Here is a 144,179-nt window from a genome sequence, read left to right on the forward strand (position 1 = left end):
GATCACTCCTGGAAGGCATCACCCTCCCTGTGGAGTGGGGGTGGGTGGGGTAGGAGGGGGGTTCAGGGGCATGGGAGGGAGGGAGGGAGAGAGGGAAATAGGATGAATATGTAAAATAAGAAAGCTAAATAAATTTTTAAAAAGAAAAAAGAAAAGCCATGACCCTCTGAAACAGATCCCTCACTATCCAGTTTTTCAGGGGTTCACTGTTACATACACAGTGCTGAGCATGTTACCTGCCCAGAGTTGGCACTGAATAAGTAAAGGAGAATAAATTGATTTCTGAATGGTTTCCTTGGACTCCTGCTTAATGTAGCTATGGTGTGACCAGTCAAAACCCTAAATAGTGGCATAATCAATTACCTGAAAATGCAGAGTCACTGGTAGATTTATCCTGCTGTTCAAATTGGTGAAGCAGCAAGCTGTTCTTTGGAAAATACTTCATTCAGTCTTGGTCTTCCTAAGCCTTCTTTCCACACTGCTAACTAGGCTATTAGAGAACAAAGGCAAAGAGATTGTTTAAGACAAAAATGATCTAATTTCTGTGGACAAGCCAGAGACATTTAGTAATGGAGATAAGAAAGGTGTGCTGGCCATTTTCGTTTCAACTTGACATAAGCTAGAGTTATCTGGAAAGAGAGAACCTCAATAGGGAAAATGTTTCCATAAGGTCCATCTGTGCAGCATTTTCTTAATTAGTGATTATGGGGATGGCACAACCAATGGTGGATGGTGCCATCCCTGGGTTATATAAGAAAACAGGCTGAGCAAGCCAGTAAGCAGCACCCCTCCATGGCCTCTACATCTGTTCCTGCCTCCAGGTTCCTGCCCAGTTCCTGTCCTGACTTCCTTAAATGATGAACAGTGATGTAGAAGTGTAAGCCAAATAAACCATTTCCTTACCACATTGCTTTGGTCATGGTATTTCATCACATCAATAGTAACCCAGACTAAGACAAAAGGGGAAGAGTCCCCTTGCTGTTCTTGTGGAGTTAGCCATCGGTGAACTGTATACTCCATCACCTTCACCATCTGAGTCACTCGGGAATCTTGAATAAGCAGACTGTTCTTAGTTCAGAGCAACTTTCCAACAAGCATCTCTTGAGCTACATAAACCACATGTGGTTTAGAGTGGTACCATGCCTTCATTCTGAAACAGCTCCTTGTAGTTTCTGATGGAGAAAGTAACAGTTGTTTTGGTTCGATAACATGTATGCTTCTGGGTGGAAGATATGCTTTAAGCTGTAAAGCAAGTCTTTGTGTAGAGACTACCATTAAACAGGAAAGGGAATCTAGAACATTCAGAGTGTACTTACACTTCTTAGATCTTAGACAGAGGAGAGCTTCACCGTCCACATAAATCCACACAGAACCCCCTTCCTCCTTTAAAAACTTTATTTTATTAAGGGAAGCAAGGCTTGAAAGTTTTAGCACCCCCTTAGAGACTGTTTGGCCACTACATAGCCCATAAAAAGCAATATTTGGATGATTTAAGGGGAAATGAATCAGAACTGCAAAGGTTCCTTGTATAACACAAACCCCATGCTTCCCAAGAAAAGAGAAATGGTCTGTTGAGTAAAACACATCTTCCATTAAACACACACACACACACACACACACAAATATTAGCTGTGCACATGGAGCTAGTGATACCTATTTGGGAATATTTTTACTTAAAACACTTAGTCACCCAACCTTGTATTTTTCTATGGATTAACAGGAGTTTAACAGTTTTCCTAATTCCTGCAGAAGGAATCATTTCCTTGAAGCAAACTTTGTTGATTAAATTTTGAATTTCAGAGCAGGGTAGAAATGTAATCCCTATACCCTGGGGAATGTTTTCATGAGTTTTCTCTCAAAAGCTATTTTAGACTTCCTAGTTACCCTTCCCAAGAGTTGGTAATGGTGTAATTTAGAGTGTTCTTAAAACTGGTTGGCAATATTTTAAGTGTTCTTCCATATATTTAACATTTATTTGTTAGTATATTTAAACAAGGTTTTCACTTAAACACTGGACTTGCCTGGTGTGTGCATTTCTAAGTAGGCCAATACAAGGCTTCAACTTCCACTGGTTGAAGGAAATGGAAGTCAACAAGCCTGGCTTCTTTCCTAGCTCTGTGATTATCTCCCTTACCAGCACACTTAAAATCCATCAGTCTCCAGGTCCTAGTACAGTCAAATGCTGTGAATGATCCTATGACTGGTGGTGAACAGCATAGTTATACTTATTTTTAAAATAACAATCTATTTTTAATGGTAAAGCTTGCTTTATGATAAATATTAGAATATCTTATATTTAAATTCCTCTGAAAATTACATTCTTTAGATTTTTAAAAGCTAATTGCTAATACTTTTATAAAAACATGTGTAATCATGACATTGCAGAAGAGTCCAGACTTCAGGCCAAAGCCATAGGCTTATGTCTTATCTACCATCCACTTATTAGCTGCATAATCATGAATTTTTTCTCCATTTCTTGAAGTTTCTATTATTTTTTCTGAAAAATGAAGATGGAGGTAATGCTATCACCCATAGTTCTTGATTGCAAACAGTAGAATACTTAATGGCAGAATATGTTACAAATATCAAGCAAGTCACAGAACTCCCTGGGGAACAGATTTAGAAACAAAAAAGCCAGCAATAACATTAAGCTGCACCATAGTCTGCTCCAGTGAAAACACCATTGCTGCCAAAGTGCAGTAACATCACTGTTTCTGGTAGACACTGTGGCTCTAAATGATGATACTTGCCATACATGCCAGAAGCTCAGCCAGGGAGCCCTCCTGCCCATGGTCAGCTGTGGGTGAGTGCACTGCACAGGGACCCCCTGGGAAGAATCACCTTCAAAGCTGAGGATTCCCATAAATCCACCTGGTTAGCATAACCTGCTTTGCTGATATAACTAAGAGCAAAGGAGCCTGACACAGTAAGCTTGGCAGTTACAATGTGGGAAATGTTCTAAGCTCAGAAGAGATTTCCAGAAGCTATTATCCTTAAAATCACAATTCTCATGCAAATGAGAATTAGCCAATACTTAGGCAAGAAACCCTTATTTTAACTTCTCTAAGAAAAACAGGATAGATGAGGCTTATAAACGAAAACTTCTAGGGAAATCTAGGCAAACATGATTTAGATTTTCACTATATTTTACATACATATGATTGTAAAAATTGTGTATCGTAAAAATTATAATGAACAGAAGGGTAAAATTAGGTATTACTAAAAACTCTCCTGGTTGACATTTTAGCTCATTGACTGGGTTGGGGGACATGGAGAGTGCTGAAGGGGACTGTTTGGGGGGTGTTCAAGGTAAGGAGAAGCACACATAGAGTCTAAAGGGAGGACCCAAGCTTAGACTCAGCAGTAGCAAATAAGCAGCCTAAACTGGCTACCTCCTGTGAACAGCCTGGCACCTGGCCCAATTGTTATTAGAGAGACACTGTCCAGCAACTGATGGAGACAGATGCAGAGACTCTCAGCCAAACATCAGGCAGAGGTCAGGCATCCTGAAGAAGAGGAGGAGGGGGACCAGGAAGACAATGAGGAGGAAAAAGGAGTGTAGGAGCCAGATGGGTCAAGGACACCATGGGAAGGCTCACAAAATCATCTAACCTGGGTTCAAAGGGCCTTGCAGAGACTGAGCAGACAACCAGGGAGTCAGCATAAGACTGACTTAAGCACTCTGCATCTGTAACTGTTGTATAGCTTGGTCCTCTTGTAAACTCCTAACAGTGGGATAATGCAACATGGGGCCACACTCCAGGCCCGTGTTTGACCTACTTTTTCCTGTGCTCTGATTGGGATATTGTCTTACAACTAATCATTCTCTTTAACTGCTTCCTAAAGTGTATTTCCACACTCCTGGTCTACTGGAACTTGAACACCCAGAACGTGGCCCTCCTTGGGAGGTCTCTTCAGCCTGGCTCACAGAAACTCCTGAGATGTCATTCTTCGAGGTCCAGTAGTCAATGATGGATAAGCATTCTATAAATATGTTTCTCTTATTGGTTAATGAATAAAGTACTGTTGGCCAATAGGAAAGCAAGGTAGGTCGAACTAGAAGAGATGGGAGATTCTGGGAAACATAGGACAGAGTCTAGATGTGATCTTGGAAAGAAAGTATGCCTGAGTCTGGCATTCTAGGTAAGATAAGACCATGTAGAAATACATATGTTAGTAATTATGGGTTAATAATTTAGACAGAGCTAGCTAATAATAAACACTAATAACCAACCAGTAGTTTCATAGTTAATACAGTGTCTCTGTGTGTTATTTCAGGCTGACACAGCTGTGGGACCAGGCTGGTGGGAAAGTGCTTGTAACATAATGGCACCTGCAATGTATTAAGAACTTCCACTTAAAACTTGACAAAAGCTTAAAAAGGGATTTTAGAGACAAAGAACAGAGACAAGCAAGGCTTCTTGATAGCAGCATTTGTCTCCGGTGGGCTTGCATAGCTTCTTTAAGGGAATCTTCCTGACTCAGCATAAGCAAAAAACTGCAAGGTTCTTTTAAGAGGCCCTGCTAACAACTGAATGGTGTATACAAGCATCCAGCAATGGCAGTGACCAACTCTCCAAACAGACAGCATTCTGCTTGTTGATGGCATACACCAAGGTGGTGAGCATAATCCCAACACTCAGGAGGCAGAGGCAAGCAGATCTCTTGGCTTTCAAGGCCAGCCTCATGTACAGAATGAGTTCAAGGGCAGCCAAAGTTTCACAGAGAAACCCTGGCTCAAAAAAGAAAAGAAAAGAAAAAAACAGTAATAAACAAGTACCAGAAGATGGAAAGTACACAGATTCTTGATACTGTATGCTATTATGTTATCTTTGAATTGCTCAATAGCCAAGGAAGGAATAACAATGGCTAAAATACACTCAATAATCAATACTGCTAAATTAATCCAATTAGTGTATTTTAAAAATGCTTTGACTTGAAAATATAAGTATGTTACTCTGGAAAAGAGATTTTATTTGTGTTTCCAAAGAAAGTGAAAAGCTGTGGATTCCTTCCAGACTAACATGGTGTGATGAAGCAAGACTCCCTGAAGCAGTGTCCCAGGTGATCCAACATTGAAAATAGCTGGGACAAAGCAGTCTTGCAGACCACTACAGCCAGGATTTTGGCTTAGGATCCCCATGGTATTACAGTGTCCCCAACAAGCAGGAAGCAGTTTGGAGAAAACAATGTCCATATTCCCAAATATTGTTTTAAAATGTTTGTTTATAAATGTTTATAAATGGTTAATAATCACAACCAATCTATTTTTAGAGGTAAAAGGATATTATGGTATAGAAATGAATACTTTGTTTGGAATGGATTTTCATTTATTGATACAAATTTAAGGTCTATTTTGTGATGTGTATATTTCTCCTCTTCTTTAGGTATTGTGTTTGTATAGCACATTAAAAAATGTAACGTATAGTAAACTAATTCCCATTTTCCTGAAGACACGCCATACTGATCTCCAAAATGGCTGTACGAGTTTGCACAGCCACAAGCAGTGGAGGAGTGTTCCCCTTTCTCCACATCCTTTCCAGCATAAGTTGTCATTGGAGTTTCTAATTTTATCCATTCTGACAGGAGTAAGATGGTATCTCAAAGTTGCTTTGATTTGCATTTCCCTGATAGCTAAGGATGTGGAGCACTTTCTTAAGTGTCTTTCAGCCTTTTTGATTTCCTCTATTGAGAATTCTTTCTTCAGTTCTATACCCCATTTTTTAATATTGTTATTTGGTGTTTTGTTAACTAATTTCTTGAGCTCTTTGTTTATTTCAGAGATCAGCCCTCTGTCAGATGTAGGATTGATGAAAATATTTTCCCATTCTGTGGGCTGCCATTTAGTCTTGTCCACTGTGTCCTTTGTCTTACAGAAGCTTCTAAGTCTGAGGAGGTCCCATTTATTAATTGTTGATCTCAGTGTCTGTGCTCCTGGAGTTATGTTCAGGAAGCAGTCTACTGTACCAATTTGTTCAAGGGTACCTCCTACTTTCTCTTCTAAGAGGTTCAATGTGGCTGTATTGATGTTGAGGTCTTTGATCCATTTGGACTTGAGTTTTGTGCATGGCGACAGACATGGGTCTATCTGCAGTCTTCTACACACACTCATCCAATTGTGCCAGCACAATTTGTTGAATATGCTTTCCTTCCCCCCACCATTGTATTCTTTTAGCTGTTTTGTCGAAAATCGGGTGTTCATAGGTGTGTGGGTTAATATCAGGATTTTCAATTCGATTCCATTGGTCTACCTGTCTATTTTTGTGCCAATACCAGGCTGTTTTCAGAACTGTAGCTCTGTATAGAGCTGAAAGTCAGGAATGGTGATGCCTCCTGAAGTTCTTTTATTGTACAGGGTTGTTTTGGCTATCCTGGGTCTTCTGTTTTTCCACATAAAGTTGATTATTATCCTTTCAAGGTCAGTGAAAAATTGTGGTGGTATTTTAATGGGGATTGCATTGAATCTGTAGATTGCTTTTGGCAAGATTGCCTTTTTTACTATATTTATCCTACCTATCCAAGAACATGGGAGATCTTTCCATTTTCTAGTATCTTCTTTAATTTCTTTCTTTAGAGCCACAAAGTTCTTATTATATAGGTCTTTCACTTGTTTGGTAAGTGTTACTCCAAGATACTTCATGTTGTTTGTGGCTATTGTAAAGGGTGATATTTCTCTGATTTCTTTCTCAGCCTCTTTGTCATCTGAATAAAGTAGGGCTACTGATTTTTTTGAGTTTATCTTGTATCCTTCTAGTTTGCTGAAGGTGTTTACCAGCTGTAGGAGTTCCCTGGTAGAGTTTATTGGGTCGCTTATGTAAACTATCAGATCATCTGCAAATAGAGACAGTGTGACTTCTTCCTTTCCAATTTGGATCCCCTTGATCTCCTTTTATTGTCTTATAGCATTAGCTATAACTTCCAGTACAATATTGAAGAGATATGGAGAGAGAGGGCAGCCTTGTCTTGTTCCTGATTTTAGAGGAATCTCCTTAAGCTGTTGGTTTGCTGTATATTGTTCTTATTATGTTTAGGTATGTTCCTGATATCCCTGATCTCTCCAAGACCTTTATCATGAAAGGGTGTTGAATTTTGTCAAAGGCTTTTTCAGCATCTAGGGAGATGATCATATGTTTTTTCTTTTTCAGTTTGTTTATATGGTGGATCATGTTGATAGATGTTAAACCATCCCTGCAATCCAGGGATGAAGCCTACTTGGTCATGGTGGATGATTTCTCTGATTTATTCTTGGATTTTGTTTGCTAGTATTTTATTCAGTATTTTTGCATCAATTTTCATCAGGGTATTGGCTTGTAGTTTTCTTTCTTAGTTGTGTCTTTGTGAGGCTTGGGTACCAAGGTGATTGTGGCCTCGTAGAAAGAGTTCGCAAGGAACCTTCTGTTTCTATTTTGTGGAACAGTTTGAGGAGTATTGGTATTAGTTCTTCCTTGAGTTTCTCGTAGAATTCTGCACTGAAGCCATCTGACCCTGGGCTTTTTTGGTTGGAAGGCTTTCAATGCCTGTTTCTATTTCATTGCGGGTTATAGGTCTATTTAAGTTGTTTGTCTGTTCTTGATTAACAAAGACATGTGCTCAACTATGTTCATCGCAGCATTATTAGTAATAGCAAGAACCTGGAAGCAACTTAGATGCCCCTCAACTGAAAAATGAATAAAGAAGATGTGACACATCTACACAATGGAATACTACTCTGCAGAAAAAAAAATGGAATCTTGAAATTCACAGGCAAATGGATGGCACTTGAAGAAACCATCCTGAATGAGGTAACCCAGTCACAAAAAGAGGAACATGGTATGTACTCACTCATATATGGATTTTAGACCTAGAGCAAAGGAACATCTGCCTATAATTCACACCACCAGAGGAACTAGGATACAAGGTGTATTCTAAGAGATTCATATAAAGTCCCTCAAAGAAGGGGGAAGGGACAAGTCCCCCAGAGCACAGGGGAAGTGGGGGGGCAGTGAATGGAGAGAGAAGTAGGAGAAAGAGAGGGGGAGGAGAGGAAAGCACGTGTGACTAGGAAAATTGAGTCAGGGTACGAATAGAAGATGAGAGAGAGAGAGAGAGAGAGAGAGAGAGAGAGAGAGAGAGAGAGAGAGAGAGAGAACATAAAAGAGGAAGCCATTATTTGTTTGAAGAAAAAACTGAACCTAAAGAAAGGTCTAGAGACCTACAAGACTGCTGCCAACTAACAATTTGTGCAACCATGGAATGTATACCATAAATGCCCTTCTGGATAGTGAGATCAACAACTAACTTATCCACCATCATGGAACCCTCATCTAGTACCTGTTGGAAATAGAAGCAAACACCCATACCTAAACACTGAATCGAACTAGAATCCAGATGCAGAGGGAGAGGACAAGACCAGATTGCAGAAACACATGGAGACAGCTGACCTGAACAAGGAGGAGCTAATGGGCCCCCAGACTAATAGCATGGGACTGACTCAGGCCCCCCTGAATATGGGTCTCGGCTAGAAGGACTGAGCAGTCTAAGAGACCTCAGACAGTAGAACCAGGATGTATTCCTGATGCACAAAAGGACCTTGTGGCCACATCCCCCGTGGAGGGATACTGCCTTAACCTTGAGACAGGAGAGAAGTCCTAGTCCCTATTTCAAATGACTTGACAGATTTACTTGACCCTAACTGGATGGCATTGCACTACATGTGGAATTGGGGTAGGGGATGGGAGGGGAGGGTGATCAGGGTGCATGTGAGAGGGCATAGAAGATGAGAGGGAGGGAGGGAGGAAAGGAGGGAGGAAGCGCGGGGGGAGGAAGGGAGGGAGATAGAACTAGGATTGACATGTAAACTAAAAAATAAATTTAAAAAAGTAACATATAATTAAATACAAATTATAGATAGTTACCTATAATAGTCAAAACTTATAGTTAGGTTTTCTAGATATATAAGGATATATTTCAAATGGATAGGCATTCTTAAAACCTTTCAAACACCTACATAATATGGCATTTAAAATGGTTTGGGGTTTTTCTTGACAGTGAGATATAATTGCTCCTGGCATCACCACACGTGTCACAAAGAATGATGGACATTGAAGAAATTTGTTATGGAGTTTACTCCCAATATGTCTCATTTGTGCAAAAAAAAAATTCTCTTGTCTGGACTATTTGACTTTATGCTATATAAAATGGACATGCAGAACCCACAGAAAAGTGACTACTGAAAAAAAGATGGACAATGCTATAGGGTTCTTGCTTCATGGAAGAGTCTGGCATGCTCAGTAAGATAAGACCATGTAGAAATACATATGTTAGTAATTGTGGGTTAATAGTTTAGACAGAGCTAGCCAATAAGAAATGCTACTAACCAGCTAATAATTTCATAATTAATACAGTGTCTCTGTGTGTTATTTGGGGCTGATGCAGCTGTGAAACCAGGCTGGTGGGAAAGTGCTCAGAACAGGTAAGGACCTGTTATGCAGGCCATCCTAAGACAGGCAGAGACAATAAGGTCAAATCTAGAACTTCAACTCTCACTAAGCCACATAGGAAAAACAAAACCAAAAAAAAAAAAACCAAACAAACAAAATGGGGAAGATATGTAGGAGAAACTGTGGCCAGCCTATACAAGGAGCAGTTGTCCTGTCCCCAATGCCCAGGCCAGCCCACATGTGCTTGCTCAGCAGGCACTTCCTCCCTGAGCCAAGCTGCCAAGCCTTCCTCAATGCCCAGAGATGTTGCTGGAAAGACACCTGATTGGAGACACCAATGGGAAAAGGACATACAGCAGAGTCAGTGCCTTAGCCGGTGGAACCATGGGAGGCGGTATAAAGGCAGGCCTAACTTCCTTAATAAATGAGTCTGCAACATGCTCTGCTACTCACTGACTCCCAGTGCCTGAGTCATTGGTGCTGCATCTTCTCACCTCCTCCCTCAAGGAGTGTCCCAGTAGTGTAACCCGCAACATATATGTGAATACAAATTTAAGGTTATTTTTACTATACTGTATTATACATCTCTATTTCTTATTTAAGATGTTGTACTTATGCAGCTCATTTAAAAAAATGTAATGTAAACCTTTAGTCCTTGAAAGCTATTTAGGATAATAAAGAAAGGCAGGTTAGTAGTTAGTCATTTATAGCAATCAAACTTATAGTCATATTAGGTATGTTTTCAAGGTCAAACAGGCATATATTTTAAATAGAGAGATGGCCTTCAAACACTTCAGAGACCTAAAGAATATGGCATTTAAAATGTTTTAATAACGTAAGGCTTTTCATGACAGTGAGACCTGTCTGCTCTTGGCAGCACCAATTTAGTAAAAACAAAAAAAAAAAAAAAACAAAAAACAAAAACAAAATGGTAGGCATTGAAGAACCTCCACAGAGAGTTTATTTTCTATGTGGCAAGGTAGTCATTTGGACAAGAACCTGCCCTTGACTCAAATGCTGGCAGTATGCTGCCCAAATTGGACCAGCAGGACATAAAAGAAAGCCACTGCTGAACTTTGCCAAGACAAGGTAGGAGAGCCTTCAAAATCACTGTTTCACAAAAAGTCTGTCAGATATTTTAGTAGGCCAAAGATGGGTGCCCCAACATTGCAGAGGAACCTTGGATGACTGTCTAGGCAACCAAATGTCGTTGTCATTCCAACAGTTTTGGAAGTTGCTATCCTTCTTGGGTCTTTGATAAGGTTAAAGACTAGATAGTTGTAGTTACAATTTTCCTTGTGATCAAATTTAGAAAACAAAAACAAAAAAAACTCACAAAAGAGGTATAAAGTATATAAGGTTGAGAGACATAAAAGCTTAAGTTGTTTATCTAAGAAAAGGTTTTGAGATCCAGAAAGATAGTTTGGGATAGACAGGTGCGCCCCTTAAGTCCCAGCACTCAGGAGGCAGAGGCAGGAGGATCTCTGTGAGATCAGTCTGGTCTACAGACCTAGTTCCAGGACAGCCTCCAAAGCCACAGAGAGACCCTGTCTCAAAAAAAAAAAAAAAAAAAAACACACACACACACACATACACACATACATGAAGATAGTTTGGGATAGATAATATAAGTTAGGATAGATACAAAGTAAATTAGGTACAAAGCTTTTGACTCACCAAGGTAGGATAGATAATGGAATATTTTCTCTAAATTTGCCAAATACAGGAGAAAGAGGTGGGACTTCTGGGTAGAGAGAGAGGAAGCTGGGAAGAAGAAAGGTGGGGTTGCCAGCAGGACAAAGAGGAAGAAGGATGGACAGTGTGGAGTAAAGTTAACCCAGCCATGTAAAAGAATGCAGATTAAAAGATATGGGTTGTTTTAAGTTTCAAGCCTAAGCTAAAGGTACAAGCCTAAGCTAAAGCTGAGCTTCCATAACAAGCCTCTCTGTGGTCATTACTTGGGCCTGGCAATAGAGAAGAATGTCTGTCTACAGACAGGGGAGCAAGAGCATCTCAGAAATGCCACCCAGGCCCTTGTCTCCCACAGATCAGGGCTGGTCTTTCACAGTGAATAAGAGGGCATACGGTTCTGCAAAGCAGACAAGAAAGTTTACAACACCTGTTATTTCAGGCTTAAAATACAAATTGTGTACAGAAACAGCTTAGGCTAATTTTTGTGGACTTGTTCAGGTCACCACTTCAATGGATGACACTTGAAAGTCTGAAATGGTAAACCATGGAAAGACAGAAAATGTCTCAGGGTCTATTCTCAACCTTTTAAGGCAAGTGGTTTTGGGTAATATTCTTTCCATACACCATGCCATAATTACATTCTATACTTGGATGGTGGTCTGGGTAGGACATAGGCTAGCACACACTCATTATATGTGAATATAATGGCAATAACTTACCTTTCCTCTAAGGCAAAGTGTTCCCAAAGCTACAGGGAATAGCACCAACTTGAAACATTTCCCTGTGGAGAAAAAGCGATGCAGTACCACTTGGTGAGAATGTAATCTTCACCACCATCATGGAAGGGAGTATAGAAGTTTGTGTGCTCTATTTTTTCTACTTGTAGATACTTGTCCAAAGGAAATGAAAATAATTTATTAAAGTGATACCTTGTTTACTATGGCACCATGCCTATAATGGGCACATAGAATTTACAGAATATATATATTTATATATATGTGTGTGTGTGTGTGTGTGTGTGTGTGTGTGTGTGTGCGTGCGTGCGTGTGCACGCGCGCGCGCATAAACACATATGTATGTGGTATATATTGAATATTTATTCCGTCCTACACTGAGTGGAATCATGTCATTTGTGGTATCAGGTAGAACTGGACGACATTAAGTGAAATAAGGCAAACAGAATGGGAGATTTTATGTGTTCTCTCACATATGAAAGCTAAAAAGTGAATCAGAAGACAGAGTGGTGATTACTATAAAGTAGGAAGGAGGGAAGGCAAGAATGTTGGCAGGGGCGGAGCACTCAGGTACAGAGGCAGACTATTGGTCTTTATTTGATAAAGAACTAGAAATGAGGAATTTGAATGCTCCCAACAAAATCACAAACGTTTAAGGAAACGAAAGTGTTATTTGACTTGACTTGATCATTACACATGTATATGCATTGAATTACCACGCAGTAATTACATGAATAAAGCATGCAAATACGTACAGTTGTTAACATGTGCTAGTTAAAGGATACAATTGATGAAGTACATAGTGCTGTGACTGGCAATGCCAGAACATAAGCTTGTTTCAGGATGGCTCCAGGCTTTGTTTGTCATTGTGCGGGTGACACTGTGACAAACAATATTTTTGTTACATTATGCCTAGGCAAGAGAATTCTGCCTTTATACCATGCATTTCTTTCATTAGGTTTTATAGTTATAAACTTACAACTTGATAACTAAGCTACTCTATTTCTGAAATTTTGGAACTAAAACTCCTAGAACGTTATTCTCTTGTGGAAAAATGAGATTTGGGAGTTAGAACACATGCCCTTAAGAAGATAATTATGGCATGGCACCAGCTCTGTTGACAGCATTGGCTTTGATTACCAGTCTATGTGACAAGCAGCAGCAGAAGTGATTCTCCACTGGGAAATGGCAGGGTGTGGTTTTATACATGACCCCTTCATGGAAAAGGGAATTTCCCAAAAGAAAAGCTGTGGGTGATCTTCCAATGTCATAGTTCACTATGACCACAAGGGCAGAAGCGCTTAGAGGCCATGAGAATTGTGATAGAAGCTGACTGCTTTAAACACTCTGAGAAAGCATGTACATTCCAAAGCCAACAGCTCAGTCCAGAAAAGAACCTGCCTGCCAAGAGCTTCTTTGTAGGTTGAATATGATCCCTCAAGGTAGAATTCTTTGCTTTTAATTTTTGTTTTCTTCTTCTGAGAGACAAACAAGTTGGTCATGAAGACTAATAAGCCCAAGGAATGAGGCTAGTCCTGAGTTGGTGAATTTTCTAGAAAACTTACCATGATATCCATTCCCCCCCCCTCCAGCTCTGAAGAACAGCAATTATATGCCTTTCCTGGCATGCAGAGGGCACTTGATGGAGGCAGCTGGTTTACCTGAGTGTGAATGACTAAAATTCTTTCAACCTCAAGGTGCAGTTTGTCAGGGAATACTTGTTAGTGCCAATAGCAACAACCCCCCTCCAAAGTAGGCAAATAAAGAGAGGGGAGCAGGAATTTAAGTCTATAAAAATGCCAAGCTGCATGCAACTGAGCTGACCCTTAAGAAGAGCAAGGCGGAGGTCTCTCTCACCCAGGTAATGATTGTATGGGTCCCATAAGGAGATGGTTAAGTCAAACTGAGATGACTGTGCTTAGGAGGGGGAAAATATGTCAATCACACTTTGCCTTTGACACAAGGAAATTCCTTGAAACTGAGAATGGAGAGTGGAAGGGCAGGAGACAGCCTCCTCATGTGGGTGGCCAGGAAACCAGGGGCCAGAAAAGCATGAGAGGAGAGAGGGAGAAAGAGACAGAGAGGTGGGGGAAAAACAGAAGATTGAATTCTAATCAAAATGCTACGAGGCATTCACACCAGGCCTTGAGAGAATATTAACAAGGTTGGGGGGGAGGGACTTTAGCCCCAGGAATTATTAGTGAATATGGAATTATATTTGCACAAACACTACCAGATGCAAGGAGCTAAATGTCCTGCAGATGTGGAAGGGGGCCAGTGTGTGCTCCAAATAGGCAGCAGCTTTATTTGTTTTACCCGTCTTCCAGAGCCGGGGCAGCACGTTTCTGAAGGGTTACATTCCAGAATGACCACCACACCATGAACCCCAGTTTCCCAAAGTCTGTCTTCATCAGCCTCCTTGGTGCCTCAGTCCAGGATCATGTGGAGTAGTAGCCTTGAGGCATGTCTGACTAGCTCACCAACTTATTCTCCTGACTCCTTTGTAGAGGGGGAGGGGAGGAATGGTCTGATGTTCCCAGAGGGGATTTACTGAAAGATGAAAGGGATCAGAGCTTGGTACATCACAAACGATCCAGAGAGGAGCTGGGAATAGAGATAGAGCTCACAGACAAAGGAGGCAAGGTGTTTCCTTTTCCTATGATGCAGACTACCTTCCTGTAACTTTAATTTAGATTTGCTACTGCTGGAAAGGACATACTTCATTTCTAACTTTGGACAAGACACTAGTTTCAGAGAGTGTCTGAACACAAGCCCCCAAGTCCCTCTAGTAGTCACACTGAGCAACAGTTATGAGGATATTGGAAAATCGTGAGTTGAGATGGCTCAGTGGGTAAAAAAGCTTCCCACCAACCCTGAGTTGAGTTCCTGAGACCTACACAATGAAGGAGAGAACTGACTCCTATAAGTTGTCCTCTGACCTCCACATATGTGCCAAGGCATGTGGATGTGTATGTACACAGAGATAAGAGAAATATAATAATAATTTTAAAGATGTGGCTTTATAAGAAAAGTTTCAGAACATTGATATTGTAAGGATGGAAAAATTTAGCCTAATTTTCCCTATACTCTGCCCCCTAGCAGTAAATAGGCAAAAGGTCATTCTTGATTGTTTTATGACAGGGTGGGTTACTGACAGCACCTGTGAATGAATGAGAACAGGAAATGAGCTGTGCCACACTACCCAGGAGCCCTATCAAAAGCAGACTTCCTGGGCTAAGCATGGGCTTGTCACACTACCCAGGAGCCCCAGCGAAAGCAGACTTCCTGGGCAAAGCGCGGGCTTGCATAGTTCAAATTGATTGGTCCACACTGGATGTTATGAGATAATTGGTTTGTGATGCGAGGGCTTTGTTGTAACCCTATAAAAGCTGTCTGAACCCTATACCAGTCCTTTACCCCACGTGGAGTATGGCTGCGGACCCCAGTGCACTGGAATATAAAATGCTTTTACATTAAGACCACTTCTCGTGAGTGATTTGGGGGGGCCACCTTTCCTGAGTCGGGGCGTGAGGGTTCGAGCCCTCCGAGGTCTTACAATATGACTTGTAGAAGCAGGGAATCTTGAAGCCAGCCTCATGAATTCTCACAGGCCCTCTATCAGTGTTGGTTATATCCCTACATGGATATATGTTTTATACCATTTATCAAGTTAAAGTGCTTAATGCCAATTACTTAATATTGCTCTGAATTTCTCTGTCATTTTTTTCTTCCAGATAGGTTGGTATGCACTTGGGTTAAGGACATGTTTAGCTTGAGCAGAGTAGAACACATTATATGGGCCACATAACTGTGTTGTAGAGTTGATTGCTGGCTTATATTTATATGAATGAATCTCAGAAACTCTCTTACTGGCTGCTCACCCAGTGATCTGGGCAACCAAGATATATCATCCTGGAACATGAATGCATCCTATAATGCCCAGCACAGAAATTAGGGTGATGGTAGGGAAGAAACAGGACTTAGAATGCAAAGCCAGAAGCTGGTATGGAAAAGTTATCTAGATCTTGTGACTCGTGGGTGTCTCAAAAGTCTAACAAAAGTATTTCAATCTGATGATAACCATGCATTTGTGTGAGTGGCACAGCAATCGACGGGAGTGTGCCCTGTGGAAAGTTTCCTAAGCTATCAACAATAAAAAGCAAATTTTGATTAACCATACTGAAGAGGAGAGATAAAATGTTCCTGTTCCCCTTGTTCAGTGTGTCACTTAAACAGTTGTCATCTGTCAACTGTCAGACTCTGCAGGGTGGTTGTATCTGTGCATGACAGACAACTACTAAAAGCTTTGTACTGTTTTCATGGACTTGCTAATGTTTGTGCTATTTGTCAACTCCTTTCAAAATAATTTGCTGCAATTCTCTCTTTTTTTAATTTATTTTTTTAAATATATATAAGAAAACTGAATGGTATCTACAGGCACTGTGTTGATCTCGGCTGTCCAAGTCTCTCCAGTTACTCTGGCATGCAGTTGGAGATCCCATAGCCCTTGGAAACATGCTGATGATTTCTCTTTCTAACTAAATATTTACTCGACTCCCCATACTAAAGTCATAATTGTGCATTGTTTATCTAAAGAAGACTTCCAGAGTTGGGTGAGTCTCAGACCCATGTTCTTTGGATTTGCCCTGGTGCCATATGTCCACTTCCCAGACTTTCCTATTTCCATCATCAGTCTGTGAGGCCAGCTCTGTTCATGCCATCTGACCTGAAACTTACAGCCACAAAGTTCTACATGGATTCAAGCCAAGGTCTGCCTTTGGCTGGAGGAAGATGATTATCCTAACCCTCACTCATTCCCTGCCTCACCAGAGGGTATGCTGAACCCTGAGGATCTTTCTGTGCTTCATCTAAGATTAAAATGACTCCATTGACACCATCCCCAATGTACTCCTGTGCCCCTTACCTGCATCACAGTTGATAGATTTGGGGGGGAGGGTGTTTGAGACAGTATTTCTCCGTATAACAGTCCTGGCTGTCCTGGAACTCACTTTGTAGACCAGGCTGGCCTTGAATTCACAGAGATGCTCCCGCCTCTGCCTTTCGAGTGCTGGGATTAAAAACATGTGCCACCATGTCTGGCCATTTGATAGCTCGTAAAGTTCTCACTGTCAGAGTTCTCTTCATTTCCTCAATATATGTTCTTATGGGTTTCTCTGGAAGTTCCCCCATCTTGTAACACTTCCAGGTGTTTACAGCCAATAGACAGAAATAGGAAAGCTACTTCAAAGGGCCTGGGTTGAAGGAGTTGGGGGCTACAGTGATTTAGGCATCTTTTAACTGAACTTCAAAACACAGTTTCTCCAGGAAGCCACTAGATTAATGGTAGGCATGCAACCTCCATGCAATTCTCCAGTAGTCCCTTTTACCGTTGGCTATTCACCCACACACAGAATGTTTGCTCATGTTCTCATTCTTCTGAGAAAACAGGATCAGCAGGCAACGCCTTATAATCTTTGCTACATTTCATTTTCAACACAGTGTGAGGACCCAGCAGAATTTCCAACCAGATAATGTCTGAAATGAGGCAAGGTTTTTGTTTGTTTTTACTTCAGTACAACTCAGTATCTATCATGTTGCCTTAAAAAATGACAAAAAGAAATCAGTTAATTTTGTATCAAAACAACACCTCGCTTCAGCCCTCCACAGACCTCCTGCTCTGTCTCCCCAGATTCTTGTGTGTGGCTTCGCCTCCCTAGGTGGGACCAGCAGTGAGTGGTGCTGCTTCCAAAGTCTGTAGCTGTAAAATTAGATGGTGTTATTTCTTTCCCATTGCAAAAATCCCATGAGCCCGGAGAGTTAAATGATTAATGACTGAAAGCTCCTATACAAACACGAATACTTAATAAAAATAACCCTTCTTGGCCCCAGTGATCGGCACCAATGACCTGATGCTAAGCCTTGATCCAGTCATAAGACAGCTGAGATGAACCCTTCCCCTGCTGCAGATAATCTGGGCTGGTGTTCTTTGACTTCCTCCTCCACCAAGTCCCCTGCTCCTGCTGAGGTTCAGAATTTATCCCCAGAAACATGAAATCAGCTTTCTGTTTATGGGAGTCTCACACAAGGGACATCTCCAGTGTGGGCCATTGTGGTGTCAGTATAACTTTATCATCTCTTTTTCAAGGATCATGTCCTCTTGGCCTATACCACAAAAGTATTAGGAAGGTTGTGTGAGATCAAAACTTTTCATCAAATTTTCATTCAGTCTAGATCTTTCTGAGGAGAAGCCCTGCACATCTGTGGAGAGCCTCCAAGGAGAGCATGTTTCTCTCCCGACTGCTGGGGCTGGGATGTGCTTGAACAGAAACTCATAAGGAAACAGGTTTGGGCAAATTTTGAGTTTACTGTTGTTTACTGACTAAAACCCATTCTTCTCTTCAGGTAGAACACAGCCATATGGAATGTCTGAACTCAGATCTGACCCCTGAGCAAATTTAAAACATCCCGGGTCAGTTATTAACCAAGTCCGACACGCATTCAACAGTCTTGTCCTAAAGGACTTTTCTTTTCTTCTCTTTGAGCAGATGAACAGCTAAGGGAGTCCCTGCAGTAGAAAGGCATCTCAAAGCTTCCTGTGTTCCTTACAGTCCTGTGTGAATAGCTGGCCAGGTTTCACAACCTTAAGCCAAGCAAGATGAGGCTCATGAGACTTCCCTAAGCAGATCTGGATCTGAAATCCCAACAGAACCAGCTTACAGTTCTGGGATCTTAAGCATCTTGTTATGTTTCCCTCCATTTCTTTCCTTACATGCAAAGAGGGACAAAGTCTCACAGAAAGACAGAGTAGAAATACTGTCTTTAGCAGCCACTGCACATTTAGAGGGCTGAATTCAGACCTTCTGATCTTCGGTGGGCAGGACCAGGGGCTTGATGAGTTTTGTTTCATCACAGAAGCAAAAGTGGAACACAGCCTGCCCTCAAAGGGTCCAATATCAGTAAATATCCATCTTTATATATTCTCTGATTTTTTTCAAGTGTATTATCAATCATATGTAGAGACTGCACATGTCCTTACATCTAGGAAAACAACTCAGCAGTATGGCATATACTCGGCGTGAGCGAGGTTCTGGTTTCAAGCTCTCAACCTAAAGCTTAAAATAAAATAAAAATAGTCTGTCAAGTTCTTCAATTACACAAGCCGACTGTATCACAACTATGTACTACTCTGGAACATGTATTATAAAATAACATGTTAAAGCAAGAGGAATGTAAGTCATATTCAATTTTGTAACTACAGCAATGAACATCACCATCAATTATTATCTTGGAGGTAAATTGAACAGTCTAGCAAAGAGCATCTTTTGGGCCTTGTCTTGGACAATGTTTAAAATGCTTAAAAACCATCTCATGAGACTTTTACCCCTTGTGCTGGTGGAATATGGGGACAAGGTTTGCCTTCCTATGTATAACTCTGGATAAATATACACAATACTAGCTTTCTTGACATTGGGAATAATTGGTAGAGGACAAGCTAGGTGATCCCCACAGTTGCCCACCCCCAGCCACACACTGAGGAAGGCAGGGTAGAGTCCCAGTGGCTTTTTCTGGGAGGAGGCACTGGAGTTCAGGGAAGCCAATGTAGCTAACGTTTTCAGCACTGAGAGCCAGAGGAGGAGAGATGTGCAGTGAGAGCTTCTGGAATTTGTAGTCTCCTACAAGTTTTTGGCTAAGAAGGGTGCTAGCACAGACTTAACTACCTTAAAGAGCAATAAACCCTGATTCCTGGGATGCACAGAGGGCCAGGAAGGTGACTCTTATCATCATCCTGAATTGAAAACCTCATAACTCTTGGGGCTGAGACTAGTAATGAGAACATGCTGGGCTCAGATGTGGGGAGAGACTAAAATCTATTGAAATATTGTTTTAATTCTGCTGAGCAAAGACTAAATCAGGATCTCAACATTAATTTGCTTCTTAGTATTTGGTCCTAGTCCAGAACAGGGTCTATCTAGCAACCTTTAATATAAAACAATTTATGTGCATCTAGTGAAAAAAAACAGGAACATGAATAATCAATTTTTTAAAAAAGTAAACAGGGAAATAAATTGCATTTAAAATTACTTAAAATGGTCCAAATTATAACACCAATCAGGTATATTAATAGAATAGGTATGGTAACTGTGTTCCAAGTGTTCGGAATGTAAGGGCTGAGGATACAGCTCAGCAGTAGAGCATCTGCCAGCATGCCACATTCTATACTTGAGAAAGAAGGGTGGAGGACCCACGAGTTTTCTTCCTCTATGATAGCATGTCCATTGTTGTCTTGGAGTTAAGGGATTGATTTTTTTCAGGCATGCTGATGAGACTTCGTGGGTGTAGCTTCTAACATGTCTAAGAGACACAGTCTCACAGCAAACTTTCTGTTCTTCAGGCTCTCTCAATCTTTCACCCCTATTATTAATTCTGTGAAATTAATATTAATACTACAAATAATATTTTACAAAATTAATGATAATTTAGTGTTTAACTTATTATTTAAACAAAGGTATACAAATGCATTTCTAGCTAGGTGCCCACGGACCCACTGTTATTCCAACACTCAGGAATCTGAAAGAAGGATCCTGAGATAAGGCAGCTTGGGCTCCACTGTAAAACCCTGTTTCAAGCCCATACCTGAAATAGCTTCTAAATATGGAATTAAAATCATCAAAAGATATAAAATGCACTGAATGAGATTCATGCTAGCTTACGTATCAAAGTCAAACTGGTATGTGGATTTGAAGACACAAAAATAAAACCATTCTCTATGAAGGACAGAACTCCACAGGATGACCTCAGACAGATTAAAGGAGGTAAGACAAGGCAAGACACAAAATATTGAGGAAATAATAGCTAAAGTTATTTATAAATTTAAGAAATACTCATTATACTTCAACTACAAGAAACATGAGACAATATGAGACCATCAAGACAGGTCATTATCAAATTATATGAACAAGTATATGCATATTCATAAATGCTGTGAGATTTTATGGTAAATATTGCTATTAATATGTTAAAATTTTAAAATTAAATTCAAAGTTGTAACTATAACCTTGGAAGTCAGTTACAGAAAAAAAAGTCTATTGTCTCATATGAACCAAAGGAAATAAAGTAAGCCAAACAAAAAAGTGAATTAATTAAAATAAAAATCTGCCTAAATCTCCCATTAACTATATTTGGACATTGGGAAAATATAATGAGATATGAGCTCTCATCAGTTAAAAGAGTAATAAAAAAAGATGAAAGAAATGTTGGCTACAAAAACATAAATGTAGGGAAGAGAACACTTGTCTACTGTTGGTAGGAAAGTAAGTTAATTCAATTATTATGGAAAACTACAGGTATCCATCAAAAAGAAGGAGGAGGAGAAGAAGATTGCCATATAATCCAGCAATCCCATTTCTTTACATTTACCAGAAAGGGTTGAGACCACACAAGTATACCTGCCAATGAAGGATTGATATTTGTGTACTGCAAACTACAAAATATTAAAGACTTGAATATGGTTCAGGGGTCAAAAGATAAAATAATTAATATGTCAGTCCTTCCAAACTAAACTGTGATTCAACTGCATCTCCAGCAGTTGATGGTTGAGTGGGCTTCTTTGGTGAAATCAATGAACTAGTCATAAAATTTATAGGAAAAGGCATAGGCATTAGGATACTTCATAGTACTTTGGAAAAATAAAACAACAAAACTGAAGCTCTCGCTCTGCTTGACTTCAAGACATAAAAAAGAGGTTGCATGGTACTAGTGTTGGGAAAGACAAGGAGATCCATGGAACAAAAGACAGCCCAGAATAAAACCACACATATGGTGAACTGGTTTGGACAAACAGCCAAAGACAATTAAGCAGAGAAAGAACAGTCTTTCCATCAATGATATGTTAACAATTTACATTCATTTAAAAGGTGTACTTCAACCCACAACCCAGCATGTGATAAAAATTACCTCAAAATGGAGTATACATCTAAATGTAAAACCTAAAATTATAAACCCTGAAGATGTTGTTTGCAGGAACACTTGACCTGAGGTTTAGGCCTCGCGATATTGCAAATCTAAATACTTCTGTAAGTACCTGAAAAATGAAATGCTCACTGTTGTTACTAATCTCACACCAATGTAGTTGAGACCTGATAGGACAACATCTCATAGTACACAACCTAATTTCAAAAATTTTTTAATTGATCTGCTAATATTCTTTTCTTGCTATTTATTTCAATACAGAAACAAGTCTAGGGATGTGCACTGTATTCAGTTTTTGTGTGTTTTTATTTCCTATAATCTAGGACAGACACACCGACCCAAAGTTTTCACTTTGTGACCTTAATATTTTTCAAAAACCCCTGTTAGTAGTATGGAAGGACTCCCAACAATATGAATCTAATTAACTTCTCATCTTCGGAGACAAGTTAAATATTTTGTGTATACTACATAAGGGACAATGTATATCACCCATTGTGTCACAGCAGATATCCCCAGTGTTGGCCCTGCTGGCAATTGCTGCTGAGACACTTTGTGGTGAGGCATCTGCTGTCCTGTTGTGAGGAAGTCTCTTTCCCTCTGGGATAGCCCGTCTCAGTCTGCGAGCTCTGTCATGCCCAGGCAGCCTGCCAGCAATGTACTTTATTTGAATAAGTGATTTCACTGGTATTTAAAAATGCTAAATTTATAATTTTAACATTCACTTTACATATGCAACTGGCATTCTTCTATAAAGGAGAGATTGCTCTCTCTCCTGATTTATTTATGATATCAGTATGAGTGTACAGACCTTACACATAAATGTTTTATCTTAGTCAATGACTACCCGCAGCATAATTATATAATTAGTGGGTTATATATTATTCTTAGGAGTCTTAGCCTATCCCAAATGTGACTCTAGAAGGGCTTAAGTACATAGGAACTCACGGAGCTGTGACAGCACCCACAAGAAAGGCACAAATTCAAGCCAGAAATCCCAGCATAGAGAAGGGGAAGTGGGCACAAAGTCCCACTAGACAAGTACCTGCTAGACAAGGGAAAAATTAAGTTTTCTCCCATGGAGTGACACTGAGTATATTACCACACTCCAGGGCAGGCCTCATGCTCAGGGATAGGAGGTCAACTCCATAGTTTTCATTTTTAATGTGGTTTTTAAATGTTTGTTTGGCTTGGTTTTTTTTTTATTTTGTTTTTTGTCATTTGGGTTTTTTTTTTCCTTTATCATCTTTTCAAGAGGAAGAAGAACATGAGTTCGGGTGACTAGGGAGATGGGAGGAGCTGGGAAAACTTGAGGAATGGGAAAAGAACATGATTAAAATATGTTGTATGAAATTTTACAAAATATTAAAAATAGAACAATATTTTAAAGGTTCCTGCAGGCCTGCATCTACTCACTGCAGACTTTCTTTCCAGGCTGTGAGCACCTGTGTGATGGCTCAATCTGCCTTCTTCCTCTGCTCCTTCAAAGTTACAACTAGCCTTTGCACCCAAAGATTTCTTGTTTGAGTGAGGGACAGCATCAAACCAACGACTGGTCTAGCCTCAAACCTATGCCAAGAAAGTAAACCCTCCCTGACACTGCCTAAAGCACCAGGACTCACAGACTGGATGGTCCAGAGACCTAGGATAGAACCAAACCTGACTGGAGGGGGAAAATGTCAATGCAATGATGCCTAATGATACTCTGCTATACTCATAGCCTAGCCCAACTGTCATCAGAAGATTCATCCAGCAACTGACAGAAGAAGATGCAGACCCACAGACCAACATTAGGCAGTTCAAGGAAACCTGTATACGAGGGGAAGAAAGGATTGTAGGATCCAGAGTAGTTAAGGACACCACAAGAAAACTCACAGCATCAACTAACTTGGGCTTATAGGGACTCACAGAGATTGAACCAATCGGAACATGCATGGGACTGACATAGGCATTCTGCATATATGTTACAGTTGTACAGCTTGGTCCTCTTGTAGAACTCCTAACAGCTGGAACAGAAGCTGTCTATGTCCCTTCTGGTTTTGGGAAGCCTAGTCTTCATACCAAGTCACCTTGCCCAACCTTAATACATGCAGAGGTGCTTAGTCTTACTGCAACTTAAGATATGCCATGTTCTGTTGATACCCATGGAAGACCTGCCCTTCCCTAAACAGAAATGGGATAGGAGTGTATTAGGGAATGAGAATAGTGTGTATGTGTGTGTGTGTGTGTGGGGGGGGTGATGAGAGGGACTAGGAGAAGAGGAGGGATGGGAAAATGTAGCAGAGATGCTAAATAAATGTATAAATGTATTTAAAAAAAGAAATAAAAAGGAAGCCAGTTTCTAGGTGCCCCTAGGGTTCCTGACAGTGTATGCACTCTACTCCTATTTCAGGGTTTTCCTCCATTTCCCACTCCACAGTTTCTCTTTTTAGACATGAGTTTCCAACTGTCAAATTCATTTTATTCTTGAAGACAAAGAGAATTCCAGTACTCCAGTGCCTATTCTAGCAGCTTCCCTATTAAGTTCTAGATTGTATGACAGACCACTTAGTTCTTAGACTCAATGTTACATGGATTGTGCTCAAATTGATCTTACTCTTCTCACCTGCATAGTTATGTTATTTACAAGATGTATGTGAGTTTTTTCATTTCTGGTTATGGTCAATGTTTGTAAGGAGTATGGTTTTTCCCCCACCACCGGTCTGGTCCTGCCGCTGTGCCAGCCCCAATTAACGCACAGAGACTCTGTGTTAGATATAATGCTGTTGGCCAGGTACTAGTTTCTTATAGGCTAGCTCTTTCTTAAGTATTAACCCATTTCTGTTAATCTAAGTTTTTCCACGTGGTCTTATCTTACCACGGAGTGGGGCCGCCGTCTGGTCTCCCCAGTCTCTCCATCTTGACCCCTCCTTACTACTTCCTCTTTCCTCCTTGTCTCCTAGTCCTGCCTATCTTGTTTTCCTATTGGCCAGCAGTGCTTTATTCATTAACCAGTATAAGAAACATATTTACAGAATGACATCTCCCATCAAACGTTTGCTTCTTTTGCCTTTTGAGTTTAATCCATTTTTTTATTTCATTTCATTTATTTATTTAGTCTGCAAGTACCATGGTGCACATATGGGGCAGTCAGAGGACAATTTTCTGGAGCCAGTTCTTTCTTTCTACCATGTGGATGCCAGGGATCAAACTCCGGTTGCCAGATTTGGCAATAAGTGAACTATCTCCCTGGCCCTTTGTCTGGGTTCAAGTCTTAAAGTAATTGTAATTCAAAAGCTCAACCTGTATCAGAAGATTCATGAAGGGACGACACTTCTTTCCCATATCATAGCTATTTGTTACCTTCTCCCATCCTCTCGGGTAAAACATTTCATTTCTGGTTTGAAGGCGGGTGAAAGGAGTCCACAAATGCCTTAATAAAGAATAACAGATATTTGGGGAGCAGCCAGGGTCTTCTGCCCCTGGAGGCACGGAGTCTGTGATGAAGGATGCTCAGACTACAACCCAAGGGAGATTCCTTCCTCCTCCTTATAAGGGGTCACATCCACACACTGAAGCCACATCCTAAGGCCATAACCTCATGTCTATTAGCGGAATAAGATGCCACTATACTGGTTTATCTTTTACTTTTTACAAAAATGAGGAAATGAATGCATGCTCAGGATTTTACACCTCTCTTTCACCACAAAGGAAACATGTTATTTATGTTCTGTGCCATCTTGCTTTTTGTTTTTAATGACAAACATGTTTTGGAATTCACTTTCTAAAAGGTCATGGAGGCTTTATACAATTTTCATGGCTCTATGACACTATGGGGTTAAAGTGATGCACCCTAGTTTTCCAGGCTTTTATGAGAGGCTTCTATGTTTCTGTTTCTTTTCCTTTTTGTAAATTAAGGATTGCATAATGATATTGAATGGTTTTTGGTGTATAGCGTTTCATTTTTGTGGAATTGTGCTTTAGTATTTTGTATCCATGAGTCTATTCATATGCTAGGGCTGCGTAACAAAAAATACCCCAGACTTTCTGGTTTCAGTAACAGAAATACATTTTTTCCAGAGTTTTGGAAAAAAGCCAAGGGCCAAGAGCAAGGTGCCATCAAGGCTGGCCTTACTTCTTGGGCTTGCAGATGTCTATCTCTCCACATGTCTTTGCCTGGCCTTTGTAAAGTATCTGTTTCCTAATCTCCTCTTAAAAGGGGATCAGTCATATTGGATTAGAGTCAATGCAAATGACATTATTTTACCATAAGTAAGTCTCTAAAGGTTCTATGTCCGAACAATTACATTTTGTTTTACTGAGCTCAGGGCTTTGATGTATGAATTTGACAGTTCTGTCCACAACAAAGAATAAGGCTAGGTATTGTCTGATTCTACTTCACTAGGTTTTTATGTGATTTTGCACACACTTATTTTTCATCTTCTTAAACTATAATTCTTTCAGAAGAATTGCTTATCAGCAGCCCCACTGAGCTTTTCCTCCACACTGAAGGGTATGGTTTTATTTTTACTCCAGAACTCCTTAAAGAGAAATTTATACTCCATTTCCACAGACCCCATTTGTGCTGGCATACTCTTCCTTTTTGCCAGCTGCTTATACAAAACCTGATAGGAACAGTTCTGAAGCTCGCTAGAACACACTGCTGAGACTCAAATATTTTCCCTCCATCTAGATGTTGATTTGCAGACCCCTTGCTCTGCACATCTCCTCTGCTAAAGATTTGATTCTGGAGTGTGGTGCCAGTGAGCTTTCTGAACTATGGAAAATGTGCAAACATATACATGGGTCCCCAGGGAGCCAGGTCCCCAAGGTTATAAGATGAGAGAAGGATTGAACACACTTCTTTCTAGAACACGACATGAGAGAGGCACGGGTGTGTTTAGGGCACAGGATTTATGAACTAAGTACAATTCTACCTGATGGATGTCCCTTACAGCATTCTCATTCTAGGGGTTGTGTGACTATCGAGCAGAGATGCCTCCTGGATTTAGATAACGCACAGTATGATCTGTAGTTCTTGTGGGTGAGCAACCTTCCAGCCCTATCAGCTTTGTGCACTGCCCAATGTTAGCTTTAGTGACTCTTTCCTATGGTCTTTTTGTGATCAATGGTCTGATATTATAGGTTTTTATTTTGCAAGTAAATTTTTTTCTATAATCTATTATATATATATATATATGTTCTGAATTTTTTGTTTTTTTAATTAGCAAAACAAAAACTACTTCTTTCTGTATTAAGTTTACATGGCATAACTGTTGATACAGTTTGAATCTTAACTGTTCACCATGGGCTCATGTATTGAGAGCCAGATCCCTGGCATGTGAGCTTACACTATTGACAGCTATGGAACCTTGTTACTAGCAGTTTTTCCACAAGCCTTGTCCCACAGCCACATCAGCCCCAAATAACACACAGAGACATTGTATTAGATATAAAGCTATTGGCCAGTTACTAGCATTTCTTATTGGCTAGCTCTGTCTGAAATATTAACCCATTTCTATTAATCTAAGTGTTTCTACGTGATCTTATCTTACTGGAGAGAGGGTCTGGACTTCTTTCTCTCATGTCCTTAATCTTGACTCTCCTCTACTACATCTGGCAGAATCCTCCTTGTCTCCTAGTCCCTCCTATCTTGCTTTCCTATTGGCCAACAGGACTTTATTCATTTACCAATAACAGAAACATATTTACAGAATGACATCTCCCATCAGAACCTTCAGGAGCTGTTATCTAGCAGAAGGAGGTTATGACATCAGAGGCATGGTCTCCTAAAGAACACTGGGATCCTGGACCCATATCTACTTCTTTCTGCATTCCAGCTGCCAACTTTTCTTCCCTTCCCCATCCTCTCACAATCTTTTTTTTTTTTTATTGTTGTTGTTGTTTTTGTAAAATAGGGTTTTTCTACATAATCCACACGAGATTCAAGATCCTACTGCCTGCTATTTCCCTCCTGAGTGAAGGAGATTTCAGGTGTGTTCTATCATACCCAGACTTTCCCTCTTTTAAATTAATTCTGTCAGATAAATTGTCACCAAAACAGAAAGCTGGCTAACATGAAAGTCTTTGAAAATGAAACATCAAAGGTTCTTCCCTGAATGCAGAGGCATGATGCTGTATACATGTTCTTATAAAAAAAAATCAATGAAACAAATTCTCAGTGATAGGGGAAATTGAAAATATGTCCTCATTCACTATTAACATTTTGGAGATAAATTAAGGTGGGTGTTATTAAGCCGCAAAAACATACAATCCCACAGGCATTTTATAGTTAGAAATTTACTCTGAAATGTCAGACTTATTTTATTGTATTTATAACATTTACAGATATTCGCCCAAATATTGTTTATAAATGTTTGTTTTCATTTAAATGGACTTGGTTATAAATGGGTATTGATCACAACCAATATTCTTTTTAAAGGTAAAAAGGGATTATGTTATAGATATGAATACTTTGTTTTGGAATGGATTTTCATTTATTGATACAATTTAAGGTCAATTTTGTCATATGTATATTTCTCCTCTTGTTTGTATAGCTCATTTAGAAATGTAATGTATAATGTAGTACAGATTATAGATAATTACCTATGATAGTCAAAGCTTAGAGTTTAGTTAGGGTTTTCAAGATACATAGAGATGTATGTAAGATAGATAGGAATTCTTCAAACCTTTCAAAGACCTACAGAATATGGCATTTAAAATGCTTTAGGGTTTTACTTGACAATGAGACATAAATGCTCCTGGCAACACCACCTACGTCAGAAAGGAAGATGGACATTAAAGAAACACGTTATGGAGTTTACTTCCAATATGGCAAGACTAGCCATTTAGACAAGATACTGCTCTTGTCTGGACTGTTTGACTTTATGCTGTATAAACTGGACATGCAGGACCCACAGAAAAGTGACTGCTGATTCAAGATGGACATTGCTACAGAGATCCTGCTTCATGGAAGAGTCTGCGAGACAGTCTGCAGGACACAGAGAAAAGTGACTGATAAACTGCCAATACAAGAAGACAGTTTAAAGTTTCCTGTGTTGCTGAAGAGTCTGCTAGACACACTATGGCCTATGAGCTGAAGATGGAAGATTACAGAAGAACTTCGGGTGACCAGGCAATGAGTTGTCTCTGTCATTTCTAGAGCTTATATATTATCCTTCTGTGGTCTTTGAAGGAGTTGAAGACAGATAGTTATGGTTATAGTTTTCATTAGTTAGGATTAAAGATAAGTTACTTAGACTTTAGACACACAAAGATAGAATAGATGATAAAATATTTTCTTCAAATCTTGCTAAAGTTAATGGACTAAATATTGTTAACTGTGATTCTTACTTGATAACTGTTGTATAATATATTTTGCTATGTTAAGGTTAAAACCCTTATTTTTATTTAGACAGAAAAGAGGAGATGATGGGAGATGTCATTCTGTATATGTTTCTCATACTGGTTAATAATAAAGCACTGTTGGCCAATAGGAAAGGAAGATAGGAGGGACTAGGAGACAAGGAGGAAATAGGAAGTAGTAAGGAGGAGTCAAGATGGAGAGTCTGAAGAAAGCAGTATGCCGCCGGCTTCCTGGTAAGAGAAATACGTAGATCAGCAGAAATGGGTTAATAATTAAGGCAGAGCTAGCCGATAAGAAACAAGTAACCAGGCCAACAGCATTGTATCAAATACAGAGTCTCTGTGTATTATTTGGGGCTGGCAGGGCAACAGGACAAGACCGGGCGGCGGCAGGCGGAAAACCCATACTCGTTACATCCATCTTCATCTCCTTCATTCCTTCCGTCTTTCCTCTCCCTCTATTCCTCTTTCTCCCTTCCTTTCCTCATTCTCTTCCTTTTCTCTTGTGCCTTTCTTCACTCCCACTCCTGTCTCCCTCTATCCCTCCCTCTATCCTTCCCTTCCTTTTTTCCTTCCTCCCTCTCTTCCCTTCCCTGCTCAATGTGTAGAACTATTCCAAGAAAACGATAATTCCCCTAGCTATCCTCAAAACAGGAAAACCAGTATGAATTGTTTAGGAGGTATCAGTTCTGAAGGAGGGCTTTGTTTCTTACAGTTCTCTTCTGCTCAACTGGAAGGAAGAACATAAACTCCCAGGAAACCTACCAGGTAATCTGAAAGTTGTAGAAAGCTTAGAATAGAGGTGCACAGAGCAACTGACCCCCCCAAAACTACTAACTTAATAGTTTAATTTCTAGGATCCCCCTGTTCCTGTGTCCTGTCCCTATTGAGAGCACCCTTGGAGCTCTGATACACCCCCACCTATCCCCACCACAAGCCTATGCCCCCCTACCCTGTGCCCTACACTACCCACTGTCCTGCCTCGCTGGTTGAGCACTGGGACAGAGGGTGGAGACAACAGTCCACACTACTTCGGGGACTTCTCAGGGACTTCTCAGAGCAACTCTGAACAATTAGACCTGCCTATCCATGCGAGACCACCTGTAATTTCCACCTGCTTGGTCTCTGACCCCCACCTGCAGTCCTTTGCTGGAGTCCTGGGCCCCTTGCAGAGATCCGCCTATCTCTGCTGGTCCACTCTGAGTTCCCACAGACAAGATCCTTGACCCCCAAAGCAGGGCCTCTGCTAAAGAAAGAGGCCTCGGGCTGAGAGTGCCAGTTCCCACTGAGATCCTACTGCCAGTGCAGAAACATCTCAAGTACCAGCCCAGCCTTTGTCCTCTCCCGGCAGCCATTGGATAGAGCCATTGGCTAGAGTCCACACTACTTCGGGGGAATTCTTGGAGCGAATCTGAACACAGGAGACCTGCCTATCAGCACAGGACCACCCGTAATTTCCACCTGCTTGGTCTCTAACCCCATCTCCAGTCCTCTGCTGGAGCTCTGGGCCCCTCCCAGAGGCCCGCCTATCTCTGCAGGACCACTCTGAGTTTCTGCAGGCATCTTCTACTGGGCCCTCATCCCTGACCCCACCCCTGGGTCCCTGTCTGCGGAGAGACTTTCTATAGGGACCACCTAGAGCTATAGATATTGAACCTCTGACCCACATAAGCCCACCAAGGAAGTACCATAGAAAGAGGGGAGACCCCACCAACACCTACTTGAAGAAGCTATGGGAAAACGGCAATACAAGAAAACAACTAACAACAGAAAGACAAGCATGACACCACCAGCATCTAGGGAATCTACACCAACTAGAATGGAACACAACAACAAAGCAGAGGAAGCAGAAGGGAACAACTTAAAAATTACCATCATAAAAATGATAGAGGCCCTCAAAGAAGATGTGAGAAAATCCCTTAAAGAAATGGAGGAAAAAACAAACAAAAATGAACAAATTCCTTAAGGAAAGTAAAGAAAGTACAGAAAGCCAAGAAAAAACAATTAAGCAGGTGAAGGAAATGGTTCAAGACTTGAAAACTGAAATAGAGAAAACAAAGTCAACACAAACCAAAGGAATGCTGGAAATAGAAAAACTGGGCAAAAATTCGGGAACTACAGACAAAAGCATAACCAACAGAATTCAAGAGATGGAAGAGAGACTCTCAGGCGCAGAAGATAAACTAGAAGAAATAGATTCATTGTCCAAAGAAAATCATAAATCCAACAAATCCTTAACACAAAACATTCAGGAAATGGGGGACACCATGAAAAGGCCAAATCTAAGAATAATAGGTATAGAGGAAGGTGAGGAAGCCCAGCTCAAAGGTGCCGAAAACATATTCAACAAAATAATTGAGGAAAAATTTCCCAATCTGAAGAAGGACATGCTCATGAAAGTACAAGAAGCATACAGAACACCAAATAGGCTGGACCAAAGATAAAACACCCCTCAACATATACTAATCAAAACACCTAGCATACAGAATAAAGAAAGAATATTAAGAGCGGCGAAGGAAAAGGGACAGGTAACATATAAAGGCAGACCTATCAAAATTACACCCGACTTTTCCATGAACCCTCAAGGCAAGAAAGTCCTGGATAGATGTTCTACAAGTATTAAGAGACCACTGATGCCAGCCCAGGCTACTATACCCAGCAAAACTCTCAATCACTATAGATGGAGAAAAAAAGATATTTAATGATAAAACCAGATTTTCCCAATACGTATTTACAAATCCAGCCCTACAGAAAGTATTGGAAGGAAAACTCCAACGCAAAGAAGGTAACTACGCCCACAAAAATGTAGGCAACAGATAATCTAACTACACCAGAAACAAAGGGTAAAGCAAAACAAATATATTCACAATAACACTGACAACAACAAACCTAAAACAAACAAGCATCAACAATCAATGGTCCTTACTCACCCTCAACATTGATGGTCTTAACTCACCTATAAAAAGACACAGGCTAACAGAATGGATACGAAGACAGAATCCATCCTTCTGCTGCATACAAGAAACACATCTAAGCTTCAAAGATGGGCATTACCTCAGGGTAAAGGGTTGGGAAAAGATTTTCCAATCAAATGGAACCAAGAAGCAACCAAGTTAGACTTCAATCCAAAATTAATCAAAAGAGATGAAGAAGGTCATTTTGTATTCATAGCAGGAGAAATCCATCAACACAAAGTCTCAGTTCTGAATATCTATGCCCCTAATACAAAGGCACCCACATTCGTAAAAGAAATGCTACTAAAACTCAAAGCTCACATAAAACCTCACACACTTATAGTGGGAGACTTCAATATACCACTCTCAACACTAGACAGGACCACAAATCAGAAACTCAACAAAGAAACAAAAGAATTAACAGAAGTTATGTCTCAACTGGGGTTAACAGATATCTATAGAACATTCTATCCAAACACAAAAAGATATACCTTCTTCTCTGCTCCACATGGAACCTTGTCTAAAATTGACCACATACTAGGTGGCATAACAAACCTCAACAGATACAAGAGAATAGGAATAGTCCCCTGTATCTTATCGGACCACCATGCTTTAAAATTGGAATTCAACAACAACACAAATAGCAGAAAACCTGCAAACTCATGGAAACTGAACAATGTGCAAATGCACCACACCTGGGTCAAAGAAGAAATAAAGAAAGAAATTAAGGACTTTTTAATATTCAACGAGAATGAGGACACAATATACCCGAACTTATGGGACACCTTGAAAGCAGTGCTATGAGGGAAGTTCATTGCACTAAGTGCCCATATGAAGAAAACAGAGGATAGTCACATAAGAGAATTAACAGTGCAACTGAAAGCCTGCCTTAGAACAGAGAGAAGCAAACTCACCCCGTAGGAGTAGACACCAGGAAATAATCAACTTGAGGGCTGAAATCAACAAAATAGAAATCAGGAAAACAATACAAAACATCAATGCAACGAAGAGTTGGTTTTTTGAGAAAATCAACAAGATAGATAAACCTTTATCCAAATTCACGAAAAAGCTGAGAGAGAATATGCAAAATAACAAAATCAGAAACGAAAAGGGGACCATAACAATGGACACAGAGAAAATCCAGACAATTTTCAGGTCACAATTTGAAAATCTGTATTCCACAAAAATTGAAAATTCAAAGGAAATGGACAAATTTCTGGATAACTATCACTTACCAAAATTTAATCAAGAACAGACAAACAAATTAAGTAGACCTATAACCTGCAATGAAATAGAAGCAGTCATCGAAAGCCTTCCAACAAAAAAAAGACCAGGGCCAGATGGATTCAGTGCAGAATTTTACCAGACATTCAAGGAAGAACTAATACCACTACTCCTCAAACTGTTCCACAAAATAGAAACAGAAGCTTCATTGCCAAACTCTTTTTATGAGGTTACAATAACCTTGGTATCTAAGCCTCACAAAGACACAACTAAGAAAGAAAACTACAGGCCAATATCCCTGATGAACATCGATGCAAAAACACTCAATAAATACTGGCAAACCAAATCCAAGAATACATCAGAGAAATCATCCACCATGACCAAGTAGGCTTCATCCCTGGATTGCAGGGATGGTTTAACATACGAAAATCTATCAACATGATCCACCATATAAACAAACAGAAAAAGAAAAACCATATGATTATCTCCCTAGATGCTGAAAAAGCCTTCGACAAAATTCAACACCCTTTCATGATAAAGGTCTTGGAGAGGTCAGGGATAACAGGAACATACCTAAACATAATAAGAGCAACATACAGCAAACCAACTGCCTACATCAAACTGAATGAAGAGAAACTTAAGCCAATTCCTCTAAAATCAGGAACAAGACAAGGCTGCCCTCTCTCTCCATATCTCTTCAATATCGTACTAGAAGTTCTATCTAAAGCTATAAGACAATAAAAGGAAATCAAGGGGATCCAAATTGGAAAGGAAGAAGTCAAATTGTCTCTATTTGCAGATGATCTGATAGTTTACATAAGCGACCCAATAAACTCTACCAGGGAACTCCTACAGCTGATAAACACCTTCAGCAAACTAGCAGGATACAAGATAAACTCAAAACAACAACAACAAAAAAAATCAGTAGCCCTACTTTTTTCAGAGGACAAAGAGACAGAGAAAGAAATCAAAGAAACATCACCCTTTACAATAGCCACAAGCAACATAAAGTATCTTGGTGTAATGCTTACCAAACAAGTAAAAGACCTATATAATAAGAACTTTGTGGCTCTAAAGAAAGAAATTAAAGAAGATACCAGAAAATGGAAAGATCTCCCATGTTCTTGGATAGGTAAGATAAACATAGTAAAAATGGCAATCTTGCAAAAAGCAATCTACAGATTCAATGCAATCCCCATTAAAATCCCACTACAATTCTTCACTGAACTTGAAAGGATAATATTCAACTTTATGTGGAAAAACAAAAGACCCAGGATAGCCAAAACAACCCTATACAATAAAAGAACTTCCGGAGGCATCACCATTTCTGACTTTAAGCTCTACTACAGAGCTATAGTTCTGAAAACAGCCTGGTATTGACACAAAAATAGACAGGTAGACCAATGGAATCTAATCAAAAATCCTGATATTAACCCACACACCTATGAACACCTGATTTTCGACAAAACAGCTAAAATTATACAATGGGGCGAGGACAGCATCTTCAACAAATGGTGCTGGCACAATTGGATGTGTGTGTGTAGAAGACTGCAGATAGACCCATGTCTGTCACCATGCACAAAAGTCAAGTCCAAATGGATCAAAGACCTCAACATCAATCCAGCCACATTCAACCTCTTAGAAGAGAAAGTAGGAGGTACTCTTGAGCAAATTGGTACAGTAGACTGCTTCCTGAACATAACTCCAGGGGCACAGACACTGAAAGAAATAATTAATAAATGGGACCTCTTCAAACTTAGATGCTTCTTTAAGGCTAAGGACACAGTGGACAAGATCACACAGCAGCCCACAGACTGGGAAAAGATTTTCACCAATCCTATATCCAACAAAGGGCTGATCTCCAAAATATACAAAGAACTCAAGAAACTAGTCAACAAAACAGCAAATAACCCTATTAAAAAATGGGGTACAGGACTGAAGAAAGAATTCTCAATAGAGGAAATCAAAAAGGCTGAAAGACACTTAAGAAAGTGCTCCACATCCTTAGCTGTCAGGGAAATGCAAATCAAAACAACTTTGAGATACCATCTTACTCCTGCCAGAATGGCTAACATTAGAAACACCAATGATGACTTACGTTGGAGAGGATGTGGAGAAAGGAGAACACTCCTCCACTGCTGGTGGGAGTGCAAACTCGTACAGCCATTTTGGAGATCAGTATGGCATGTCCTCAGGAAAATGGGAATTAGTTTACCACAGGACCCGGTAATCCCCCTCTTAGGCATATACTCAAATGATCCACATCCATCCAACAAAGACATCTGTTCAACTACGTTAATAGGAGCATTATTTGTAATAGCAAGAATCTGGAAGCAACCTAGATGCCCCACAATTGAAGAATGGATAATGGAGATGTAGAACATCTACACAATGGAATAGTACTCTGCAGAAAAAAAAAATAATGGTATTTTGAAATTCGCAGGCAAGTGGATGGCACTTGAAGAAACCATCCTGAATGAGGTAACCCAGTCACTAAAAGAGGAACATAGTATGTACTCACTCATGTAAGGATTTTAGACCTAGAGCAAAGGAATACCAGCCTATAATTCACATCACCAGACGAACTAGGATACAAGGTGTATTCTAAGAGATTCATATAAAGTCCCTCACAGAAGCGGGAAGGGACAAGTCCCCCAGAGCATAGGGGAAATGGGGGGGGGCAGTGAGTGGAGAGAGAAGTAGGAGAAAACGAGGGGGAGGAAAGGAAAACACGTGCGACCAGGAAGATTGAGCCCTGTTAGGAATAGAAGACAAAAGAGAGAGAGAGAGAGAGAGAGAGAGAGAGAGAGAGAGAGAGAGAGAGAGAGAGAACATAAAAGAGGGAGCTAATATTGCTTTGAAGATAAAATTGAATACAAAGAAAGGTCTAGAGAACTACAAGACTGCCGCCAACTAACAATTTGGGCATCCCTGGAAAGGCTGCCATAAATACCCTTCCCGGATACTGAGATCAACAACTAACTCATCCATGTAGCCCTCATCTAATACCTGTTGGAAACAGGAGCAAACACCCATACCTAAACACTGAGTCGAACTAGAATCCAGATGCAGAGGGAGAGGACAAGACCAGGCTGCAGAAACACATAGAGACAGCTTACCTGAACAAGGAGGAGCTAACAGGCCCCTTGACTGATAGCTGGGAAGCCAGCATGGGACTGACTCAGGCCCCCCTGAATATGGGTCTCAGCCAGGACTCAGCAGACTAAGGGACCTCAGACAGTGGAGTCAGGATGTATCCCTGGTGCACAAAAGGACTTTGCAAACACATCCCCCATGGAGGGATAACTGCCTTAACCTAGAAACAGGAGAGAAGCCCTAGTCCCTACTTCACATGACCTGTCAGACCTACATGACCCCAACTGGATGGCATTCCCCTACATAGGGAATTGGGGTGGGGGATGGGAGGTTAAGGTGCATGTGAGAGGGCAGAGAGGGTAAAAGAGAGGGAGGGAGGGAAGAAGGCAGGGAGGGAGAGAGGGAGAGGGAACTGGGATCGACATGTAAATAAATAAATTAAAATTAAATAAAATTTAATAAATAAATAAATGATTTGACTCCAAAATTTAAGTTCAAGGACAAGTTACTGGGGAAAAGGATTTCTGTTTTTGTTTCCACAGAAAATGAAAAGCTGTGGATTCCTTCCAGACTAATGTGGTTTGATCAAGCCAGACCGCCTGAAACAGAGTACCAGGTGATCCTACATTCTAAACAGCTGGACAAAGCTGCCTTGAAGACTACAGCCAGGATTTCTGCATCTTCTTAGCATCCCCCATGACAGCGCCCCTTACCAGCAGGAAGTAGTTTGGAAAGAACAACGCCCAAATTCCCAAATATTGTCTATAAATGTTTATTTTCATTTAAATGGACTTGGTTATAAAAAAAGGTTAATTTCTAGATATTGGGGATATAAAATAGTTCTCCCCTATCTAAATTATATGTTGAAAAATGTGGGTGCATAATTGCTCTATTATCAGGGAAGATTTGCTCAATATTTATTGAGGACCAGGAATTTTTTATAACTTACCATACTGTCTTGAAACCCCAAATTATACAGCCACAGAGAGTGATGATCCAGGCTCACCAACACAGGCTGGCCAGGGTGAAACTGCACAGAGTCAGCAGCATCCTGAGAAACTGCAGAATGATGCCTGGTCATGTCATTCCATAGCACAGGCATCTTCTTAAACTACCAGGTGACCTATGCGAGTTTTAAAAATTCATTATACAATTTAGAATATTTATTAGTCTGTCACTGTTCCCAGAGGACAGGAGGCTCCTTGTTTGTTGCAAAGTACAGATCAGCTATTGCTTCTAGAGAAGTCAGCCCTCAACTGCTTATAAGAGCCAGATATGGCACAAAACACCAACCTGCAGCTCTGTGACTTTCTTGAGGTTTTTAAAGGGAGCTGTGTCTCAAATGGTGCTGCTATTGAAAGAGATCTAAGAGCCTCTGATCCTGAACAAACAAGTGAGGATAAAGCTCAAGATCTTCTGACACCACCCTGGCTACTCCCACTGTGGGAACACCTCCCCACCCTGCCTAAGAACACCTGCTGTTCTGTGCAGCTGCGATTGTCATCCTAGGCTGCTCTAACTGACCAAATGCATGACCAGTGTCCATGTTGGATACATGAAAACAAGTTGACATCCTTCTCCCACCTTCAACCCTGCAGAAAGTATTCTTCTTCCACATGAGCTATGTCCCTTCTTCAGGTGCAAGCATGAGCTAATAGGTGAATTTGAGAGTGATTTTATGACATGCTTTGCATGCATGTCTCTTCAGCAAACCAGGGTGAAAGTGTAAATAATTATTGGAGAGTGGTATGAATACTGTTACATTGTTTGTTTGTTTGGTTTGGTTTTTTGAGTCAGGGTTTCTCTGTATTGCTTTGGAGTCTGTCCTGGAACTCATTCTGTAGATCAGGCTAGCCTCAACTATTAGATTTTATAAATATACACAGTTAGAATTGAGAGTCATTTTCTAGTTTTTACAAATGGTAGTCAGACTTCAGGTACTTTAAAGTGTGTCCAAACTACTATCAACATGCTTTTATCTCATTCAATTCAATCCAACAAGCATTTGCTGAATGTCTGCTGTGTGCCATGTTATTTATGCTGTATAACGCTAGTTGAGGCTGGTCACGTCTTCAGAAGACATTAAGGGAGAATACATCCAGCCAATGGTATGACAGTGTCTGAGATGACAGCCTATGAAATGCAGAGAACAGGGCACTGAGGAGATGTGTGTGGGAGGAGGGTACTATCCCCGTCTTGGGAGAAGAGTGTGTCTTTTGTGGCTTACATCTTCAATCTGCTGAAGAAGAACATGCTGTTTGGATCCTTTTTAGGAAGGCAAATGAAAACACGGTATCATTCCCCACCCCAATGGCTTCATCCATGCTCGATGTTTTCGTCCAAATTCCTCCTTTTATCTCATCATGGGTTTGTGACTCCTCATGAAGTGCACAGGATACTGGCTCTAAATAGATTCCTGGGAAGAGCACTGCTAAAGCCCGTGTCACACCAGGGCGTGGGAGGCAAGGGATAACGGAGCCAAGCAGGGACACCAGGTCCCAGGAAAAGGAACCCACAGCACAACTGGCACTGATTAGCAAAAGAGCTGAGAACATGGGTAGGCAAAACAGATGAGATAGGCCCAACCTACAACAAACAGGCTACTCCATGGAATCTGGATAGCATGTCTGTGAGTGTGTACCACAAGGCCTCTGTCTTATATGCAAGTCAACTTTAGAGCCTGCCTCAAACTAACTCCAAATTGTTTCCCCATTTTAAAGACTCTGTTGTGGGGAGGTGGGGGAGTGTGGTTTCTTCGAACATTACCTGTGTGCAGATAGGTGCCCAAGGAAGCCAGTGGAAGGCATTAGATCCTCTGGAACTGAAGTTACAGGTGATTGTTACCTGCCCAATATGGGTAGTGGGAACTAAACTCGGGTCCTCTGGAAGAGCAGCCAGTGCTCTTACTGAGCCATCTCTCCAGATCCATTTCTCTGTTTAAAACTAATATTAACACACACACACACACTTGAAATCACTAAATTAAAGAACAATAGACACATTTAAATCTCCATGCTTTGGGGAAGAAAATATTCCATAAAGCAAGACAAAGTTGTTCTTCATGACCTCTCTGGTATTTTCCTCTACCACAGGTGTCCAGGAATTTTGTGGACACTGGTTGAGTTTATTAATATGAATGAACAAATTAGTCTAATAGAGCTGTCAAAAGCCTAGGAAAAGATTATCCAAAGTCAGGCCAACCACCAGGTATGTACCATGCTCTAATTCCAGCCACAGGGAGGCTGAGATAGGAAGGGTATCACACTGTCAGACAAGACTGGACTACACAGTAAGACCCTATCTCAAGAAAATAAATAAACTAGAAAGCAAACCAACAATTGCAAAAAGGAAGTCAAGCCAAACTCCAGGTGTTATGCCAAGTTCTTGAGACCCCCCCCAAGAGACCACCAACGAGCTGACTCACTGATGCAAACACTTAAGATTTGTTGTTAGGTTACAAACCTCGGCAGGGACCCTGTCCAGCAAACTGGCATAGCAGCACAGCAAGGGGGTGCCTGGCCTCAATTGCTATGTGTTTTTAAAGGGAAAAAAACCACAGTGTGGTACATGCCTTGGCTGCTCAAGATTGGGTAAGAGTAGGTGACCTTTGGATTCACTGATGTGGGGACTAGGGAAATTCATATTTGTGGCAGCACAGCCTGTTATTTTACATATTTTTATTGGCTGTCAAGGGAAGAGAACATTCTATAGTTTGGGGTTGCACCGTGACCTTACTCACTTTTCCCAAAAGTGGTCTGGGGTCTTTTTAAATTCCTTGGAACAGGGTGGAAGTGAGTAATGCAGAGGTCAAGGTGGAGTTGCTCTACTATGGGAAAATTGCTAAGGCTTATTTGATTTTAAACCCTTTCACAGGAAGCACCGGAAAGTTCCAGGAGCATGGACTCACACATTGGGATTAGCACAACCCACAGTTGGCATACACACTGCTGAGCTTACCTTTAAATTTCCTTCCTTGGTTAAGATGCATGTTCAGTGAGCCTTGCTTGGACAGGGACAGGAAACACCCCAGGAAGATGCTCCATAGCTCTGCCTGGGAGCAGAACTATTAGGTTCTGGTCAGATGGAAATCCCACCCCTTTGATTTCAGAATTTGGCATTCACTAGGGCTGCCTGTGCTAGTTTGCAAGCCTTTTCAGGGCAAGAACTGGGTTCTTTATCTCATCTGTGCAAATATAGTATCTGGAGCAGGAAGGAAGGGTGCTCAGTTGTTACTTATGGGATAATGCATTAGCAAGCTGGCCCTGCCTTGTTTCCTAGCCATTCTGTTAAGGTGCAACAAATAGAGTATATGGCAGCTTAAAACAAGACAATCCAGGGGCTAGACATAGCTCAGTAGTTAAGATCACTGTTTGCCTGGGTGTTATGGCCCACATCTTTAATCATAGCACTCAAGAGGCAGAGGCAGGGAAATCTCTGAGTTCAGGGATAGCCTGGTCTACAGGGTGAGTTCCAGGAAAAACAAACAAACACACAAACAAAATATCAAAACCAAAACCAAATCAATCAATCAATCAAACAAATAAATAAACAACCCCCCCAAAAAAAGCAAAAAAGAACACTGTTGGTTCTTCCAGAAGACCCAGGTTAGGATTTGATGCCTAGCACCCACATAGTGTCTCACAACCATTTGCAACTCCAGTTCCAAGGTATCCAATACCCTGTAGTCACCAAACAGGCATGTGGTGCATAGACATACATGCAGGTGAAACACCCATCCACAAAAAATAAAAATGCTTTTGATAGCACTGTAGGTTGCCCTACAGCTTTTGTGGTAAGCAGTCCTGAAGTCAAGGTGATAGCAGGATTCTGAGGACTCCGGAGGCAACCCCGTTCTTTTCTTTTCTACTTGCATTAGGAAAGGCTCAATGACCCTTTCTTATCTTCCAATCTGGGTGTCATTACTACAATGATATACCAGAGGCAGGTATATATAGAAAGAGTCCTGTATATTAAAAAGAAAATATCTTTATAAAGGAAAGAGGTATAGTTCTGAAAAACCCATAGGTACAAATCTAGTGAGCATCTTATTACTGGTGGTAGGAACACCTATAAGAGACAGAGATCACGTGACTAAACCGGAAGCTAGAGAGACAGAAGTGTTTACCACCAATGGCCCCAGTGACCTAAAGAACTTTCCCAATGGGCTTTACCTCTTAACGATTCTGTCACCTTTCAACAAACCATATCCAAACCATACCAGATAAGGGGTGCATCTTCATCCTACCAATAGCCCTTCAGGCTCAGAAAATTTCTCGTTTGAAGTTATTTTTAACAACTGAATGGGAGAACTGAATTACCATGCCTGAGCTTCAAAACAACTCTATCTTGTTATATTTTCATAAGTTTACAAGAACTCTCCCTTGGTATTTTTTGTTGTTTTTCCAGACAAGGTTTCTCTTTGTAATAGCCCTGGGTGTCCTGGAACTCACTCTGTAGACCAGGTTAGCCTCAAACTTAGAGAGATCCACCTGCCTCTGTCTCCCAAGTGCTGGGATTAAATCGTGTGCCACCCCCTTCTATCTCTCTCTTGTGATGCTCACTGCTCTGTAGGAGCATTGTTCCTTGGTTTTCCACAGAACATCAATGCCTTAGACCAAGAATGTTAATAACATGTGGCTGATAAATTGAGGAGAATGGGTGTGAGGGAGGAATAGGCACTGGGGGACAAAGAAAGATGATGATACATGTGACAGCAAATTAAAGACCTGTGGCTATGACAGGGAACCTGCCCTGTTGTGTCTGGAAAATGCAGTTACTACAGAGTCATCAGCCACCTCTAGTTCTTATACTTTTTCCACCCCTTCTTCCTCATAGCTCCCAATGCCTTGTGTGTGGGGGGAGTAGGTTCATACTAATTCTAATAATCTTATAATTCAATAATAAGAGAATCATTCATGTTACAGTGGAAACATTTATCAAAATTGGAGGCAGGTTTTGGCTAGACATGCCTGGGTGTTATTTCCAAAGCAGGGGGATTGCTGGGTTACAAATGCAATGGTACATGAACATAAGGTGACACAGCTAATAACTGAAAGGAAGTATAGGAGCCATTTTTTCCAGTCACCTCCATTATTCAGAGACCAAAACAGGATTAGGAGAAAAGGTCTCTTCTGGTGATAGCACAGCCCTGCTGGAAATAAAGTTCACTATTTATTTGTTTCTTTTTTTCTTTATTTTAGTGCATTCACTCTCTCCAGGAACATTATTTCTGGGTTCCCACTGCCATAACCCTCCCAAGAGACATTTACCCACTGTGTACGTTCAACTGGTTGGGATGTATGCTTAAAATGAATTGCTGGCCAACAGAACTTCTGAGTAAGCAGGGGGATGATGCAAGCTCAAGGACTGGCCCAGAAATATATCATGTTTTCACGGAGTATTTACTGAAACTGGATTTTGAATAATTTCCACAGAAATTATTTTACCCACAGGAATGCCATTTCTTCCCACAGGGATTTGACCAAACAAAAAAGAGGAACAAAATGGAGGAAGAGCCGTGATTTGGATTTATATAGAAAACATTAACTGGAACCTAAGTAATATCCCTCAAGTAATCAGAATATTTTATATACACTGATTTAGCCAAAAGAGCAAACCACAAGAAAGTAAGCACATATCATAGAATTTTAAAGTGCTTCCAGGGTTTAACTTACACACACACACACACACACACACACACACACACACACACTTACAACCCTTTCTGCTTTAGCTCCCCAAACTGTTTATCTTTAAAACATCCCACCACAGAACTGCCTCCTATCCCTTCCCATGTGCACATTTAATCAATCTGACCATATTGACTGACCACCTCTTGGATGTAACAAACACTCTGCCATATAAATCTGATATGGTGAAGTCTTATTTCCAGAGGTTTTGATGTTGCAATAAAAGTTAACCTAAGATGTCGGGTTCCACCCCGTTTTGTAATTCTGTCAACGGACAGGGACAGTAGATCTGCACTGAGGGTTTCCATTAGCCTCTTCAGATCCACCAGCCACAATCTCCATCCAGGTCTTTATTCCTGGGTTGGACAGGGGGACTTTTGGAGACCAGATAAATCTTTTTTTTTTTTTCCCTGTGAGGTTAAGCAAGTTGAGAAAAGAAAACATCAGAAAGTGGATAGGGGCACCGAGAGAAGTCAAAAGCAGTGGTGTTTAATTTAGAACAGGCATGCACTCACACAGCAAACTGGGGTGGATGGTGACACCAGTTCCCTCCAAGACCTCTCTCTCTCTCTCTTCCTCTCTCTCTCTTCTCTCTCTCTCTCTCTCTCTCTCTCTCTCTCTCTCTCTCTCTCTCTCTCTCTCTCTCTCTCTCTCATCATATAAATCATTGTGGTTGCCAATAAGAAAATCTTGAGTACTTTTCAAACAGAAAGCAAGACAGGAAAACAGTTGAGAGCTAAGGGAACTTCTTCCAGAGGAGCTGGAGAGGAAAATTAAGCCAGGATATTCTACCAACCCTTCAAGGCTTGTGAAAACACTACTCTGTGTTCATGGTGGCTGAGAAGTTTGTTTTTTCCCATCTGTAAATCTGCCATGCTGGGATAATAGGTAGGACAGTTTTATTTAGTTGGGCCTACCTGTCTGAATCAGACTGGAAAAAGTTCTCCTCTGTTGACTGTCTCCTAGTATTCCCCATGAACATAGAGTCAACAGATAAGAGCTCGATGTGAATTACTTCATTTTAGAACATCAGAAATGAGTTGTCTAGACAAATATGTTACAGTGTATATCCTCTAACAATACATTCCCCCCCCCACTTATCTACATTTTTAAAAAGGCATTTGAAGTTTAAATGACCAGTAGAGATCAGTAACATGGCCAACATTCAGATTTTCTCAGATTTCATACTATTCTATTTATTAAAGGGGAAAAGTGAAAGAAAAAAAATGACATAGCTAATTGTAAGTGTTAGTGGGTTTGGGGAAGTTCAGTGGATTCTATCTCAATAAAATGGAGTTTAACAGCCACAGAGTTAGGTTGATGCACTACTTTTAGAGAGATCAAAATCTTTTGATTTTAACTCCAGGATGATAAAGATACATTTTGTATGAGTTTTGGTAGTCACAGTGAAGACTCTAAATCAATGGCTTGCAACCTGTGGGTTATAACCCCTTTTAACTGGAATGGCCCTTTCACAGGGGTTACCTAGGGCCATCAGAAAACACAGATAGTTATGATTCACAACAGTAGCAAAATTATAGTTATGAAGTATCACCAAATATAATTTTATGGTTGGGGGGGTCACCACAGCAAGGGGAATGATGTTAAAGCTTTGCAGCATTAGTGAGGTTGAAAACCATTGCTGTAGAAATATAGGAGAGAGACAAAATATAGTTTGATTAAGCAAAACAGAAAAGATCCTATCTTAAAGAATTCAAAGAGACAATTACTTGTTGTTGTTGTTGTTTGTTATGACATGATCTCACTTGTGGACAGGCGTCTTAAATTCACACCCATCTTCCTGCCTCAGCCTCCAAAGGGATAGAATTATTTGTGGCCATGAGTCACTATACTTGGCTTCCAGGAAACATTTTTTTGGGGGAACCTTGCTGGAGCTTACTGTGAGGATGTTCAATTTGGAAGTAGGAAACCTGTTCATCCCAGAGACAAGGAAGGTTTAAAAATAGAGTATTTTGGAGAGAGCATATAGATCTTGTCTTCAGGGCCATACCATCTGGGGAAAAGATACAGAATTCAAAGACAGTTAACAAAGTTAAATATTTTTTTCAAAAGTTTAACTTTGCCAATTTGAAGTTCCATCTCCTCCTTGGAAGATGAACAGTGCAAGTGGGAAACACAGAAACAGCCTCTTTCGATTCTCTCTTGAGATCCACATTTAAGGATCTGCCTTCTCTTCCTTCTTTCAAGCCATTCTCTTGAGCTAAAACTACAGCCTCAGAAAGGGTATAGAGAGAATATAAAAAAATCAACAGCCACCCTTGGGCCTGCATCCCATCCCATGTAATCCTATGTAATTAGTTCTCCTCCTGTTGTTATGCACTAGCGACCACAGGAGTCTGCATTCTGAAGAGTGCTATATCCAAATTGCCTTTTGGACATGTCCCACCTCCTCCCTGCCTTACCCCACTTTCTATTAGCCTCCCCCCCAATACTGTGGAGTAGGAATCAAAAACCCTTAAAGTTCTTGCTATCTGCATTCCTTGCTTTCTTCCTTGATCTTATTGGATTGCACAGTCCATAAGAGACAGTGATGTTTTCCTTAAAACTTCTAAGTGTCCCTTCAAAGCACACAATGAGTCTACTAATGATTTTCACAATGAGTTAGTTTCTAACACCCCTGCCTCCCCTAGGGGGAAAAATAACTAGAAAAAGAGTATCTTCTAATATATAGATGAAGAGACCAGCAACACATTTCTAAAAACCAGATACTCAGTGTTCTGACCATAAAGCCTCACATGGGATGTGGCTTCATGTAAAACCTTTCTAGATTTAAGTCTTCTTAGTAAGGCACTAGTATAGAAATGGAATTGGAGTATGTGTGCACATACGTGTGTGTGTGTGTGTGTGTGTGTGTGTGTGTGTGTGTGTGTGCGTGTTCTTGCTCCTATTTGTGTAATGGTTTGTGACAAGTATGGTCTATGGATCAGTTTGATAATCTATGAAATGAGTCACAGAACGAAGGTGAAGCCAAAGCTGGAAAAGAACAGTCACCAAGTCACTGTTTCGGCTTCACACATCCTTTGACATGCATGGCAGCCAGCTCACACAAGGGTAGGTTCCACAAATCACTTTTATTTCTGTTTATATAATGGTTCCAGCATAAGATGACATGGTCAAAGAGCTGCTGCTGTACTCCCACAATTACCAATTTTTCTTCATTGTGGAATTTACTCCTCCACATTTAAAAAATAAAGCATACTAAAAATGAAGGGTCATGGTGAGTGAGTTATGCCTAAAGTAAATTTTGAATACAAGTGCTATCTAATTTTTGCAGTCTGTAAAATTCTCCTTTAAGTGAATAAATGTGTAGGGCACCTCTCCATTACCTTGATCAACACCTAATACCAACGCGACACTTAGAATTAAATTAGAGAAACAAAACTGGATACTTTGAGACTTGGGGGCTGATTATAATACTGGAGCTAAGAGTGGGTTTAAACTCTTCCCTTATCCCATTTAAATCTAACTAGGTATAAACTCTCCATTACTGAGGAGTGGAGGTGTGTCTGCCGAGGTGGAGGTTCCCTTGAAGTTCTTGAACAAGGAAACTCAATCCTCCTTCCTGACACACATGGTTGCAATAGAAACAGCTCCTCAACTGCCAGTCTGGTTTTAATCTGTTGTTTCTAGCAAGAGAGGATTTTCAGGGAATGTTAAGAAGAGAGCAAAATTACCAGAACTTACTATAAAATAAAAGTGTTGATGAGAAATCAAATTTTAAACAAGTGTTCAAACTCCTAAACACAAACACATGTAGACACGCATGGTACATGCTATAAATTTAAGAATATAAAAATTTAATATTTTAACAATGTTTGAAAACTGATCAAGTAACTAATTTATATCTCATTTTAAGAAAACACTTCATCTTACTCAAATGAATCCAGAAGTAAGGCGTTGCCATAAGATGCTGTCATAAAACAGTGTGTCACTTAAACAACACTCTTGAATAAACTTTTGTATGAACAAATTTAGCATTATAACTTTTATAAAGTATTAAGTATTTTGTATGGAAACATTTTAAAGTACATTATAGAACTTTTTAAAGATTCACAGTTACTATTATTAAAGATATTTATTAAACTAAGAAACACTTGTATACTGCTCCTTTTGGAAGATGGCTTAGAAGGGGACATTTCTTTGGTCATTCTTCCTTCAATACTAAAACACGAATGTAAAAAGTAAGAAACTAAATAGTACTGGCTCTAACATGTCTTGTGTCTTTTTTTTATGTCAGTTGTTGCATCTGGTTGTTAAAAGTATTCTGATTTTTTTTAAACCACAAGTTATATAACTTGTTAAAATAAAATTTAGATTTAAAACATACAACTGCTCCGTGTAAGGTAGTTTCCTAAGAGATTGGAGAAATGTTAATATTTATGAAGTTTTTATAGTATAATAAATGTTGTATAGTCCTTGCCCAGGCAACAACTATCTATTAAGTCTCTAATAAACATCTTACAGTTTACAAATAATTACCTCAAAGTACTGAAAATACATTGATGATGCATTAGCATAAATAAATCTTTTGCCAAGGGCAAGCCCAGCTTTCTCCTTTTGTCTTCCATTGCCTCGTGTTTGTAATCTGTCTGCTGTATGAGTCTGAATCTGTGCCTGTCTGAATGATGTCATGCAAATCTGTGCCTGTGTCTGTGTGCCCCTAGCAAAGGGCTTTTGTTCTGTATTTATTGAACACACACACACACAAAGCATCACATGAGGGAAGGGATGAATGCGTTACAGAAATTTTTAACACAGTTTTACAAAGGATGAAACTACTGACTCGAACTGACCCCAGTAATAACCAAAAACTATCAAGCAGTATAAAACTGCTGCTTCCAGCACTTGTGGTGGATTTGTTTATAAGGTTGTTTTCAACTTATTTGTTGCTTTCAACAAATATCGACATTTAACACACAAGTAACCAAATGCATTGCTCTCTGGGTCAGAGACATGGAATATTACAACTATGCATTAGTTCACGGAAAATCCAAGGCAAGTAAGGTTGATTATTACATGGTTCCCTCTCTTCTATTTTTTGAAATTATATCATTTCCTCCTTCCCTTGTCCTCTTAAAGGCAGCTTAAACAAACAGGCAAAGTACATAGTAGCACAGCAGTCTTAAGTGGCTTCAAGGTATATTATTATGCTGGATGTGAGGTATAGCAATAGTATGTAGGGATATTTTCATAATAATGTAAGAGATGTTTTCATAATAATTTATCACTACAGCAAATGATTTATTCAAAAGTCATGGTACAGAACTAGAGTCCTAATAAACTGTCTTTACTAGGAATGTGTCCTGGAAAAATTCCCCATGAAAACATTACCAGTCATAGGAGCCTGGGCAGAAGACTCTAAAACGGGACTGGCACAGCTGTCTTACAACATCTTTTTTAAAATTCTGCAATCTGGATGGTTAAGAATGCCAGAATTCTAATGCTAATTCCTAAGGTTATGATCTAATTAATTATATAGCTATACAAATCGCAATAATTTGCTTCCTGTGTAAAGACTAAACACCTAAGGTATTTATAAAACCCCATATTGCTGTGGATATTGCTTGTCTTCTCATGGTGGGCTGATGGGCTTTGTCCTAGGCTTCAGCTATACCATATGCTTTGGGTTTCTGTTAATTCCTAGCCACTTTATTTCCATTTCTTGACCACTTTTTTTTTTTTATTCTAAATTCATCTGGTTATATTGGGGTTTTTTTGTTGGTTGGTTGGTTGGTTGGTTGGTTTGCTTGCTTCTTGTTGTTGGCTGTTTCTCTCTCTCTCTCACTCCTATTACCATGTTTTATAGCTTATGTCTCTCTTAAGGTACACACTTAGGTATGTAGTTAAAGTTCTTTGCACTTGGAAGTACGTGCATCTTGAATTTAACTGAAACTAAAATCACATTGATATGTTTTGTTAAGGGATGAACTATGACCTCATACCTGTAATTCCTTCCCTGCTTACTTCCAATTACAACAACTGGACATGAACTTCAGGGTCAATTGCACACTTAGGAGATTTTATTATATAATTTGAGTTTCTTTCATCTTATCCTTAGATTTCAACTCCTCAGGAGTATAGGCACCTCATATACAACATAACTTTCCAAGGCCCGTTCTTAATTTCCAGTATATGTTTCTTAGACTAATATAAGAAATACAAAGGGTTTGTGCCAAATCTGCTCCAGTTGTATTTTTACTGATTCTTAATTTGAGAGTTTTCAGGTCCACTGACAGACGTCAACTGTTTTAACACAGAACACTTTCTTCCACCGTGAATGATCAGTTTCATTCAGCTGTTACTGAACCACCAAGAAGCATTGCGTCATCCAATCTGAACGTGATACTTGCTTCTACACCACCTCAACTGTGTGCACCGTGTGCTACTCAGTACCCTGTACTTCTAAAGGCAAGATACACACACACATCCGTGTACCATGAGTGCTTTTCTTAGGGCACTAGAATAAAGTTGGAGACACTATGGCCACCACATAAGTATTTAAAAGCCACGTGTGGTCCTCCAGGGCAAGCAGGCTTCATTCTTAAGAGACAGATAGAAAGCTGCATCTGGTAGCTAGGTCAGAAAAACAACCTACTTGGCTTTTTTTTTTTTTTTTTTTTTTTTTTTCCCTGTAAGAAGTAAGTCAAGGGAGGAAAATAAAATAGACTCAGTTCGATCTCAAAACCATGAGAACAGATTTTTAGTTGTTTTAGAGTCAGTGCCCTTCCATTCACTATCCTTGAGTACAGGAGAGCAAGCCATACAGGGTCTGACAAGTTTTTGTAGTAGAAAGGGGGAGAGGGGAATAGCTTTGCCAGAGTCAGCGATTGCTTTTCGAGCCGGCCGCGTGGAAGACTGCCAATTTTTGCCACCTTTGTCTCCAAGGAAATCTGTGGTTCCCAGGAGCCTTGGATCTGTTTTATGGCTCTGTTTTAGGGTGGGTTATTTCCTTTACTTCCATGTCTAAAGCACAACAACTTATTTCAGAGGGGAGAGAGTCTCCCTCAAGTAGCTGGCACTAAAAGGGAGACTGCAGAGAAAACACTAAAGCTTAGTGCTGCCCCATCCTAGGCCGCACCTGGTTTGCAGGAAACATCCCTGGCAGCTAGAACCGCCAGCAGCCACCTTGACCACGGGCGCATGCGCAATGAGCACAACTCCGGCTTGCCCGCAGACGTCATTCCGGGCCAGGCGGCCCCGCCCTTCCCAAGATGGCGCTGTACTCCGTGCGGAAGGCGCGTGAGTGCTGGAGCTTCATCCGGGCACTTCACAAAGGACCCGCAGCTACTCCTGCTCCCCAGGTAACCCGAGCCGGCCGGCCGCAGTAGGCTTCCGGTCGTGCGAGCGCCTTCGCGCTCCTCTTCCCTCCCACCACTCATTGCTCCCTCCTTGCTTCCTGTAAAGAATCCTCTGCACTTTCCGAGGGCCACTAGCCTGTGAAAGTCCCCGACGTGGGGAAACGTCGCAAACACACGTGACAGAATAAGGCGCTGCGGCTGGAAGGCCCGCGCCGCACGGCCACGTGGCCACCGTTGCCAGGCAACGCAGGAAGCCATCTCTCGGACGAGCGTGACGTTATCAGGGACCTAGTTGCTCTGAGGTCGTTGTAAGCACTGCTCTGTCAAGTTCTAATCCTCCCTTTTCCCTAACAGCTACTCCGGGTGCAGCGGAGAAATGAGAAAGGTCTGTTTAGGTTGGTGCGGTAGCTAGCAGCGTGGGAAGTGAGCAAGTACTGGTGCACCACTCTGATTCTCTCCTGATCCTTAGACCTGTATCTACCAGGTCCTGTAACCAACAGCAGCAAGTTGCCAGGATGCTTCACACTGTTGTTTGCCTGACAGCACTGTGGTCACCACGACTGCTGCTGAGCTTGATACTTTGTGTTGAGACCCTCCATATTTGCATTTTACCCTCAAAGCCAAATGGTGGCAGGAGATGTGCTTTCACTCGTTCAGACAAGCACCAAGCATCCCTGCATATGGCTTACTTATTGACTTAGATTGTCACAGCAGTAGGGTCTGGGAGAGGGAAGGAAATTTGAGTTTCTTTGTGAATTCTGACACCCTGCATCTTCATCGCCATTAATGCACAGATGTCACACAAGGATGTCATATAACTGGTGCATTGAAAAGAAAGCCAGCTTAGAAGTTAGGAAAATATCCTAGAAGTTCCCTGCTTTTTCTGGCGTTTACTAGCTGGGTTATAGATCGAGTCTCAATCCCCTGGGCTAATTTTCTTTAGCAGATGGGATAGAGGAAGAGTTGAATTGATTGGCATGTTAATGTTTTCAAGCCTGTTGGTTCATGACTATGAAGATAAAGTATAGCCAGTGAGAGCAGATGAAAGCCAGCATGTAAGGTGTGTTTCTAATCATCCCACAAGTTACTCATTCTCTGAACTTCTGTTTGCTTCCTTAATGTAAACCTCACAAGATTCTGTAAGAATGAAAAGCACAACATATTGGAGACTCAGCAACTATTCAAATGTTACTTTAAGTTTTCACAAACAGTGTTAGGTAAGAATTGATTCCAGCTTTAATCATCAGATGCTGTTTTCCTTGAGGTTTGGGAATTTGGTTTTTCGGAATAGAAATTTGATAGGCAAATTAAATTGTATGCAACCAAGAATTTCTAGGACAGATTACTATTTTTTAAAACTCGTACTTTTGCTTTAAATAAAGAGAATTAGATGTTAAAGTACTGTTTCTGCAGTATCATAATGCATACACTTTAAAATGATGGCGTGAAAGACTAAGGCAAGCTGTGCCTGATGGCAGAGGCGTGTAATCCCCGATATTCGGGAGGCAAAAGTGGAGGCTAGATGATCACAAGTTCAAGACCAGACTGGACCACAAAGTAAGTTCCAGGTCAGTCTGGGTGATTAAGTGAGATTCTTTGTCTGGAAAAGTAAGAAGATGGCTGGGAATATAGCTAAGTGGCGGGGTGCTTCCCCAGTACACATGCTGACCTAGATACAAAAACACCAGTGAAGTCCTCTTGAAAGACTGATGGAAAAGATTAAACATTGCATTCAGAATATGATTTCAATAGTGTTCATACATGTTTCACACACAGGAAGAAAGACTGGAAGGAAACAACCTTTAACATTTTTGTTGTGTTTCGTTCATCCTAAATAGCGATTCAAAGTCATTCAAGTGGGCTTCAAGTGTTTGTCTCATGTATTTCAAATTGCAGATATATCACTTTTATAACCAGAAAAATTTGAAATCATAAATCTCCATACAAACTTGTAGTTGCTGATGCTGTTTAGGCACTGTAGGTTTCTGAAAGAGATACCTGTCCTATATGGCCATTATTAAAGTGGCCCTGGGAAAGGACTCCTAAAAATTTATGGCCACTTTTCCTCTGTGTGTCTTCTTTCTCTATTGAAAAGCTTTCTTTGAAGTCTAAGGGATTTTGTGAGCAGATGCAGAAATATGTGAAGGAAGAATTGGATTCTCAAACCAGATGCACTGGACATTTTTATGACATCTCATAACCTTTGTAGAAAACAAAAAAATATTTTGTAAGAGCCTATTGTAATAGAAAAATGCATATTTACCATATAGGTGGTTTTATCAAACCAAGAAATGGTTAAGTTACTTGTTTATTGGTTTAGGCTGTGCACTTGCCCCCTAAGGTGGGAACAGACATAAATGAGCCATAGTGTGCTTTGTTAGAAACTGTAGCCGAATGTACTGTGAATCCTAATTCCTTTTTAATGTTCCTTAACAATATCTTGGATAAGAAATGTGGCATTGGTGAGAAGTGCATCGTGTTTACTCCTCAAGACTACGTGTAAACTCAAACACAAAATAGCAGGAAAGGGGCTAGAGGTGTTGCCTAGTATGGGAGAGTTCTGGGTTTAGTCTCTGGTATCGTAAAGAGGGGAGTGGGGAAAGAAAATACGAATAAGAGCACATCATACCATATTCATTGTGGATGTCTCCAATTTATGTGGAAATGGTTTATTTTGCCAGGTGTTGCTTGACAGAAAACTGTTGAAATCTGATGAGATGAGAGTAATCACGAAGTCAGAGAAATGAAATTCTGACGTGATGTTTAAAGGCTGATGGCATTAGGTACATTTAAGCCTGTCATCATTGACCAAACACAGAATCTGCCCTTCTTTAAGCACTCATTCATGATTGTGTTTTGAAAACAATGAAATATTCTTGGTTAGAAGAGTTATACAAGACTATTTATAATCATTTGGTTCACATATAAAAAGTTCTCATTTCATTTTTAGCTCTCTTCATCCTACTTTGGCCAACACTGCCCTATTCTTTTTCTTGCTGGTGGTCAAAATGTAGCCATTAGATGAAAGAAACATGTTACAAAAAGAAAGAGCCACTTTCTGGTTGCATGATAAAACTTTTAAAAGAACTTAAGATTTCCAAAGTTGCAAAATTAGTCCCTGTCTAGCCTGTAATAGACTTTGTACTATACACTCCTAAGTATCAAAACTGAAATTTAATATCTGTACAGTGCCTTAGGAATAAACCAAATTCTGATTTTGCCAGTTTTCCCAGTACTCCGATTGCTTCATCCCAAATGGAATGCAGGGTCCCACATTTCACTGCTGTGTGTTCTCCAACACAGATTATTTTCTGGTTCTCACTATTGAAAGTATTGCCTTTACACTATTGAAGAGTACCAAGCAGGTATTTTGTAGGGTGGCTTAATGTGAGTTCTTCTAGGGATTTCTTGTGGTTAGACCAGAGGACTTTGGACTTTGGCAAAAGTACACAGAGGAGATGTTTTTGACTAGGTAGTGAGGTGGGTGTTAGTGCTTTAAGAACTAGAAAATAAGAGTTATTTAAATATTTTCCCAGGTAATTAGTGGTGGGACTGAAATGGTAAAGATTACCATGGGCGTTTCACTCCATATTTTACGGTTATTGTTGGTTAGGGTTCTCTGATCATGATGCCATGAAATTGGGCTGGTTCCTGGTAACTTTTGACTCAGTTCCTTTCCAGCTCTGTCTGTGCAGTACGCTTCATCTGCGCTGTCACCTCAGGATCTAGTTAGCTGAGAACTGTGCCAGTTTGATCAGGCTGTTTCAGTTCTGCCTTTCTTAAGTAGTGTGAGAAGGCACCCTGTAGATCCACCCTACAGCTTATGTTGTCTCAGGAACTAAATGCATTTGTTGAAAATGCCCTTTAGGTTAGTTGTCTGTGTGGACTGAATTAGTATAAATATAAATACCTCAAGTGTTTGATAACTATCTCTGGACAGCTAATAAAAACCACTGCAGGTTTCTGCTGGAAACAAAGAGGAAGAACAGTAGATAGTTCTTAGGGCCACCACAAGCAGGGAGTGCTGCCACCTTCCAGATTCCTTCTCAGGTTATTATTTTCATACCTGCATGTGCAGAACTGTTTATATGGAGGAGCTGGTGTGTGTGTGTGTGTATGTACATAGACAGATACATGTATAGATATGTACATATGGGTGTAGAGATGTATATATTAGTATATACATGCTTATACATACATATATTTATTTCTGTTAGAAAAGGAAATGATATTTAGTCAACGCATGCTGTATGCTAAAGCATCTTGGTCTGTGCTATGAAAACTTCATCTTACTCCTTCCGACGGTTTTTGTATTTTTTATTCTATGAATTTTATGAAAGACGACACCAAACACAGGGAGAATGGTTGCCTTTCCCCAGACACAGAACTAATAGAGAACAGTGCTGGGATTCAGACCCAGAGTTGCCTCTGCTTTTTCACTTGATCAGAAATTACCTATCAGTGAAATAGTTTAGGAATAGAGGGACACCCATAGCCCTTCTTGTCTGGTCCTTCCTACCCTATTCCCCAGCCACACACACAACACAATGTCTCTAAGATACAATATTGAATTTCTTTACTTTTCATTTCTTATTGATTAATTAATTCATTCATTCATTCGTGTTTTTCTCAGGCCCAACAGTTTCCCCAGCCTTCTCTCCTCTCAGTGTCCCTGATCCATTCACTCCTTCTCCTTTCCCTTCAGAAAAGTGCAGGCCTCCCATATATGTTAGCTGGCTATGGTATATCAAGTTGCAGTGAGACTAGGCACCTTCGCTCGTACTGAGGCTGGATGGGGTAACTCAGTAAGAGGAAAGGGTCCCCAAAGAAGGTAACAGCCCCTGATCCCAATTAGGAGTCCCACAAGAAGACCAAGCTACACAACTGTAGCATATAGCAGAGGGCCTAGGTCAGTCCCATGCAAGTTTTCTGGTTGGCAGTTCTGTAAGCCCTCATGAGCCCGGGTTAGTTGATTCTATGGGTTTTCTTGTGTTGTCCGTGGCCCCTCTCGCTCCCATAATCCTTCCTCCCCATCTTCCACAGGATTCCCAGAGCTCTGCCTAATGTTTAGCTGTCAGTTTCTGCATCTGTTTACATCAGTTACTGAGTGAAACCTCTCTGATGACAATTGGGCTAGGCAGTGATCTATGAGTAAAGCAGAACATCATTAGGCATCATTTTACTGGCTTGTTTTTCTTTTTTTTTCCAGTCATGTTTGGTTCAATCTTAGGTCTCTGGGTTTTTCAGCCTCTGGGTCCTGACCCTCCATGCAGTGTCAGGGGTAAGCTTCCTCTCGTATCATGGGTGTCAAGCAGTCATTGGTTGACCACTCCCACAATTTCTGCACCATCTTTGTAGGCAGGGCAAATTGTAGGTCAAAGGGTTTGAGCCTGGGTTGGGGTTCCAATCACTCTATTGGAAATCTTGCCAGGTTACAGGAGATGACCAGTTTAGGCTGCAGCTTCCTTTAATATAAAAGGGAGTTTGTTGATCAGGACCACATGTGGTGGGTAGGTTATTTTTTAGAAAGCTGACCTAAAATGGAGAATGACTACTTTATAAGTAGAGCATACTATTTGTTCTGTTTACTTAACTTCCATGAGTATAAGGTAGTCATCAAGTGCTGTTTTCCTTCCCTGGGTCTTTCCATTGTCTTTGTTCTCAGAACTTACTCTCCATAGTAGGCTGGCCCTTACACAGAAGGCAATGCTACAGTTTCATCTTAGGTCTTGGCTTGGCCTGACCTCCAGCCTCCTTACAACAAACACTTTTCCTGGTTGTGCTTTTGACATTAGTGCACCCCTAGTGTCTGGGAGCTTCTCTTCTAGACACTGTAGTCTAAGCCTAAATCTTTCTCATAGATATTTCTCAGGGAAGATTTACTCTTTTGGGATTGAAGCTGCCATGCCCTGGTGTAACATGGTAGGTATAGAGATGATTTAAAGACAGAGACAACACACTGATTCCAGCTTGACTTAATTTAATTGACCTGGCATTTGTAAGCTTCTCTCTATATTATTTCTTAGCAAGACCTGTTTTTTATTGTCATTTAGGAGTTGACATAAATGCAGAGCATTTAGCATAACAAGGTCATATCTAGGTCATTGCACTGTCCCATCACTTGAGTTCTCTTGGTCCTCTAATCATTTACTGAAATTGTCTGTAGCTCTCTTTTCTTTTGACACAGCCATTTTTGTTTGTTTGTTTTGTTTTCATTTTTTGGTTTTTTTTTTTCTCTCTCTCTTGAATTGCCCCTCCATTACCAGTTGAGTTTATTTCTGATTGGCTAACAAACTGTCTTTTGACCACTCCTTGTCCTCCTGAGAAGTAGAGTCAAGTCCATGTCATGTCATGTCATGTCATGTCTAACCATGCAAATTCTCACTACTTTCACTTCTATTCCTATGTCAGGCTGGTGTCCTCTCCTTCTTTTTCTTGTCTCCTGTTCTGACTGACTCATTGGTGAGACAGTTTTAATGAGAGTACATCCCTGAATGGTCAAGGACGGACAACCCTCCCTGATCTCATTTCTTGGGATGTTAATTGTAGATTTTATATACATTTTCAAATAGAATCTTTCTCTTCAATAATAATAATAATACCTTATTCTAATATAGCACTCTGTACTGTCCACAATATTTCACTTATTTGGCTGTCCAAAATTTGTACTCCCTGATAATACTTCCGTCATGCTTTCTCCCCTCTTTAAAAAAAATCAGTGATAATGAGCAATCTAAGTATGTATCAGTTTTTCTTTCCGGTTTTAAATTAGTGAATATTTTCCTAGTTCTATTAAATGAATTTAGTATTTAATCCACTTTGGGGCCCTATTCTGATAGGACGTATGCTTTCAGTTATTGCTAAGGGTAATGATAACTAACAGTGAGGGGGAAGATGAAGTGTTAGCAAATATTCACCGAATGCCTGCCTTGTTCCCAGGATAGTTTTAAACTATCAGATACATACTACCTTATCAATCCTCCCAACTCAACTAGGTCCACAGATAAGAATTCGGGGAGGATTTATTAAGTCACTAAAGGTCATGGAATTGGCAAGTGTAAGAGCCAACATGTGAACTCATTTATCCTGATTTCAAACCCTATCTGTGAACTATAAAATGGCAGAAATGTCTAAAAGAAACCATGCATGTTAATTTGCTGATAACATTTTTGAAACTTGTAAGTATCCTATGGAAGCTACTTTTCTTGTCATGGTGACATACAAGGTAGACATTCTGAATCAACCTATGTTATTGCTGTTCTTGAAGTCTTGTTTGGCTGCATGAATTATATAAACAGAGCAAAGCTGTCTTGTAAATTTATCTCGGTCTCCACTGCCACTAAGATTACCTTAGATAAAACAAGACTTTTAAAACATGAGTCCCAAGGTGCATGTAGGAAGTTATATTTATGTGTTGCCTGTAGCTGAAAGGTCAACCTGGACAGAGCCCTGCAGGCAGAATGGAGGCAGAGAGCGCTGAATCTGTGGTAGATTGGGTATCTCTTTCTAGCTTGTAGTTGTGATTTATGGCTAGAATACTTTTTCCCAGGAATAGAAGCTCGTGGTGGCAAGGCATGAGAAGTGGAAGTAGTTAGTGCCATAGGCCCTCTCTGTAGAAGATAAGACTCCTTTCTACAGGAGTCTCACTTGTCAATGGAGCTCTTAAAGAGGTCTGCCATTCACTAATTGTAGAGTATGGATTTGAGTGATTACCAATCAGTGCACTTGTTAGGATGAGATAACAGTTTACCAGACACTAGCAAAGCCCTTCTTGTTATCTTTGCTTTATATACCCCACCAATGGAGACTGGACATTTTATTTATATTAATCCTCACTCAGGAGTCCTGTTGAAACAAATAAAAATACGGTGGTGAAGGGAAGTGGATATTGCTTAAATCCTGATTTAGTCTTAACAGGTAGTGTGTGTGTGTGTGTGTGTGTGTGTGTGTGTGTGTGTGTGTGTATGTATATATATATATATACATATATATATACATATATATATATGTGTGTGTATATATGTATATGTATATATATATACATGCATACATACATACATATATAATTGCAAGATGAACAAAGTCCTTTGGGCTAGGGAGGACAAGTATACAGTAAAGAGGTGGAATTTCAAGGGAATAGTAAGGACTAGAGTATTGTGCAGCTGAACTCTGCTGCATAACTAGGTTTTTTGTTTTTGTTGTTGTTTGGGTTGAAAAGAAAAATTCTATGTAGAGAACTTTGTCTTCCTGTGTGTGTCGCAGTTCTCTAGCCACCACGTGCCACTAACTGAAGCATGCAAGGTCAGTAACTCTGTGAAGAAAATTTGTAAGAGATAAACATTTACATGAACGTTACTCTTGACATCAGAAAGTTAAATGAACACATCATTCCTTGTGTTCTGGTGGGCTGTTGGTTACAAGGAAGTGTGACATTGCAGAAACTGCCTGTTTGCTCCCACAGGCATGTCTGTGTGATGCCATGTAACTTGCCTGAACTTTGCAAACTTGCTTTTCTCGCTGGCAAAAGTGTTATTAATGCTTATTATTAATGCTCACATTGTAGGAATTTTATGTGGGTTTGGGACTACCACAAATATAAAGTCGTTTAGCTGATGTTTAGTACTCAGTAGATCTCCTCCCCTTTTGATGAGGACTGTTCCTACTTTATCAGCCTTAATAGTGTTTTTCCCATCACCACACAGTCCTTCCTTCCCCTGACACCCAACCAGATTAATTTCCCAAAAGCAGAAGCAGACTTATAGCTCTTCATAATGTCTGTGCTCCTCGTGACATTTAAAATCTTCTGTAGGCCATCACTATTAAAATGGATCCTTGACCCAGAGCTGCATAAAATTCCCCTTTGCTTACAGCCACCTCTTTTACTTAATAATGTATCTTTTTTGGAAGGCCTTTCTTCCCATATATCTCTTCCTGTATTCTACCATTCTTTTTCCATTTCATTTGATTTATGACAGGATCTTTCTTTGTAGCTTTCACTAGGCTCAAACTTGCAATCTTCTGCCTCTGTTTCCCAAGTGCGAGGGTTATAGGCATGCATCATGCTGCCTAGCTGTTTCACCACTTTCAAAAACTATGTACAGCTTTTGTACATTAGTCATAGAGTAGCTTAAAACAAATGACAGAGGGAAAAAAACTAATAAAACATTCTAGAAAATTTTGTTATGAAGCTGGAGGTAATCACTTCCAGTTTGAAAGTATATCTCCCATTTTGAAATTGTATGAGACTCTGCCCCTGTCTATAGAAATGTGCACACACCTCTTTGTAGTTGACCTGTGTCTAAAAACATTTGCTTGAGACAGATGAAAGCTCATGCCTTTGTTCTGTAGACTATTTGGTGGGCACTCCAGCAGGAAGCAGTTCCATATACATTGTTTCACAGATGACCTATAGGCTTCACTTAGCATATAGAGTTCTCAAGGTGTTATCTTCCTGGCCCCCTACACATCCTAAAAATGAGGATGAGCCCTTCCTGTTAATTTATAGCTATGATAAGTATATGTGTGATAAGTGAGGTATTAAATCCTTGGTATTATGAGTCCTGCCATAGAAACCTCTAGTAATTATTGAATGACGTCAGTGTAAAACAAACCAATGCAGTGATACATAAAAAAATCTATAGCATTGATATTAAGCATTGTTGAATAGAAACAATATATTTTAATATATTTTGTGTTTAATTGATTACGTTTGATGTTAAGTGTTTATCACAGGTGGTGAGTGTTGTTATTTCCCAATGTATCTGGGCATTTATATTACTGGAAGGTAATGGTAATTTTACTTCAGTTACTTTTCCAAATAGGCTAAAGGTTTCTAACCTCTTGTTGTGGCTGAATTTTACTCTGCCAGCTCTAGTCTTAGTTTTCATGGTGTTGCTAATTACACTGAGATTTTTGTTATACTTAAGTTTGCTACGCCTGTATACAGGGAATGTGAGCATATTCACAATTAAGATGAAAAACTTTTATTCTGAAAACAGTTTTGCTTCAGGAGGTGTCTAGTTCTTTAAACATGCTGTGTTACCTTGCAATAATTGCTATTATATTGTTGCTATTATAATTAAGCATTTTACTTTTCATGAAAGAGATGTGATCTCATTTGTTAATTGTGGGGTTGATTTTCATCCAATCACACAGTTGAAGTCTCTTTAAGACAGCTTGTTGAACCATACGTAGTACTTTTTTGCTCTGTTGATGTTGATGGGCTCTGCATAGAAAGCAACCCTGCCTCTCACTACAATGATGTGATAGACATGGTAAGGCCAGGCTTAAACTTCTAATATAATATTCCTTGCTTTAAGTTGCACCATGGTAAGAGTGGATTAGCATAATGCAAGATTTTATATGACCAAGTACTGCAAATAATTTATGTGTTCTTTCCAAAGTGGCTAATGGTACTTTGACATCTGGTCAGAGAAATTTTATTGCTATACTTACATACTAATTTGTCATGTATATGTTTAATAAATCCTTAAATCAACCCAGTATAATCATAGAATAATTATGGAATGTCAGTGTTCTTGTGAGAATAGGATTGGTGTAACATTTCCTGTGTCTGAGTCTATTTAGGCTGCCAGGGAAGTAACATAGGTTGGGTAGCTTAAACAACAGCCATTAAATTTCTTGTACTTTGGAGGCTGAGAAGTCCAATATCAAGGTGCTGGTGAGTTCCATTTCTGGTTAGGGCCTCCTTTCTAGTTCATAGGGAGCTGGCATCTCACTGGTGAGAGGGGCAAGGGGCCTCTCTAGGATCTCTCATAAGGACAGTAATCTGTGCGACTTACCCCCTCATGACCTAGTCACCTCCCTGCTTCATTTCCCAATACCATCACATTGATAAGTTTCACCATAAAGTTTTGGGGTTCAAAGACATTGTATATTTTAGTATGTGATTTCAATGACCAAACATCTTGTAAAACCAGGACTAGTTCTCAAAAATCCATGAAATGTGTTGAATGTTCCAGTGTTTCAGTGTTGACATGACATCTAGCAGCTGTTTTTCGCATTCGCAAATGGAAGCAGAAATTCTTTAGCTGACCATGTGTCATTAATTTTTATTGAGAATTTATTAACATATTTATGACTTAAATAGAGACATAGCTTGTTCTCTTGGTTTTATTTTATTCTAACTATTAGGCCTTTTGATCAGGTTTAAGTGATATTTTTCATTTTTGAAAGTTACATGTTCACTTTAGATCTTGTGGGTGCAGGGTACAAGGATCAGCCATTTCCATTGGCTAGATAGAATGGAGAGAGAAGGACATGGCTAGCTCTTCAAGAAGGGTTTAGCAAAGCCATGGTCACTAATGAAGTTATCATCATTTGAATAGCACTTAAATTTTGGTCTTCTACAGCAAGAAAGTCATATGGGGAAGGAGAGATGGCTCAGTAGGTCGGTAATATACAAGTAGTAGGAGCTAAGACAGATTCCCAGAACCCATATAAAAAGGTGACATGACTGTGTTCTTTTAATACCAGTACTGGGAGGCAGAGACAGGATGATCCCATAGGCTTGCTGGACAGCCAGTCCAACTAATCAGTGAGAGATCCCCTTCTCTGAAATAAGGCACAGAGTGATAGAGGAAGAAACCTGATACCAGTTTCCAACCTTGACTTCCACAGACAGGTACAAGAGTATATGCACATGTATACACACATGCATATACCACACACAGGAAAGGAAAAAAGGAAGGAATGGAGGGGGTTGGGTGGATATAAAAAGTGGGGGGACATGCTAGGAACCCAGAATTACAGACAAAAGTTGAAGAATGTAAAAAGAAAATAGGTAGAAGAATCATTAGAGGGTCAACCTAGGGACTCCAAGGGGGCTAGAACTTCAAAGGTAAAATGAAGGGTAAGGTATTGATATAGATGGTCACATCGGTAATTGTAGAATGGTTATTGAGGCTGGAAATTAATCACAGACAAGAGACCAGAAAGTGAGGATCACCCTTTTAAATAACCTGCTTGAGCACAAACTGTCTCCGAGAGTAAAGGGGGCTATAATCATGGTATCCTAAGCCAACTTTTGAGATAGTCTTTAGGCTGGAGGAAACTTGAGCATGACTATAAAAGCAAGTATAAAGGTGAACAAATTGGAGAAAAAGGGAAGAATGAATAAATGCTGTCCAGAGTGACTATGAACAGCAGAAGAGAAAGCCATATCTAGGAGAAGGTGGAGATGGGGTGGGTCTACAGTTTTCTGGAGGGTGAGATCAGTGAAGGAACTCCAAACTTATAGGTGTTAGCTCTTCCGAGGAGTTACATTTGAGGAGGTATTGTAGATTAATGGTTTCATGTATGGACTCTGAAGTCAGACACTATTCTAGTCCAAGTTCTTCCATTTGATAACTAGATAATGGAAGTTGGGGTTCTGGGGCAAGCACTAGAATCTAGAGCTCACTGTTGTCCTCATCTGTAAGATGAACAAGGTCAGAGTTGTAGCCAGACTGCCAGTGTTTGGGCCTTGTATGCTCCATGACTTTTTTTTTTTTCTTTTTTATAAGATGTAAAATGAAGATAATATCTACCTGTGATAGCTGCTGTGAGAATCACATGAGTTACGGTTTGTAGGGATCAGGACAGAACCAGGTACTAAGTTTAAAAAAGAAAATGTTTTATAAGCAGTGTTGAGACCCTAGCTGAAATTAAAACTAGACATTGGTCATAAGCATAGATTCTATAGAGTTTTGACATTTTTATTGTTGTCAAAGCTGTTTAGCATTTAAGTATCTAATGAGCTTACTAGCCTTAATCCATGATTGGAGTCTCGCCTGGCTGTTGAGACACAGTGGCAAGGGACACTGAGATTCCTTGTGGGTGCATAGTCCAAGTGGAAGAATAGTGACAATTATGATGTTAAAATGGCAAAGTAATAAGACCTTGGGTACAACCTGGACTAGACAGAGTTGAAATCAAGCAGATATATCCAAAGCTAGTGTGCCAAATGCCTCAATTTTCTGGTCATTGAACTCCCTTGGATAGTAGAGCTGGACAAGAAACAGATTCCCAAACCTGTAGTAAACTCATCTCCTCATCCCTTCATATCTGCCCTTTGCCCTTGCAACCTCTCTCCCCAAAATAAAGTAAAATAAAAAATTTTTTTTAAAAAGACAAAAACGGAAAAGAAAAATCTCATTGTGGAAGCTGTAGTGCGTCACAGTGAGTCACACAGTACACCCTTTAGTCCATACATCTTTACTTGCAAGTGTGTGTTGCAATGAGCCATTAGTCTGATTCAAGGCCTCTGACTTTTGCTACACTATCAGTACTGGATCCTCACTGGGACTCCTCTTGGGTATCCTGTTGTTGCTCTGTGTTGTGGAAATCCTGCAAATTTGAATTCGCAGGACTGGCCTCTTCATGTGCCCTAATAGTTCATAGGTGGGGTGGATGTTGAGATAGCCAGTTCATAGCCCTGGATCTGGATTGTAGCGGAATTGGTCTGCCTGCTTAGCTTTCCCTAATCTTCACCACCTGGCTGAGCCCTCCAGCACTGCTGCCTGCTAGTTGAGCAAATGCCACAGTCAGCAAGGGGCAGAGCCAGTTCTGCTCTCGTGCCTCTGGAATTCCTTATGTGCCCTTGGTTGGCTTTACATTGTGCGGCCTTGTTTTAGTAGCAGGGCATGAAGTCAGAATATAAGGGTAGCCTTGTGGTTGGAGAGGTGGCTCCAGGGCCAAGAGCACTTGCTGTTCTTAGGGAGGATCAAGGTTCAGTTCTAAGCACCTAAATGGTATCTCCCAAACATCTATAACTCCAATTCCAGGGCAACCAACGCCCTCTTGTGAGTTCCACAGTCACCAGGCATGTACATGGTACACATGCATACATGCAGGCAAAATACACATACACATAAAATAAAAATAATAGTCTTTAAAAAAATAAAAGACTAGCCCGGAATGTCAGCACTTGGGAGGCAGAAGCAGGCGGTTCTGTGAGTTGGAGTTCAGCAAGGTCTATAGAGTGAGTTCCAGGACAGCCAGCGCTGTTACACAGAGGCCTTTGCTGAGATTGAGTCAGGAAGTCATTAGACGACCTTAGCCTGGTAACATCCGCCATAGGTACTAAAGCCTTACTGTGAGTGCTTTGATAAAGAGTTTAATGTAGAAAAGCAAGAATACAAGCAATTTTGATAAGTTATGAGGCAACTGTGAGATTCAAGTAGCAATAACAGTGCCCTGAGTTGAACATCGTGGTAGAGATGGAGTGATGAGATTCAGGGTATTTTCAGTGGATGTAGAATTAACAAGATTTCTTCACTAATTGGAAAAGAGAGAAAAGAATCAGCTGTGGTTCCAAGAACTCTAGCAAGTACAACTAAATGAACAGAAGGAACTCACACTTACTGAGGAGGTAACACTGTGTGTGACAGAAACACGATTTGGGAAGATCTGGAGTTCACTTAGGTATGCTGACTTGAAATGCCTGGTGAGCACTTCCATGGAACGGTCAACCAAATACCTCAGAACAAAGCTCAGAGCAGAGACGTAGATGGAGAGAGACTTTCAGGAATTCTTAGTAGAGTATGCTAAAGTTACCATGAGGTTGGATATACAATCACAGTATGTTTAGTAAAACTGTGGGGAGAGAGATGGGGTGGGGAGTAGACAGAGCAGAGAGGAGAAAAGCAATCCAGAAGCTGAATCTGTGAATTCAACTAAGCCTGATGACCTGAACATGACTGGCCACACATGGTGGAAGGAGAGAAACAACTCCCAAAAGTTTCTCTGACCTTCACACATGGTGGCAGATGTACACACACACACAGAGAGGGGGGGTAATTTTTTAAATTAAAATAAAAGATGTTGGGATGATGACAAAACCAGGCAAGATAATAGTAGCCAAATAGTAAAAGATAAAGTAGAAGATGCTGTATGTAGTGCTACACATACACAATCCCAGCATTTGGGAGACTGGCAGGAAAACCTTCTTTTGAAGCCAGTGTCAGATGCATAGAGTCCCAGTCCAGACAGAACTACATAGTGAGACCTTGTTACAAAACAACAATTAAACCAACAGAAACAAAACAAAAAAGAAGAAAGAGGCATACTGGGAGCCAAATTAGGAAAATGTTCTATAGATTAATATGTGTATGTGTTTGCCCATACCCATGCACACATGCAATCATTCACACCATACACTTATATACCCTCACACACTCACACACTTGTACATATACATGCATGGACATATAAACATATACTCACACTTTTATACTTACACACACAAATTATACACTGTCACACATGTGCACACACATAACATTTACATGCTCACACACTCATGTAGTCACACACAGTCTCATATACACACACCTTCAATCCCCAGCATCACACACACACACACACACACACACACACACACACACACACACACACACACTTGATAAGTTTTGATGGCAGTAAGAGTGAGCATATTTTTCTGACAGGAGTGAGAAAGCTTTACAGAATATTAACAGTAACATCCATCTGAACGTAGTGGAAAGTATCATGAGAATGTGTGATTAGAATCGATCAGATATTTGGCTGTCTTTTTCAACCAAAAGATGGATTTGAACCAGATTATGACTTAGTTTTGAAGAAAGAGGGGTTGGGGGGAAGCAATTATTTGTCTCTTTGTTCAAAGGCCTTTTTGTATCGTCGATCCCTGGAAAGCTAGTAGAGGAGCCAGCCTTTCACATCCATTAAGGTCAGCCCCGAAACTGTTGAATTTGATCTCTTCCATTTACCATCTGGATACAGTAGAGAAAAAGCTATTCTGCATTGGGTTGCTGGACACCATCCAGAAAATAATATGTCAGGGCATCAAAGGCTTGAGGCTCTTGGTCCATTCTGCCTAATGATCACAGGCAGGGTCTGCACTCCAGTTTTGTAGTATGTTTCATTTTTGCAGTGACAATTTATATCCCAGTAAAATAGATCACAAGGATTACTACCAGCTTGTCAAAGCTAAGATTCCTCTATCATAGACGTCCCCACAAAGGACTGTGTTTTAATTGGGCCAGGCTTGATTTCCAAAGCCCATTTCTCTCCATCCCAACCTGCCTCCTTTCTTGTGGACAGCTCTGACTTACTGCTGGAAGGATTCTAATGTATAGACAGTTTCATTCCATACCCAAGCCCCCAATTTAAAATCTTCTTAAAACTGACCTCATTTAAATTGGAATTTATCATCATCTTTATAAGGGAGCCCAGTATCCATCCAGCTAATGAAATATGACAACCACATCTCATTATTCACACCAACTGGAGACAGTTGTGGCTAGTATTTTTATTATTATTATTATTATTATTATTATCATCATCATCATCATCATCATCATCATCATCATCATCATCAGATAGGAAGCAATGGCAGTGGCATGTTCTTTGTCTTCCCTGAAATAGAGAGGAGACTATGATATCAGAGAGCATATGGCTGCATTTTAAGGTAGCTGGAGGCCATATAATGCCAGGCTTTGATATAGCAGCTTTGCTTTGGATCTCTTCAGGATGTACCAGCCATAAATTTATAGATGGATTAGAAAAAAAAAAAACAAAAACAAAAAACCTGTAGGGAATTGTCATTTTGTATCTTATAGTGAGAAGAGATTGCAGGAAAAAAAAAATCAAAATCCTGACAATAAAAAATTACTTTCCTGTGTTAAGGATGATCTTCAGGATGCTATCTTAAACAAATTTTATTTGATATCCAAAAAAAGAAAGAAAGAAAGAAAGAAAGAAAGAAAGAAAGAAAGAAAGAAAGAAAGAAAGAAGAGCAAAAAAAGGGCAGGTCCCAGATTCCTGCTCTGACCCAGGAAGGTAGTCTGTCTTTGAATTCTGGCTATCATCAGAAAACACATGTGGTACTTCTAGGTTTTGCATGCTACTCATGTTCCCCAGGAGGTCTGTCACTTCCATCTTCTTATCATGGACAAGTTTCCTCTCGGAATCTCTGTACTTCTCTTTTTTTTGATTTCTTTATGTTGGTATCTTAGTTAGAGTTTTATTGCTATTTATAAATATAAAGGAAAACATTTAATTGGAGCTGGGTTACAGGTTTAGAGGTTTAGTCCATTATCGTCATGTAAGGAAGCATAGTGGTTTGAAAGAAAATGGCCCCAAAGGGAGTGGCATTAATGGGGGTGTGGCCTTGTGGAGTAAGTGTGGTCCTGTTGGAGGAAGTGTGTCAGTATGGAGGCAAGCTTCAAGGCCTCATATATGCTCAAGCCACTGCCAATGAGACAGTTCACTTCCTGTTGCCTGCAAGATACAGAACTCTCAGCTACCCCTGTAGCACATGTCTGCCTTCATGCCACCATGTCCCACCATGATGATAATGGAATGAATTTCTGAACTGTAAAGGAACCACCACAATGAAATGTTTTCCTTTAGAAGAGTTACCATGGTCATGGTTTCTCTTCACAGCAATAGAAACCCTAAATAAGATAGTAGCATTGTTCTGTTGAGTGTGTGTATGTGTGCGCACGCGTGTGCATGTGTGTACAGGGTACACACACTGACCAGGACTTTGGTTGTCTTCCTCTATTCCTCTGTTGTCCTTCACTTCATTTTTATTTTAAAAAAATTTAGGTTGTGATATTAAAATTATGTCATTCCCCTTCTGCTATCTTTAATATATATATATATATATATATATATATATATATATATATATATATCATCTGCTCTTCTCTTTCCTAGTATCAGTAAATTTCAGTTTGGCTTAAGCATTGGTGTGAAGCATCATCCAGCCCTTCTGCTTCTATAGAAAGTGAGGAGGCTGTATTCCCTTTCTGTACTTTCAGGTAGAATGAACAGTTAAGTGCACAAGTCCAGGGCTCAAGCAATAGTACTTACTGGTGTCTGTCTTTAACCTTTGCAGGGAGCAGATGACTAAGCTGACACTACAGCTTTTAAAATATTTTCTCCAGATCTGTAGCTTGTCTTCTCATTATCATGATGTTCAATCTTGCAGAACTGAAGTATATAATTTTAATTCTATCCAGTTTATCAATTATTTCCTCCATGAATTATGCCTTTGGTGCCAAGAAGTCATCACTATGTCCACTGTCAGTATGGTTTTCCTGCCTTTAGGAGTCTCATGGGTTTGCATTCCATATTTAGACTTAGGATTAGTTTCAAGTTAATTCTTGTCAAAGGTTTAGTATCTGTGTCTGTTTTGCACAAGGGGGACTACTTGTTGAAAACACTCTTTCCTTTGCTGAGTTGTCTCTTTCTACATGAGAAATGTCAGTTGATACTATGCACTCTGTTCTGCTCCATGGATCTGTTTGTCTGTTCTTCTACCAATGCACACTGTCTTGATTACTGTAATATTATACTGTGTAAAACACAGGTGGTGTTTGTCCCAACTCTGTTCTTTCACCAGTCTATGCTGTCATGACTAGTATGGGGTACAGTAAACATGGGGAGTGTTAGTCTTCTACAGCCATTTGTTTGTTTGTTTTGTTTTGTTTTTTGCAGTCCACTGTTTTGATTGCTGAAGCAGTATATCTTAAACTTGGGCAATGCTAACACTTCAACTCTCTTCTTTTTCAACTGAATTGGCTATTCTGTTTCTCCATGTAAACTTTAGAGTCCATTTGTAGAAATATACAAGATAATTTGCTGGAGTTTGAACTATGGTTGAGTTGACTCTTTAATACTGTTCTTTGGTATATTTTACTAGAGTTTTGTTGTTTTTCTCTTGTAGATCATATATATGTATATGTATGTACATATATATCTTCTTAGAATTATATATAAGCATTTTGGAAGGTACTAATATAATCAGTAATGTATTAAAACATGTTGGGGGAGGGAGAGAGTACATGCACATATGTGTGTATTGTGGGAGGGGTGCTGTCAAAGGATAACTTTGGGGAGTTTGTTTTTCCTTTCCTTCTTGAGGCAGGTCTCTCCTGTTTCTCCTGCATTGCATATAATAGGCCGCTGGCATGAGAGCTTCTGTTTCTGCCTCATATCTCATGAATGGAATGTTGGATTGTAGATGTGTACCACAGTACCTGGCTTTTTCCCAGGAATCAAACTCAGGCTGTCAGGGATTCATGGCAAGTGCATCTACTGAGCTGACATGCCATTCACATGTTGTATTTTAACTTCAGGTTTTACTTGTTCTAGCTGCCTGTAAAAATGCCATGTCTTTTGCATATTAAACTTGTGTCCTGCCACCTATTTGTAATCACTCCTCTAGGAGGTAGAGCCTTATAATTATTTATTATTATTGGTTCTTTTGGATGTTCTTTGTAGACAGTGAACAAACATACTTTCTTGACCTAATTATCTAGGATTTTCAATAATATTGAAAATGGGTGATGAGAGTTCACATTACTCTTTTGTTCCTGATTTTAGTGGGGATTTTCTTCTAACAAAAAGGTATATAATAAATTTTCTTTTCTTGTGTGTGATTCTTTTTATGTAATGTGGGGTTTGACTTGCTGATATTTTTATTGAGGAGTTTTTCATCTATGCTTATAAGATATATTGGTCTATAGTTTTCTTATATTTTTATATTTATGTTTGGTATACAGTAATGCTAAACTTACAGAATGAGTCAAAGATTATTTCCTCTGTTTCTGTTCTATATGGATTGTAGAAAGGGTATAGTCCTTAGATGCTTATTAGATCACTAAGGGTTGTGATCAATTCAAATTCTTCATTTTCTATTGTATAAATTTCTACAAATTGTGCATTTCAAGGATTGGATCTATTTAATCTGTTATTAAATTTATGGATATAGAACTAGTCTATGTTCACATGATTCCTTTTTTTAGCCTTTTTGGTTTCTATTATTGTGATATTCCTTTTATTTTTTATATTACTGGTTAGTATCTCTTTTTGTATTTATGACATTTCTATTCATTTCTGCACATGCATATATTACACTTAGCTGGTATTCTCTACTTTTCTTTTCCATTTCTCTCCATCACCACCTTTCCCCTTGCCTTTCCACATCTGTAGGAATCCTCTGTTTACCTTCACATTCTTCTTTTTCTCACCCCTCAGTTGCACACATGAGAGAAAACTTGTGAACCTTGTCTTTGAGGGACTGGTTTACTTCCCTTAGTATGATGATCTTTAGTTCCATCCATTTCCCTGCAAATGATATGATTGTGTTCTTTGTAAAACTCTGTGTGTGTGTGTGTGTGTGTGTGTGTGTGTGTGTGTGTGTGTGTGTTAGTAGTGGCCATTCTAACTGAGATAAAGAGAGAATCTCAGTAGAGTGTTGATTTACATTTTCCTGGTGGCTTTTCACTTTTTTATGTATTTATTGATCATTCGTTGAAAATTGTCTGTTCAAGTTCATTGTCTATTTACTTATAGGATTGTTCATTTTTTTTTTTTTTTTTTTTTTTTGTTACTCAAAGCTTTGAGTTCTTTATGTTCTGAATAACAGTCTTCTATCAGGTGACTATCTAGAACAGGCAATTTTTTCCCTATTCTGTAGAATGTCTATTCACTTGATGTTTGTTTTTCTGTTGGTATACTATACAAAATTTTTTATTAATATATTTTAATTAATAATAATATTTATACAGGGCCATATAGTGATTTCACTAATGTTACAGTGTATATTGATATCCGTATAATTAGCATTTGCATCTTATCAGACATCCTTTCTGTGTGCTGAGAAACTTTAGATTCAAATTCCTTTGAAATATGTCACAAAACATTGTAGGTATCATTGTCATTCTGTGTTACAATCATCAGAACATCAGAACTGTTTTTATATATATATATATATATATATACACCTGTTTCCCAGTCTCCACCAGTCCCTGCTCCTCCCTCCCTTCCCAATGTCTGGTGGTCTGTTCCATTTATTCGTCTGTGATGAGGCTGCTCAGAGGTCTTTTGAGCTGCTGTAGCCCTGTGTGTTGTTCTTGCTCTCACTGCCCAGCTGCTGGAGTCCTAGGTGGGCAGTCATTTCCAGTGCCTAGATCCTGGAGTGCTTTCCCTGCAGTCTACTCCAGTGGCACATAATGTGGCCAAAGAAAAGCTGCAGAGATCCAGACATACTGCTGCCCACATGATTGACACATCCTTAGAGGATCAGAAACCTGACCTTTCCTTTTTGTACTGCTGGGGATTGAATGAACACAGGTTCTTGTGGATACTAAGCTAGTTCTCTTATATTTTTGGTTGTGAGCCTAGCCTTTAACCATCTGAGCCATCTCTCCAGCCCCTAAGCTAGTTCTCTACCACTAAGAGTGCCACTTATAACCTGATAGCATTGATATTTTATCTAATTTACATTATTTATTCTCTTCTGCTTTTCTTAAGAGTTCATCATTTACATATTGTGATATGTATGATTGTGATACACTGTGACAATGCATTGTGGTAATCATCATCTCCATTACCCCCTTTCATTTCCCTCCCACATCTATTGACCCCCCCTCCAACCGGTCTGCCTCCTGCTTTCATGCATGTTTCAGGCAGGGTAGCTGCTGCTACTGTGTATTCAATGATTGCAGCATCCAGAAGACAGCATTCCACAGGACTCCTCCCTACCTGCCAGCTCTTACAGTCTTTCCAACCCCTCTTCTTCCACATTCCCTGGTCTTTGGAAGGGGTCTTACAAATGTCCTGGGTAGAGCTGAAGACTCAACAGTCACTGTGCTCAGTGCTTTTGACCAGTTGTGAGTCTGTGTGTTCACCATCTCCCTGTATAGTCCCAAGTTTCCCTGACCAAAGCTGAGAGCAGCAGTAGTCTGTCCAAATGAGTGTAAGCTTAGAAGGCAGTTGGACTATATATTCATTTTCTGCTTACTTCACTTGATTTTTTTTTTCTGGTTTCCTAAGGTTGAATCTTAGATTATTGACTTTAAATCTTTTTCTTTTTTTTCTTTTCTAATGTGTGCATACACTACTGTAAGTTTCCCTTTGAACCCTAATTTTGTTGCCCATTGAAAGCTTTTATAAACTATAATTTAATTTTCCCTTAACTCAGTGTTCTTTTGTTATTTTGAGAAAGAACCTCACACTATGTAGCCCAAGTTGGTCTAGAACTTGCTGTGTTGCCCACATTAGCCTTGAACTTGTAATCTTCTTGTCTCTACCTCCTGAATACCAGGATTTGGGGTAGCACCACCATGCCCAGCCAATTCAAAAATACTTTCAATTTTCTCTTGAGCATTTGCCCTCTGACCACTGTGTTATATAGAAAAGTGTTGTTTAATCTCCATGTACATGGCATTTTTCCAGATTCTCCTGTTACTGATATCTAGCCTGATTCCACTGTGCTAGAAGGGCAGATTTTCGTATGATTCTGATCTTTAAACTTGTGAAGGTGTGTTTTGTGGCTCAGAATGTAGCCTATCCTGGTGGTTTTTCCACTTGAGAACAGGATATGACCTGCTGCTGTCAGATGGAGTGGAGGCACTCTGAAAGGCAGCTTCTTCAAAACTTGGCATAGTCTTAGCATGCATCCAGCAATTACATTCCTTTCCTTGCTGTGTATCTAATGAGATGAAAGCATGCCCACACAGAAGCCTGTTGAAGGGTTCCTGTGATACCCCCTGAGTTCCCCACACATCGCTTCTCCAAGCGATCATTTCTGTTTTTATTGTTTTCGGTGACAGAGTCTGGTGCTGAAGAGATGGCTCAGAGGTTAAGAGCACTTGCTCTTCCAGAACTCCACTTCCCACAGGGGAGCTCACAACTAACTGCCTGTGACTCCAAATCAAGGACTTCTGATGCTCTCTCTGGCACCACACATATATGGCACACCAACATATAATTAAAAGTAAATTTCTGGGTGCAGTGGCACATGGTTTTAGTCCCAGCACTTGGGAGACAGAGGCAGGCAGATCTCTGAGTTTGAGGCCAGCCTGACCTGGTCTACAGAGCAAGTTCTAAGACAGCCAGGGCTACACAGAGAAACCCTGTCTCAAAAAAACAAATAAATAAATGGATACACAAATAAGTAAATCTTTAAATGTGGTGTATGGCGTTGCATTCCTGATAGTACCAGCTTTCTCTTATGGACCACATTAGTCTGCATCAACCCAGTCAGCCTCCCAGAAGACTTGGGAGCACCCAAGGCTTTCATTCTGTGAAATAGAACATTTGAAATTATTCAGTGTTTTAGTTTCACAAAGAGCTATTTATAAAGCAGATTTCTCCCAGCTAAAAGTGATCTAGTAGGTGTCGGGTCGTCTGAGAAGCAAAGTGGGGAAGGGACTCCTACAGGGAAAGAAGGAATAGAAATAAAATACAGAAAATATGGGGAAAAAAACTTTTGACGATTTTTCCTCTGTGTATTTTTTTTTTTTTTTTTCCTGTTCAGTTATATGGTCCCAGGTGTTAGTTTTAGCACACAGGGTTTAGGGTTCATCCTTGGTGCCATCATTTTCTTCAGCCTCCATTATCCTCTTTCCTCTCTCTTGTTCATTCCATCAGCAAATATTAGTTCCCTTCCAAACATGGGTCCAGTCTGCCCGTTTCTTTCTCTGTTCTTGGAAGTTCACTAATCAAAGCCACTGTCACTGCTTGCCTCTGCTCCTCCAGAATCTTCCTTGCTTGTCTTGTTGATTGCCTTCCATTTTTTTTCTTGATCTAGAGACCAGAGTAATCCTTAAAACATGAATATCTGACCAGATCCCTCCTTCCTTCTGGTCCTTGAGTCGGTTCCCCATCTGGCTTCTTGCTGTAACCTACAACACCTTACGTCATCTGCTGCTCCCTTCCTGGTCCCTGTACTTCAGAGACACCAGTCCCCGTTTTGTTCTTGCAGGCTTTAGTTTTGCCTTTCACGTCTTAAAATATCTTCTCCCTTACTTTTTTTTTTTTAAAAACATTTTTGAGGCAAGAACTCGATTCTTCTGCCTCTGCCTTCTGAGTTCTAGAATTACAGGCATGCACCAGCATGCCTCACTTCTCTCCTACTCTTCAGGCAACAGTCCAGATGTTATGTCCTCCAGGACTCTTCTTGAACGCTCTGAAGCGGATGCTCCATCATTGTGCTATCTTGTTCTCTTTTTCCTTCCTGCTCCCAATCACATTCCTCATTTGTAATATTTTTTTTCCTTGTTTTCAGATCTTCTCCTGGAATTTAAATTCCATAATATTAGTGCCATATGAGCAAGAAGGCTATAGTTATTGGGGCTGTGTTGCTATTTGAGTTTATAATTTTTTATGTCAGCTTTTAGCTTTATTTTTTTAAGTTTATTTTTTATTTCATTTCGCATTCCAACCACAGTTCTCCCTCCCATCCCTCCCTCACTTCCCCTCTCTGCCAACCCCTCATCCACTCCTTCCACAGGGTTAAGGGCTCTCGTGGGGAGGGGTCAACAAAGCCTGGCTCATCAACCCCCCCTCCCTCCAATTTAAGGGTGAACATGGCATCCCACCTTAGGGAATGGGCTCCAACAAGCTAGCTCATGCACTAAGGAGAGATACTGGTCCTGCAGTCAGGGGCCCCTCAGATAGACCCAGTTACACAATTGTCTCCACATGCAGAGGGCCTAGTTCAGTCCCATGAAGACTCTATGGCTGCCAGTCTAGAGTTTGTGAGTTCACACAAGTTTGGTTCAGCTGTCTCTGTAGATTTCCCCCATTATGATCATGGCCTCCCTTGCTTATTGAGTTTATAATTTTAAATAGTCCTGTGCCATCTGATTCTCAGAAGGAAGAGAATGGAGGCAAGGAGTTCAGCAGAAAGGCTTTTAGACAGGAGAGGGAAAGGGAGGGAAAGGTTCCTAATAGTGACTTGCTACATTTCCATGTGCTGATCCAGAAGGATGCTGTGGCGTGTTGTCAGCATAAGTAGAAGCAAATGCAAGGTCATACAGGAGTGCAGTTTTATTAGTGTACCCTTGTTACTTCTGAGTCTTAACATTGATGACTTGAGCAGGGTCTAATATAAAAAGGAAAAAGGCATCTTAAAGCCTTTTTTTATGTGGTTCTGTATTTGGCTTGTTATTAGAAGCAGGTATCATAACCCTATTGTAATCTAATGAAGTAAAAAGGAGAAAAAAATGCAGACAGTCTGCCTGAAGCTCCAGGATGCTCCCTAACTACTTGTTGTCTTCAGTGGAGATACATGCACAGCCGCAGTAGCATGTGGGAATCCAGATACTACCTAGGTGTCAGTGAGGCCTGGGTCTGACACCCCACTGTGTAGCTCTGATGAACTTGATCTGCCCAAGACTCAACTTACTCCAAATTCTGGAGTGTGAATTACCAGCTACCTTAGATAGAGGGTGCAAGAGACCAGGCTGAGCTGCTGATTGCAAGAAGAGGTAGAGAGCTGGCCAGGCTGAGCTGACTCCTAGGCTAAGCTCCCCTGGTAAGCTCGTGGTATACAGGTCTGCAAGTGGATCAGTTCCACACAGCATTCTTCCATCCAAGCCCAGAGCAAGAGCAGGTGAAGAGAGGGCCTTCTCTTTCCATGAACATCACCTACCAGAACAGAAGTTGGATACTGCTGTAGGGCACCTCCCCTCTAGACTACTTTTTGAAAATAAACAAATCAGGAGCCAACAACGAAGACAAATTTGGAGAAATGAAGTGTCCTAAAATATAAACCATATAGCAGAGCTTCATGCAAATGAAAACAGTGTTTTATGATTATTTTTCAATTCTTTTTGCCAATATTGTTAGTTAATATATAAAATAGTAGATTTTATCATGACCTTCTTGTAGACTTTTGGAGGGATGACAGTTGTGTCAATTGAGAGATTCCAAGAGATCTGTGGAAAAACAAAAACAAAAAAACAAAACAAAAAAACAGCATCAGCACAAGGAAGGCTTGGACTAGGGTGAGAGGAGTCATGTGTGGTTCCAAAAATGCTTTAGAAAACCGAGGCAAAGAGAATTTGAGGTCAACTTGGATTATATAGTGACGTTCTGCCTCAAAATTAATTATTTAATTAAGAGTTTTAGTAATTCCGTGGGTAAGATTTGTAGGCAAAATTAAGGTGGGTGGCTGATACAGGGCTCTCATAGGAGTGTTTAAATAGTGTGAAAGGGAAAAATATCCTGAGGTAAGGGCATGCCTCCTTATGCCCACACAGTAAAAAAACTTGAAGTACCTGGTAAGCAAGTGGGAAAAGAAGTCAGGTATGGCCAGAGGTAAGGGAACTGTCATGAGTTTAAGGCCAGGCTGGGCTACACGGTCAGCTTGAGCTACAGTGTAAGACTCTTTCTGGAAAAAGAATTGGTTCATTAAAATTACAAAGCGGGGGAACTCATTTGAGAAACCCTAAATAAAAAGCTAGAGCGGTTAGAGCTAGCATTCCCCTTGCTTCTTATAGCCCTGAACTGCCCTGCTTGGAATGCCAGACACAGGTCAGGGTTGGTAGTTTCAATGGCCCCTCCCTCTTCATCAGAATGTCCAGACACAGGTCAGGGTTGGTAGTTTCAATGGCCCCTCCCTCTTCATCAGAATGTCCAGACATAGGTCAGGGTTGGTAGTTTCAATGGCTCCTGGGTAGCCTGCACCTTCTGGCCCTTCCCTCTGCATCAGAGTGTCCTACAGAAGTTGAGATAACTATTTCAAACTGAACAAAGGTCTTGCCTGAGTGTTAGGAGGTCTATTGTAGTCTTGTATTAGACAAGTGGACATAAAGCTCCCGATGTCATGGCATCAGGGAAAGACTTTGAAGTGAAAGGACAGAGATGGGTAATGCATTTTTTTTATTGATGTATTTATTTTATGTGTGTGGGTATTTTGCCTACATGTATGTCTATGTACTGTGTACATTCCTGGTTCCTATGGAGGCCAGAAGAGGGTCTTGGATCCTGTGGACCTGGACTTACAGAGGGTTGTAAGCCATAGTGTAAGTGCTGGGAACCAAGCCTGGGTCTTCTGGAAAAGCAGCAAGTGTGTTTAACTTCTGAGCCATCTCTTTAGCCAGGATCAGAGAGTATTTGAAAAAAGAAAATAAAGATGTTTCTGGCCTCTGATTTCTCTATCATAACAAAAGGGAAAGTGATTATCATTTATTTTCTCATTTATCCAGTAATTCCATGGTGAGGGCTTCAGGATGTGCTAAACATGACAAGGTTCTGGATTCCATGACCAGCTACAGAAATAATAATAATAAAACTCAAAGGAAAATAATAGACACACAGATACAAAAATGTTAATTTAAAAAACAATAGTAACTATATATTGGACAACGACAGTATACAGAGAATATTTTTATTAGATAAGACTAATAAACTGTGGCTTATTTGCATTTTTAATATTCTTCATAAAAAGTACTACATGCCTTGTTTTGATTTGAATCAACACACTGATAGTCCAAATTGGTTACTTCCAAAAAAGAAAGTTGAAATGACTGCAGTGCTTCCACAAGCATTTGTCTATGTAGCAGTCAACATTAGATATTTGCTGTTTGAGGATGCTGAAAGAACTGAGCTTCTCTCCCTGTACCTTCGGTTGTTAGGAGCCATCACAGTAGAAGCCCTGATCCCTTGAAACACTGCAACAGCAGATGAATAAAGAACCAACTAGATTTCAAAATGTTTTGTTTTCAGATGTTACTTGTTGTATTGAATCATCAACATCTGATTCTGATTTTGAGATTCTTAATTTGTTCTTTTTAAAGATTCAGATTTTAAAAACATAAACACATTTCCACTCAATTTTCCCATGAACCCCATCCTATAATTCAACTCAAAACATTCTGCTCCTGTGGCACCCTGCTGGGTTCCTCCCACTGGTAAATTAGGACTACCCCTGGGTGCCTGGTGGACACACACAGTGTTTGTCTCCAGAACAGCAGAAGTGCCCTGTGTTGTAGACAAGACACATACTCAATCTAAATGCAGAACTCATCAAATCAGACTGAAATTCATACCCAGAGCTCCTGTATGCCTTTGAATAATTATTTAACAGCACATTGGTAAAATAAATATGAATGTATCACATGAAATCCATTCTGAACCTTCAAGAAGGATTCCTTGCATTGAAAGGAGAGTTGAGTCATTTATAAAAAGCCTATTAGAGTAGCTATTAAGTATGTATTATTCTGAGAGTATTTTACTACATTAAGACTATAGGAAGATGTTCTAGTAGTTGTTGGTTTTGTTGCCTCTGTGTAGGCAGCCTGAAAGCGATTCTTTGAAAACCCCCTATTATCCTCCTCTATGCTAGGATCCTTGAGTACCTCAGAGCTCAGGACCAGATTTCTAACTTCTGCATTCTGTAAACCTCATAAAGTCTCCATTTCTGCTCCATTCACCTTTTACATATGTTGAAACTCACCTACTCTGATGGTCTTAAGTACCAGAATCTCACTGCTTGGTAAGACCTGTAGGGCAGATAAGTTACAGTGTGTTACCTGTGAGACAGAGAGTGAGAGGTCTATGGGTAAGTTACAGTGTGGTTACATTTGAAACAGAAGAGGGAGAGAGAGAGGTCTAGCTAAAGCATGATAAGTAAGTGATTATGACTCAAAGCACATTTTCAAGAATAGAATGCTACTATATTAAAAAAACAACATAAAGCCAAGTGTGGTGGTGCATGTTTTTAATCCCAGTACTTGGGAGGCAGAGACAGACAGATCTCTGTGAGTTCAAGGCCATCCTGCTCTCCAGGACAGCCAGGACAGTTACACAGAGAAACCTGTCTCAAAAAACCAGTAAAAAAAGGAAAGAACCTCCCCTAACCCCCCCCCCCACACCAACATAAAAAGATAGGTAAAGGTAAAATTTGTGTAGAAGGTATACTGGAATAAAAGCAAATGCTACAAAAGTGATGTGACAAATATCCCCCTGGTGAATAGAGGCAGCCTACTGGAGTTGTTAGAAAAGCAAACTAAAATAGGAAAGAAGAGAGCTGCCTCGGTTTATATGCTCACACCTTGCCGACTCTGAGAATGTATTGTTAGAATGAAAGCAACAAAACCTTCATGCTGCTATTGTACAAGTGAGGGCTTGCTTCAGTTATAGTCACTAATATGTGATGAACCAACTTAACAGAATGAAAAACAATTATAATCAGACAAGAAAGGAAAGGCGTTCTTAATTAGAGGATGTTGAATTTGGTCAGGCTCAAAGACAGTTAGGGCTGTCAAGTTATTTTACATGCATGCAAATACACAGAGTGAGTGTAAGTCATGATCAGGATGTTGCCACTACACACAAGTAGAAAACTGACCTTGACAGCAGAGTCTCAGAGGAAGTGGTGGAAGTACTCAGACATGGAAAACTAATGTTGATTAGTGAGTTTGAGGAACTAGAAACTCTGAAATGCTTTTAATACTGATACCTCTTTGCAAACATCCTCTCTGTGTCTGGATGCACATTACCAACCTTATTCTAAGCTTTTATAAGAGACCCAAAGATAGGACCTGCAGGAAGCAATGTGCCATGTCAAAAATATATTGGGCTATTTGTTCTCTAACGTTATGGGCTGTCATTGAGAGATTCCAGAGATTATTGACATGAGCTTTTGAACATAGAGGGGGATGGTGGATTAATGATCAGCTGACATTGGTTTGCAAATTTGAATTCCCTTCCCTCCAGTTTATTAATTATATACACAGAGTTTTATGAATTCGTTCTAAAGAGCTTCAAAGGAAAATCAGACATGTGTCCTTGGTTTTTTCAAAAATTAAAAAAACAGTTTGCTGTTTGTTTTCTTCAAAAGAAGCCTCTATCTCAAAACAATTTGTGCTATAGGGGTTATGCCCTCCCCCCCCAAAAAAAAAACCAGTTACAAACTCAAAGGAAACAAAAGTTATTTTAGAGGACCGCGGTAGATCATAGCCATTCAAGTTGTGTGTGTCCTGATACTCCATTAGAAAGATGGTATGCAGTGAGTACTTTTTACCAGAAAAAAAAAAAAAAAATGTCATTTGCTAAATTCACATTTACATTTTTCTGAGTGATTACCCATAATGGAAATCCCAGCAGTGCTGTTTAAAATGGAAGCAATAAGTAGAGTTAAAGCCAAAACCATGTGCAATAATTTTAAGGAATCAGTGCAAATATGACCCTAGAACTTTGAACTGATCCCATAACAAAATAACAGCAACCTCATCTGTGATTACACCCTCTTAGTTGATCTGTGCTGTTTATTTGATGTGGTCTGTCCAATAATGCTGCTTGCAACACAGCACCACTACCTATATACAGTTGTGGTTTGGCCAATCACCATAGGCAGTGCAGTGTTTTTCTTCCTGTTCTGCCTTGCTCACAGCACTGGCCCTTGCAGCTCTGGAAGGGAGGTCCAGTGGCCAGAATCACTGTAGAAGTGATGGCAGCTATATCTCAGAAGATTGTGCATCTGCTAGCTACCCTAGTTGAGCTTGCTTGTTTAAAAAAAAAAAAAAAAAAAAAAAAAAAGTGTCACTCAGCTCAGTGCAAAAGGAGTGTCTCTCACAGCTCTGGCATCAAAGGCAGATAGAAGCAGTGTCTTCACCCAGTTTTCTTTACTCCAACTTCTCCATCAAATATGGCTGCTTTCCTTTTTATCTCCTCTCTCATAAGAAAACTGATTAGGGTTCACTCTAATCAAGTACGGCCTCATTCTATTTATATCTGCAAAGACTAATATTCCAAATAAGGTCATATTATATAGGTCTGTGTAGACATGAATAGCTAAGCAGTAGAAATACTGTAAATTCAATTTTGCCCAGAAACAATGTCAGCTGTTATATATAAACATTTCTTCCATTTTGGACATTCGACTACAGATCCTAAAGAACACTGACTATTCTTACCATGTTAGTTGAACATACCTGATTCTAGTGCAAGGATGAAGTGTTCAAGGCAAATCACCAACTCAAAATTTCTGAGATTTTTCATTTGCTTAATTTAAGACCAATTCATGGAGACACTTGGCTCTGCCATGCTTTGGTGGCATGTAAAGTTATGCTCTAAAGGATCCCTACACTGAAGCAAAGGGGATTGGGCTTAATCTTGGAAAAGAACAACAGAGAATTACTATCTTGAAAAGACAGTTCAGCTGATAGTGTGGGTCCTACAAAGTCCAAAGCAATTCAAACACTGAAGGAAAGATGATGATATGATCATGATCCCTGTTGCTTTTGTGGTTAATTAGCCTATAATGGTGCTAGCTAATATTACTGGGTGCTTTCTAAGCACTTTTAGTATACTTCCCTGTTGAATTCATGCAATAATCCCATGAAGTAGAAGAAATTGAGTCATAAATACTAAAGATCACACAGGTAGTGATGAGAGGAACCAGGGATTGAATCCATAGGACAAAATGAGGAAGAAGAAGAAATTATGAGTGATTTTATGTCATTGCCATACTGAGCAGGTTTGGAAGGAGGTGGTTAGGTCATGGGTTTGGGATACAATGTTATACTTGATGGATTGCTGGCTGGAAATGGAAATGAATATACCAGGTTGGTGGTTATAAAAGGTTGGCAATAGTATTTACTGTTAGCATTCATCTGCTCTGAATAATATAATAGTGTTTGATTGTATATCTTATGTAGCTGCAGTGAAACATGAAAAATAATACTGTCTTCTAGAAAGCCTAGTAATTTAAACAGGGTGAATTGTTTGCAATTGTATATTCTAGGGTTCTTTTTAAGTTAGGTAAGTAGACACCATATTTAGAACTTTGTGGAATTTTCCAGCCAAATAGATAGAGAAGAGGAATTTGTGACACACTTGGAGCCAGCTGGCAAATAAGTGAGTGTACCTCATCACAAGCTCCCTGCTCCACACTTTCCTACAAACATTGCCTGCATCCCTCTAACCACAGGTTATTCCACTTCAAACCTGGTGGTTTGTGGGAACCGCTTTGTTCTCCTCCTGAAGCACTGGCTGTTTTCTGTGTCATTTTGGTCTCATTAATCAGCATTGCAGCAAGGCAGACACTGTACTGTGTATTTTACTGTCCCCAGCACAGCGGCTCCTCCATCTCTGCCCCCAGGCTGACGCATTGGGGAAAAGGAGAGAGGGAAGCCATCAATCTTCCCAGTTGTTCATGTCAGCAGTGAGTCCTTCCCCCTTCCTGTTGGCTGTCTCTCTCACCACCTGTGTTTAGAATTAGCAGCAAAGCTGCTGCCCACATGAATAAGAACCACTGTCCTTGTCACCTGCCATGGTACGGGCCACCACTCCTCAGTGAACACAAGTACATCTAGCAGTTATCTCTAGTGGGACATGGGAGGAGAGAGTCACACATCCCTTTCCATGATTTTCATACATAAAATTAAAGTGGGCTTTAGATCATATATTTTAGAAGGTAGAAATAGTATTAGTGGCTCGAAGGGGTAAGAGCAAATGGTTTTATTGAACACCATCTCCTCAGAGTTGTCTGTAGCCAGAGTTGATACTTGGTTCACTGCCTGTTACTGACTGTCCATTCATGACTTACTCAATCCTCCTGAGGCTCAGTTTGTTCTTTGGTAGAATGACTACATAGGAGTTTTTGCAAGGATTGAGACAACATTCATAGCTCTTGTTATGCTACCCACTGAAAACTCTCACCAAGTGTTAGCTAGTGTTGGACCTCCTTGCCCAAATAAAAAAGTAGCATCAGATACATTAAGTGATGTAGTATTAGCAGGCTCAGAAGGAATTTGACCCTAGCACTCTCTGATCCCCCAAACTCATGATCTTTAGGTTATGCCACATCATTTCCAGTCTAGTTCCAGTTTTCAGACATTAATAACTTAAATATGCAAGCTACATAAATCATTAGATATAACTTACTTCCCACGACATAAAGTGAACATGGTTATTACTGATATTCATGTTGATGTGAGATGCTCATAGTTACAGGCCAATCACTCAAGCTACATGCAGATAAACTTTTTTTAATTTGATGACAGGAAATGATTCTGCCCTTAGAAAACTAATATGAAATACCAAAAAGTAAGTTGTGAGTTACCCAGTCCCCTCCTAGCCACTAGTAAGTTAGATGTATGATTGTAACTTCTTTATCAGCAGTCATCTAGCTAGTTCACACTTGTACAGAATGACTGTGGGCTAAGCAGTGTCCTAGGTCCCTTAAACATGAAGAGACACTGTGATTCCCACAGGAAAGTACATCAGGTGCCCAGCAGAGCTCATTTTGGACTCCTATGTTCTGGCTACATAGTTGGGTTTCTCCCCTCTACCAATGCATATAGTATATTATTATCTGTTCTATTATATAATCTCTTTGTATTACACAAAATGAAAACTATAATTTCTTTAAGACTTCCCCTATTGGTGGATAGTAGTTGCTTGGATAAATAAGTGATGACATAACACTAGATATCCTGTATTCCATCCATAGGACAGATGTATGTTGAGTGATCAATTGGATAAAAATAAATACTCATAGGTGGTTAGTTAACTTATAAAGAGAGCTTACTACTAGAACAGGTACCACAGGTTTCCATACTAACAAACTCTCCAAAGCCTCCTGGCCTGGTGAGGTAGGGACTATTGCTATCTTCATTTGTGGATGCTCATGACTACTCAAGCAATTGAGCAGGGGGGTTGAATCCAGGAAGTCTGGCACTGTTTCTCACTTAATCATGAGACCTGTATTTTTTTTTCCTGTTTCCATGTGTGAAATTCACCTAATGTCTCTTCTAAAGCTTCAGAACCATTGAAATAGTAGTGATTAACGTTTTGCTTGTTTGTTTGTTTGTTTGAGACAGGGTTTCACTGTGTAGCCCTGGCTGTCCTGGAACTCACTCTGTAGACTAAACTGACCTCCAAGTCAGGATCTGCCAGCCTCTGCCTCCCTAGTGCTAGGATTTCATACATTTTGTGTGAGAATTTTTGGCCTCTAAGCTTTACTTGATTAAGGCCACCTGTTACAGTTCGGGTTTGGGTCAACCAACTGAACTGATGATCATAAGGCGCAACCCATACCCTACAGAATTTGCCCAACCATCAATGAGGATCATAACTACAAATATTTTATTTTTATAATACTTTTTAGAAATATTCATACAGGAATACAGGATATCTAGTGCTACATCACCACTTAATTACAAAAGAGCTTGAGAATTGACTCTAGACTCCAGTGAGAGATTAGGAACCAAGGAGGAATGCCAGACAGAGACATGGATAGAACAGAGCGTGCTAGCCTTGGAGAATTTTTTCTTCTGCTTATACTTGGTGTGTTTTAAAGATCTCTTTGTGAAGTCCAAGCTGTTCATGCTTTCTGAATCCCCAAGCCATATAAGATTTATAGAACTGGACATTGCCAAGTAAGTCCCGCCAGCTACTGAAGATGGTGCACTTGCTTCTCAGGGCGTCTTTCTTTCCATTATAAGATCAGAAATAGCTAGCACTACTCTGCTAACCTTCATGGATGCTACATGGCTGCTTCTGACCATCCATTAATGATGAATTGTTTCAGAAGTTTTACTCTTTGTGATGTAAATTTTTAAGAAAATGAATTTACTTTTACTTTAACTGTGTGTGTGTGTGTGTGTGTGTGTGTGTTTCTGATTACGTTGGCAGCTTTGGAAAATAATTATGTAGTAATTATCAAAGTATTGGTTGTTTCACATTGATCTCACATTAGAATCACCTAGAAAGCTATTAAGTTAAGATGCTAATGGAAAATCTCAGACTGATTAAATCAGAATCTCTGTGGGACAGAGACATCAGTGTCTTTTAAAGCTCCAAGGTTAAGACTGGGAACAGGAGACTTAGAATTGTCTCCTTTTTTCATTCATACATAGTGTTTCCTTCTATACTTTTGTAAAGTTGAAATGAAGGTAAAGAGTAAACCATTGGTGCGTGCCTTAGTTTTCCTGTTGCTCTGATAAAATACTCTGACAGAAGCTACTTAAGAGAGAAAGGGTTTATTTTAACTCAGGTTACAGCCATAGTGGTGGGGAGTCAGAGTGGTGGGAGCTGGAGGTGCTGGTCCCCTGGCATTCATAATCTGAAACAGGGCAATGAATACACGTGTGCTGTACTCAGTTTTAGCGGGTGCATGATTCCCTACCTAGGAAATGGACCTTCCCATAATTAAGATGAGTCTTCCCATATCAATGTTGGTAATCAAGGCATTCTTGGAGGCTGACAGTAATCTAGATAATCCCTCACAAGTATGCCCAGAGACTTGCTTCCTAGATAATCAGTGTTCAAAAGTTCCTTTCAAACTTTAGCTTGCATTGCAATTGCCTCAGAGACGTGTTAAAGCCCAGACCTTGCATCTTTCTCCGTTTTCTCTCCAGTGGTAAGCCTGTTAGAATTCTTCGTGAGTAGATCTAGGAGATTCTAATATGTGCCTAAATGCTATTCCTGGTACTGGGAATACACATTATTTTGAGAGCCTCTGGCCTGACCTCTTTTTTCTACCTTTCTTCTTTTCTACCAGGGATGCTCAGGACAACTGCTTTAAGTAGTCCATATTTAAGTTAGCAGTGTTATAAAAGTCCTGGGTTCTAGAGGAGACGCAGTCTGTCATTCATTTTCAATAATCAGCCAACCTAGTAAGAAACAATTGACTATGCAAAAGCAAACTCAGCTGTAAGGAGTAAGGTTTTTTCGCCCGCCGTCTAGTCTTGTCTCTCCACTGCGCCAGCCCCAATGAACACACAGAGACTCTGTATTAGATATAATGCTGTTGGCCAGGTACTAGTTTTTTTATCAGCTAGTTCTGTCTTAATTATTAACCCATTTTTATGTATTTCCACGTGTCTTACATGGTCTTCTTACTGGGGAAAGGGGCCAGCATCTCGTCTCCCCAGTCTCTCCATCTTGACTCCTCCTTACTACTTCCTCTTTCTTCCTTGTCCCCTAGTCCCTCCTATCTTCCTTTCCTATTGGCCAACAGTGCTTTATTCATTAACCAGTATGAGAAACATATATACAGAATGACATCTCCCATCACTCAGCTTTATACAACACTGTTCCCCACTACTACTACGGACTTGGAGATAACACCAGATGGGTTTTGGTGTCCCAGTGTAGGACTTGGGTTTCATTTTCCCACAAAAATAATTTCTTGGATTTTTGAGTATAGCCAAGATTATGCAGCTAAAACCATCCTTCAGGAATACTGTGGGCTAAAGGGCCATTGATGAGTTACCTCCCAGGAGCTTAACCACCATTTAGAGAATTATGTTTCAGAAACACAACTTTTACACAAACTCTTACATGAGTCTATTTTCTCCCTCCTTTAGATGATTTCCAGGAATTGAATTTAGGTCATGAGTCTTGGTCATAAGTGCCTTTATCTGCTGGGTCATCTTACTGGTCCCCTGTCTCATTGTTTTTGTCTGATGGGAAGGAGATACTCACCGAGGTGCCACTAAGGTGGCAGAAAGATAAAAAGAAGAAAATAACCCAAAGAGATATTTAAGTTCTCAAAGAAACAGATATGGGGTAACATTTTATAAATGTGCAACCCTGCTTTTTAAACTATGTCTTTAACAAAACACTGTAGACTAATTTATAAAGGTCATGCATTTTCTCCATTCTAGAGGCTGATAGTTCAATATCTCTCTGATACCTAGAGAAGCATGATCTCTGCTTCCAAATGGCACCTGTTGTTCTGCCCTCCAGAGGGGATAAGCATAGCTTCCTCGCATGGCAGAAGGGATGGAAGGACAGACAAAAAAAGAGCTCTTTCTGAAGTCTCTTTTACAAAGACATTAATCCTACTCATGTTACCAAAGACCCTACTTTTTTCTTGTGTGTGTGTGTGTGTGTGTGTGTAAGAAAAAAAATTAATTGCTATTAAGTGTGGGGGGAAACAAAACAACTTGAAATTGGTTTTCAGTAGCCTTAGTAGTAGAGGATGTGTTCTACAAAATAGAGATGTAGAATTTTAGAAGCAATTTCACAGAACAGTCCTCGATAGATAACAGTAAGGTCAAGAGCCTTGTGTGTGGGAGTTTGGGAAGATGCTTCCATAAATCCTTTCTTGTGCATAATAAATTGAACAGCCTTCATGGAAGCTATAAAGTTTCATACAGTAAAAGGCTTTACTGTGAGCACCCTTGCTCCCAAGCAAGAGTGAACACGGGGACTTCTTGCCAGATATCTGACTCCTTGATGTAACAATGCAAGCACTTCTAAATGATTATGCTTCCTTACACCTAGCACTTTTGCCAGCTACAAGGGAGTGGCCGTGGAAAGCACCATACTCAATGCCAATAGCTAGAATGGCCGCTCCCTGTGTGTCTTTTCTTCTTTCATTTTTTATTATTCTGCTATCACAAAATTATTTTTAAAAATTGTACTCATTACACCCTGGCTGTCAGGATTTAAAATTTAAGTCTTCTGGGGTAGAAATAGCACTGTAACATTTAGAATCCTGATAACAAACAAGGTGGTCACAGGTTATACTGGTTTGAGGACTTTCCCAGCTTTCCTGATGAGGTTATCATAGAAGTTCTTGAGTTTGCTTCAAAGCTAACATAAATTCTTGTTCTAGAGTGATGTGAATAGTCCAATAAGTTTTTATGACTTTTTCCATCAGCGGAATATCCACAAGGATATAACAGTATAACATCAATGATGGAACCTGGCTTCTGGTCTCAAATTCCACTCTCATAATGGCACCCTTTGCCATAACATCATCTTTCATGTTTATCTGGTCCATAACTGCTGGATCAGGCTCACTCATTGGGATTTCCAGGACTGACTGATTATCCATCTCTGGGAAATCCAAAGTATACAAGTACCCACAGTCAAATTTCAGATGTTCACATCATATGCTGTTCCATTTGAGGAAGCTACATTAAGAGGCTCTGCTTCTTCCTGGAAATTCCCATGTGCATCCCTTTGGTGAGAAAGCATGATAAAATACTTAAAAGAATTTGCAAGAAAATGGAAAGAGATGAAAAATACTAGGTTAAGCAAGGTAACCCAGACTCAGACAGAACTTACACATGCTTTCTCATATGTGGCTCCTACTATATTTTGTGTGTGTGTGTGTGTGTGTGTGTGTGTGTGTGAAACAAAAAAGGAAATACAAGAGAAGATAGAGTTAAGGAAGGATGTGGGGAGGGCAATGGGGCCCCTGTGACATGAAAATGGAAAGGAGTCTGTTGGAAGGGTAGAAGAGCACAAGGGGAATGAGGGACTTGGGGGATGAAAGGGAGAGCAGAACAGTTTGGGATTTCTCAATTGCTTCTGCGTGGAGTTGTTACCACTAATAAAATGATAGGCTTGGGATATGCCCAGGACTGTATGCAAGAAGAGTTTCAGCTCTGTGACATTTGTGAACCCATGCCTCCTTTGGTTGGACCCTCCACCCTCTTATCTAGACTCCATCATCGTCCATTACTGGAGGTGGCTTCTGTTAAGGATATATGAATGAAATAAAAAGCACGGAGGTGTCATGAAACAGTCCCTTTACTCTGTCCACCACAGTGGATTTCACTCTTCTAGTGAGTGCATGCCTGTGGGCTAGGTCTGAGATTTTTTTTTTTTTTTTTTTTTTTTTTTGTGGCTTGCCTGCTGTCCACTGGGAAGCCCTTGCTCCTTTCCTTCTCATTCTTCTCTGACTATAGTGCTTTTGAACACAGAACCCCCCATCCTCCCACCACCCAAACTTCACATTCCAACTCCGTGATCTCATGGTACCAGGCGTATCTCCCCTGCCATGCCGTCAGACCGCCTGCTGGCTCTTGCTGAGGAACAGACTACAACATAAACTCAGCTCAGAAGAGCAGGACACTCTCTGTATATTTTTAAGACCAGGGCTCCAGATCCCATTTAGAGGCTATATTTGTTTAATAGTTCCTTGAAAACTGAACAAAACATTTCTTGTTGTGCTTACTTCTTGGTAACATCATTCCCTGTGCACTGATGTACAGAGTCCCGGAAACCAGAGAATGGAAAAGATGCCTTAGCTCATGGGTAATCCGTTCTCACTGCTCACGATGCCTTTTTCCCACAGTCGATCCTCTTGTGCTTTACTCTTGTAGTCTTCTCAAGAATTTATTTTCTCCAGTTCTCCTGGGGCACAGTTTCTTAGTTTGACCATAGAGGAATTCATATGGAATTATTCATATTCTCTTTTTCTCAGGTTAATATTCCTGGTCTCCATAACCCTTTCTATTACCATAAACAGCCACTCTTCTTCCTGGTCAAGTATTCCAGGATGGTATTTTGGCTTCCGTTTACTAAGTTCAGAGTTTGTTTTTCTGCTTTACTTTCCCTCTTCATCAATCAGCCCTGATGCCCATTAATCATTTTTCAGTGAACTGAAAACCCTTTGCTCATTCCCATATCAGAGCTACTGGGTACTGGAGGAAACCTCTCTATATGTGTCCCTTTCCTCTCCCCCCCCCCTTTTTACCTCCCTCCCTCTCTCCCTCCATCCTTCCCTTCTTCCCTTTCTCTCCCCTCTATGTCTCTCTGACCCCATCTTCCCTTCCCTCTTTCCCCTTCACTCTCTCCCTTTTCCCTCTTTACTTCCCTCAGTTCTCAACTGGAAATGTTTTTTTGTACCGTTTATAAATTATGATATGAAAATTTCTCTGGAGGGGGTACATGTGTGGGAAGGGGGGGATGAGATTGTGAGTGGTTTGGTTATACTTGTTCATTGTTCCTTGAATGGCACTTTTTATATCCTCAGAGCTACAAATCTTTTGGCTCCCCTTCTAACTGCTTGGACCAGATTCAATGCTGGACCATAGAGATATGACATAACATTCTACTTTGGCACTGTCATCTTATTAGCTGAAAAAGAAAAAAAAAACACAGATTATATTTGTAAAATTTGGAGTTCTTGGAAAAGGGGAAAAGAAAAACTTAAGTAGCATTGACACTCACTTATTTAAAATAGATTAGCTCTCAGGAGGTATTGTTATGTAAAAAGATACAGCTGTAGTATGATGTGTGGACAGTGTAGTGTCATAGAGATGGCCATTCTGCCTCTACCAGTCTCAGTTCAGGTTCTAACCAGATTCTTCACACCCTTGTGTGAAAGAAATTGCACTCCAGAGCAAGGAGAAGAAACACATAGTTTCTCTGCCACACATAGTTCTGGAATAATCAGCTATTCATAAAAAGGAAAATCAAATGCCTATTTCACACCTTTTACAAAACAAACAAATGAAAACATTCCAAATGGATGCAGACCTAAGTGTGAAAGATAAAGCATTTAAAGTACACACATTCAATTTATATGAATATGCATATATGTGTGTACATGCATATGTCTTCAGAACCTTATAGTACTAAAAGATTTCTTCTATGACACAGAAGTCTAGTCAAGTGCATTTTATTTATTGAACTAGTAAAGAAGTTCCCTTCATTAAAAGATAATGGGAAGAAGTAAGCACACAGTCTGAGAATGTATTTCCTCTACCTGCAATTAACTGCAGTATCTAGAACATATACAAATTCTTAAATAATAAAAATGCTTTTGAACATAGAATTCTTAAATTCTAAATAAAGCACAGAATAGCTTGAACAGGATAGTAGCAATGAAGTAAAACTAATTATAAAAGATTTTCAACTTCTTTACTAATCAAGGAGATGAAGTTACACTATCATGAGAGTCTACCTGGTGTCTGTTCAAATATCTAAAAAGATAGGCCAGTCAGTATTAAGTACTGATGGGAATCTGGTGCCACAGGAACTGGTGGTAGAGAGTGCATATTGTTATTTATTTAGAGTAGTTAACCAGGCTGTAGTGTGGTGAAGATGCATGTATATACCTTATGATTTTGCAATTCCATCCCACATATAGAAAAACATGTCAAGTGGCACACAAACATATAGGTATGATGAAGGTCTTTATTCCTCTGTTACTATCTTGCAAATTTTTTGACCTATAGAAAAATGACAAAATTATTTTACCAAAAGTAGTAAGTTCCTAATCAATGGTGTTGAGCTGAGTAATGTTGTTGTACTTACTTTTCCGTTGCTTTGATAAAACTGCATGACCAAGACAACTTAAAGAAGAGGGTGTATTTGTTTACTGTTTCAGAGGGTTAAGAGTCCATCATGGTGGGAGGGCATAGCAGCAAGCAGCAGAACAGGAAGCAGAGAGATCACATCTCAAGCACAAGCACAAAGCAGAACAAACTATAAGTGGACAAGGCTATGTGATCTCAAAGCCCACCACTAGTGACATACTTCCTCCAATATGGCTGCACCTCAGAAACCTCCCGCAAACAGTGCCTCCAACTGGGAAGCAAGTGTTCGAACACTACCCTAGCATATGTGGGACTTTTTCATTCAAACTACCACAAGAATAGAGTGACCGCATGCTGGCTTTGAAATCCCACATCTGCCATTTCCCTGTTGCCTAATCATGGACAGGCTGTTGATATAATCTGTGAGCTTTGGTTTCTCATCTGCATACTGGAAGGAGTAACACCCATACTCTGTTGGGTACTCAATTAAACGGGTTCCTATGCATAAAGAACTGAGAATAAATGTTAGAAACAGCTGTCCAGTAAATTATGGGTGCTGTTAAGATTTTTCTGCAATGCTGACTAAAGCAACAACACTAAGTTTGATCTTTAGCACCTTTGGTCATTATATTTACTAATAAATACTCAAAACTGTCGAGTTGTCAGTATATGATAATAAACCACTCAGGAAAAATCATTTTACTCTTGTTCAATTTTTCCTTCTCATTTTTTGTAACAACACTAGAAAATATAACTCAAAGGGAAGGCATGACTAAGCCAAAAATATTTGTATAATTTAGAAAATTATGCACAATTTAAAAATTCTCCTAATAAATTAATACTACATAATATCAAAATAAACATGAAAGTAACTTTATCTTTAAAATAGTAAAGTAAAATGCATATTCTCTAACTCTAAATCTAAGAGCATACCTATTAAGTTATAATATCAACAATAAAAAATAACTAACAGTGGGTTTTAACCTGGTGTTGTAGCCTTCTTCATCTTTTTTACTACAAAAAGTAAAGTCGCACGCAGAATCCTAAGGTCCATTTAATCGCTAATGAGATGGTGTCTACTTGCTCAGGCATTCTTGGTGTCCACTGGGCCAAAGCCAAGCTTTTACTCTTGGGAGCTGCTGTCCACTTACTCCATTTCTGATTTATTCTGTTCATGCTTGTATTGCTCTCTTGCACCTCAACAATGCAGCCTCTGTCAACAACTTTATCACTATCTTTTGGCCAAGCAGGCTTCTTCCTGGGCATCTTTGTACAGTTTGGAAGTAAGAAAAAACATTTTTAATGTCCATTTGTCTCTATTAGCACCCAGCATAGTGATTTACACAGAATACACACAAAGCAATGCATGGTAAAGATCATCAGGGTGCAGTTCATAGAAATAGGACTATATGGTAATAGGTACACAGAATTTATGAATACTGTCTCCAAAGCAACTGTGTTTGTTTTTCTTTTCCTTGTTGCAGAAGGACAGTGTGGAACGAGTGTTTTCTGGCATCCAGCCTACAGGAATCCCCCACCTGGGAAATTACCTTGGAGCCATTGAGAGCTGGGTGAAGTTGCAGGAGGAATATGACACGGTGTTATACAGCATTGTTGACCTCCACTCCATCACCATCCCCCAAGACCCCAGCATTCTCCAGCAAAGCATACTGGACATGACTGCTGTTCTTCTTGCCTGTGGCATAAACCCAGAGAAAAGTATCCTTTTCCAGCAGTCTCAGGTCAGCTTCTCAGACCAGTGCTTTTTTCATTGTTTGAAGCTCTTATTCACAATTTTTTTCTTAATTATTCCAGGATGACATCATCTAATGTGATGTTTCCAGTTTAATACTTACATGCATCATATCATTAAGTATCCTTGTATTTTAGTACTGTCTTTCAACTTTCTCCTGCCATACTTTCATCCACCCCTAAGATATTTCACATTAATTCTTTGGACACAGGGATCTTTCTGTGATGGATACATTTAGTCTGATGGCCTCCCACTGTTGACTAATCTCCCTGGGATTAGGATTGAATTTTGTGTCCAGTGACTTTTTATAATTCCAATGGTGGTTTATTGGATATGGAATTTGGAAGGCCTATTGGATAATTGTCATTGTTCATTCCTTGTATAATAGCTTTTGAAAGGACTTGATGGAACAAGCCAAGAAATTTGAAGACAAAGTCCCAGTGTCTTGTGTACAAGCCAAGAAAGTCTTCAGAAAGCCAAAATCAATAAAGCCAAAATATTTGACTCATACCTTCACTATGGATGAGTCAGTTTATCTTTAGACAGGAAGAGATCTTGCCCAGAGACAGAGCAATTTAGACACACACTAGCAAAGAATATAAGAACTCCTAATGGATCACACCCTTACTACATATCTGCTTTAACCTGCAACATAGCCTCAGTCAAGGGGTCCCTGTCTTGATCATACACTTCTACTGAGTGTAAGTTTTAACGTATGTTTTAATTAACCCAGAATTTACTTCAGTGAATCATACAGAGTAACCAACAGAAAACAAATAGTGTAGGGGCTTATCATTCGATTGTAGAATGTTTGTCTAGTATGCTCAAAGTCCTGAGTTGAATTCCCAGCTAGCAAAACACACAAGTACACACAGACATTCATGAACACATACACAATTAAATGAAGAATATCTTTAAAAAATAAAGTCATCAATCAAAGCTTGTTACTCATATACATATATGAAATTATGTCATCATTAAGCCTATTATGTTGACAACTTACCTAGATTTAGTTTTCATTTACAATTGATCAGGAAGCTTTTGCTTATGAATTTCCAAATTTAATGTTGGACAAATATACTTATCTATATTGGGTAAATATGTACTTCTTGATAATTTCCATGAATTCATTAACTTCTCCTTTTTTTAAGAAAAGTATCAGTAAATCAGCTGTATCTTCTGCTTATCAAATACTTGCATACATTTATTATGCCATCTTTAGCTTGTAGTTTTACTTTTTTAAAAAAGATTTATTTACTTCTATTTTGTGTACATGGGTGCTTTGTCTGCATGTATGTGTGCACTATGTGCATGCAGAGGCCATGCAGGCTAGAAGAGAGGGCTGCATCCCTCTGGAGTGACAGATGGTTGTGAGAAGTTATGCAGGTGCTGGGAACTGAACCTTGGTCCTCTGCAAGAGCAAACAGTGCACTTAGCCTCTGAGTCATGTCTCCTGCTCCAGTCTTATGTTCTTCAGGCTGCTGGTTCCCAGTCTTGCTGCCATGTCAGGCATCCTGCCTTGGTATCACTTCACCTTCTTTCTGAAGAACTGTGATGCTTATCATTTAAAAGTCCAGCTTATCCCAGCCTCTGCCTCTGACACTGCAGAGCTGCTCATCTTCAAGCCACCTCTTGAGTCACCTCAGAGCACATCAGCTTCGTTCCCTCAAGGCTGGTTTTGATGCAGGCTCTCCTTTGATCCTAATTTGATCTTATTTCTAAAAACTGCATTCTCAGCCACAAGTTCCTATTTCCATATTTCTTAGGGGTGAATGTGCCTATTCTCCCCAAAATAACTGCTTGCCAAGTTGCTTTTTGAAGTAATCTTGAAATTAATAGCTATTTTTAAAGCCACATTCAACAATTGTGCTTTTGGCTCATTCCTCCAAGGATAATTTCCATATGACAATATTCACTGTCATTTAGCATTTATAAATATTTCTTTCTTTGTAACAGTTTTTTGACAGTGACCTCTACAGGCATATAAAATGTGCAGTCGTTGAGATAATTTCTTTAGTGTATAACACTTAAGAAAGAGTAACCCACAATGTAAGAGACTGTGCACTGTCTCCTAAGTGAGGGATAAGAGCATTCATGGGCCCAGGAACTCCTTGCTTCCCAGGTAGCTAGTATTCTAGGTTAGGGATTGGTGAATGATGCAGGTGGGGTCTGCCTGCCGCTGTTAATGCTGTCGTGTTTCTTTGCTGCCATCCTTGACTTTAAAACCAGTGTGAAAGGCTTCCTCGGGTGTCTTTGTAGCCACAAGACATACCTGGTCATGATAATTCCCTTTGTTTTAACTTATAGAATCAAATTGTCCCAACTCTGCAGATGGACTAGATATTACAGGCTCTTTCTCCTTTTTTTAATATTCACAAAGAAAACATTGAGATGTTTACAGTAACAGAGCAGTGTGCTGTATTGTCACACTATTAACAGTTCTTCATTTGCCTGATCAGCATTGTTCTAGTGAAATGACTTAAAGTAGATATCATGTACAATAGCATTACTCTCCTTAAATATTTCAGTGTGCCTCTCTATAAATTAAGAAAATATAATGTATATATATCATGTTATCATTACACCTATTGAAGTTAATGATAAATATATATTAGCATCTAATCCCAAAATTATTTTTGAGTGATCTACGTACGTCTACACGTTGAGTGTTTCGTTGGTTTGGGTTTGTTTTGGTGTGCATGCATGTACACCTTTGCAAGGCAAATCTCTCCTGCTATTGTGGGTTCTGGAAATGGAACTTGGGTTATCAGGCTTGTGTACTAAGTACCTTTACTGAGCCATCTCACCATCCCTACAATAGGTCTCTTGAAGTTGTTCTTTATGCCTAACTATAATTTGCAGCCTCTACTCTTTGGCTGACATCTCCCATTTCTCCCTCTACAGTCCCCTGATAACCACCATTCTACTCCCTACTTATAAGTTCAGTTTCTTTCCATTCTGTAGATGATACACCAGGCATTTGTCTTTCTTTACCTGGATTATTTTGCTTAGCATATACACATCCAGTTTATCTATATTGTTGCAGATGACATGATCCCTTCTTTTTAAAGGCAGAACCGTATTCTATAGCAGCTGTTTGGTAGCTGTTGATAGACATCCAGGTGGATTTTGTTCATATCTTGATTTGTGGATCTGCAGCTTGTGAGAGGTACCGTGATAAACATGGAAGGGCAGGTGCCTCTGACATCCTGGTTTTGCAGTCTTGTGGTGTGGACCCAGGGTAGGGTCATGTGGGTGTTTTATTTGATCTCCTTTAGGTACCTCTACACTCTTCTCCAAGATGGCTGTACTCTCCACACCCACCAATCCCTCCCTGGTAGATGTTCCCTTTTCCCACATTTTGCCAACATGTGTAAGCTTCTGACTTTTAATAGTAGCAGTTAAAGAGATATGAGATGGTGAACCTATGAAATCTAAACTAAGTCAGGACAGGAAAAGAATCATCTTGTTAGATCTCTGAGAAGAGTGTGTGATCATGTTTATAAAATGATGGGGCAGGACCTTCCCCTGCTCCTGCCTGCTCTTTCCTTAGAAGCTGCAGGCAGAGGGCCAGTGGGAACACATTAGGCTTTTGGTCCTCACCTCATAGAGTGTCAGTCCATCACCTGCAGGCATCTTTCTATGAGATGTGAACAGAGCCTCTTGGTTGCCCTGAGGTCAAGCGCTACCCCTGTTTAGCTAAGACTAACAGTGAGGCCCCAAAGGAGAGCAGGCTAGCCTTTCTGCCACACTGCCAAGGTGATATAAACAGCACCAGTTTATTTATCGACTTTCATCGATAACTTTCAGAAGCACATATTGAAAAAAATTTAATTTTGAGAAATTTTATTCAATCAAGTCCTAATATAGGAGACAGGTCACAGGTAATATACAGATCATTTATCTACATTGTTTAATGTTCCCCCCCCACCCCACCCCCACTGTTGCTTTATTTTGGCAGTTTTGTAGCATGTGAGCATTTGGTTGGTAAATATGTAACAGAGAACATAAACTTACTAATAATCATCAAGATTTGGGAACTGAAGCCAATTAAGATCATTTATACCTGACACCACCACACAATTAGTTTTTGAAAATATGAATTAAGTAAGAATATTTTTTCTACCATATAATGTGTTCTCAGGTATAGCCATTGGATTGAACTATGGTTTTCCCATGTGCCCTGGCTGTACATTAGAAAAAGCCCTAGTAATCATTTAAAATGGGGAAAGAATTTGGCCATGTTATAATGCTGATTTTAACAATAATTTTCATCTGCAATCCTTTGCATTCTTTCTCAGCAGCCTGACTGGAACAGTTTAGGCATATTGAAGATTTTCCCCATTATTTTCTTTTTCTTCCTCTCCCACTGGCCTGTAGTCATAGCCCTTCTAAATATGTTTGCCATATGTGGAGAGTTTTCAGACCTTCTCATCTGAAAATGTGTACATGAGTGTGTGTGTGCACATGAATATGTTCACAAGCGCATTTTGTTCGAGAAAAGGGTGGGCTGGGGGAGAACACCTATGTGTGTATTTGGCAGAGGTTTCCATCTCAAAGCCAAAGGCGCTGTCTTTTGTTTTTGGCAAACCTGAGCACAGATCCGATCTGAGTCCCACAGATGTCTGTGAGGGACAGGTCTCCACATCTCTCCCTGACAGTTCCCCTCAATATAATCACCCTGCAGATGGAAGATAAAAAGCAGGAGACTCAGCCTTCAGCACTGGCTTCCAGCAGAGGTCATGACAAAAGGAGGGTTTGGGATATCAGATATCAAGTTACTGAGAGTCCAGAATGGTTCAGGAAAAGTCAGGGACACAGGATGGAATCTGAAGCTTTGGAATGTAGCCTCATTTTCTAATTAAAATTATATTTTGTTTCCTAGGAAACGAAAATCAATAATAATAATGAATTAAAGGGTACTATGGGGGAATCAGTTTCTGAACAAAGGCCAAAGGAACTGACTAGATGGATCTTGGCCCAGTCTGTGCACACAAAGTTATACCTGGCTCTCTCTCTCTGTCCTGAGAAGTAGAAAGCCAGATCCTAAAATGAGGCAGTCCCCATGGGTTCTATGTACTCTGGTGTTTTTGCAAATGCATTTGAGCATGTATTCATGATTGTGGAACCCTCCAGGTTGTTAGCTACCAACAAGGAGTGCATGCTCGGCTTGTAATAGAAAATGAACAAACATCTGTGCAGACTAATGGACTTTTGGAATGTATTTGTACAATTGGCAATACCTCTGGAGTTCCTGAGGGAGATGAGGTTTTGAGTGGCCTATGGAATAAACCATAAGTTGAAGAAATGATTATACATCTGGACTCTGCATGTGTTCTCTTCTCTACAAAGTTCCCACCTGGACCACAGGTACCTTTCTCTGCCCTACATCTGGCTTCTGTTAGGCTTAATGAGAAAGAAGACAACTTGACCGGTCAACAGAACAGGCCATAGCTTGACTATGCCTACAGGAAGAGGTCTTGTCTCACACTTAGAACAAGACTAGAAAAGTATAGGCTCTTTCATTGGCCTGAATGTCACTGTCACCTCTTCTTATTTGTGGCATAATTGACAAATATCTATTTTTTTTCTGAAACCTTTTTAATGTCTACAAGAGAGCTTAAAGAAAACTATGTGTCACATTTGACAAAAGATAACTTTCTACCACCAGCCATTGTGTGCCTGCTGTTGCACACAGGTTCCCTGATGTTGCAGAGGTTTTGTATAAAGTGGATTAGCAGATGGTCATCCAGCTAATGGCTGTCTTATTTTATCTTCTTTAATAAAATATTTTTGGAAACTTTTTGTTTACTTTTTCCTTTGCAAGGAATATTTTGGATATTCAAGACTATTAGATATTAAAGAAATATCTCAACCACTCTAGAAAGTATGAAGATGAATGGCTGCCTTTTGAAATATTAACTTTCTTCATATAAGTTTTGATTTTCAATATAAAACATTGCAAATATAACAAAAACTTTTTAGCTCACTCAAATTCCATTACGTGCTTTGCCTCCCCAGAGGCAGCCCCTGTATCTATTGGATATTTATAATTCCCACATATGTGTTTATATTTTTATTGCATGTGATATGGCCATAAATAATCTGTATTATTTCTTTGCACATTTTCAAACTATGTAAATGATATCCTGCTGCATATCTTTCTGCATCTATTTTTTTCTGGTCCTTGTTTCATTTCTGAGATTTGTTCAATTTTTTTTAATTGTACAGTGTCCTGGCTCTGTCACAACTTACTTACCCATTTTTTTGGCAAGAATATTCAGAAATTCTTTTCAAACGTTTTTTATAACTACAAGCAACAGTGCTGCAGTCCTGTTTGAAAATGTCCTTTGTGTACTTGAGAAAGTTTTTTTTTTTTATATTTATTTATTTGTGTGGGGGTGGGTGGGTCCGTGCACACACTCTGGCCTGCATGTGGAGGTCAGAGGACAACTGGCAGGACTTGGTTCTCTCCTTCCCCCATGTGGATCTTAGGGATCACATTCAATAGTCGAGCCTGGTGGCAATCACCCTTACCTCTAGCCTTCCAGCTGGCACTGGAGGATTGTTTTCTAAGTGCAGTGTGTGTACCAAAAGTAGAATTGTGAGGATACATGCCATATGAACCTTACTCCTGCTGCCAGGTTGCTTTCCACACTGATACTAATTTACATTCCCACCCCCAGACACTCTTATGTTGCTCTGAGTCCTCAGCTAGTTGTTTTTTCTTTTCCCATTATAAACTGTGCTATCTTGTTGTAATTTGCATTTCTGGTTGCAGTTAAGCATTTTTTTTAACCCTTCTGTTTTCATTTGTGATTTGTATTTTTTTTTTTTTTTTGGCCAGTTTTTAAAATTGTATTTTCTTATTGATTCGAAGAGGTCTTTTACATCTTCTGAATACCAACCCTTTGTATATGCTACCTTTTTTCAGTGTGTGTGGCTTGTCTGTTTGATTGGGGTAATTGAAGGGAGAAGACCCACTCTAAATGCGCTATGGCCCTGAACCTGCTCAAACGAGGACCGTGAGCTGAATGCAGGGGTTAATTACATTCTGAATCCCCACTGGATTCAGAGTGACTCACTTCCTTCTGCTTCTGTGGCCACATTTCCCCTGCTGTGACACCCTAGAACTGTGAGCCAAAATAAGCCTTTCCTTGAACTGCTTTTCCTGGTATTTTATGCCAGAAACAAGTCAAATAGCTAATACAGCTATAGAAAAAAAGCCTCTATTTCCCTATGGTTGAGTTTTCATGATGTGTGTTTTCTTTAATTTTTGTCTGGCTTACCATTGGAGAACTACTCTTTGTTTCCTCCAAAGCATTTTTTAAGGTATTTTTCACACTTGACTGAGTTATATAAAACTTGGGAGCTCCTGCCTATTTTATTTACAGTATTAAAGGGCCATGCTGTTAATTTCATCACAGAACTCTTCGGGGGGGGGGGGAGCTGTCAGTACTGAGGAATGAAAGGTACATGTTTGCTAAAATTCAGATTTACACTAGAAAGCAGAAATGCTATCACTTCCACACCCCCTGGTTTTCCTTGAAGTGGGACTATCCACTGATTTGCTTAGCCACTGGAAAGTGAGGAGTGGAGTACACACCACGTCCAAGCAAGAGTGGTACTTGAAGGCTACTTTGTCAGACATAAATAAAGCCACCTTGTTTTCTTAGGTTGTTGTTCGTATGGAAAATCTCTCACTTTTAGCTTTGTGTTTCCTTGTTCTTCCATTGACAGTATATAGTTGAATCTTGTTTTTTGCCTATTCAGCCAAGGTATCCTTTGTTCAGTGACTTCAGTCCATTTATTTGGGTTATTGTAGATAGGGAAGAACTTAGTGTCATTTCAGTTTTTGTTCTGGTTGTTTTGTAGCCACTTTAATCCTTGCTTCCTCCCCCCCCCCCCCCGTCAACCCCTGACCACTTTTGTGTGGTATTAAGCTTTGGTCCCTTTTTCTCTTTATCACAAGGCTCTTGAAGCATCCCACACTTGCCCTACCCCTCTTGTTTGGGGAGGGGTGGGGTTCCAGAGATGGGACCTCTCAGGTTAGACTCCCAAATGAGACAAAGTTAAGGATAAATTGTAGGAATCAGAATGTAACTAAGAAAGATACTATGTCTGTGAGGCACTCAAAATCAAGAGCAACTTGTTACCCAGTTGGTCCTTAAAAGGCTGATAAATAAAATACTTCAGATTAAGGAAAAGTGTGTACAGAGATGCAGATGTACACAATAAGCCACAGGACTTAGATGGAGGTGCCTTTTGAGTTAGAAGCAGACAGATAGAATCAGCATGTTTATTAGCTTGGTAAGTATTGGACAAAGAAAAAGTTGGTGAATTTGTGATATGTACAGACCAGTGTTCACTGGCAAGCTCGAGCACTGACAGGAGGCAGTCCAACAGAGGAGAGGGAGAGTGGATCACTGGTACAGTGTTCTTTTAATTAAAATCAGATCCCCAAACAAGGTTCTTGTTAAAGGGATTTGTCATGGGGATGATAAGAGTCTAATAAAAATAACTCAGCATGAAATTGCACGTTTCCGAGAGGAAGCAATAAATGGGAATTTGTGAGTCCGAATAGTCTTCCAAGTGTCCTAACGAACATTTCCAGGACCTGTTCATGGGAAATAGGGACATCCTGAGGGACCCTGAGGGTGTGTTAGAGATCTGACCCAAGAATTACTGAACTGGGTAATTGAGTGGGTTATGTTTGATATCTAGCAAGTACATATTTTGGAATCAACTTCCCTGTGCTCTTTTTCTTAATTTCTTTCTTATTTTAAAAATACAACCAAATACAGATAATGGCATAAGGAGCATTCATGTTCTCAGCACAGAGATGAATGTTGTTAATAGTGCCTCATATTTACTTTCAGTTCCTTTTAGTTTTTTTAAAAAATATATAGATGATGGAGCTGGAGAGGTGGTTAAAGTGGTAAGGTGCCTGCCCTGTAAGCCTGAGGACCCAGATTCCATTCCTTGTCTCCCTCATAAAAGCCAGTTACACGTCTGTAACCATGGTACTAAGCAGATAGAGACAGGTGGACCTTTGCAAGGGCTCACTGACCATCCAGGCTAGCCAAGTCAGTGAGTTCCTGATTCGGTGAGAGACCCTGTCTGAAAAAATGAAGTAAAAAAAAAAAAACAATAGAGGAAAGATACCTAGTGTCAGCCTGTCTGGTTTCTACTACAGTCTCCGCCCCCCTTCTCTCTCTCTCTCTCTCTCTCTCTCTCTCTCTCTTTCTCTCTCTCTCTCTCTCTCTTTCTCTCTCTCTCTCTCTCTCTCTCTCTCTCACACACACACACACACACACACACACAGAGAGAGAATGAACTTTTTTCTATTTTATGTGTATGTGTACTTAGCCTGCATGTGTGTATACCACTTGTGTGTCTGATGCCAAAAGGAGATGTAGAATTTCCTGGAACTAGAGTTACAGGATTTTAGTCACCATGTGGGTCCTGGGAATTGAACCCAGGTCCTCTGGAAGAGCAGCCAGTGCTTCATCTTTCTAGCCCCATAAACTTTTATAATTGTAGATAAAATTGAAATTTTTTAAAAATCCTTTTACAGCCCTTTCATCTCTCCCCTCACATTTTTCCTTTCATCATAGACAACAATCCTGAACTTCATATGATCAGTGTATTTATTTTCCCACAAACTCATATTTTGTACTTATAATTTCCTTGAGAATATATAATGCTTTTTGGTTTTGTGGCGTTCAAAAAATAAAAAAAAAAAAAACATTTTATAGAAGTAATATATCGTGGCACCTTTCACAGTTTTCTTTTTTCACGAATGATGTATTTGTTTTTTAGTCCTGAGTGTTTTGGGTTTGGGAAAGTTTTTTCTTTGTCTGTCTGGGCTGGAACTCCCAGAGATCCTGCTGCCTCTGCCTCCCAAAAACTGGGACTAAAAGTGTGTGCCACCACTCCTGGCAGAACAGTATGTTTCTATGATCTGTGTTTGGAGAGTCAAATCTAGCCGTCTCTTTTGTTGTGCAGCATGTCATTACCCCAACATGCAGTACATTCCTTGTTGCTGTGAATAGAGGGAACATTAAAAAGGCCACATTCCTAGAGAACAAGAGCATAGAAGGAGAGGAAGAATGACCTTCTGAGGTGACTACATGGAATGGAGAGACAGTATTGCTTTAATATCTGTAGTAATAGTGACTGACTTTGTGCTGGGAAATGTTCTAAGCACTCTTAGGTAGATACTGCTGTTGACCTTACTTTATAGACAGTGAGACTGAAGCCCAAAGAGCTTACTCAAATACTAGAGTATCTAATTACCTGGAGTGACCTAACTAAGTACCAGAACTAGGACCCAGACCCAGCTCAACACATTCCAAAGACAAGGCTCTTGGGTGTAAGGTTGTCTGGCTGGCTAGGCAAGGGTCCCATTTTTCCCTCCTGTGAGTTCCTCCTGAAACTACACATCCTTCCTCCCAGATGAGGACCATGCTCTGTCAAGGGTATAAAAGAACCTGTGCTTCCCCAGCAGTACCTTCAAGCTAGCTCCCAAGACAAAGCTTTAAGCTACACTGCCATGCTGTGTATCCATCTTCATATCTTGCCTGGTAGCCTTACCCTTCACTGACTGTAATCCAGCTTCCATTGCAACCGCCTCCTTAAAATTGCTTTAGCCTGCATCAACAAGATGATTTCAACTCTATTCTTTCTGTAGCTTCTGGTGAAGTTGATACTTGCAGCCAGTACCTAGTACATCAAGTACATGCAGCCTGTGTTTTACAGGGATGAATAAGGCAGGCAAACTGCAGTGGCTGAAGAATGCTTGTGTCTTGTTCAGTGGATGGCTGCAGACTTGTTTGTGGATGATTAATAGGCCAATTCGCTGCCCCAGTCCTGTGTTTGTCTCTGACTAAAATAAATCATATAGTTGTTTCATTTGTGGCTTCACAACATAGGAAAGTAATATATTTAAGTATTTACTACTTTTGATTTTATTTTTCCAAATAGGAATCTGTACAATCCATGTGATTGTCTTGATGGTGACAATTATTTCTCATTATTTCTCATGTAATTATTGAAAATGAATGGCAAAAAGTTAATTTGCTTTGACCTTTTACCTATTTTCTCTACTAGAATCTATTTGAATTAATTTAATGCTAATTTGAAAACATCCAAATCTCTGCAGAATATTTAATAATTTTCATTCCATATGGCCAAACAAAAAGCTACTCCAAGCAAAATTCTTTCATTTGTGAAGACACAGTGGTAAGCTTTTTATCCTGTTGCCAAGGCCAAGCATTGGAACCAACATGGAAGGGAAAGCATTTCTTGCCTCTTTCCACGTCGTTCACAGTCACTCGCTGTGTTTTCATCCCTTTCCTCCATCCAATAAAGAGGGAAAAAGGTTCTCTCACTCTGCCTCATGCCTAAAACTAGTGCGTGCTAGCTGTGTTTGAATGGGAATATGTTTTCTCTGGTGACTGGAAGCGACTCCAGTCCTCAAGGCTATATCCTGGGTTACTGTTTGTGCCTGAGAGCTGTTTGTTTGCAGCAGCAGTTAGCAATTTTCCTGGACAGTGCTGTCATAGCCATTGCCTTCACTGAAACCCAAATGCCTCTTAGAAGAAAGATGACAGATTCCACCCAGCCACTTGCAAAACTTTAAAAGCAATTCCTTGTCAAACACGTGAAAAACAACTCTTCCTTCTCTATAACTTGAAGGGGGAAAAAAGAGAATATCTTACTCCAGATGTTGGTTCCTTGCTAGTTAAACAGGCCTGGGCTGGTTCATCCCCATTCCTTTATGTTCTCTCTGCAAAACCCACAGAGAACACATTTGGGGCCACTTTGCAGAATTGGCAAGAGTCTCTGCTTTTTAAGGGAATCATATGGACACAGAATGCCACAATCAATAGACTCGGAATCCCCAGGGCCCAGAAATGGGATGCTTAGGACTCACATTCTAGGTCATCAGTTAGAATATGGCCTGGACCCAAGAATCATCCCAATTGTTGCCAGGTTTTGCTTACTTGATTAAACTTGATTCAAACAAAACTAGGTTGAGAAGAGTTTGTATTTTCTTGTTGATTAGTGGTGGGAGCCGGGGAAACGACAGAAAGAAATGAAGGTGGGGAAGGAGTCAAAAGAGGAGGAACTCAGAACTTTAAGACTCCCCTTTTGGGGGACAGGTGATGCAGCCCATCCACTTTCTCACCACTGCAGATCTGAGCAGGCCAAGCTTTTCATTGGAGTTAGGTGCCTTTCTTTGCCATCTACATGAAAAGTGTTGCAGCTGTATTCATGGATTTAAAGAGGGTCAGAGAGGACTTCAGATCTGGAAGGGAAGAGGGGAGGAGAGGGAAGGGGAGGAGAGGGGAGAGGAGGGAAGAGAAGAGAACAGAGGAGAGGAGAGAGAGGAGAGGAGAGGAGATTTATTGACAAATCTGGCATTCCAAAGGGATGGATACCCTAGGATGTAGTGGAATCCACATTGAAGATACTGAGGCATCCCTGGTCACCTCCTTGCTAGGGATGTTGAGGACTTAAAACAATATACTGGTATTTGTATTAGTTGTGTTGGGTTTTTTGTTGTTGTTGTGCTGCTGGTGATGGTGTTTTGTCTTGGTTTGGTAACTTCTTTACCTAGGTCTATGTATCTGGAACCACAGCCCAGCCCTTCACCTGTTTCCTTTTAATATCCTTGACTTGGGTCATTCTCAACTATTTCAGCCAATACATCTTGTCTGATTAGTTCTGCTTATGTACAAGTCAACATTGACCTTTTTGTTACTATTTCCCCTTTAGGTGTCTGAGCACACTCAATTAAGTTGGATCCTCACCTGCATGGTCAGACTGCCTCGACTACAGCATTTACACCAGTGGAAGGTAAATGCCAAGATATGATTATTAATGGGAAGAAAGGCTTCTGTTTGTTGTGCCAGGTTCTAGGCGTCCTGAGTTCAGGTTCTAGGATTCCTGAGTTCACTTGCCACCCTGGTATGCCACTCACTTTTGGCTGGAGCAGCATCATTCACCTGTCCACATCACTGTGTTAAGCAGGAACTAGAAGGCTTCACCAAGACATAATCCTGTTTGTTATTTGTTTTATCTGTATTTGGATAGACTTGTTAATGACCTTGAACCTACCACATTATAATTAATTAATGAACAGTCAGAATCTGTGGAATACTGGTCCCTGAGGTTGCCTCCCATCTCCACTGGAACTAACAAGCATCCCAGAAAGAACATGTTTCGCATTAAAACAAGTTGAGCCTAGGCAACAGTTAAAACTCACAGAAAGAAAATTAAGACTGTTGTTTTAGGAAGTCCCACCAAGAAAAGTAAATTAAATAATTCATCATACATTACTGCCATTTACTTTTGCAAATTAGTTAACTTGAAGTAGGTAGCCCCAACTATGTCAATACTAGTTTTAGTTTCAGCTTCTTTTGAGCATATTTTCTGCGTCCTGGGAAGATATGCTAAGGGAAATTCTGACTGGGACAGTGAGCACGGGAGGAGTGTGTGAGGCTGGGGTCAGGGTTGCTGAGGTCAGGGTTATCTGGACGGTTGATGGGACGGCATCTATAGCACATTAACAGCACTCAGTAATACTACTGTTCTTCCTCTACATTACCTTGCTTGCTTGTAATTACAAGGACCAGTATGCTAATATAAAAAGTACAGGGCTGGGGAGATGGCTCAGAAGTCATGAGTGTTGTTTGCTCTTTCAGCACCCATATTAGGTGGCTCGCAGCAGCCTCTAACTCCAATTTTAGGGGATCCTATACCCTCTTTCTGGCACCTACACACATGTGACATGCATACACACACACACAAACACACATATGCATAATTAAAAAAATAATAGAAATAATATATCCACAAATTGGGCAGCAAGATGACTCAGCACTAGCCTGATGACCTGGACTTGATTCCTAAAATCCACAGTGGAAGAAAAGAGCTGCCTCTCTAAAAGCGCTGACCCTCTGACCTCTACATGCAAGCTTTGGCATGAGCCTTCAGTCATGCCAACATGCATAGGTGCAAAAGGACATGTAGGTGTACACACACACAAATAAAGATTTATCAGTAAATTTAATACAACTTTATTTTTTGATCTTTTTCTAAAATATTTATTTACCATGTATGGGGGAGGGTGAGTGATGGCCTGTGGAGACTAGAGGACAACTCGCTGTAAGAGTTCTCAGTTTCCAGAATATGGGTCCTGGGGATAGAACTTGGGTCATCAGGTTTGTGGCAAGTATTTTTAAAACCACTGATCTGTTTTGCCTAGCCTGGTAAGCAGCTTCTCAAAAATTAGGCTGTTTTGGGGTTTTTTTTTTTTGTTTGTTTGTTTGTTTCCAAATTACTCTTTTCTAAATTAATCTTTTAAGAACTTCACCCAGTAACATTTATGATAAGAGGCAAGTTGATTCCTATTAACTTTTTGAAATTTAATTTTATAATGATTTCTGAATGTAGCTGATTTGGAATCTAGAAAATCCCTTTGTGAAATGAATGTGAAATAGAGTTGGCACAGGATCCCTCCTGGGACAAGGGGCCATGTGTGTAGCTCAGTGGTAGAGCTTGGGTGGGCTTTGCCCCAGCTCCAAAAATAAAATAACATGCAAATGGTAAAAAGTCCCTCTTACTTCTCCTAGAGGCTGGAGCATGAACATGATAAGCACCCAGATGACGATGACGCTAGAGCTGCTAAAAGGGACCGAAGTCTATGTTATTACAGGTGGCTCCAGTGCATACTTTGCTTCCTTAAAGTTTCTTAATTGAGCAACAAAATCAGGTTCAAGTCAGATTTCTTTCTCTTCCTCCTTGTTTCTCCAGGCTAAGGCTGCAAAGCAGAAGCATGGAACAGTAGGCCTGCTCACGTACCCAGTCCTGCAGGCGGCAGACATTCTGTGCTACAAGTAAGGAGGAAGGCCAACCCTGGGCTTGTGCTTAGGAACTCTCACCATGGAAAGTGTGTGTGTGTGTGTGTGTGTGTGTGTGTGTGTGTGTGATTTTTTTGTTCATGGAAAGGTCTCATTGTGTAGCTCAGGTTCCTTGTGAATGTGTAACCCTCCCACCTCAGGCTCCTGAGTGCAGGAATCACAGACATGTGTCACACAATAGTGTTTTTAACTCTTCAGGAAAAGGTTTGGCTTGCACAGAAGGGGCAACAAAAAAGGATCAGATATGTCAGTCAGCACTACGTACTAAATCTGTGTGTGTTTCAGTGACTTTTTAGACCTAGTACGGAGTGCCTACTATGTGTTAGTGATCTTTCTAAGTGATCTCTGTGTTTGAACCCTAATAGTCTTTTAAAATTTGTCATTGACACCCCTATTCTTCAGAAGAGGAAGCCAAGGCACAGAGTGGTCAGCAGCAGATCCAAAGTCACAGTAGCTGGTAAAGCATGGAGCCAGGATCTGAATCCTAGGGGTGCTCCCCGTCTAAGGCCAGGCAGAGTTGTCACGTTGAGTGTGTGGTGGTATGCTAGAAGGCAGTGACAAGAAATAGGTAGTAGCTAGAACTGCTCTTCTTGTGGCCAGGAAGCATAAGAGGAGAAGAGAAGGGAAGTGGGGGGGGGGGGAGGGAGGATCATGGACAGGAATGGGCATAACACCAGTCTGTAGTGGCAGTTATGTGAGTGTGAGCTCTCCATGTGTATCTGTTTTGTTTTCTCTAGTGGGGCTTGAACTGAGGGCCTCACACTTGCTAGACAAGCACTCTACCACTGTGCTAGACCTACAGTCCCATTTTTGTGTTTTGGCTTCTGAAACAGGATCTAGTTAAGTTGTTCAGACTGGCCTTGAATTCACTCTGTGAATTAACGCTGGCTTTTAACATGTATTCCTCTTGCGTCAGCCTTTGGGTAGCTGGAATTACAGCCTGTGTCCCAGGCCCAGCTCTAAATTTATTTTACTGTGCTGCTATCTGCCTTGCTTCTCATACTGTTTGTTGACATCAGTGAGCTAAAGAGGGGCGACGGGGGCTAAGTGCTTACCACGCTTTCTTAGTTTGGTAAAATTAGCACTGATGGGAGATGTCATTCTGTATGTTTCTCATACTGGTTAATAAATAAAGCACTGTTGGCCAATAGGAAAGGAAGATAGGAGGGACTAGGAGTCAAGGAGGAAAGAGGAAGTAGGAAGGAGGGGTCAGCATGGAGAGACCGGGGAGACCAGATGCCTGCCCCACTCCCTGGTAGGTGAAAACACGGGGAAATACATAGAAATGGGTTAATAATTAAGACAGAACTGGCTAATAAGAATCAAGTACCTGGCCAACAGAATTATATCAAATACAGAGTCTCAGTGTATTATTTGGGCCTGGCGCAGCGGGGGGACAAGACCAGGTGGCGGGCAGAAAATCCATACTCCTTACATAGCACAGACTTAATTTTTTCCAACTCTGTAATATCTCAGACAGATTAGTCCCTATTATAGATTTTAGCAATGTTAATACACAATTGCTTTCTTTTCCTTAAGTTGAGAACATTCACCTTTTCACCAGTTCCCTTCCATGTATCTGACTTACCAACAACATTGTACACTTTGGGACCAGTATAATGTGACTTAACCATTGTGGGGCTGCGTCCATTGATGTGAGAGCTCATGTAGCTCAAGGTACATAGTCATCATGGAAGTGTTGATTGATGATTGATGACACACTGGGGAAGGACAGTGTGTTGTTTAGAGTCACATGCATATTGTTTCTGGGATTTTTCGTGTTATATTTTTAGGCCTCAGTTGATTTTAGGTAACTACAAAAATTAGAAACCTACAAAAATTTAAACTGTGGCAAGAGGTACCTGATGTATATTTTTATCTGTTGCCCAAAATCTAATTGGCAAAATGGTATTGTAGTTCTTTTATTTGCAAATTGGATGAACAGGGCACCCCTCTGGGAGTTATTGAGCAAATTGCATAGGAGCCACAGCACATGACACGAACTCTATGGTTTGTAGATATAGGAGGACACTTAGGAGACTGGCATTAATGAAGCTGCCTCCTAACATCTCAAAGAATGTTGTATGTGCTGCCGTGTTTAGACTCAAGCCCTAGGTTTTAAATGTCCCCATATCATAAACAAAACTGAGTGGTTCCGATGTGGCAGGCAAACCTTAACATTTTCTGCTGGCTATTCTGTATCTGTCTACTTCCAACATCAGCAAGATTCACTCAAAAAAATACTTAGTGTTTCCAAGGTAGGTAGGTATTTCTTTCCAATTCTGTACGTGCTGATTCAGTGGTTGGAATAGTGCTTCTTCCAGGATTCAGAAAGGAAGGTGGATGATAATGGCAGAATTCTTCTGTTCTTATCCATGTTCTGATATGTAGAAACAGTTTGTCCAAGCAAACAGATAAAAAATTATTTTCTACAAGACCAGGCAATTTTCTATCTTCAAGATGGTGGTCTCCTTCATTAGCCTAGACATTTCTTATCATATTTCAGGCTCTGCAGCTGGGAGTAGTTTCTGTTTTTTTGTTTTGTTTCACATATTTCTGTATATGTGAAAAGTTGTAGCCAAAATGTCTAGGAATATTTATATTACAAACACAGGTATGTTGATAGATTGAAGTATGGGTAAAATATCTGATTCCTGTCCACCAGAAAATGTATGGCCTCTTCATAAAAATATTAGTGCAAGTCAAATATAGGTTTCGCATTTGCTTTTGTTAAAGTCTGCATGAGAATGAGTGGTATAGTAAGCCAGAAAACAAACACTAGGACAGGAATGGAGAAGCAGCTTCAAATAGGCTTAGAGAAGACATATGTAATTGTTTTCATAGGGGTTGTTGAAGGAACCCAGGGATAGAGAGCTGAGATTATCTTATCCAGAGAACATGATAAAGAACAGAAATTTAAGCCAAGCCTGTAAGTATAGGTCTGTGATCCCAGCTCTTTATCAGGCTGGGCAGGAAGGTCACAAGTTCAAGGCTAGCCTGAGTGACTTTTTTTTTTTTTTTTTTTTTTTTTTTTTTTTTTGGTTTCTAATTGGGTTTTTTTTGTATTTTTTATTATTGTTTTTCTTTTACATATTGACCCCAGCTCCCTCTCCTTCCCTTCCTCCCTCTCTCCCTCCCTTCCATCCCCCACCATCACCTTCCCATCCCATTCCCCCCCACTCCACAGGGAGTTGGTGCCTTCTAGGAGGGATCATCAAAATCTATGAAGTCATTTGAAGTAGGGACTAGGCTCTCCCTCCTGCCTCTAGTATCCCTCCATGGGGAATGTGCTCCTAAAGTCCTTTTGTGCACCAGGAATACATCCTGGTTCCACTGCCAGAGGTGCCTTAGACTGCCCAGGCCTTCTAGCTGAGACCCATGATCAGGGTGTCTGAATCAGTCCCATGCTGGATTCCCAGCTATCAGTCTGGGGGCCCATTTGCTCCTTCTTTTTCAGGTCAGCTGTCTCTTTGGGTTTCTGTAGTATGGTCTTGTCCTCCTTCTCTGCATCTGGATTCCAGTTCAGTTCAGTGTTTAGTTGTGGGTGTCTGCTTCTGTTTCCATCAGCTACTAGATAAGGGCTCCGTGATGGTGGATAAGTTAATCATCATTCTCATTATCAGGGAATGACATTAATGGTGGCCTTTCCATTGTTGCTCAAATTGTTAGTTGGGGTCAGTCTTATAGGTCTCTGGACATTTCTCTAGAATCAGTTTTCTCTTCAAACCTATAATGGCTCCATTTTGTTTCTATATATATATATACATATATATATATATATATATATATATATATATATATATGAATGAGAGAGAGAGAGATACACACACAATGTATTTATATTCAGCAGGTATTTTTAAGTACATGTGATACAGCAATTCTAGACAGAGCCACTGTACATGCTGGAGAAGGGAAGACCAACAAGTGTTGAGCAGAGAAGGGAAGGGAAGACCGACAAGTGTTGAGCAGAGAAGGGAAGGGAAGACCGACAAGTGTTGAGCAGTATTCTCCAGGACATCCTGGTGGCTGATAGAATCATGCCATTCAGATTCTCAGGGCAGCTCTGTAAGGTAGGTGGGTGATACCCACATAAAGAAATTAGCTTTCGGGGCGAGGCAGTGCGGTGCCTGAGCACTTCCCTAGTATGTGTGAGGCATCACCAAAACTAATAATAAATAGTAACAATAAGTAATAATCTTTACATTTTAAAATGAGAGAAATTAGCTCTCAGGGAAAATCTGCTAAGTCTGCATAGACAGAGTGATCCCCTGACGTTGGGTTATGTATGTTTCCCAAGAGTTTGAGCTGAGAAACAGGAGATGAGGTGGAGACAGTAGATCAGTAGGTACAATGGTCCTAGGGAGTGTGCTCAGCAGAGCGTTGCACTCACCTCCAAGCCTGGCAACCTAAGTGCAAGCCTCAGAGCCTATGTGCAAGAACATTGGAGAACATTGACTCCCACAAGTAGTGGCAGGCCATAGTGCACACACTAAGTAAATAAATGTTTTTTAAAAATAGTTTGAAATGACACTGGAGAGTGAGTAGTAAAAACTCTTAAGTAGAAACCACGCTCTTCTAGTCGTCTTTTTTTTTTTTTTTTTTTTTTGTAGTGATGACATACCTGAGGTAAGTCAGCTTAAGTCAGTCTTGGCTTGGGGTTGGGAATTCCAGCACATGATTGGTTGGCCTCGTCGCTTTGGGTCTAGAGTGAGGCAGGATGTCATAGTGGAAACATATGGTGGGACAAAGCTGCTTTATTTCATGGTGACCAAAAACAGGTCTAGGGAGGCAGACCGAGGTCGCCAAATCCCCTGCAAGGGCCACACCCCAATGACCTAACTTATTTCTAGTAGGCCCAGCTCCAAAGGGGTTCCACATCTCCCAGTAGCACCATAGACTCGGCCCCACATGGTCTCTGGGGGACATTTAAAATACAAAGGAAGCCAAGAAACAAAAAGTCTACACTTTTGGAATTTCAGTTTGGTGGTTTCAGTTTGCAGGAGAGTCTTCCTGTTGTCTGGGGGTGGGAGTGCTGCCCTAGGAGTGAGCTTTTTTTTTACAGCAGGTCTTAAAACCTTAGGGTTCCTAAACTTCCTCCAGTGAGCCCAGGCCGTCTTGGAATCTTCCGATATCCTGAAAACTGCTGCCCCAACTTCATTCTACCATACTGCCTGCGCCTGCACGGTCCTTTCTTCTCTTTCTTTCTAGAATAACTATAGAGCATAGTGCTCTATTAAACCAAACTCCATTGGGAAGAAGTCTGAGGCATGGAATCTCCAGGCTTCTGGCCCCTCACTCCCCAAAGAGAGGAGTGAACTGTAGTCGACAAACAAGCCCACATGTGCTCCGCAAAGAGTAGGAAGCTGTCTGTAACGAAGTATGTTTTTTTTCCCGCCCGGCCCCACGTTTGGGCGCCATCTGTAAGGTGTACAGTTTTTTCCTCCCGCCACCAGTCTTGTCCTGCTGCCCCACCAGCCCCCATTAATACACAGAGACTCTGTATTTGATATTATACTGTTGGCCAGTTACTACTTTCTTATCGGCTAGCTCTGTCTTAAGTATTAACCCATTTGTGTTAATCTATGTATTTCCATGTGGTCTTCTTACCGGGAGCCGGCTGCCGCATACAGCTCTCTCCAGACTCTCCATCTTGGCTCCTCCTTACTTCCTCTTTCCTCCTTGTCTCCTAGCCCCTCCTATCTTCCTTTCCTATTGGCCAACAGTGCTTTATTCATTAACCAGTATGAGAAACATATACAGAATGACATGTCCCATCAGCTGTCTGTATTTTAAGGACAGTGAGTTGGGTGTCATCAATGCTTTCTAAAGGAACCCTTAAATGCAAGATGAAGCAAATGAGACTAGCAGCTGGGACAGTCTTCTCAGAGGCCATTGCACCAGCCTAGAGCACCACAGTGGTGGTAAAGAAAGAAATACTACTTCACAGTAGATCACATATGTATGACTGATATGTTGGAGGTAACCACACATTCATTATGATGTTGCCTTGCTCTAGGTGGACAGTCCTAGGAGAGGACTAATCACAAGTTAGTTTCCCTCAATGTCTAATAAGTAATTGCTATAATGGAGAGTCATTGCAGCATGTCCAGTAAGCAATCAATGAGGGGGAACCAATACTTTGTGACAGACAACCCCAAGCCCCTTTCCCAGTCTGCTGAGTAAAGGCAGCCAATCTGAAACCTCACAGGCAGAGCCAAGCAAGTAGGGAAAAGCAAGATGTACATAGGCACAAGGCTCATTCATCTGGACACTAATGCTGCCAAAGGGGAGGAACAGAGCCCAAGTAAACTTTGAGGCAATAAGGATGGATACAGAAGAAAAACGCTTCAGTCACCAAAGAAGAAGATCAGAGGCATTATTATGTGACAGAAGTTATAACAATCAAAATTATGAAAGACTTTTGTTTTATGTTGTGTCTGAGAAAGCACAGCCGGGGTGAGAGGGAATAAAGAGGAAGGAGAGAAAGAGTGGACGTATTAATATGGATATCATTATGTCGGATATAAATTTTAAAAGCACAGCCCTAAATTATTTGAAGTGAAAGGCAGACTATGAGGAGAGAGGTTGAAAACGTGAAGAGAATAAGCCCCATAAGTGAGTGGAATCAAAGCCAGGCTGAATCATGTAAAGTGTGAACTCAATGGATGAGAAGCAAAGGCCGAGATAAATTACAGGAGGTGAAAGCGGCAGCGGCCGCAGAGGGAAGAGGGACCAGAAACAAACAAACCAAAGTCAGATGCAAATGCCACGTGGAGCAACAGGACCAGGTGAAAAAAATTAAAATGTTTTTAATCCTCTTACCAAAAAAAAAAAAAAAAAAAAAATCAAAACCCCACAGAATTGTAAGAAAAGAGTCAAGGATCCAACATGAGGCAAGACGCACACCGAGTCATTATGAAAACTAAATGTGTTTTCTGTTTAGTGGGGTGGCTTTGTGAATCTGGAACCATTTTGACATGTGGAAATATTCATTTTGATGTGCTTAAAGTGTATTGATTATGGTAATTGTTTTTTCTGTGTTAGTTGCAGTCCATTGTGATTTCCTATGGGCTACTGTAATTGCTTTTTAACCTGCTCTGTTGGCTAATTTGGACTAGGGGAGCCAAGGTGACCTCTGCGTATGAGCCCCACTATAATTACTAGGTAAGAGCAGCAAAGACCAATCGAAGAGAAATTGACAAAAGCAGGCCATGTGCTTGTGGAATCCAGAGAGGAGCCCCGTGCTGAGCAGAGGGTATGGAGTAACCATGCCATTTCTAACACTCACTGAGCCACTGGCCTTCTGCTGCAGTGGGTTGAGATCTCCCAGGCCCTCTGCAGTTTCCCTGAACTGCTTTTGCTGACCTCAGAGGAGGAGGAAGCACTTCCTGGCTCACAGCCTCAGCCACACCTTCACCTTTTCACTCACTGTTCTGTTTTTCTTGTGTCTGAGTTCTCAGAAGTCCCATCAAATAGTTTATATGTGGGGATCACCCAACACTTTCACATATATTCTGTACCCAAGTCTGGATTGTCACTGGGTCTAGGCCATCCCTGGGGTTGAGCACTGGTATTTCTGTTTTGCAAGGTGAGTTGGCCATTAAAATAAAAATCTTATTCGAGGAATCAGTATGCCTCCCATAAGGCCATTTACATGTCTCTCTTGCCATTGTGGCCTTCATCGTATCAAACACTGATGAGTATTTGTCATATCTATTGTTTCCATGTATTGAGCTTTTACTATCAGGAGGTACACTTCGTAAGCCTAGAAACAGCCGGAAAAGGATGGTACCATCATTGTCTCAGTTTACAGAGGAGATGAAAGCTCGAGAAGAAAGAGAGACTCCTTGATTGGAAGCTATAGCTGTGCTATCAAACCTAACCCCACAGCCAAGTATCAAACATTGAAATCACCTGACTCCACCTGCAGTCATACTTCCTGAATTCCACTCCAGGATTCCATGCTTTGAACTCCATGTGCAGGAATGATATAATAAATAGATTTTGTACATTCTGAGTGGATTTTTTCACATCCTTATTTCTTAATAAATAAAAATTTTTAGATAAAATTCAGGTTACCTTGGCTCTTTTTCTCAAGCCATTTTCTTCTCTACAGACAGCTACAATGAATTAGAAAAGGTGGTTCAGGTGTGTCTTTTTTTTTTTTTTTTTTTTTTTCTGTCTTTCATTCTCATCATCCCTGGAGATACAACCCAGTGCCTTAAATGGATAAGGCAAGTGTTTAACCACTGACCCACAACTTCAGCCTTTACCAGGTTGCTATAATCATTACAGATCTGTGCACCTATATGTAGCATTTGAACAAATACTTTCATAATTTGCATAGATGCCAGTGTACTCTTTACATGCCCCACACTTTGCTTCCTTCGTGCTGTATTATCTTTAAGATCCATCTGCATTGTACTTTGAGATTTTCATGTATGTTCCCCGCACATCTTAACTGTCCTCCGATCACAATTCCTTGAAAATACAGAAGCATATTGCCGAAAGATCTTGAATCATTCATTGTTTGATGAGAAGAAAAACCCTCTGGCCGGAAGAGCTGTCTGCCATCTCTAATTTGAAGAATGGGTGGGGTATCTTTCAAGTGTGAGCCGCAGCTCTGAGGTAAAAGCATCTGGTCTAGGCTGGAGTAATCTGTGCTGACTGGGTGAGGGATGAGGAGTGGCTTTTAAACACAATTATGTGCAGTGCATGTGCTATTGAAGATGCCATGGCTCCCTCCAGGCAGGGGCCTGTCATGCTGGTGTTGATGGCTGCACTCTATTGCGATGGGAGAAACAGAACCGGAATAGACAAACATCTCTTCAGCCTTTGTCTGACACACAGATAAAGACTTGGGTCTCAGTGTTCACTCTGTAGTTGGTGAACATTTGTTGAACACTGACAGTGAAGTAGGCACAGGACATGCAGCTGCTTGCAATATCACTTCCGGCTAAGAAGGAGCCTTGCTGAGTTTTTCTATCTGTGTTTTATTAAAGGTCCACACACGTTCCTGTCGGAGAGGATCAAGTCCAGCACATGGAACTAGTTCAGGATCTAGCTCGAAGTTTCAACAAAAAGTATGGGGAGTTCTTTCCACTGCCCAAGTCCATTCTCAGTAAGTAACAAGTAGATGGTTGTGAAATCTGGGCACATGCTGAGGAGTGGACTGGAGACCTGAAACTTCGTTGGGACTAAATTTGGCTTTCTCACTGGCAGGCTTCAGGATTCTTATCTGGAATCCTTATTGTTTACGGCTATGTGGGACTAGGAGATGATATGGGATTCTAGAAAACATAAAAAAAGAAATTGTGAAATATGGAGGGGAACTTTAAAAAACATAATTTTAGTTTATAAAATATGTGTCAATAGAATGGGTGTATAAAATAAGATTTTACTTGATGGAGCAAATTACACACATAACATAGAGTAAGGCTCAGCAAGGTTCACTCTGTTTTCAAGTCACATGTCTAGTTGATCACAGAGCTGAGCCCTGTCAGCTCTTCTGATCCCAAAGCCTATGGCCTCACCCTTCTTAACAATCACAGTAAGATAAATGTCAGGAGAATGAGAACTGCTCAGTCATACTCTATACACAATGAGAGAGAATCAAACACTGTTTTCTGAAATGAACAGGAGAACTGGGACAGTCTAACACTGCATCTGAAATGCCAGCCTCAGATCCACTAGGGAATCCTACACGCATTGACGTCACCCTCCTTTTTTAGCAATAAGATTTCAATGTTCAGCCTATTACTGTTTTACCTATTTCAATTTCATCTTTAATAGCCATAAACTAAGCAATTATCAATAACACTGGCTTATGAAGTGCAGCTTAACATGCCTCCCCTTGTGTGTGTGTGTGTGTTTCTATGTCTGTGTGTGTGTGTGTGCATGCATGTCTGTAAATATATAATTCTGTGTATAGGTGTGGAAGGATTGCCAGAGATGGTTAAAGTTGCAGCATTCCTATAGCAAGGTGGGAGGTGGAGACAGGAGAATGGTCAGCTAGCCTAGGGGATGCTTCACAGTTGTAGAAGGAAAAGATAACCTGCCTCAAAGTGGATGACAAAAACAAATTCCCAGAAGTTGCCCTATGGCCACAAATTAACCATAATACATGTGTATCTGTAAACACATACACACACATAAAAAATTATATATGCGTGTGTGTATGTATGTATATATACATATATTTATTATTTTTCCTTATTTTACATATCAAAACCAGTTCCCTCTCCCTCCCTCTCATGTCCCTTCCATCCCATTCCCCCTCCACAGGGAGGGTGATGCCTTCCAGGAGGGATCATCAGAATCTGTCAGGTCATTTGGAGTAGGGTCTGGGACCTCCCTCCTGCCTCTAGGTTAAGGGAGCATCCCTCCATGACGAATGTGCTTCCAAAATCCTTTTGTATAGCAGGGATACATCCTGGTTCCACTGTCAGAGGTCCCATAGACTGCCTGTGAATTTCAAGATTCCATTGGGTTTTGTTTTGTTTTGTTTCTGCTGAGTAGTTGAGGGGCATCCTGGTTGCTTCCAGCTTCTTGTTATTACAAATAATGTTGCTACAAACATAGTTGAACAGATGTCCTTGTTGCATGATGTGGATCATTTGAGTATATGCCTCAAAGTTGAATTGCCGGGTCCTGTGGTAGATGGATTCCCATCTTCCTTAGGAACAGCCGTAGTGATCTCAAAAATGGCTGTACAAGTTTGCACTCCCACCAGCAGTAGAGGAGTGTTCCTCTTTCTATACACACAATTTTTAAAAATATATTAAGTGTTCACAGAGCTTAAGAGATGACTTGGAGGGTAAAGGTACTCACCATGTAAATCTGGTGGCCTGGGCTCCGTCCTGGGACCCATAAGTGTGCACTGCATGAACTATATAACCAACATAATTCCATTTGTGTCAGTTATACCCTGAATAACCACTGCTGATACATGCTGTGGATATTGTGTTAAGACCTGTTTCTGCTGTCTTTATTTGCACAATTTGATAAAATTGTTCAAATTCTTCAAGATGAAGGTGTGCCATTTTTGTTTTTGTTTTTCAAGAAAAAGTTCCTCTGTACCTTTGGAGTCTGTCCTGGAACTTGTTCTGTAGACCAGTCTGGCCTCAAGCTCACAGATATCCGCCTGCCTCTGTCTTTTGAGTGCTGGAATTAAAGTCTTGGGCCACCACTGCCCACAGAAGGTGTCTTATTTGTGCAATCAGATATCTCTGCTGTTTTTGGTGTCTTCAAGGTCTATACTGTATCATTCTTGATGGCTTGTCTTGTTTTCACCAGCACCCATGAAGAAAGTGAAATCCCTCCGTGACCCCTCAGTCAAAATGTCAAAATCGGACCCCGACAAACTGGCCACTGTTGGAATAACAGACAGCCCAGAGGAGATTGTGCAGAAATTCCGCAAGGCTGTGACAGACTTTACGTCAGAGGTCACCTATGAGCCAGACAGCAGAGCTGGTGTCTCCAACATGGTGGCAATCCATGCAGCGGTGTCAGGGCTCTCAGTGGAGGAGGTGGTGCGCAGCAGTGCAGGCATGGACACTGCACGTTACAAGCTGCTGGTGGCAGATGCTGTGATTGAGAAATTTGCTCCAATCAGGAGTGAAATTGAGAAACTAAAAATGGATAAGGACCATTTAAAGAAGGTTTTACTTGTTGGGTCTGCAAAAGCCAAAGAATTAGCCTGTCCTGTGTTTGAGGAGGTGAAGAAATTGGTGGGGATTCTATAGGAAGTCAGCCAGTTGCTACACTCCTTCAAGGCAACTTCCCGCTGGCAGATTTTAGTCTGTACATACTTGGTTTGATGGTTAGCTTCATTTGATGAATGCTTCCAATCCGTGTTCCGATTCCATCAGCAAATGGTCTAATGAGGAGAGCACAGCTCTCTATACCCCAGTTAACTGAGGTACATTTTGGGGTCTGAAGTATTCCTACATACTTGACAGCTAAACAGTGACTGAGCTCTGTTTGTGTAGTGTAGTCTGCTTGTTTGTGTAGTCTTTGCTGTAACTTTATCTGTCTGTGAACCCCTTTTATAGCTGTGCATGGAGGCTGTAAGCCTGAATCCAGTTTTTATTTGGAGCTCGTAAAGATAGGTTGATTCTTACAGCTTATGTGTCACTGAGATGATGTTTGTCCTCATGTATTTGAGAGACTTAACTTGGACCAGGAAGGTGACTCAGGCTCAAGGCACATGCTACCAAGCCTGACAGTCTGAGTTCAGTCCCCAAGATCAAGGTGATGGAAAGAGAAAACTGACTGGCATGATGTCCTCTGACCTCCATTTGTGTACCATGGTATAAGTACACACAACAACAACAAATAAATAAAAATATAATAATCTACTTAGCTTCTACTTGTTTCCTAAGAAGCCACACTGGCTTATTCCAACAAATGTCTGTTCTTGCACTCAGAGATTCAGGAGGTCACCATTTGGAAGCGTTGAATTGCTTTACTTGAGTTTATTTATTATACAAGGCCCAAGTCATGGAAAGGTTTGTTTGGTTTGATTTGGTTTTGGTTTTTTGAGTCAGAGTTTCTTTGTGTGGCTCTGGTTGTACTAGATCTTGTTCTGTAGACCAGGCTGGCCTCTAATTCACAAAGGTCTACCTGCCTCTTCCTCCCACGTGCTGGGATTAAAGGCGTGCACCACCACCACCACCACTGCCGCCGCCGCCGCCGCCGCCGCCGCCGCCGCCGCCGCCGCCGCCCAGCTGGATCGTGTTCTTAATAAGCACTTTGATTTTTACACTCATCTCAATTTAGTCTCACTAACCCCTCCCTCTGAAACAGATTGGAGAGGAGTTGCATTTTACACATAATGGAACCAAGGGGCAGAAGGTAGAATTAGCATGTACAGTATCACTGAATAAGAAGCAAATCGGAGAGTGGAGCCTTTTCTCCCTACTCCCACAACTAGTGCTTTTTAAGAACTCTCCCCAAAGCCTCAAGGGACAAAGTGTTGAACCGCCAAACATTCCAGTTTTGAAGGTGGTACTGGAAAGACAAAGCCTGAAATACTGATTGAGTTTGTATCAACTCAGCTAATAGCTGTGTGTTTAAAATCCAGATCCAGCTTGCATTGGTTACATTTACCCCTCAAAACCCCAAAAGTGGGTCCCAAGGCCTTGCTTCTAGATTGCTGAGATGCCTGCATGTCTCTGCCAGACTCCAGTGGGAGTGAGGGCTAAAGCCTCTGATATCCCCCATGAAGAGAAGATCTCATATCTGACTCAGTCTCTAGGAAATAACAAACCACCCAGAACATAGATCAGCACTTCATGTTCACAATTGAAAATAAAAATGGCAGCTCTGGCTTGCACACAAAGGCCTAATATCAAGTTGACTTTGCAAGGGCCAGCAAGATGGCTCAGCAGAAAAGGGCACTTTGATGCCAACCTAGCCTGAGTCCAGTCCCTGAGGACCACATGGTAAAAGGAGAGAAACGATTCCCCAAAGCTGTGCTATGATTTACACACATGCACCACAGTGGCATACACAAGCCTGTCCACACACAGGTATTTTTTTTTTAATTTTAAGATTGATTTCACATTCCATTGTCACTTAGATGACAGGGACCAGGAGACACTGCATCCCAGTGGGTATGATGCCGATAGTGCAAATAGAGAACTTGCCCATCATGGACCTGCTGATTGGACAACACTGCTGTGAAGCATGGAGCTTACTTGTGCTTGGAATAGATCAAAAGCATGGTATGGGATTCTTCCTGGAAGGGTCCTCCTGAGGACAGTATAGTTGACCCATACAGTTTGCAAAGACAAAAACAACAACAACAAAACTTAATGCACTATCAAGCATTATGCACTGCCATACACTGGGAATTGAGCATATTTTAGTGCAATATATAATATAAATATCACATTTACAACAACCCTATAAGATAGGAGTTCTCAATTCTACTCTTTAAAGTGAGAAAGCCTACTCAGCAATGTGTCTAAAGCCACATGCTTATTATTAGCTTCAGGTTTCTCCTAATTGGAGAACTGAGGTATGCCTTGAGTACCAGCCCTAAATAGTGGTCTGACCTTGCTAATCCACAATCTTCTCTGCTCCATTATATTCTCATTCCTTACATTTTCCTTTCCTGCCTCTCCCGTTCTTCCTTCTTGCTTCACTGTTCTTATAATTATTCTCTAAAATTTCATTCGTGCACACAACACCACCCTTAGCCTTTGTTCCCAAAGGGAATGACTGTGCCATGTGGCAGATCTTGGTCTCTCCCTAACATGAGAATCCATCTGTGTCGTCATTTAAGTATGTGTTATCCCTGTGTGATGACTATTTTTCATTCTGTCACCTTGGTGGCTTTTGAAATTTTTTTTTGCAGGAGGAGAGTCAGTTCCTCTCTGAGACTGTTCTGAACAGATTGCCTATCATTAGCAATTAGGATTTTCCAGCACCCTGGGGGACCACAGCTAGGAGGCTTTACTGCTCATCATTTTAAGCTCTCATATGTTAATTCTCAACAGTCCTATTTTGTTAGTTACATGGAGATTGTTTCTTTCTCTAGGAAGGAGACTGGGGTCCAGTGCACTACAAGTTTGTCCTCAGATATGCAGTTCAACACTGTGAGTGTGTTTATGGTGGGTCTACCTTGTGAGAACAATAAGGGAAATGCAATGCACCTATTATTTGGCAGAAGACATACAGACACACAAGTTTGCAAATGCTAGATAAGTTTGGGAGTAAGAAAATTAGCATGGATACTCAGGGAAAAAATGCCATAGATCAGAGATAGGAGAAAAATTTTTTTCTTTTGTTGTTTGGTTTTGTAATTATTTTATTTTACGTATGTGTTTTTCCTTCATATATGTATGTGTCCACTATTTGCATGCCTGCTGACCATAGAGGTCAGAAGAGGGCATCAGATCCCCTGGAACAGGAGTTTTAGATGGTTGTGAACCTCCATGTGGGTGCTGGGAATCCAACTCTGCTCTTCGGCGAGAGCAATGAGTGCTCTCAACTGCCACGCCATCTCTCCAGCCTGTGCTTCTACATTCCAAGCAACTGGGATTATATTCCACCAGAAGCTTCAGAACTAAACCACATTCAAACCATGCAAGGTGTTACACTCAGTGTTCTTCACACAAACAAAATATTTTATGTCTAATATAACTGTGTTGGCTCTGTAGAATTCTTCGTGCCCTAACCCACATGTACATCAGGCCTACAGTTATCGTGTTCGAACAGTATTTCTAAAAAGCAGATGGTGTAACTTACATTTCTGTTTTGAACTCTGATTTAACAGATTTCCCTTTTTTGAGTACTATTTAAAAATGCAGGCTCTACCTTGGAAGGAAGCCACATTCTGTTTTAGGTACACGGATACCCTTGATGAAGAAGTGCTGTCTGTTGGCTCTTACTGCCAGGTCTCATCACATTAGTGTATCCCACAGAAAAGCTCTTTGAGCTTTCTCAATTCAAATAAATGCCTTATCCTGGGAGTGCCTTGAATTTTCAAAACCTGCTCTCAATAAGAGGGAGTTATGTGATAACTTTTTAAACTAAACTTTGTGAGTTATCTAGACATGGCTATAGGAGATAGCCCTAGGTATAGAAGTGTTCTAGTCATGGGTAGTCAGTGAGCAAGGAGTATCCTGTTCCTAAGCACTATTCCAGAAGAAAATGTTTTTACTAGAAGAGGAGGCCTACTCATGTGCATATGAGACAACCAAGTTGTTTCTGGATGGTTTCTTCCCTGGATCTTTACAGGAAGAATGGATGAATAAGGAGATTCTGAAAGTTGTTAAACTTTGGCAGATTCTTCTTTGTTAGCCACACCCTCTTTGCTTGCTGGTGTTCATTCAGCTTCAGTCCTACTCTGTTGCAAACTCAAGAACAGTTCTCTGATAGGTGTGCAGAATGGTCAAGAACATTTGCCCCGGGATATCTCACATTTGCTTCTCTTCTCCACATCTAAGATGGTGCCAGACCAAGCTACCACCCCTGCTTCTCTTACCCTTCACTTTCTTTAAATTTATCCCCAAGGCCAGGCAAACCTTCTAGTTGAGCACTTTATAACTCACACAGTACCATTTGTCACCAGAGGGAAGGTCTTTCTTACTCTCTTCCACAGTCTTCCTTGATACTTGACACCACTGAAGTCCAAAGTGTACTCACAGTATGTCTGAACTCCTGTGTCTTTCCCACCATTCCATAGTAACTGTGTGTCCCACCTTCTCTCAACCCTATGATTATTTCTGTGCCAGCCACCATCATGACTTTTATGCCATGTCTGACATAATCTACAACTGGATATACATCAAATCATCGGTTGCTCTACATCCATCAATTAAGGAAAAAGCTCTCAGATGCATTGTGATGTGCTGGACACATCGAGGTCAACAGAAAGCATTTTATTGTTTGATGCATATGAACACCAAATTGCCAACCTTGGTATTGATGAGTATTAAGCACAATTTCTCCCTGTCTTCATTTAGAAAGAACACATACATGTACACAGAAAACCTATTGTATTTACTGCTCAGGTTTTCATTACTTTATTCATAGATTTTATATAGATTTTTTTTCATAGATTTTGAGTAACTACTAGCTAAGCTCTATTCTAGCATTCTCCTCCCCTTCTTTCTTGTTAGTGATAGAGCCATGTCTCTGAATTTCAGCAGAGCTCTCAGACCTAGGTAGATCCTACATTTTTCTAACTTGCAGTAAGATAAGTGTGATGGCTGCTCTTGGTTGTCAACTTGATTGCAATCTGGAATTAACTAAAACTCAAAACTAGAGGGGCCCAACTGTGAGGGGTTTGTGTTTAATTTGAGGAGGAGAAAGTCTGTTTTTAACACAGATCATTGAGATGGGAAGACATGCCTTTAATCCAGAATTTCTGAGGTGGAAAGATCCATCTCTAATCTGGGCCACACCTTCTGGATATTATAGAAGGTCATGAAATAAGAAAGGCTTTGCTGCCTGCTGCCTGCTGCCTCCTGGCTTGTTCAGCTTCTTTATAGAATCCAGGACCTCCAGCTCAGGGATGAAACCGCCCACGATGTGCTGGGGTCCTCCCCCATCAATCACTAATTAGGAAAATACCTTACAGGCTTGCTGAAAGCCTGATCTTATGGAGGCATTTTTAAAAATTCTTCTCTCGTACAATACATCCTGACTGCAGTTTTCCCTCCCTCCACTCCTTCCAGCCTCACCTCCCCCCACCTCCTTCCTCTCCTTCACATCCATTCCTCCATTTCTCTTCAGAAAAGAGCAGGCCTCCCAGGGTTATCAACTCAACACAGCATAACAGGTTACAATAAGACTAGGAAAAACCCTCATATCAGGGCTAGGTGACGCAACCCAGTAGGAGGAAAATCATTCCAGGATCAGATGAAAGAGTCAGAGACATACTTACCCCACTGTTTGGAGTCCCACAAAAACATCAAGCATACATACATACATACCTAGCACAGATCTGTGCAGGATCCGTGATTGCCACTTCAGTCTTTGTGAGCCCCGTGAGCCCTGATTAGTTGACTCTGTGGGCCCTGTTTTCTGATGTCCTCTATCTTGCTGGCTCTTACAATTCTTTCTCTTCCTCTTCTGCAGGGTTTCCCAGGCTCCAAGGAGAGGAACCAAATGGAGATCTCTCTGCCTAATGTTTAGCTGTGGGTCTCTGTTGTGGGATATTTGTACACTGCATGAAGATGTATTTGTTGTGATTGGTGTAATAAAGTGCTGAATGGCCAAGAGCTAGACAGGAAGAGGTTAGGCCGGATTTCTGGTGACAGAGAGGACTCTGGGAAGAAGAAAGATAGATGGCAGGAGACACGGAGGACATGCCAGAACAAAGATTACTAGAAATGGGTTAAGTTATAGGAGCTAGTTACAAAAAAAAAAAAAAAAAAAAAAAAAAAAGCTAAGGGCTAAGGCCGAGCTTTCATAATTAAATAGTAAGTCTCCACATCATTAATTGGGGGCTGGCTGGTAGGCTAGAAAAAGACTCCTTACAGGTCTCTACATTTACTCCAATCAGCTGCCAGTGGAAACCTCTCTCATGATTGGGCTAGGCACCAAGCTATGAGTATAGCAGAATAGCACTAAGAATAATATTTTATTGATTCTTTTTCTGTCCTAGGTCTCTGGGCTATCCAGGTTCCAGTTCCTGGTCATCCAAGCAGCCAGTGTCAGGCATGGGCTCCCTTTTGTGGCAGTAAGCCTCAGATTAGACCTGTCATTAGTTGACTACTCCCACAAGTTCTGCTGAAGGCATTTTCTTAATCAAGGTTCCTTCCTCTCAAATGACTTCAACTTGTGTCAAGCTGACATAAAACTATCCAATACAATGAATTTGTTATAGCCAATATCCAAGAAAATTAAAGGTGACAAGCTGTTTCCAAGTCGAAGCCTTTTTAATGGAATTTACTTCTCTTTGCCTCATTTCCAAGAGTAGCATACTTGACTCACTGAGAGAAAACAGAAAGATGGAAAGATAACCCTGTAACCTGGACACCTGGACTCAGTAAGCCCTGCTGCCTATCTGCCTGTCCTACCCACCACACTTTCCCTACTATATAATTAATAACCATTGTCACATTTAAGTAGCTTCCTCTTGAGCTCTCTGTGTTACATATCACTAAGTACTAACCATACTAGTCCCTTGCCTAATAGCTCCTCTATAGCTTACTTTTTACCTTGTACAGGTAACATTCCATGTGCTGAGGCAGAAGTCCAGTAACAATGATCACCAGTGTAGCATGGATTCTAATTGTTCTTACTAATAAAAACTCAGAGACAGATATTGGGGTTAAAGTTGAAGACCAGAGAAGCAAAGCAGCCAGCCACTAGAGAGATCTCACCTCTACCAATGCTCAGACCAAAAGGATAATCCTGTCCTCAGACTGCATCTCTAGACTGCACTGCTCCCTAGACTGCCTCAGACTGCACTGCTCTCCACCAAACCTCAGATTGCACTGAGCTCCTGTTTCCTGCCTTATATTCCTCTCTAGTGCTGGGATTAAAGGTATGGGACCCCTAGTGCCAAGATAACCTTTATGTGAGCTCTGTTGTTCTTTTAGACTGGATCAAGTTTGTAGCTCAGGGTGGCCATGAACTAACAGAGATCTGCCTGCCTCTATCTTCCAGTGCAGGAATTAAAGGTTCAGACCACCACTGTCTGGCCTCTATGGCCAACTAGTGTGGCTGCTAGGATTAAAGCTGTGTGCCACCACTGCCTGGCCTCCATGGCAGTGGCTAGTTTTGCTCTCTGATCTTCAGTCAGGCTTTATTTGTTAGATCATAAACAAAATATCACCATACCAGATGTGTATGTACTTGTCAACTATACAAATTCAGTCTCCGCCTAATAGCTACTGAATGAGAAACTGGCAATGAAGCTTAACTATGAGTTTTTAACTAGAGGTGAAATGGATATATAGACATTTAAGAACCACCATGTTGAGGATGAAGCCCCCCAAAAATTAATAAAAGCCAGACTTTGCCTTCAACATGTTTACATTGGTGAGAGTTAATCAGTCATAAAAACACTTATTATCTTGACTCTCTGCTATTTCCTGTCTTTTCCTTTTTAAAAACTCAGATTCACTCAGAATAACTTATCTTAGATTGTTTTTGTTTATAGATGTGATTAGAGAAATTTTAAAACCTAAGGTCATTTGAGTGTATTCAAATCATAAAAGGGGAAATAATTGGTTACAGTTGTAGATAGAGTAAACAGACCCTCGATCCCCAATACTGGAATTAATGAAGAGTTTCTGAAGCCAAGAGAGACAAATAAGACAAGGTAGTTATTTACACAGTGGGTAGTAAAATTACAGTACTTAGTAGCCTGTAAAGGGTTATATGGTTTAGAAATAAAAACAGTTGAGTATGGATTAAATTTATGAGTGAGAAAGTCATAAAATTGTATTAAGCACAAGTTAGGAATGTCCAAATTATTTCTGAAAGTAACTGACATGAACATCACAGAAGGGAGCTTCTATCGCATTCAGAAACCTAGACCAGACTAGATTAATGTGGAGTAGGTGATGCCCTGGAAAGTTAACTGAGAAGAGTGAAGACTCTTATTCTTAGCATATTTCATGCAAAATCTCTTCACATTTTAGATATGATGGATGATTTAATGGAAGGGATACAGTAGGTGCAATTCATAAAAGAATGCTGCTTTTAGAATAAAGTTAGTGTGTCATTATTCTCTTTAGCAAGAGGCAACTGGATAATTGAAATCCTTAGATAACTCTGCTTTGGGCGGGGAGTCTTCTAGTCATCTGGAACATGTTCTTGAAAGGAATGCCATGACCCCAGCCCCTTCCTCTTTCTCTGCTTTTGTGTCCCAGCCATGAGGTGAACAGTTTTTCTCCATGTTTCTACCATGATGAGTTGACTTTCCGTAGACCCAATGCCAGTGGGCCAAACTGATCATGGGCTGAAATTTGCAAAGCTGAGAGCCAAAATAAACCTTCCCTCCTTATCCATTGATTATATCAGATATTTTCTTACAGTAACAGAAAACCAACAAACTCAGCACCTAGTAAAATGCTGTTATTAGGAGCTGGGGAGATGGCTCAATGGGTAAAAGTACTGGCTGTTCTTCCAGAGGTCCTAAGCCAATTCCCAGAGGCCACATCATGGCTCACAACCATCTAGTGTAGGATCTGATGCCCTCTCTGGCATGCAGGTGTACATGCAGAACACCCATACATAAAATATAAATACATTTTTAAATGTTTTAAAATACTGTTATTAGCCAGGCAGTGGTGGTGCATGCCTTTGATCCCAGCACTTGGGTGGGTGGGGAGGCAGGGGCCATAGGGCAGAGGCAGGAGAATCTCTGTGAATTGGAGGCCAGTCTGGTCTACAAAGCAAGTTCCAAGACAGCTAGGTCTGTTATACAGAGAAACCCTGTCTGAAAAAAAAAAAAAACACTAAAAAAAGTGCTCTTATTAGTATACAAATCAAAATTATTTTATGTCTTCAGCACTGGAGCTTTTTACTTTGGATAGAGTAACACACAGAAGAAGTGTTCAGTGAAGAGAGGCTGGGAAGATGTCTCAGTATGTAGGAAGTGTTCTGTGCATCAAAACTTAGCCAAACATGGGGCATTCCTTGAGCCTAGACCATGATAATGATAATGTGGTAGACAACATTGGCCGGCTTCCTTACTAACTACATGTATGTTAAATTCTCCCACCCACTATTAGAAACTCAAAACTTGTGTTGCTTGTCTGCCATTAGCTGCTATAGAATCATTTTAACCCTGACTTTATGTTGTTTTTTTTTTTTTAAATCTTACAGTAGCATTAAACTATTATCCACTCTGGTAAAATAGTATTGCTTTGTCTCCTTCCTCTATTTCTTTTTCTTTTCATGAACTTCATCTAAGTTCTTTCCAAAAATACTGTTAATTGAATCTCTATTCCAATAGTTTGGAGTTAAAAGTATTGCACAGTCTGGAGGGAAGTGAGATTTTTATTGCATTTTTATGGAGAGTAAATTGAACTTGGTGGACACACTAGAGAGGGGCTCCTCTATGAGTCTCTACAGGCACTCATGTTACAAGAACTACATCTCTGATCTGCTTCCATTTGCTGCCCAGCACTATCATGCCCTGGATACTACCAGGCAGGTTAACTTCTTACTGAGCCTCAAACCATCAACAAGAGGCCTCATATGATTCCCAGGGATCTTTGTCTTTCTTTTCATAACTTTCAAATATGTTTCTGATATTTGATTTTTGCTTTTATTCAGCATATCAGAATGATTATCCCCTTCTTATAGATAATCTTTCCCTGATTACTGTGTTGCAAACTATCCTGTATTTTTCAATTTAAATTTTACTACAAGTTACTATTCTTTTTTTGCCTATTTTGTATATACTTATTTTAAGTACCTTTGAGCATAAATTATTGAAAAAAATTTGGCTTATTTTCATTGTTTCTTGTGTTTGTTAGATCATTCTAGTTTGAAACACACTAGTGCACATAGGATAGATGCAAAAGTGAGGCTTATTGACTGAAAATAACCATGAATGGAGAGAGGTTAGAGGTTGCCAACTCAAATGGTTTCAGGGGCAGAGAAGTGTGCAAAAGTATGACATCATTTTACAAATGTTTATACAGTGCCTGCTGTGTATGCTGGTCACTATAGTAGGCACTGGCTGTACAGCAATGAAGGAGAAAAAGAGACAAAAATGTTATCCTTATACTGAGACTATTTGGGAGTGATAGAACCTCTAAAGAGATAATTACATTTAAAATGATTTTGCTGTGTTAGGGCTGGAGAAATGGGTCAATGATTAAGGGCACTAGTTGCTCTACTGGGGATCTGGATTTGATTCCCAGAACCCACATGGCCACTAACAACCCCATTTATAACTCCGGTTCCAGGGAATCCAACATAGTCTTCTGGCCTCCAAGGGCACCAGACACACACCTGGTGTGCAGACATAAATGCAAGCAAAATAACCATACACACAATATATATATATATGTGTGTGTGCGTATTTATATATATATATATATATATATATATATATATATAAAATCTGAGTCTGTTAGAGTGTACTGCAACCCATCCAACTGATACCTTTCTTCATAAGAAGAGTAAAGTAGGATGCTCAGAGGGTCACTAGCAGTATGCACATGGAAAAGGGAACATAGAAACACAGACATAAGTCATCCTCAGAAAAAAGTCAGGCCAGCCTCTACCTTAACCTGAGATTTCTAGCCTCCACAACTGTGAAACAATGTCAGGCAAGCCACCCAGCCTGTAATATTTTGTAATGGTATCCCTGGTGAAGTAATACAGAGTGCTTTTTTTTTTTAAATAGTTACAAATGAAATGACTCCAACCACATTCTACTATACCAATATATCAGTGTTTTCTTCAGCCATCATCAGCTTCCTGCTGCAGTAGATGGAAACCAGTACAGAGACCCAGAAGTGGGCAATGTGCAAAGAGTGAGCGATGTTGGAACACTCAATCTTAAACGGAATGTCTCCATCAAATACCTCCCTTCAGGGCTTTGGGAACTCTGCAGAAGAGGAGAAAGTCTGTAAGAGCCAGAGGGGATGAGAATGATCATGGGAAATACCAAGGGAACAAGGCCTTCTAGACACAACAGGACTGGCACACATATGAACTCACAGAGACTGTGGCAGCATGCAGAGCTGGCATAGATCCAAGCAAGATGGGGCTCTAGCACTGAGAGGGGAAATGGACACAAACCCCCATCCCTAACATAGAAGCTATTTCCAACTAATAAACACTAGCAATATAGTGTAGATGGGTTTTCTTCTGGGCTGCCAGATCACAAAAAAAAATGATACACAGACATATTATTAATTATGAAAGCATGGCCTATAGGTTAGGCTTGTTCCTCTAGCACTTATAACTTAAATTAACATGTATATTAATCTATATTTGCCTCACAACGTTTTGCTTCTCTTTCATCTTTCACCTCCATGTCCTCTGGCCTAGATTCATCTCCCCTCTCTCTCTCTCTCTCTCTCTCTCTCTCTCTCTCTCTCTCTCTCTCTGCCCGGAAGCCCCACCTAACCTCTTCTTGCCTAGCTATTGGCCATTCAGCTCTTTATTAAAACAAATCAGAAGGTGTCTTGGCAAAGACACATCTTCACAGTGTACATCCACATCAACTTAGTTTTCTCCGATGGAGTCACACTAGATATACAAAGCATGCCTAGCAGTGGGTGACCAACACAAAATGAACTCAATCGTGTTCTTAGAGGTTGTTTTGCTTTGTTATTTTTTTTTTTTTACCTTGCAGATCTTTTGCTCATATATTATGCTTTGTGTTTTTTGAGGAATTTCTATGTTTACAAATGTGTGTTTCTTGTGTGTTTTATTTGACTCTATTTTTCTGTTTGCTTTTTGTTTTCAGATGGCTATTTGTTTTCTAATGAGAGAGAGAGAAAGGGTATGGATTTGGGTGGATGGGGAGGTGGGAAGGATCTAGGAGGAGTTGGGAGAGGAAAGACTGTAAATAGAATGTATTGTATTGGAAAGATCTATTTTTCATTTTTAAAAAGGAAAAAATATAAAGTAGTTGTGCAAACATTGTTTTAAAATGTATGCAGAAGACTAAATGGGGTGAGGAAGATAGCAGTATAATATCTGGGAGAAAACCCAGCCAGCAAGAGGAATAGCAAATGCAAAGACCTTGAAGCAGAAGCACACTTGGTTTATTTAAAGAGAAGGAAGGACGCTGCTATAGTTAGAAGAGGGAGAAAGAGAAGGAGTGTGATGGAGATGAGGTGAGAGGAGAAAAGTAGTGATGCTAATGCTTCATAGGCTAATGGAAGGATGTCTGACTTTATTGTGTAACAGTTGTGGCTGGCTAAAGCTATTTTAAAAAATCATGCTAGCCATTGTGTTGGGAAATAGATAGAAGCAGGTAGACCAGATATGATATTTTAATTTTAATCATTAGTGCAAGAATGAAGTGGTCAATGGGTATAATCAGATTTACAAAATGATTTTTGAGGTAGAACAGAAAGGATTTGCTGGTGGTTTGGTTGTGATATGAGGGAGAGAGAGAGGGAGAACTCACTTTTTTTTTTTTTTTTTGGAGGAGAGGGTGGTTTTTCAAGACAGGATTTCTCTGTGTAGCTTTGGAACCTGTTCTGTAGCTAGATCTGTAGATCAGACAGGCCTCAAACTCACAGAGATCTCTGCCTCTGCCTCTGCCTCTGCCTCTGCCTCGAGTGCTGGAACGAAAGACATGCACTCCCATAGCCCAGCTAGACTCATGATAACTTAAAGTGTTTTGGCTTAAGATTAGATGGAACTGCCAATTATTGAGGTAGGAGGAGATTACAAGAGGAATATATCAAGAAAGTCTGAGAGTTTGAGTTGAGCTATTTGGAGATGTTGAGTGGACAATTGAGTGTTTGAAGCCAGATATCAGGAAGTGATACAGGCTAGAGACAGTAATTTGTAAGTCATTAATAGCATTTAAGCCTGTTATCTTTAAGTGAATGTGTGGACAGAGAAAAGTGAAGCCAAAGGACTAAGTATACTTGGAAGTCTAAGAAATTAGAAAGAATACAAAAATACACATGGAAAATAAAGCTACTATGACCAAAGGAGAGTACGGGAGACTGCCACCTGAAAAGCCAAGTGGAAGTATGTTTTCAGGAAGAAAACTAGTCTATGTCCAGTAAGTAGGAAGGGTCAGTGGATTCAATGATGTAGGGATAACTGGAGAACTTGGCCAGAGCAGTTTGGGTAAATGGTGAGACCAAATTTCTACCAACTGGGGAGCAAGTGTTTAAACATATGAGTCTATCGGGCCGTTTGTCCAAACCACCACAATGAGTGATGTTACTCAGCTTGAAATCAGTCAAGATTGTAGGCAAAAATGATTGGTCATGGCTAAAAATAAAATCATTGTTATAGTAAAGAAAACACTTATTTCTAGAGAAAAGAGGGTCAAAGTCTAAGGGATCCTATGCTTCAATATGAAGTCACAAAAAGTATGCCAGGAGAATCTCTGAAGGCCCTGAGTGTGAGCCAGGAGTAAGGTCTTCAGGAGATGAGGGAAAGTGGTCTTGGTAGACCATAGGCTCAACATATATGCCCCCAATTCATGGGAGTTTAGGAAAAAAGAAGTTGTTAATGAAATGAAGACTCAATGATAACAAAGGAGACAGTTCTTTATAATCAACCCTATAAATAGACTACAGCATAAGATTGCCCCATATCTGGCACCACCTAGGCAATGGACCTGGACTGGCTCATGAGCATGAAGATTTTCCTTGGTCTGTACTTTGGAAGATTGTGATAAGAGCACTCCTAAATCTGTAATTGGCTATTGGGAAGCTAATTCTTAGCCTATAGATGTCCTGCAATCATTTAATTCATGAGTAAGCTTTGGTGAACTTACTGTATGTCTCTTCTAGCCTGATTCCTATTTTAGTATATTTGTCTTGGATTTCTTTTTGTTGTTATTTATTTTTATTTGTGGGAATAAATTGGAAAGAGGAAGTGACTTTGGGAAACCTCCAAATAAGGATGGTATCCTCAAACATGCTCCTTCTAAAATAGTCAGAAAACATGAGAATCTGTGGTCAGATGCACATCTTCTAGGAATCTTCTGAGGATGTCTCAGGCAGCTTCATTACTGAGATTGGGATCCCTGCAAGTGGCTGGTTCCAGCACAGGTTTTCTTTTTTCTTTCTTTCTTTCTTTATTTATTTATTTTTATTTAATTTTATATAACAAAGTCCAATTAAATGAAAACAAACATTTATACACAATATTTGGGAATTTGGGCGTCGTTCTTTCCAAACTACTTCCTGCTGGTAAGGGGCGCTGTCTTGGGGGATTCGAAGAAGATTCAGATATCCTAGCTGTAGTCTGCAGGGCTGTTTTGTCCAGCTGTTTGGAATGTAGGATCACCAGCACAGGTTTTCTAGTCCACTAAATTGTTTGCATCCTATCCCAACACAAAGATATCACTTCTCCATGAACAAAGATGCTAATCTCCAGCTGATTCTCCTGGTTTCTAGAGCTCATTCCTGAGCAGGAGCAACATTGGTTTTTAGGAGTATAATCACATTATCAGGAAAAGGGGGGAAACTATTGGGCTTGCTTTTACATGCTAAATCAGATGTGTAGTGAAGAATCAAAAGAACAAACCATTCATCACAAAACAAGCTGTCAGCTTAAATGTTTTCATATTGTACTTTACTTACATCTATGAGTGAGGTGCTAATGACATTACAATTCCAGAAAGCAGAAGTCTTTGTATTTGGAAAGCCATGGCTAGATCTTAAGTGTCTGTTTACTATGGGGGAGGAGTTCAATGAACGATAAAGAGGGTTAAAAAAAACTCCCCAAAAGTACAGTCTGTTATATTTATTTCAGCCTGTCACAGGCTTATCAACCTAAGTGATGTCATGGTTCCTAAGAGGAAATCCACTGATTGGCATACCTTTGTGAAGACATCTTATGTGAGTATAAGAGTCCTCCAGAGTTCTCTGATCAAATAGCATTTAAAGTCCAAGCAAACTAATACTCAAGTGATAGAATCTTGGTTGTGACCTGATTGACAGTCCTCCCAACCTCCCTAAGCCAACCAGCCATTACAGTGTACAGTGTAGTGGTGCAAGAGACAACAATGAAAGTCACTGTCACATCAACTCATCTTCTCCTCTATGGTTTTATACACTAATGTGGGAAGATGGGGAGCACAACGTAATTCTGAAGATAATTTGGGTAGCATTGAAGGAGTACGAACTGCTACCTTCTTTTGCCCTGTGCCATGATTACCCATCCCCTAGGTATCTGACATTCCAAGAGGATCCTGAATGTCAAATTTGACTTAATATGTTCCATTTTAAGCTGAGTCTTTACCATTCTCCAACATGACCATTTGCCCAACAATATGTAATATGTTGTATAGAATGAAAGTATTAACAGTGAGTCTCTCTGACCTCTTTATTACCATTTAGTGGGGAAGACAAAACCTTAACTCCTCAAATGTATTCAGTTTCCCACTATCCAGCACTAACCTTGCTTTGAGAAACATATTAGCTCAAGAAATGTGTATCATAGAAGGATTTTTTTAATTGAATTTAATTAAATATCCAGTTCTTTGGGAGCTCCTTTGCTTTGCGTTTCCCCAAAATTCCACAAATACCAAGTGTCACCTGTGATGAGTAGGACATTGTATCTGTCATGGGGAAACCCACAATAAACAGGATGAGCTACCCAGGATATTAAAACTCTCTTTGGGGGAAAATAGTCCTTATATGTTTTTGTGTGGAGCATCCCAAACAAACGCATTTTTTAAAATTATCTATCAACTTCCCTTTCCCCCTCATGATATTTATTATAAAAATCTTAAAGGTACCCTGGTGGGGTGAAATACAAAAGCCTTAAGTTTGTAATGCCCTGGGAGCACAAGGGCTCTCCAAGCTCTAGGCTTCCTGTGCCTCGGAAGCCCTCAGCTGGTCTTTAGTTGCAACGATGACATAAAGGAAAATGAATTCAGTCCCTTCATCTTTCTCCTCTTTCTACAGCATGAAGCTAGGGGCCCATAGGGGATCTAATATCAAAAGGAAGAGGGCAATACCACTACATGGAGAGAGAAAAAAAAATAATTACCAAATTTCCTGAATAGTAAACAGCTTTTTTAAAAAGCAGAAGAGAAAGCTAAGGCCTTTGATAACTTGGCCCCCGGTCTGCTTGTGAATGCCTTCAGGATTATATCATCAGACCGACTCCAGAAGCCCGCGCTATTGTTTCAAAAAGGAAGAAACTAGGAAGATGGGGGAGAAAGTGGATGAGTATGGGACTGCTGCCTCTTGGGGAGGAGCTTAATTTTGAAAGAGCAGCTAAAAAGGCCAACGGTAGTAAAGTTGAAAGACGAATTGGACAGATTATCTGCATCTTCGGACAGCGGGTTTCTCAGAGCCATTCCTCCTTTATTGTGGAATTAACGAAAACAAGTGAATCCAGTAATTGTCCTGCCACGGATAACATTAGCTACAAAGATAAAGCTACCCCAAGTAGCCCCAGGGTGTCATTCTGGAAACAATCACTTGGGGGCAGCCTTGTGACTGTTAAATTCTCTGTGTTACTAAGGAAGATTTTACTACTCCCTTTCTCCTCTCCTCCTTGTAATCGGTTTATCTGTGGTTGACGGGGTGGGGGGGGTTGGGGGGACACGGATTAGGAAGTAAGCTTTACATGCTGCTACATCAGCCAGGTAAAGTCACGAGAATGCTCGTTTTTACAGTTTTACTTTGTTTGGGTCTTGGAAACAAATTTTTCCAAAGCTGAGGAGTCCGGCAGATTGGGGACCACAGAGCACGAACACCGCAGTGGGTAAGGGGTCCGGATTGTACCTACATCGCTGTGCACAGGTGCCAGGGACTCCCCGCCCCGCGCCGCAGGACCACGTCTGTGACTCTCATGACCTAACAGAACCTGCTTAGCGAAGCGCAGAGTTTGTAACCTAGGAGGCTGCTCACTATCTGGCTGAAGTCTAGCAGCAGCCACGGAGGTGGTTTCCCAGCTTAAATCTGAGAATTAAACCTAGCATTCCTGACCTGTTGCAGACTGAACAACAAGCCCCAAGACCTGGCTCGCCTCCTTGCAGGACCAGGCGGCCAGTGGGGGTGGTGTGAGGAGCGTTGTGACAAAGCTGGCTCCAGCTCTTAGACCACACAGCTCAAACAGTCCAAGACATTACACCATCTGTACCTTTCATTCCGATTTTGTTTCACATTCAAAGGAGTTAACATATTGGACTTTTGTGTACTCCGAGATAAAAATCCATCGAAAAGAAGCAACATGTGGCCCATGGGACCTCTCCCTTACATTCGAGGTGAGAGTGTTGGCTAAGACCAAAGAGAATTTGCCTGTTTGTGTGTTTGGGCTTTGGGGCATCTCAGAATAGCTAAAAGTGCAAAGTAAAACCCTAGAGCTCTAAGACCAAACAGCCAGACCCTCGCTTCCCAAAACAGTGGTGCAGACTGTATCCCCACACTGGTGTGTGACCTAAGAGACTTCTCCCACAGACCTGTCATGCAAAATAGGGTATACCCTTAAAAGTCAGGAAGATGGGACAGGTCAGAGTGAGAACCCAGTCTGTCCTCAGCCTTCAGCACATATGTATCCAGCCTATCGTCCTGCCAGGTCCACGCAGTGCAGCGACAACTGCAAAAGAGCTCCGAGGTCCAAGGAAGTCGCATGAGTTCACCCTTAGCTCCGGTTGTTGTGCTGTAGAGTTAGGCCCTTCTAGAAAGGAAAGAGAGAAGAATGTCTAAGGGAAATGAAATAGGAGGGAATAGTTAACGTTTAGTATGATATTCCCCCCCCTCCAGAAAACTGAGAAGAATGCATACCCGAGTAAGATAGATGAACGAAGAGACTCAGCTGTTTAGTAAACAGCTAAACAAGACAGCGACTGCTCACCGTCCGGTCTCTTGGAAAAGAAGTACTGCAAGGTCAGAGGCAACCACATACGCGTTGTGAACCGGTTCCCGAACTCCGGCCTTGAAGCCTCCGACCAAAAGGAGCCTGGGAACTCAGCCTCACTCTAAAGCGTGGATCCGGGCTTCAGCAGGGCCTGGCTAGAAACTCGGCCCTGCAACACTTTTTTTTCTTCCCCTTCCCTCCTCTCACTCCCCTCCGGAGCTCCGGAGCTCCAAGCAGCTGCGGCCCGCCTGGGACAAAGGCAGCTCCTTTCTGCCTGCAGCTGAATCTCAGGGACTCTCCGGTTGAGTGCGCGCTCTGCGTTTTAGGCTTCGCTGGGTGAAAACTGAAGGCTTCTGCGAAACCAGCAGTGAGAGCAGGCTGTGCACAAGGCATCCTGGATTCCCCTCCGGTGGCATCGCTGCATTCTTGATTCCGACTTCGAGGCAGTGGGAGTGTAGACTCCACTCCCCAACTAGGTCCCACCACCGGCCTCCCTCACTGGCCAGCATCTCTTGGCCCTGCTGATGTCCAGCCAAGAAAGAAAGCTCGCAGTTATTGCTCTCCCTAAGTGGTAGATGCCTGGTTAAGTAACTTTAATGACCATCCACCGCAGAGGCTATGAGCTCGTCCCACCTCTGCGGGTAGAAATGATCCTAAAGTAAGTAGGAAAGTAGGAAAATAGGAGCTGTAACGGTGAACCTGCTCTGTTCACTAACATAAGGTGAAAGAGATCGCTTTCATCCTGACAGCGCTGGGTGTTTTCCTCCAGAATGTATTTCCCTAGACATGCCTTGGTTGAATGAACCGTGGAGGTCGTGTATGATTTAGAAGGTCCGCTGAATCTTCGAAAGTAAAGTCTCCCATTAGCATGGCTCATCTGCTTTTGCTGCAGAACTGTGTCTAGGAAGGTGCTGGCTCTCACTGTGCTGGAACCAAACAGACATATGAACAAAATCCACAGGTATTCAACCTCCACTATCAACTTTGTCCACCCCGCCACTACCCACATCCCACTCTTCCAGTGGCAATGTTTTCTTTCCACTGTCGTTGTGGCTGGCTACCTCTTTGCTTGGCCTGGATAGTAGAACTCAATGTCACAATCTAAGAATACGTTTGAACTAGTAGATGCTTACACCAAACCCTTTGAAGCTCATTCTCTAGCGTAGGCAGTTTAAGCAAGCATTTCTTGCTGGGGAGAATCCACTGGGGTTTTCAATGGAACCACGAAACAACTGGCTCATTTGCTTTTCCAAGTCGGTGTCTGCTGCCCTGGTTATACAGTGATATAATAAAGCTTATAAAAGCTTATAAAAATAAGCTTTTGTTTGTCTGTTTGTTTTTTGTTCTAACCGCAGACATGACATTCCAGCATTCTGGACTTTGAGGCAGGAGGTTTAAGAGTTCAAGCCCAGCCTGAGCTACATAATAAGATCCTGACTCAAAAATAAATAAAATGTAAGTAAAGGAAGGAGGACCTACAAGAAGGGGAAATAAAGCCTAGTGTTTGGTCAGTTGATACAAAACTTTAATCAGAAGATGTGAGTTTGGGAAATCTCTAATGCGGTGTGGCAGCTGTAGTTTTAGTCCTGAAAATTGTTAGGAAATTTTCACCACAAAATAAGTATATAAGGCAAAGATACATAAACCAAGCCATTTCATGACACATAAGTATTTCATATCATGTTCACACATAAAACCCAGAATTTTTCGATAACTTCTTGAAAGTTAAGTGACATTTTATGTGTATTTGTGGAGTTTCTGGATTTGGGAAACTCTTGTTCAATCCCTTTCCTAAGTTGTAGAAGTATGCTTGCAGACTTGTGTATTAGTTTGTCCATGTTCCTGTATGCATGCATGCTGATGAAGTGTGTAATTGTGGAAATAGCCCTAATTCAATCTTTCCTTCTATCTGTCATATGTATTGAAAAAAATTGATTGATTGCTAAGTTAATTACTCCCAGGCTCCTTAGCATACCCCTAGTAGATCTGCCTCTAGGAAGAGAAAGCATTCATTTAAAGGGATTTCTTTAAATGGTTGTTCAGCATTACCCTCAAAGGTGGGGCCTGAAGTTGGAGCCCAAGGCTGTTCCTTTTCTATTTCCACAACACAGGATGAAAGTATGAACTCCCAGGGTGTCAACAGTCTTCTTACTGTATTCCATGGTGACCTGGAGTGTGAATATCCTCAAATCTGAGCCCCATAACTCTGATAGTTTAGAGCTATGATTCTTAACCTGCAAGAGGCCAGCTTGCAATTTGCTCACTCAGTCTGCTCTATACATAAAACTGTATGGGAGAATGCAGCAAAGTGCCCTTCTCGTGGTAGGAATTCAACAATTTTGAACAGAGAAATTGTATGCATATCTATTCTGGCTTTAAAAACTTTTTCAGCGACTAAGCCTCTGTATGTTGGTGGGGGCAAATATGCACAAGACAGGATTTGTTGTTGTTGTGTGTGTTGTTTGGTTGGTTTTTTAACTATTTTTCTCTTCACTCTTCTAAGTCTCAGCAAGGAGCTTGGGTCTCTGCAAGCAGTTTAGAACCATTAGACCCCCTACCAAAGCCTGTCAACTGGTCAGAAAAACCAAATGACTTACTTAGGTCACATCCCCATGTCTCTCCTAGATCTCACTCATGTTTCTACAAAGGCTCCAGGCTGATTTCATTCTGCACACACCTCCCCACACTCAGATACACACAGCTCTGTAGGTGGCACGCTGAATGGGCCTCACAAAGCTTTCAGATAGGCAGCTTGCCTCTCAGTCTCAGTCAGCGTTTATGCAATGGTTGAAGTTCTCAAGGAAATCCTCAGCCAGACCTGCTGCCACCTCACTGGCATATAGATCAGCTCTTCCCATCCCTTCAAGGCCTTTCTGGAAGATGCACCAGGAAGGAAGAAGGAAGCAAATGTCTGCTCCTTGAGAAAGAACCCACCTACGGAAGCCAGGAACATCCAGAAAAACAGCAACATCCAGAAAAACAGCGGCACCAGCCTACCCTTTCTCCTCTGTTCTCCTTTCCCCAATCTCCCACTTTCCTCTAAAGGGTTTGCCTCCGGACCATCTGCCTGCCTAATCAGCAGAGTGCTGGGGAAAGGGTGGGGGTGTTCTTAAAACGCCACTTAGATCCCACAATGTCAAGCAAAATGTTGTAGCCAGTGGTAGACTGCTTCAGACTCTGTGACCCTTGCGCTTAGGAAGGACACTTTCCCTTCATCAAATGAGATGGGGTAGTGGTCAGGACCCAGTCCGGTGGGGGTGGAGAGGAAGTAGAAGGGTGGGGCAACCTCTCACTGCCCTACTTAAAGGTTTACCAGAACACCAGGCTGTAGTAAGCACAGGTAAGGTCCTTAAGTGGACTAAATCACTTCCCTTTCACTTACCGCCTTAGCTCCCACTCCCAGGACAATGCATTCCAGAACCCCCTCTGGAAATAGGCTTGGTGCAGAGAAGCTCTGCTAATGAGTATGGGAGAAGGGAAGCCCAACCTCTGGGCTTCCTCAAGCACCTGCCCCATTCACATCTGAGGCTAAGGCCCAGAGGAACATCGGGACCTGCCCCTGCTTTGCTATTTATAATGAAGGAGAGTGGTGACAACCCAAAAGCCCTAGCTCAGGAGTAGAAGCCTCTGCAGCCTGCAGCCTACAGCCTGCTGGCTACTTTTCAGAATACCCCAGGAAAGAAGCAAAGAAAGAAAGGAGAGAGGGAGGGAGGCAGGGAAGGAGGGAAGGGAGGGAGAGAGGGAGAGAGAGGGGGGAGAGGGAGAGGGGGAGAGAGAGAGAGAGAGAGAGAGAGAGAGAGAGAGAGAGAAGAAGAAGAAGAAGAAGAAGAAGAAGAAGAAGAAGAAGAAGAAGAAGAAGAAGAAACCAAATCTCAAGAAGTGTTGAATCAGCTGCTCACTCTACCTGGCCCGCTCGATGTGATCTACAGCCCCGATGGCTAATGGTTACCTGGGGACAAATTAAGAAATTGAAAATGCTGAGCTTGAGAAGTCGAATTCCTTACACGATCTGGGGTCGTTAATCACAGAGCAGAAACTGCAAGCAGGAAAGGAATTGTGTCTGTGCACAGTGAGCGGAGTGCAGGTGGCAGGACTCAAATGTAGATGGGTACACAGGTCAATACAGGCTCAGAAGGACACTCAGGCCTACAGGCAGCTCTGCCCGTTCCAATTCATAAATGGAGAATGGACTCTCGGTCATTAAGAAAAAGTCAGCTCTGACTGGGTTACCACATAGAATCCGGTCTGCACTCCCATGGGCTCCAGCTGAAGGTGACCGGTTTCTTACCCGAGTTGGTGAGAAGAAAAGTTTCAGATTCAGTGAGTCCCTCTAAGATAGGATCGTGGCTAAGGATGGTACACACTGTGGGGAGTCCTGTCCTAAGAAAAGTGAAACAGGAAAGATTTGCGCTCCCCCCCTCTGGTGTGTGTGGGGGGTGCTTCCTTGTCTAGCCAAGGTCTTCCCTGCCTGACAAGTTAGCCTCAGGAGCCCTTTTTGGTCCCCAGAGTCGAGACATCCATCTCCTTCTTAAAAAGTCCCTGATGACACGAACCAACTCTCTGACCTCGTGTCAGTAGGTAGTGAGACCTACTTCTGTACACAGGGACAGCAGAGGTCTTCCAATCATGATCCTCAGTAGACGCGTATTGAGCAAAAGGCTTGCCTAGGTCATCTCTTCTCAGCAGCCCTGTGGCTGTGGGGACAATTTGTTTAGCGACGCTCCAAAGACAATGGAAAGTTCCCGAGTTTTCCTGGACGTGGTGTTCAGGAGGCGGGGCTGCGACCCGCTGACGGCGGTTTCTCCGGCCCCGTCCCCCCTCCCCTGGCCCTCAGTCACCGGGCAGCAGAAGGGAGGCAGGGACCCAGCCTACTCCTGCCCTTCGGCCGGCCGGAGGACCTGTGGCTGCCTGGCCCACCACCCCTGCACCTGCCTGGCTGAGGTGAGATGCCCGGCATGGTGAGGGTGGTGCTCATCACCCGCCAGCGCCCAGCTGCTGGGCTGCCAGGGGTCGATGACCTCCAGTTATGGGCGGGAGAAAGGACTAAGGCGGCGGGTGGATGCAGCCCTGGAGTGGGGAAAGCAAGAATATGTAGGTGATCCGGATAAAAGTCCTAACTTGGCAGCTCAGAAACTTAGGACCAGTCAACCATGTTGTAGACTTTGTTTTCCTTATTGAGAAACGAGAATAGAAACACGTTGTCCCCTCCCTCCCAAAGGGATGGCAAGTCTCTCTGTTCTGAGGAAATACCTAGTGGGCAGTTGAGGAGTTGTGAGATCCAGGACACGGATGATAAAGAGCACTTTCGGTTATTTTAATCTACCCTATTTTAGAGGCAGGAGGAAAAACCCAATTCTGAAATTTAAAACATCAGAAATGGCCACCCAGGAGCCATTCTGATCAAGCGCACTGGGTCTGAGATCGCTCCTTCGGTCTTTCTTGGAAAAGATGCAGCCATAGCGCTTTAGGTGAAATGCGGTCTATCCGTGCAGCTCCCCTGCCCAACGTTGCAAAGACTTTGGTGGGGAGGTAGCGGTCCTAGATAACTGGATCTGCTCAGAGGCAGGTCTGCCGAAATTGGGCGCAATAAAGAGCCCTCCTCCTCTGTGTCGTTTGTCTTGGTCCCCAGATAATTTCCCTAGTAAAATCTGAAGGTGGCCAACTTCTCCCAGGTCCTCAGCACAGTTTACGGCCGGCTTATTCGGCCGGCTGGAACTTCCTAATTCTGCCAAATGCCTGAGTTCTCCGCGGGGCATCCAGCGCGGGAGACCCCGCCATCCCGCCCTATCCCGCGGGTGGTCTGCAGGTTGAGGATGGAAGATAGTGCGCCGGGGGTCCTTGGAAAGTCTGGCTTCGCCCAACAGTCCTGCGCAGTCAGTGGCCCAGACTGACAAACACTAGCGAGAGTCCTGTTACGCTCAGCAGGGAACTGACCCGGGTGGTCCGAACAGTTAGAATCCCAACCTATTTCTCCCCAGTCCCTCGGGCGTAGCAGCTGGACGAGTTTGGGAAGATGGGAATCCCTGACAGCTACAGTATCCTGGGCTTGGCGACCCGGGATGTGGGGATGTGGGGAGGCGGCTTTTCGACTATTCATCGGAGTATTTGATTAACTCGACGCTCTGGAATCAACCAGCCCTCTTCCTCTCCCTCACCACGCCCCCTGCGCCCTCTGGGTCTCCGGACTTGCAGAAGCCTTGGGGCTCTGAGCGTAGAGGCGAAAGCACAAGGAGTTCGGGCTACTTTTCTTCGAGTGCCCAGAACCAGCGCGGAGACCGGTTTCTCTGCTGAGCAGCCCACAAAGTTACAAGGGAAGG

At 40.9% G+C, this 144,179-nt stretch overlaps 1 protein-coding gene and 1 non-coding gene across 3 annotated transcripts; one reads left to right on the top strand and one right to left on the bottom strand.

Annotated features, from left to right (window-relative positions):
• Positions 1-16,252: 16,252 nt before the first annotated feature.
• Positions 16,253-16,366, bottom strand: LOC127233164 (small nucleolar RNA SNORA44). The gene has a single exon (XR_007835465.1). It is a non-coding gene; the product is annotated as a small nucleolar RNA SNORA44 (small nucleolar RNA).
• A 33,948-nt stretch (positions 16,367-50,314) lies between these two features.
• Wars2 (tryptophanyl tRNA synthetase 2, mitochondrial) lies at positions 50,315-119,892 on the top strand. 2 transcript variants are annotated; one of them, XM_051199055.1, is made up of 6 exons: positions 50,315-50,440; positions 92,715-92,972; positions 105,767-105,847; positions 107,807-107,889; positions 116,916-117,034; positions 119,209-119,886. In XM_051199055.1, the coding sequence occupies exons 1-6, from the start codon at positions 50,351-50,353 to the stop codon at positions 119,655-119,657; spliced, it is 1,080 nt and encodes a 359-aa protein (XP_051055012.1). In that variant the 5' UTR covers positions 50,315-50,350; the 3' UTR covers positions 119,658-119,886. The 2 variants fall into 2 exon arrangements, with proteins under 2 accessions (XP_051055012.1, XP_051055013.1); XM_051199056.1 differs by lacking the exon at positions 92,715-92,972 and having other exon boundaries at positions 50,340-50,440; positions 119,209-119,892.
• The last annotated feature ends 24,287 nt before the right edge of the window (positions 119,893-144,179 follow it).

The sequence above is a fragment of the Phodopus roborovskii genome, unplaced genomic scaffold, assembly GCF_943737965.1.
Source record: "Phodopus roborovskii unplaced genomic scaffold, PHOROB, whole genome shotgun sequence".
Classification (NCBI taxonomy): Eukaryota; Metazoa; Chordata; class Mammalia; order Rodentia; family Cricetidae; genus Phodopus; species Phodopus roborovskii.

Bases quoted from the DNA above. Each gene is read 5' to 3' on its own strand.
- Wars2 (XM_051199055.1), top strand. From the start codon at position 50,351: ATGGCGCTGTACTCCGTGCGGAAGGCGCGTGAGTGCTGGAGCTTCATC. The intron at 50,441-92,714 runs GTAACCCGAGCC...TCCTTGTTGCAG, and splicing joins CAGCTACTCCTGCTCCCCAG to AAGGACAGTGTGGAACGAGT. The intron at 92,973-105,766 runs GTCAGCTTCTCA...TTTCCCCTTTAG, and splicing joins TCCTTTTCCAGCAGTCTCAG to GTGTCTGAGCACACTCAATT.